This window comes from Triticum urartu, chromosome 3A (genome assembly GCF_056163025.1).
Source record: "Triticum urartu cultivar PI428250 chromosome 3A, HENAU_Tu73, whole genome shotgun sequence".
NCBI classification, from domain to species: Eukaryota; Viridiplantae; Streptophyta; class Magnoliopsida; order Poales; family Poaceae; genus Triticum; species Triticum urartu.
The window spans coordinates 27,247,468-27,391,646 of NC_141875.1; the positions used below are offsets into that span (position 1 = coordinate 27,247,468).

A 144,179-nucleotide genomic window follows, 5' to 3' on the forward strand; every position below is an offset into this window, starting at 1 on the left:
GTCTTCTGACCAAGGCACCATCTTAAACCATATTGTGGCTTTCTTCTCCTCTCTCCTCTCTGCCAAACCTGACCAGGGGTTCAGGTTGTCTTCTAACTTTTGGGACCAGGGGGTCATGGTCTCCCCGGAAGAAAATACTGCCCTGATGATTCCTTACTCTGAAGAGGAGATCTTCTCTGCGATTAATAAAGCGAACCCTAACTCTGCCTCGGGCCCGGACGGCTTTTCCATCCCTTTCTTTAAAAAGTTCCGGCCTCTTCTTAAAGAGTTTATTTGTGAAGTCATTCAAGGCTATTGTCTGGGGACAGTAGATATATCCAGGCTCAACTATGCGGTGATTTCCCTTATCCCTAAAATTAAGGGTGCCGAACTTATTTCTCAGTTTAGACCTATTTCTCTTATTAATAACTTCGCCAAATTCCCTGCCAAGTGTCTGGCCACTCGCCTCACCCCGGTGGCTCATCAGACCCTTTTCCCTACTCAGTCGGCCTTTGTCAAGGGTCGCTTCATCCTGGATGGGGTCCTCTGCCTTCATGAAATTATCCATGATATCCATAAATCAGGTAGCAAGGCTGTCATTCTTAAATTGGATTTTGAAAAGGCCTACGATTCGATGAGTTGGGGCTTCCTTAAACAAGTCCTACTGGCTAAAGGTTTTGACAGTGGGGTGGTTCACCGTATTCTGCAGTTGGTCATGGGGGGCCATACTGCCATTAATGTCAATGGGAAAGTTAGCAATTTCTTTAAGAACTCTAGAGGTCTCCGGCAAGGCAACCCAGCCTCGCCCATCCTCTTTAACTTTGTGGCGGACGCTCTTTCTAATATTCTATCTAGAGCCGCGGAGGCCGGCCATATTTCTCCTGTTAGCTGACACCTCATCCCGGAGGGTATCACTCACCTTCAGTACGCGAACGATACTATTATTTTGGTGGAATTGAATGATCACTGCATTGCCCATCTCAAATTTCTGCTCCTCTGCTTCGAAGCTCTCTCGGGTCTTAATATCAACTTCTCCAAAAGTGAAGTTATTGTTACTGGTGTGCCGGGTACCGAGGCCTTACGGGTGGCCCGTCTCTTGAATTGTTCTCTTGGTTCGTTTCCTATTAAGTATTTGGGTTTACCTATCACCTCTGACAAACTCCTTGCTAAAGATTTTGCCCCTACGGTGGCCAAGGTTGGTAATCGTGTAATGCCCTGGAGGGGCAGGTACAACACTCAGGCGGGTAAAGTGGACTTGATCAATGCTTGCCTCTCTTCTCTCCTGATGTTCTTGATGGGCTTCTACCTTCTTTCAATGGGAACCCATGCTGGCTTTGATAAACATAGAGGTGCCTTTTATTGGAACGCGGTTGATAACAAGCGCAAATATCGCTTGGTCAAATGGGACCTTATTTGTAAGCCAAAAAGCCTTGGGGGGCTGGGCATTATCAACACTCTTGTCATGAACAAATGTCTGATCATCAAATGGTGGTGGAAGATCATGACCATACCCCAGGACAAGCCCCTCTGGTTCAACATCCTCAAAGCGAAGTATTTTCCTTCTTCTAGTCCTATGTTTGCTCGTGCCTTGGGGGCATCTCAATTCTGGAAAAACCTTGTTAAACTCAGGCCCCTTTTTTCAAGGCCTCGTCAAATTCGTTGTTCACAATGGTAGGTCCAACAGGTTCTGGCTAGATTGGTGGTGTGGTTCTTCTTCGATGGCTACTGCTTTTCCTGTTCTTTTTTCTTACTGCCCGGACCCTGAGATCTCAATCTTTGAGCTCGTGTCGAATAATTGGGACCTGCGTCTGCGTCGCTCGCTCTCTCCCGTAGAGTTGGAAGACTGTCAGCGTCTTGCTGCTTTCTTCCCTTCGCTCTCGGAGGAGGAAGACACGGTTGTCTGGCCCCATTCCCCTTCTCACTACTAGGAAAAGGGCTATAGATGAAATTGACACTAATGGCGCACCAGACATGTGGTGCGCCACTACTATATACGAATGGCGCACCATGTGTTGGTGCACCATTAGTGTCCAAATACTAATGGCGCACCACATCCACGGTGCGCCATTAGTAACAATATTTTTTTATTTGTTTTCAAAACTAGTAATGGCGCACCAGGGGATAGTGCGCCATTACTAGTTAACTAGTAATGGCGCACCACATCCACGGTGCGCCATTAGTAAAAAAAATTCAATTTTTTTATTTTTTTTTCAAAACTAGTAATGGCGCACCAGGGGATAGTGCGCCATTACTAGTTAAACTAGTAATGGGGCACCACATCCACGGTGCGCCACTAGTAATTTTTTTTCAATTTTTTTTTATTTTTTGAAAACTAGTACATGGTGCGCCATTACTAACTTGGCCCAAAAATTCCCTCGCATGCACCCCTCCCCGGACCACCTTTTTTAGTTTAAAAAAAAGAAAATGATGAAAATGTCAAAAAAATAAAAGAAAATAAGTTTCCCATGTGATATGTGGTCTAGTTGTAAAAAATCTCTCTGGAATTTGTAAAATCTCTCTGGAATTTGTAACATGGGCATAACTTTTGCATACGAACTCGAATTAAAAAGTTTTCTATATGAAAAATCATCTACTCGAAACTTTACATCCGAGTTTATTCACCAGCTATGTGCAAAAAATCACCACCCACATGTTCTCATTATGGAAAATTTGACACCAGCAATTGGTGGTGACTTGCCATTTGCTAACGTATGTTGCTTCTTCACCATATGATGCTCATGATGTTTGGTTTATCGAGCGATCTTTCAAATAAAATATACTGATGTTGCTAACGTATGTTGCTTCTTCACTACATGAACCCCGTTAAACATTTTCAAAATCATCAAAATCCTAACAGAAAAAAAGTTACGGGGCATTTAAGATATGGAGGCAAAAAAATTCAAAAAATTTCAAACTTACTAGTGGCGCACCGTATGCTAGGTGTGCCACTAGTAATAAAAAAAAATTAGTTTCGATTTTTTTCGAGATTTTTTTTTCAAAATATGATACGTAATATGAACGCAAGTTTGAAATAGTTTTTCAAAATTTCATCACACTCATGAACATGAACAAAGTCCTAAACATCAACAAGGTTTAATAGGATTGGTATGCTAGATATATCAATAGGTGTCTGTGAAGTGAGCTGGTGCTGGGGTTGGATAGAACTCTGAAGTTAAGCGTGCTTGGGCTAGAGTAGTGTGAGGATGGTTGACCTTTCGGGAAGTTTAACCACGGAGTGTGATTTGACTTGAGATTAAGCATATTGATCCGAGATTAAGCCATAGTGACCCGAGATTAAGAAAAAAATTGAACTTTTTTATAAAAAATTTAATTTTTTTTTTGAAAAAATTTATTACTAATGGCGCACTTCTATGTGGTGCGCCATTACTAAGTCAGATAGTAATGGCGCACCTCTAGGCATACTAATGGTGCACTACATGTGCGCATTTAGTATCTGACATACTAATGGCGCACTAGTGGTGCGCCATTAATAAAAAATACTAGTGGCGTGGTACTAGTGGCGCACCAGTAGTGCGCCATTAGTAGGCAAAACTGATGCGCCACTAGTAGGCCTTTTCCTAATAGTGTCTGCTCGGTTCTCGGTTAAATCTCTATATGGTAAGCTCATTGTTGGGTCCACCACCTCCAAATTCAAATGGATCTGGAGGGCTCGTATTCCTCCTAAGGTCAAGGTTTTCCTTTGGCAAGCCTCTCGTGGGCGTCTGCCGACGGGTGACCAAATTCGCAAGCAAAATGGACCGGAATCTGATAGGTGTGCCTTGTGTGGGATGAGAGAAGATACGACACATATTTTCTTCAATTGTGTGTTGGCTGATCTGTTCTGGTGTTCTATCAGATCCTGGATGCATGTCTCCTAGGCTCCGACTTCCTTTTCTGACTCGCGCATCCTGGTCAATTCTTTGGTTGGGGCCCAGAGGAGATTGTTTTGGGTGGGCTTCGCAGCCATGTGCTGGTCCCTTTGGACGACAAGGAATAAATTTACTATCGAGCATGTTTTCCTTGCTAAGCCTGCTGATTGCTATTTAAGACTTGTATATTCCCGCAGCAGTGGAGATTATTGACTAAGGAGGAGGACAGGGACGTCCTCGACGCCATGTTGGCCAAGATCCGGAATTCTGCTATCTCCATCTCCCCAGTTCAAGCAGGCACTTAGGCGCTAGTGGCTTGCTTTCATTATCTTTCTACCTCCGGCCTGTGAGCCGTGTACTGGCTTGGGAGCCATGTACTTAGACTATTCTCTCGTGTTGTCTGGGTTGATACTCTGCATGTTCTCGTGCTGGTCGTATGGGTCTATGTTAACTCTGCCTGATGACTTTATTTATAAAGTCGGGCTATGGCCTTTTATCTAAAAAAATATACGGAGTCCAGATTTAACAGTTGGTCTGTTTAGAAAATATTCTGAATCAGTGCAATAATGTGCCGAGCTCTGTTCCGAGCAGTAGTTGATCTACCAGCAAGCAATAAATATCTTTGCTGCTGCTCTCAAGAATTGCTTGGCTAGTGAGAAGTGAGTGAATCAGTGAAGTTAGATAAGCCACTTGCAATAGGTAAAACAGAGATGGAGACTCATATGAGATTCGACAGTGCTTTCTTTCACTTGATTATATATGAGATATGACACAAGGCGAAAGCAGCTGTAGCTAAATTACAAGCAACTACACTACACAAACAGACTGGTAAAAGTAAAACCATCTGCCAACAAAAGCTTTCCTGGAAAAATCATGGAGGCTCTTTGTCAAAATCCACAGCCTCATGTTCCTCTCACACACAGACACACTACTTCAGTTTCAGCAGATTGGAAGACGACTGGCCAAAACCCAAACAGAGAAAGAGAAGGAAAAAAAAAGAGACAGAACTACAGAACAAAACAGAGCTGCCGTACAGAGCAGAAGCAGAGGCAGTACTAGTGTTTAGGGGGAATTGATGAACTGCCATGGCCGTGCGTGCTCTAGCTAATCCTAACGACTAGCCACCTCGTACCTCGCTAGAGCAGTGGTAGTGGTTGGGTAGTGGTGGTAATCCATGGCGGCGTGCTCCCGGACCCGGTGATCAGTCGCAGCTTCGTGGGGGCGCGGTGTGTAGTCGCCGTTGCCAGCTTCGACGCCGACCTTGCTGTGCCACGCAGGATGCCTCGGCGGCGTCTCGCTGCCAGCCTGGTCTTGCAAGTAGGCGGCGTGCTCGGCTCTCGGTGCGCCTTCTTGGTAGGCCTTGTGCCCGGCCTCGTGGACGGCGACGATGGGCGGCTGTCGGTACACCGGCGCCGGCTCTGACCAGTAGCCGTGGCCATGGTTCCCTCTGCTGCGGCCGTAGTCGTCACGTCTGCGGCCGCCGAAGCACGAGCCGAACTCCAAGCACATTCTTTCTTGGTGGCGAGTGGTGACTGGCGCCGGGTGCTTCTTTGTGTGCTGGGGGACTACTGGTAATGGGAAGCAGCACTATCCTGGAAGTAGCTGCTGGGGGTATCAGTGCAGGGGTGGTGTTGATGGCCCTGAAACTGACAGTGTTGGTGTGGGGGGGCTGGGTGATATATATTCGGGGCCGAGAAGCTCAGTGCGGGTTCGGTTCACCTTGACACGTCTCCCCAACCCTAGCTGTTGCTGTTTGCGGGTTCGTCGTTTCAGCTTCGGGCCCGCGCTCTCCGGTCTTCATCCAGGGTCAACCGTGCCCGTGCGAATCGTGGAGGGAGGGCGGTGCCGCGGGACGGCAGAAAACGATCCTGCCGCTGGACGAAGGATGGACTGCATTTTTTGGGGGCCGGATAATAATTTGTCCTGTCAGCATGTTGGACTGGCCGGTCGTCGTGCCGTGTTTCAGTTTCAAGCTTTCAACACGGCGCACATGGGGCGGGCAACAACGACGTTGGACTCTTCATTCACTGGTTTTCGCTAAATCTGCCGCGCACTAGATTCTTTACCCGTTCAAAATAACAGTTTTGCATCAAAATACAATTAAATATTTTCTGTAAACTCTTGTTAGCGGCGGCAGAGCCAAGGAAAATTAAATGAGGGCTGAATGTTGTTAAGTTCTTTTTCTGAAAGCATCAAGATTTTATTTCTCAGATAATCGAAAAAGGGTTATTTACAGGGGAATAAGAAATAAAATCAGGGAACATGGAGTCCCAAACTTTAGAAGTTCTTTCGCTAAAAGATTTCTTTGCTAAATCATTAGCAACTTCATTTGCTTCGCGGAGTCAGTGGGTGTAGGAGACCTTCGCAAAATCCATTGCTGACTCCTTACATTTGAGCACAGTTGCCACATCTAAGCCCACATAAAGTTCTAGCTTGTTGCACCGCCTCTGCTGCAAAACTGCAATCTGTTTCGATATCAACTTTATTGCACCAGATTCTTCCTGCTAGGTGTAACCCATTCCTTATCGCTGTGATATCTGCCGAATCAACTCATCTAGTTTGTGAGAGAAACCAAGTTGATGCAGCTACGAAATTTCCTCTTCCATCACGGCAATGACACCTGTCGCACCCGATAGTGTTTCATGTTGGAAAGCTGAATCTAGGTTGATCTTGATGGCATCACGACATGACTTCTTCCACACTTGATCTTTCCTTCCTTGTCGGCTGTTTTGATGTGTAAGCTCTAATGTAGTTCGTCGCAAGGACTTTAATTGAGACTGCAGATCTGTCCAGGTTTTGGATAGTTTCTCCTTCCACATATTGACGGCATTACCACCGAATATACAATGATGCTACCGTCACTAGCTCAGTTGTTTGCAAAACCTCATGGACTGAACAATTCCTGGCCAAAGTCTCCAAGGTAACTGACCCCGAACAATCCTCTCATAGTGCCTTTTCTGTAATTTCATGTAGTCCAAGTTCACACCAGATTTCTTTAGCCCGGCGGCAAGTGAAGAGGACATGCTGGACATCCTCAACTCCAACTTTACATATTGGGCATTGTGGGCTTAGAGGTATGTGCCTATCCGCTAAGATTTCCAAGGAAGGGAGTGATCCATTCAGAGCTTTCCATGCAAAGTGCTTGATTTTACCAGGGATTTAGAGGTTCCACACTTCCTTCCAAATGTTATTAGTTAGCATATTTCCCTGACCATCAGCTCGAACTAGTCGCTGGCCATACTGGTGGTCAAACTCTCGATGGTAAGTAGACCGAATTGAGAATGTCCCATGTCTAGTATAATTCCATGCCACCAAGTCCTCTACCATCTGGACGTTAAGAGGGATTTGCAAGATCCTGTAAACATACACTGGCGAGAAAACGTCTCTGATCAAACTTTCATCCTAGTGGCCCGTATGCGGATTAATGAGTTCCTCCATATATGTAAGCATAGTTGCACCTCTAGGGGTAATGATCTTACACGGATCTTGCCATATGTTTATTTGTGCTCCTAATCCCACGCGCCATACACTGCCCCTTTGAAAGGTTTGGATGCCAAAAACAATACTCTGCCACGGGTATGACGATCCCTTTTTCGGACCAGCCTTTAGAATGCTGCCATCTGGATAATACTTTGCACTCAACACACGTGTAGATAAAGAGTCCGGGTCCTGGAGTAGTCGCCAACACTGCTTTGCTAACATAGCAAGGTTGAAACTGTGAAGGTCTCTAAACCCCAATCCCTCTTTCTTCTTCGGTATGCATATCCCCCACCACACAAAGCAGTGCATCTTCTTCTTATCTTTATGATCACCCCACCAAAAACCTAATATTTCATCTGCAATTGCTTTACATATTCCTTTGGGCAGCTTGAAAACTGACATAGAGTAGGAAGGAATAGCATGTGCCACAACAACTGTTTTTAAGCTTTGTTGGGAGGGGTAGTCCATTGGCAATTAATCACTACAAGAAGGGTTAGGCATGATTTGTTGCATCATTGGTGTTGTTGGGTTTCCCTAATTTTTCTACTTCATCTGTTTTAAAATATAAGGTGTATTGGGTTTTTTAGAAGTCAATCCTCTTTAAGCTTGGCTAAATTTTTAGAGAAACATTTTCAGTATACATAATATCAAATCAGAATCATTAGATTCATCATGAAATGAATTTATATATTTTATTTATTGAGTATTGTGGATGTCGATGTTTTTGGTTATCGATTGATTTTTAAAATCGTTGACTTCTTCAAAATTGTGAACCAAATCCAAAATTGAATACCTCAATCGTTAGGGGAGCTCCTAATTAGGGACTACAGTGGATTTGAAGAATTGAGCGACAGAAATCCATGAGAAAAAATAGTGTTGACCAGATCAAAATCTGGTGACCCAATTCCAAATTGGAGTCCTCAATTGGCTTAAACCAATGAGGCTGTTGGGGGAGAGGGGGGAGGGAGGTCCCCGGTCCTTATTAGTGTTGTCATCATATCAGAAGGCAACCTAAAAAATGCCTTAATATCTGGTCTCTGCACTCGAAGACATGCCAAACCCAAACACGTGATTGTGAAGCTTCTGGACAATTGGTTAGAGTGGATAAATCGAGCATCTTTTCTAGCCCAAGCACTAAAGTGAGTATGAAAGCTAAAGTCCGCTCTTCCCTGAATATTACGACCGAGGCTCTAAATGATAAGTACTTGGGCCTCCCTGCTACTCTCGGCCTAGATAAGAGTGACAATTTTCAGTACTTGGTAGATCACCTGATTCGAAGGCTACCGGGGTGGAAAGAAAAATGTTTGTCAGCTTGAGGGAAGGAGGTGCTTCTAAAGGCTGGTGCTTCTGACAGTGTGCGGGAATAACATCTTTTCTCCAGTGAATGACCTCATTGATCCTTTCATCGGTGACTGGGATGAGGAGTTGGTTAGACGAACTTTTTGGCATGTAGATGTTCACAGAATACTGGCTATCCCTCTCGCTCTACATGAGATGGAAGATCTGTAGCTTGGAACCCGGCGAAGCATGGAACTTTTTCAGTGCGCTCTGCATATCAGGTGGAATGGGAGTTCCGGTATGGGCAAAAAGATTAGCCGACCAGTTCGTCATCCAACCAACTGGATGTATGGGATTCAGCTTGAAACCTCAAATGCCTAGCCAAGATAAATATCTTTATATGGCGAGTGTAGCATAGTGCCATACCATGTATTGCAATTCTAGCAGCGAAGCATATTAAGGTGAAATCCCACCGCCCAACTTGTAACTAAGGCACGAATAATACCATACATCTGTTGTTCCAGTGCAAAAAGGTTGAGGAAGTTTGGAAAATGATGGTGGTATATGATGTGATCGAGTGGGCGTGCAAAGTGAATCGGTCTGGAGAGGTAATCCTCGAACAACTTCTGTGTCTCCAGGACTCGGATGTTCATGTCTTGGGTTTGCCAAATCTGCGAGAAACTATATCAACCACTGCCTAGTACTTATGGTTTGAACGGAGACAACTCACTCATGGTGGGCAAACACAAACAGCAGCCCAAACTCTTATCGCATCGAAAAGCCTTACAGCGAACTATGTTATCGCATGTAGTCTGAGGGCGAAACAATCAACGCCATGGATGAAACCACGCCCAGGATATATGAAACAGAACATGGACGCTGGATTTGATCAAGAAAACTTAAGTGGGTCGCTCGGTGCAAGTATCTGTGATCACACTGGAAAATTTATTGCCGCTGCAAATGAAAGATTGAGTTCTTGTTATGATGCTTTCACAACTAAAGCAATAGCAGTTAGATTTAGACTGAATTTGGCAAGTATGGTGGGTTGCAGCAAGATTGAAGTGGCCTTAGATAATGACGGGATTGTCAATGATCTTAGTAAAGGTGGCTCGAATTCAGTAGCAAGTGCCATTATCAATGATTGTTTCTTGATGAAGTTAGATTTTAACCATGTCTTGTTTGAGCATTGTAATAGAGATTGTAATCAGGCTGGTCATGAATTATCTAAGTTAGCTAAGTACTCTACTCCTAGTGTCTAGATGAATTCGCCACCAGATGAGCTAATCTTTTTCCTTGTAAGTGATAACATTGTTTTAATGGAATGAAGAAATAGCTGAGTGATAACCCACAAGTATAGGGGATCAATTGTAGCCTCTTTCGATAAGTAAGAGTGTCGAACCCAACGAGGAGCTAAAGGTAGAACAAATATTCCCTCAAGTTCTATCGATCACCGATACAACTCTACGCACGCTTGACGTTCGTTTTACCTAAAACAAGTATGAAACTAGAAATACTTTGTAGGTGTTGTTGGATGGGTTTGCAAGAATATAAAGAGCACGTAAATAAAAACTAGGGGCTATTTAGATAAAGACACAATAAAGTTAGTATAGCAAGTGTGGAAAAGTGGTGGTAGGAGTTGTGAAATTGTCCCTAAGCAATTGACTAATTTACTGACCGATAGCAAGTTTTATGTGGGAGAGGCCACTGCTAGCATGTCATCCCTGACTTGGAATTCTTTGCACTTATGATTGGAACTATTAGCAAGCATCCGCAACTACTAACGTTCATTAAGGTAAAACCCAACCATAGCATTAAGATATATTGGTCACCCTTCAATCCCGTATGCATCAATTTCTATGCTAGGTTGAAGCTTCTGTCACTCTTGCCCTCCAAAACATAGTTCTATCAACATACAACTAACCCTATGGTGTGATCCACGCGCGCACTCATATGATGGGCACCAAAGGACAACAAGATAACCACAAGCAAATTAAACCAATCATAGCAATTCACCAATTACCGATAGGACAACAAAAATCCACTCAGACATCATAGGATGGCAACACATCATTGGATAATAATATGAAGCATAAAGCACCATGTTCAAGTAGAGGGTACAGCGGGTTGCGGGAGAGTGGACCGCTGTAGATAGAGGGGGGAAGGTGATGGAGATGTTGGTGGAGATGGCGTAGGTGTTGGTGAAGATCGCGGTTATGATGATGGCCCCGGCGGCGTTTCGGCACCACCGGAAGAGGGGGGGAGAGGGCCGCCCTTCTTCTTTCTTGACCTCCTCCCTAGATGGGAGAAGGGTTTCCCCTCTGGTCCTTGGTCTCCTTGGCATGGGAGGGGCGAGAGCCCCTCCGAGATTGGATTTGTCTCTCTGTCTCTCTCTGTTTCTGCATTCTGGGATTATGCCCTTTCACCGTTTCATATATATCCGGAGATCCGTAACTCCGATTGGATTGAAACCTTCGCCCAGATTTTTCTCCGAAAATTAGCTTTCTTGCGGCCAAGGAAGAGCAGCAACCTCCTTACGGGGGATCCACGAGGGTCAGGGGTGCGCCCAGGGGGGCAGGCGTGCCCCCTACCTCGTGGCCCCCTCGAGCACCTTCTCGCGTTGATTCTTCTTCCCATATTTCACAAATATTCCAAAATTATTCTCCATCTGTTTTTATCCCGTTTGGACTCCGTTTGATATGGATTTCCCGCGAAACAAAAAAACATGCAACAAACATGAACTGGTACTGGGCACTGAATCAATATGTTAGTCTCAAAAATAGTATAAAAAGTTGCCAAAAGTATATGAAAGTTGTAGAATATTGGCATGGAACAATCAAAAATTATAGATACGACGGAGACGTATCAGCATCCCCAAGCTTAATTCTTGCTCGTCATCGAGTAGGTAAATGATAAGAAGATAATTTTTGATGTGGAATGCTACCTAGCATAATCTTGATCATGTAATCTAATCATGGCATGAATATTAAGACACGAGTGATTCATAGAAATAGTCTATCATTTGACATCAAGACAATAATACTTCAAGCATACTAATAAAGCAATCATGTCTTTTCAAAATAACATGGCCAAAGAAAGTTATCCCTACAAAATTATCTGGTCTGGCTATGCTCCATCTTCACCACACAAAATATCCAAATCATGCACAACCCCGATGACAAGCCAAGCAATTGTTTCATACTTTTGACGTTCTCAAACCTTTTCAACTTTCACGCAATACATGAGCGTGAGCCATAGACATAGCACTATGGGTGGAATAGAATATGATGATGGAGGTTCTCTGGAGAAGAAAAAAAGGATAAAGTCTCACACAGCTAATCAACGGGCTATGGAGATGCCCATCAATTGATGTCAATGTGAGCAGTAGGGATTACCATCACTGGTAGAAAAAGGGCCTATAGTCCCAGTTCGTAAGGGCCTTTAGTCCCGGTTCAGGAACCGGGACTAAAGTGTCGGTACTAATACCTCCACCCTTTAGTCCCGGTTCAATCCAGAACCGGGACTAAAGGCCCTCCACGTGGGCAGTGCGCAGAGCCCAGTCAGGAGACCCTTTGGTCCCGGTTGGTGCCACCAACCGGGACCAAAGGGTCTCCTGACTGGGCTCTGCGCACTGCCCACGTGGAGACCCTTTGGTCCCGGTTGGTGGCACCAACCGGGACCAATAGGCATCCACGCGTCAGCACTTCTGTGGCTGGGGTTTTTGTTTTTTTTTGAAGGGGGGGGGGGGGTTGGGGGTTTTAGGGGGTTAATTTAGGTGTTTCATATATTGTGTTAGCTAGTTATAATTAATAGAGAGAAGTGTCCTCTTTTATGTCTGTGCTTGGTCGACGCTACGTACTATACATACGTATATAGAGAGGACTAGACACGCTAGCTAGCTAGTAAGCAAACGAAGGAAACAGAAGATCGTCATGAACATATATGCATATATACAGAGAGAAGTGATACCGACCACCTCTCCTTCTCCGAGAGATTGGTCGAACAACAAGTTCTCGTATATCTATCTGACACTACCGGCTACATATATACAGTAATTATCTCTTACAAATATAATCATACGGACTCAGGGTTAACATAGAATTCTCCGTCTTCAGGGATCACGTGGTCAAGAAAGAATGCCGTCAATTCCTCTTGAATTCCTCGCATGCGAGCTGGTGCTAGGAGTTCATCCCGCTTCCGAAACATCTAATTTAAAGAAGGGGGTCAATACATATATATATGAATGAATGAAACTCAACACAAATGATGGTAATAAAATAAAATTGTGAATGTTGTTATTTACGTACTGCATATTGTTGTCAGTGTAGCACCGCTCACAGGTCGTGTGGCGGATGGACTCACAAACATAGTAACCACAGAAATCATTCCCTTGTTCCTGCCACAACCACTTTACAAGAAATAGAGGTTAATCAAACTGATAAGCAAGAATGCCAAATGGTATTGATGAAACTAGCGCTTGAATGACTAGTAGATGCGCTTAAAATGCTACTATAGCTAGTACTTACTTTCGGGTGTCTAAATTGCAGCTCCTTCGGCAGTCCCGGAGCTTTTCTGGTGAATTTTCTCCAAACCCTGCCGGACAAAGAAAACAATTACTTGATATATCAGGAAATGAACAAAGTTGCTGATATGGTGGATAATGATCGATTTAATTTACTTCTCGAGTATTTGAGTCATGTCTGCATAGTCCTTGGGATCTTTTCGTCTTGAGTCTAAGACGGTTACTAGTCCCTGCTCAAGCTTAATATGTAGGAGAATATAGTGGAAACTGCACACGCATGCATAACTCATCAATTACATTACTATAACCTTGACTAATATATAAGGGAAACCGAATACGCACAAGACAGTAACACTCACTTGAAGTTGTAAGGAAAGAGTATTATATCTTTGTTTTGATTTATTATCAACGATTCTAGCATGCTGGCCTCGGTTTCTGCGGCATGAAATTTAACCTGAGTTGCATCTATGAGATTTGTGTTAATGAACCCAATATCACCGACTTGTCTTTTCTTCAATTCGATGATCTTCAATCTGCATAATATAGTGAGGATGATTATAAATACATGCAATGAAAGAGCTAAGCTATATAGAGAAACTTAATGACATAAGTAGTACTACTTACAGACAATAGCAGGTGACAGTTGCTTTATCGAGGGCCAATTGATTGAAGAACTGATAGAACTCCTCAAATGGAACAGGCAACAGATCAATTCCAACGAGGTCATGCTCCGGTTTAACTCTCGCATACAAAGTACTCCTCCCCCCAGAGTCTCTGCAGATTTTCAAGTACCAATCATGCAATCTTCGCATCATCGTTGATAGAGATCTTTCATCTTTGACGAGAGGCTTCCCGTACTCGTATCTTTGTATCTGCACGTCCATGGGGTCATAATGTACTTCGTCGGGCAGGTAATCTGCAGGATTGCTATAACCGGGCACCATCCTCGGATCATTATCGACGTTGTGGCTAGGCACCTTGAGCGGGGGGCACGATTGCTTCGCTTGTTCGCCGAGCTGGGCAATTTGTTTCCCAGCTCGTCGTTGTTTCAGCCTTTGATCACTGACAGTACTTCCCGACCGCTCCGCTTCGGCAAATTCCTTTCCAATAATGCGGTCATAGTTTCCTTTCGGCGAATCAGACTTCGGTGGTTTTGTCAGGGCAGCCAGAGTGCGCTTCACTTTCACCCGATCTACCTTCTCCTCCGGAGGTGGATGTTTCTTTGCTTTCACCCCTTCAAAGAATTTCTTCACTTCTTCTCGCGCGATCTCGGCGTTCTCCTCCTGGGTCCTCTCGTATGGTAACTTCTCTGGAGTCTTCAGAGAAGGACCGAATCTGTATGTCCTCCCGCCTCTGGTTGTACTGCTAGACGCCGACCGAGCAGACGTAGCGGTTGTCTTCTTTACTTGCTTAAGCGGCGGAGGAGAAGGACTACGACGCGCCGGAGCAGCTGGAGAGGCGGCAGGTCTCTTCCGCCCTTGCTGACGAGGCGGAGAAGGAGGAGGCGGGCTGCTCGGGCGCGTCGGCGCAGGCGGAGAAGGAGGCGGAGTGCCGCCGCGCGCCGGAGAAGGAGCCGACCGAGGGCCCTGATCGTCACTCGCCGGAGGAGGAGGAGGCGGAGTGCCCTGACTCGCCGGAGGAGGAGGAGGAGGCGGTGGCGTCCAGTTCGGAAGGTTGATGAGGTCCTTGCGCCATAGGCATGGAGTCTTCAGAGCAGACCCCAGCCGAGTCTCCCCTTCACCGGTAGGGTGGTCAAGCTGGAGGTCCTCAAATCCCTCCGTTATCTCATCCACCATCACCCTAGCATATCCTTCTGGAATCGGCCGGCAGTGAAAAGTTGCGCCAGGTTCAGTAGGATAAACAGAGCCAACAGCCGCCTTGACCTTCAAATTCATCCATTGCGTCATAAGGTGGCAATTTTGAGACTCCGTGATAGCATCCACGGGATAGCTGGCAGGAGCCGTCAAGGCATGCTCTAGCTGAAGCAGCTCGGTGGAAGCCACGCTGCTTCTGCGCTGAGATGGCGGGGTAGCTTCGGGGGAGGCTTCGGCAGTACGTTTGCTGCGATTTGCTTCTCGTTCCTCTATCGCGTCCACCCTTGCTTGCAGCGCCTGCATTTGGGTCTGCTGCACTTTTTTCCTCCTCTCATGGGATTTGTAACCACCTGCGTCCGGAAACCCAACCTTCCACGGAACGGAGCCTGGCGTGCCTCGTGTCCGTCCAGGGTGGTCAGGATTCCCGAGGGCCATTGTGAGCTCGTCGTTCTCTCTGTCTGGAAAGAACATCCCTTCCCGCGCTGCTTCGATATACTGCTTAAGCTTACTGACTGGTATGTCCATTTGATCGTTCGTCCAAATGCACTTCCCTATTTCAGGGTCCAGGGTTCCGCCAGCCCCGAAGAACCAAGTCCGGCAACGGTCTGGCCAGTTATTTTTCTCTGGTTCGATCCCTTTATGAACCAGATCATTCTCACTCTTGGACCACTTAGGCCGGGCTATGAGGTAGCCACCTGACCCCGTGCGATGGTGAAGCTTCTTCTTCGCAGCATTTTGCTTGTTTGTCGCCGACATCTTCTTACTCTTTTCTGATGTCTTGTGGGCCACAAATGCGGGCCAGTGATCTCTGATCTTCTCATATCTGCCCTTGAATTCTGGTGTCTCATTTTTTTCGACAAACTTATTCATCTCTTTCTTCCACCTCCTGAATAGTTCTGCCATCCTCTTCAGAGCAAAAGACTTGATTAATTTCTCTTTAACTGGGTTCTCTGGATTATCCTCAGGCGGTAGGGTGAAATTTGACTTCAGCTCAGTCCAAAGATCATTTTTCTGCATATCATTGACATAAGACACCTCAGGGTCTTCTGTAGCTGGCTTAAACCATTGCTGGATGCTTATCGGGATCTTGTCCCTAACCAGAACCCCGCACTGAGCAACAAATGCGCTCTTTGTCCGGAGGGGTTCAATAGGTTGGCCGTCGGGCGCGATTGCTATGATCTCAAACTTTTCATCCGAGCTCAACTTCATTTTCGGGCCTCGTCTCTTTACCGAAGTTGTGCTCGATTGGGAGGGCTAGAAAAAAGAACAAAGACTTAATTAATATGTGTACATACCAAAACAATGAATGCATCAATCAGCTAGTCAGCATAGGCTTAACTAATATATATACCTGGCCGGACTCGGTTCGGTCACCGGAGCCATCATCACGGTCTCCTTCTTGCACCGGCATTGGGTCACCGGAGCCGTCCTCATGTTCTTCTTCTTGCACCGGCATTAGGTCACCGTAGCCAGCTTGTTCACCCTCTCCTTCCAGACCATCGGTTTCGTTGAGAAACAACGAGATGGCATCACTTCCTTCTGCGATTATGTCCCTCAACAACGCTTCTTTTGTTGCTTCGTCTAGGGTGGTGTCCATAGTTTCTACAAATATTTACAACATGGCAATTATTATTCAAACATGACAGATGGATATATTAGTGCCAAACGTAGAACTAGCTACCTAATCATAGTAAGCTATCGGGAGGGGGTATATATCGACAACGACGACACTACATCTATGTCCCTCGACGACCCTCGTTCCCGATAAAAAAAAGAGGAAGAAGAAGAAATATAAGAGGAGAAGAAAGAATAGAGGAGAAGATCTCCTCTATTCTTTCTTCTCCTCTTTTTTTCTTCTTCCTCTTCTTTTTTTATCCTCTTCTTCCTCTCATGTTCGATAGGATCGCCGAGGGGTCGGGAGGTTGCCTAGTGTCTCAGGATTCAACAAAACCATGTCTTCATCATTAGGCGAAAGTAACATGTGCATGATGGTATGAAGCTCTTCAATGTTGTTCTGGAACGGACTCCCAGATAGGATAATCCGCCTTTTGGTACAAAGTTCAGCAAGAGCCTTCCGAATATCGCTATTTGGAAGGCCTTTGCTGAATTGGTACCAAAAGGCGGATTATTCTATCCGGGACTCCATTCCAAAACAACTTTGCAGAACATCGTACCAACATGCCCTGGTTACTTCCGGCTAATGATGAAGGCATGGATTTCTTCAATACTTTGACACTAGGAAACCTCTCTCTACTTCCGGCTAATAAGAATAAGAAGAAGAAGAAGAAGAATAAGAAGAAGAAAAGAAGAAAAAAAAAGAGGAGAAGAAGAAAGGAATAGTGGAGAAAAGAGAAAATAGAATATATTCTATTTTCTCTTCTTCTCCACTATTCCTTTCTTCTTCTCCTCTTCTTTTTGTTCTTTTTTCTTCTTCTTATTTATTTCTCCTCTTCTTTTCGGTAGAGGAAACCCTAAATAGCTAGCAAGTATCGTGGGTGTGAGATACATGTGGCCTTCGGTGTCGGACACTACATCCACGTCCCACAAGTGACGTGGGCGTCGAAGCCCGCGCGACTTGTGGGATGTGGGTGTAGTGTCCGACACGGACGGTACATGTATCTCACACCGACGATACTTTCTATTTAGGGTTTCTCCTCTACCGCTCCTCGACCTCTCGACAACCCTCGTTCCCGATAAAATAAAGAGGAAGAAGAAGAAGAAGAAAAAAGAAGAAAAGAAAGAATAGAGGAGAAGACTTCCTCTTCTTCCTCTCCTCTTCTTCTCCCTCTTCTTCCCCTTCTTCCTCGCCTCTCTCATGAATGTCCGACGTTCTCGACCCCCCCCATGTGTCGAAGAAAAAAAAGAAGAAAAAAAAGAAGAAAAAGAAGAGGATAATATTCATCATTTTACTTTTCCTTATTTCTCTACTTATTTTCCTTTTCCTTATTTTACTTTTTCCTCTCCACTAACATCATCATATATATGAAAAAATGCATATATGAAAAAAAACATCATCATATATATCATCTATCATCTATGAACAAAAATATTCCTAGATACATAAAAAATTTCTACAAATGAAAATAACCTAAAAAAAATCATATGATCATCTATGAACAAAAAAAACATCATTTGATCATCTATCATCTATGAACAAAAAAAATCATCATTTGATCATCTATCATCTATGAACAAAAATATTCATCATTTGATCATCTATCATCTATAAACAAAAATATTCCTAGATACATAAAAAAATTCTACAAATGAAAATAACCTAAAAAAAATCATATGATCATCAATGAACAAAAAAATCATCATTTGATCTTCTGTCATGCATCTATGAACAAAAAAATCATCATTTGATCTCTATCATCTATATATGAACAAAAATTTGCAAAGGGGATGGCGCCGGCGGCCGGACCAAGCTAAGGAGAGGTCGGCGGCGAGGATGGCGTCGGGGCAGGGGCGCCGGCGATGGCGAGGGCGGGCCGGGGCGGCGCGCGGGCGACGGTGACGGGGGCGGGCCGGGGCGGCCGCGTCAGGGCAGGGGCGGGCCGTGGCAGGGGCCCGGGCGACGGCGAGGGCGCGGGCGACGGCGAGGGCGCGGGCGACGACGGGCACGGGCGAAGCGACGGCGACGGCGGGGCAGCCTGACGGCGTCGTCGGGGCGAGCTCAGGCAGCCTGGCGGCGTCGTCGGGGCGGGGAACTGGCGATGAAATCTGAAAAAACGCTAAGTCTCTGCTTATATAGAAAAGGCTTTGGTCCCGGTTCGTGGCACAAACCGGGACCATTGCCCCCCTTTAGTCCCGGTTGGTTCCACCAACCGGGACCAAAGGCCAATTTTCGGCAGCCCAAAGGGCGGGAAGCGGCGGCCTTTTGGTCCCGGTTGGTGGCACCAACCGGGACTAAAGGGGGGCAATGGTCACGGTTGGTGCCACGAACCGGGACCAATGCTCCCTTTAGTCCCGGTTGTTGCCGCCAACCGGGACCAATGCTCTTGTGCTGCCCGCGCCCATAAGTTTAGTCCCACATTGCTAGTTGACAGCGCACGGCACTGGTTTATAAGCTCTGCTGCCTCCTCCCTCTCGAACTCCTCTGAATAGCAGGCCTATGGGCCTAATTTGACACTGCTTTGCCTGTGGGCCTATTGGGCCTTCTGCGGGCCTGAATCCTGGCCCATGTAGGGTTTCTAGTCGTATTCAGGCCGTGGAGGCCCAGTAGGTGGCATTTTTTTTGGTTTTTTCTTTTTTATTTCTATATTTTTTTGGTTTTTATTTTTTTATTTCTACTTAAAACTAAATACTTACAGTTTTTTAGTGATTTCTTTTTGCTTTTAGGTCACAAAAATTATAAATTTTCTGTTAGTGCCATTAGTTTTAAATTTTAAATAGTTTAAATTTGAATTTTTAAAAATTTGTGTGAATCACTAGTTTATGAATAACTTTACTATAAAATTAGAATTTTTTTTCTATTTATTTTTTATTTCTACTTAAAACTAAATACTTACAGTTTTTTAGTGATTTTTTTCTTCTTTGCTATTTATTTTTATGAATCACTAGTTTGTGAATCACTAGTTTATTTCTATTTAAAATTAGAATAACTTTACTAATGATTTTAGGTCACACAAATTATATTCTTTTTGCTATTGAAGAATATTATAGTTTTATTTTAGTTGATCATAACATAATATTTTAATTGATTGTTTTTATTTTCATAAAAGTTTTGTAGTTCATTCTGTTTGCTATTAATTCATTCTTTGAGCTAAATGACTCTGAAATTGGAAAGAATTTCAAAATGAACTCTGAAAAAGTTGAAAGTTGGCATGGTATCATCATTTCACCCACATAGCATGTTCCAAAAAGTAGAGAGGGTTACGACAAAAACTTGATGCACTTCGTGTACAAAATGGACAATCACTTTCGAAGTATCAAAGTTTCGAACCATAAGACATGAAAGCATTTCAAATGAACTCTGAAAAAGTTGAAAGTTGGGATGGTATCATAATTTCACCCACATAGCATTTGCTTATTGCGGGAGAAAGTCTTCACTTTTTCTTCGCTTGTGTCATTTGCTTATTGCGCCGTAACCATGGATAATCTTCATTGTTTATCAGGATGCTTGGGTCAGCCTTGACATTGAAGGGAGGAATTTCATGAAACTTTTCATAATCTTCAGACATGTCTGTCTTGCCGTCCACTCCCAGGATGTCCCTTTTTCCTGAAAGAACTATGTGGCGCTTTGGCTCATCGTATGATGTATTCGCTTCCTTATCTTTTCTTTTTCTCGGTTTGGTAGACATGTCCTTCACATAGATAACCTGTGCCACATCATTGGCTAGGACGAACGGTTCGTCAGTGTACCCAAGATTTTTCAGATCCACTGTTGTCATTCCGTACTATGGGTCTACCTGTACCCCGCCGCCTAACAGATTGACCCATTTGCACTTAAACAAAGGGACCTTAAAATCAGGTCCGTAGTCAAGTTCCCATATGTCCACTATGTAACCATAATATGTGTCCTTTCCGCTCTCGGTTGCTGCATCAAAGCGGACACCACTGTTTTGGTTGGTGCTCTTTTGATATTGGGCGATTGTGTAAAATGTATTCCCATTTATCTCGTATCCTTTGTAAGTCAATACAGTCAAAGATGGTCCCCTGGACAACAAGTACAACTCATCACAAACAGTGTTGTCACCTCTGAGACGTGTTTCCAACCAACTGCTGAAAGTCCTGATGTGTTCACATGTAATCCAGTCGTCGCACTGCTCCGGGTGTTTGGAGCGCAGACTGTTCTTGTGTTCATCGACATACGGGGTCACCAAGGTAGTGTTCTGTAGAACTGTGTAGTGTGCTTGAGACCAAGAATATCCGTCCCTGCATATTATTGAGTCTCTTCCCAGAGTGCCTTTTCCAGTCAGTCTCCCCTCATACCGCGATTTAGGGAGACCTATCTTGTTAAGGCCAGGAATGAAGTCAACACAAAACCCGATAACATCCTCTGTTTGATGGCCCATGGAGATGCTTCCTTCTGGCCTAGCGCGGTTACGGACATATTTCTTTAGGACTCCCATGAACCTCTCAAAAGGGAACATATTGTGTAGAAATACGGGCCCCAGGATGACAATCTCGTCGACTAGATGAACTAGGACGTGCGTCATGATATTGAAGAAGGATGGTGGGAACACCAGCTCGAAACTGACAAGACATTGCGCCACATCACTCCTTAGCCTTGGTACGATTTCTGGATCGATCACCTTCTGAGAGATTCCATTGAGGAATGCACATAGCTTCACAATGGCTAATCGAACGTTTTCCGGTAGAAGCCCCCTCAATGCAATCGGAAGCAGTTGTGTCATAATCACGTGGCAGTCATGAGACTTTAGGTTCTGAAACTTTTTCTCTGGCATATTTATTATTCCCTTTATATTCGACGAGAAGCCAGTCGTGACCTTCATACTGAGCAGGAATTCAAAGAAGATTTCTTTCTCTTCTTTCGTAAGAGCGTAGCTGGCAGGACCTTTATACTGCTTCGGAGGCATGCCGTCTTTTTCGTGCAAACGTTGCAGGTCCTCTCGTGCCTCGGGTGTATCTTTTGTCTTCCCATACACGCCCAAGAAGCCTAGCAGGTTCACGCAAAGGTTCTTCGTCACGTGCATCATGTCGATTGAGGAGCGGACCTCTAGGTCTTTCCAGTAGGGTAGGTCCCAAAATATAGATTTCTTCTTCCACATGGGTGCGTGTCCCTCAGCGTCATTCGGAACAGCTAGTCCACCGGGACCCTTTCCAAAGATTACGTAGTGTAAATCATTGACCATAGCAAGCACGTGAACACCGGTGCGCATGGCGGGCTTCTTCCGGTGATCTGCCTCGCCTTTGAAATGCTTGCCTTTCTTTCGACATTGATGGTTGGTCGGAAGAAATCGACGATGGCCCAGGTACACATTCTTCCTGCATTTGTCCAGGTATATACTTTTAGTGTCATCTAAACAGTGCGTGCATGCGTGGTATCCTTTGTTTGTCTGTCCTGAAAGGTTACTGAGAGCGGGCCAATCGTTGATGGTCACGAACAGCAACGCCTTAAGGTTAAATTCCTCCTGTCTGTGCTCATCCCACGTACGTACACCGTTTCCATTCCACAGCTGTAAAAGTTCTTCAACTAATGGCCTTAGGTACACATCAATTTCGTTGCCGGGTTGCTTAGGGCCTTGGATGAGAACTGGCATCATAATGAATTTCCGCTTCATGCACATCCAAGGAGGAAGGTTATACATACATAGAGTCACGGGCCAGGTGCTGTGATTGCTGCTCTGCTCCCCGAAAGGATTAATGCCATCCGCGCTTAAAGCAAACCATACATTCCTTGGGTCCTTTGCAAACTCATCCCAGTACTTTCTCTCGATTTTTCTCCACTGCGACCCGTCAGCGGGTGCTCTCAACTTCCCATCTTTCTTTCGGTTCTCACTGTGCCGTCGCATCAACTTGGCATGCTCTTCGTTTCTGAACAGACGTTTCAACCGTGGTATTATAGGAGCATACCACATCACCTTCGCAGTAACCCTCTTCCTGAGGGGCTCGCCGTCAACATCACCAGGGTCATCTCGTCTGATCTTATACCTCAACGCACCGCATACCGGGCATGCGTTCAGATCCTTGTATGCACCGCGGTAGAGGATGCAGTCATTAGGGCATGCATGTATCTTCTCCACCTCCAATCCTAGAGGGCATACGACCTTCTTTGCTGCGTATGTACTATCGGGCAATTCGTTATCGTTTGGAAGCTTCTTCTTCAATATTTTCAGTAGCTTCTCAAATCCTTTGTCAGCCACAGCATTCTCTGCCTTCCACTGCAGCAATTCCAGTACGGTACCGAGCTTTGTGTTGCCATCTTCGCAATTGGGGTATAACCCTTTTTTGTGATCCTCTAACATGCGATCGAACTACAGCTTCTCCTTTTGACTAATGCATTGCGTCCTTGCATCGACAATGACCCAGCGGAGATCATCATCATCGGGCACATCGTCTGGTTCCTCTTGATCTTCAGCAGCTTCACCCGTGGCAGCATCATTAGGCACATCGTCTGGTTCCTCTTGATCTTCACCAGCTCCCCCCGTTGCAGCATCACCGTATTCAGGGGGCACATAGTTGTCATCGTACTCTTCTTCTTCGCCGTCTTCCATCATAACCCCTATTTCTCCGTGCCTCGTCCAAACATTATAGTGTGGCATGAAACCCTTGTAAAGCAGGTGGGAGTGAAGGATTTTCCGGTTAGAGTAAGACCTCGTATTCCCACATTCAGTGCATGGACAACACATAAAACCATTCTGCTTGTTTGCCTCAGCCGCATCGAAAAACTCATGCACGCCCTTAATGTACTCGCGGGTGTGTCTGTCACCGTACATCCATTGCCGGTTCATCTGCATGCATTATATATAATTAAGTGTCCAAATTAATAGAAGTTCATCATCACATTAAAACCAAAGTGCATACATAGTTCTCATCTAACAACATATAGCTCTCCAGAGCATCTAATTAATTAAACCATACATTGAAACTATGTAAAACATTTCAATGCGAAAACAAATGCGATCATAATCGCAACCAAGGTAACAATTGATCCAACGGCATAATGATACCAAGCCTCGGTATGAATGGCATATTTTCTAATCTTTCTAATCTTCAAGCGCATTGCATCCATCTTGATCTTGTGATCATCGACGACATCCGCAACATGCAACTCCAATATCATCTTCTCCTCCTCAATTTTTTTTATTTTTTCCTTCAACAAATTGTTTTCTTCTTCAACTAAATTTAACCTCTCGACAATAGGGTCGGTTGGCATTTCCGATTCACATACATCCTAGATAAATAAAATCTATGTCACGTTGGTCGACATAATTTTCATAAACAATAAATGAACCAATAGTTATGAAGATAATATACATACCAAATCCGAATCATAGACAGGACGAGGGCCGACGGGGGCGGATACCAAAACCATCGCACTATATAAGATGCAATAATAAATGTAAGAAAATGATACAAGTATCTATCTAAACAGACAAGTAAGAATATTTTTCCTTTCAGAAAGAAGATAAGAACAAGAGGCTCACCACGGTGGTGTCGGTGATGAGATCAGCGCGGGTGATCGACGGTGGTGAAGACGGGGACGGGGCGTGACGGACCGCTAAATCTAGACAAATCTCGAGGAAAATGGAGCTTGGAGGTCGAGCTTCGAGAGGAGAAAGTTTAAGTAGTGTGGCTCGGGCATTCCATTGAACACCTCATGTGCATAGGAGGTGAGCTAGAGCACCACAAACCCCTCCCCTCGCCGGCCAGAGAAAAAGAGAGCACTGAGTGCTCTGCTCGCGGGCAAGGGTATATATAGGCACCTCATTGGTCTCGGTTTGTGGCAAGAACCGGGACTAAAGGGGAGCCTTTGGTCCCGGTTCAGGCCACCAACCGGGACCAATGGTGGTGGGCCAGGAGCGAGGCCCATTGGTCCCGGTTCGTCCGACCAACCTGGACCAAAAGGTCCAGACGAACCGGGACCAATGGCCCACGTGGTACGGCCGGCCCCCTGGGCTCACGAACCGGGACCAATGCCCACATTAGTCCCGGTTCTACACTGAACCGGGACTAATGGGCTGAGCCGGCCTGGACCATAGCCCTGTTTTCTACTAGTGCATGCAATGGATGCACTAAGAGCTATAAGTGTATGAAAGCTCAAACTGGAAACTAATTGGGTGTGCATCCAACTTGCTTACTCATGAAGACCTCGGGCATTTGAGGAAGCTCATCATCGGAATATATAAGCCAAGTTCTATAGTGAAAATTCCCACTAGTATATGAAAGTGATAACTCAAGAGACTCTCTATATGAAGAACATGGTGCTACTCTGAAGCACAAGTGTGGTAAAAGGATAGTAACATTGCCCCTTCTCTCTTTTTTCTCATTTTTTGTTTTTTCTTTCTTTCTTTTTTGTTTTGGTGGGCTTCTTTGGCCTCTTTTTTTATTTGGGCTTCTTTTGCCTCTTTTATTTTGATAACCTCACATGGTACAATGTTCTAATAATGATGATCATCACACTTTTATTTACTTACAACTCAATATTACAACTCGATACTAGAACAAATATATGGCTCTATATGAATGCCTCCGGCGGTGTACCGGGATGTGCAATGATCTAGCGTAGCAATGACATCAAAAAACAAACAAGCCATGAAAACATCATGCGAGTTGTCTTACGATCATGCAAAGCAATATGACGGTAAATGCTCAAGTCATGTATATGACGGAAGTTGCATGGCAATATGACGGAAGTTGATTCTTCTTCCCATATTTCACGTGGCCCCCTCGGACCTTTTCATGTTGATTCTTCTTCCCATATTTCACAAATATTCCAAAATTATTCTCCGTCCGTTTTTATCCCATTTGGACTCCGTTTGATATGGATTTTCTGCGAAACAAAAAAACATGCAACAAACAGGAACTGACACTGGGCACTGGATCAATATGTTAGTCCCAAAAATAGTATAAAAAGTTGCCAAAAGTATAAGAAAGTTGTAGAATATTGGCATGGAACAATAAAAAATTCTAGATACGACGGAGACATATCACTGAGTTATAAAAAACCCAAAGTGTGAAGTTGAAACACATAAATAATTTGAAAAAAGTACACAAACATGAAAACACTTAAAGCGACATCCAGTGATGGCGTACTCCACCTCATGTGACTTCAAATTGAATGCCATCACCGGCGTGGCATGCCGAGCTCATGGTGACTGTGTGGGAGTAGTGTAATGTGGAGCCAGTCGCGCCATAAGACTCCATACTGCACATACATGCCTTATCTTCCCCACAAAACATAGGAGGAAGAAATGACTACATTGTAAGGGCATCAATCCAAAGCACGGCCACCACATACTCTAGGCCACACAAGCTAATATGACCTAAACAAATCTTTATAATTTATAAAGTAACCTTCATCATGCTATTTCTTATAGTTTTATCCATTGTTTTATATTTTATTGGACCAACTTATTAATAAAGCGTTAGAGATGTAGTTGCATGTCTAATCACTACTAGGGAAAATCTTATACACAGAACCTTATATTAGCAGTAGCACTGGAGAAAATGAAGCGCTATTGCTACCTAGTAGTAGCGCGTGGCAGGAAAATGCACTACTGCTATTCTCATAGCAGTAGCGTGTGTTAGCAAAATTCGCTACTGCTAAGTTTGAACTGGGCGCACACGGCGAGCCCCACTTAGCAGTAGTGCAGATCGATATCCAGCGCTACCGCTAGCTCCATAGTAGTAGCGCTTATCCCCAACCCATGCAACTACTAACCCTAGATTATCGTCTTCCCCGCGCGGCCGACCCTCTCACTCTCCCTCTCATCCGCTCTTCTCACTCTCCCTCTCCACTCTCTCGACGCCGCATTGCCGCCGCCGTCTTCCTCCTCGGTATGCCCCCTCCTTCCTCCTCCTTCCACCTCCCTCCTCTCTCCTTCTCCGGCCGCGCCCTCCTCCTCCTCTGGCCACGCCATCTTCACTCCTTCCTCCGCCTCCGGTCGCCCTCCTTGCTTCTCCCACTGCCCTCCTCCTCTCTCCTCCCTCTTCCCTCTTCCCACTGCCCCTCACTCCTCCCTCCTCCTCCTGCTCACTCCTCCCTCCTCCCACCTCTCTCTGTATAGAAATTTTGAGTAAAAATATTAGGTATACAAATTTTTAGTAATAAAATTAGTTAGAATTTGATTGTGGAATAGGTAGGTAGTATTTTACTAATTTTGTTCATATATATGAACCCTGGGTCTTCATATATATGAGCCCATTTCATCATTAGAGCACTAAACTAGTTATATGTAATTAACCTAGGTGTTCATATATATGGGTGGATGATTTTTTTGTAATGCTTTGATAGATAGATGGATAGAGAGATGGATTAAACTAGTTTTTTTAGTAATGCTTTGGATAGATAGATGGATGGATGGATAGTTGTTAGGGTTAGAAGTAGGTTTTACAATTTTTTTGTAAATGTAGGTCTTTTGAATCAGCAAAATAATGTTTAGTTCATATCTTATAGGGTTTCACTAAGTACTAAAATGAGGATAATAATGTTTTTGTTTTAATGAATGGCCTACCAATTGTGGCCAGATGATATACTAATTTGTTTTAATAGTTCATAAAAGAGAAGCTATACTAAGTTTTTACTTGCTCAATCTTTTTACAGAATCATCGTTAGCTGAAAAGAGAAGACATGGGGTGTCCACCACAGAAAGGTAGCAAGTAACCAAGTTTGGTGGGCCTGTTACATGATATTTATTTTCTGCACGAGGACATGTTAATGTTGCTCATGCTTTATCCATCATGGCTGAGCATTTGGGGGGATAGGGTGGTGGGCTGCGATCACGACACCTTGTATCGAGAGGTGTCGCTTTGCGGTCGCATCGATTAGCAATTCTAGAGGTAGGCATAGATGTCACATGATTTACCGTTTGGGTTTGGCAATCTGGCAGATAGAGCTGGTGCGCCAGTTACCTTGCAGACAACAAGACTGGCTGTGGGTGATACTTCCTTCATTTGCATCGAAGCTCACGGACTGTCAGAACACGACTGATAACCCACAAGTATAGGGGATCTATCATAGACCTTTCGATAAGTAAGAGTGTCGAACCCAACGAGGAGCAGAAGGAAATGATAAGCAGTTTTCAGCAAGGTATTCTCTGCAAGCACTGAAATAATAGGTAATAGATAGTTTTGTGATAGGATAATTTGTAATGAGCAGCAAGTAACAAAAGTAAATAAAGTGCAGCAAGGTGGCCCAATCCTTTTTTTAGCAAAGGACAAGCCTAGAAAAACTCTTATATGATGTAAAGCGCTCCCGAGGACACATGGGAATATCGTCAAGCTAGTTTTCATCACGTTCATATGATTCGCGTTCGGTACTTTGATAATTTGGTATGTGGGTGGACCGGTGCTTGGGTACTGTCCTTACTTGGACAAGCATCCCACTTATGATTAACCTCTATTGCAAGCATCCGCAACTACAACAAAAGTATTAAGGTAAACCTAACCATAGCATGAAACATATGGATCCAAATCAGCCCCTTACGAAGCAACGCATAAACTAGGGTTTAAGCTTTTGTCACTTTAGCAACCCATCATCTACTTATTACTTTCCAATGCCTTCCCCTAGGCCCAAATAATGGTGAAGTGTCATGTAGTCGACGTTCACATAACACCACTAGTGGAGAGACAACATACATCTCATCAAAATATCTAACGAATACCAAATTCACATGACTACTAATAGCAAGACTTCTCCCATGTCCTCAGGAACAAACGTAACTACTCACAAAGCATATTCATGTTCATAATCAGAGGGGTATTTATATGCATATAGTGAAGGAAATATGCCCTAGAGGCAATAATAATGTTATTATTTTATTTCCTTATATCATGATAAATGTTTATTACTCATGCTAGAATTGTATTATCCGAAAACATAATACTTGTGTGAATACATAGACAAAACTAAACGTCACTAGTATGCCTCTACTTGACTAGATCGTTAATCAAAGATGGTTATGTTTCCTAACCATAGACATGTGTTGTCATTTGATTAACAGGATCACATTATTAGGAGAATGATGTGATTGACATGACCATTCCATTAGCTTAGCACCCGATCGTTTAATATGTTGCTATTGCTTTCTTCATGACTTATACATGTTCCTATGACTATGAGATTATGCAACTCCCGTTTGCCGGAGGAACACTTTGTGTGCTACCAAATGTCACAACGTAACTGGGTGATTATAAAGGAGCTCTGCAGGTGTCTCCAAAGGTACATGTTGGGTTGGCGTATTTCGAGATTAGGATTTGCCACTCCGATTGTCAGAGAGGTATCTCTGGGCCCTCTCGGTAATGCACATCACATAAGCCTTGCAAGCATTGCAACTAATGAGTTAGTTGTGAGATGATGTATTATGAAACGAGTAAAGAGACTTGCCGTTAATGAGATTGAACTAGGTATTGAGATACCGACGATCGAATCTCGGGCAAGTAACATACCGATGACAAAGGGAACAACGTATGTTGTTATGCGGTCTGACCGATAAAGATCTTCGTAGAATATGTGGGAGCCAATATGAGCATCCAGGTTCCGCTATTGGTTATTGACCGGAGACGTGTCTCGGTCATGTCTACATTGTTCTCGAACCCGTAGGGTCCGCACGCTTGAGGTTTCGATGAAAGTTATATTATGAGTTTATGAGTTTTGATGTACCGAAGTTAGTTCGGAGTCCCGGATGTGATCACGGACATGACGAGGAGTCTCGAAATGGTTGAGACATAAAGATTGATATATTGGAAGCCTATGTTTGGACATCGGAAGTGTTCCGGGTGAAATCAGCATTTTACCGGAGTACCGGGAGGTTACCGGAACCCCCCTGTAACCTAATGGGCCTTAATGGGCCTAGTGGAGAAAGAGGAGAGGAGGCCTAGGGGCTGCCGTGCGCCCCTCCCCCCCAAGTTTGAATTGGACAAGGAGGGGGGGGGGCAGTGCCCCCCCTTTCCTTTCTTCCCTCTCCTCCTTCCCCCCAAGTCCTAATCCAACTAGGGATAGGGAGGGGAGTCCTACTCCCGGTAGGAGTAGGACTCCTCCTGCGCGCCTCCTCCTAGGGCCGGCCGCACCCCCCTTGGCTCCTTTATATACGGGGGCAGGGGGCACCCCTAGACACACAAGTTGATCTCTAAGATCGTTCTCTTAGCCGTGTGCGGTGCCCCCTTCCACCATAGTCCTCGATAATATTGTAGTGGTGCTTAGGCGAAGCCCCGCGACAGTTGAACATCAAGATCGTCACCACACCGTCGTGCTGACGGAAGTCTTCCCCGACACTTTGCTGGATCGGAGTCCGGGGATCGTCATCGAGCTGAACGTGTGCTAAAACTCGGAGGTGCCGTAGTTTCGGTGCTTGATCGGTGGGGCCGTGAAGACATACGACTACATCAACTGCGTTGTCATAATGCTTCCGCTGTCGGTCTACGAGGGTACATAGATCACACTCTCACCTCTTGTTGCTATGCATCACCATGATCTTGCGTGTGTGTAGGAATTTTTTTGAAATTACTATGTTCCCCAACAGTGGCATCCGAGCCTAGGTTTTATGCGTTGATGTTATGCACGAATAGAACACAAGGCATACCCATAGGATTTTTATATGCAGTTCTATAGGCCCATAATGCATCATCAAGTTTCTTGGACCAATTTTTTCTAGATCTATTAACAGTCTTTTTCAAAATTAATTTGAGTTCTCTATTACTCAATTGTACTTGACCACTAGACTATGGGTGATAAGGAGTTGCAATTCTATGATTAACATCATACCTAGCAAGCATTTTACGGAAAGCACCATGAAACAAATGTGAGCCACCATCAGTCATTAAATATCTAGGGACTCCGAACCTTGGAAAAATAACTTCTTTAAGCATCTTAATAGAGGTGTTATGATCAGCACTACTAGTTGGAATAGCTTCTACCCACTTAGTAACGTAATCAACAACAACTAAAATATGTGTGTATCCATTGGAGGCAGGAAAAGGTCCCATATAATCAAAGCCCCATACATCAAATGGTTCAATAACAAGTGAATAATTCATAGGCATTTCTTGACGTCTACTAATATTACCAATTATTTGACATTCATCACAAGATACAACAAACTTACGGGCATCCTTGAAGAGAGTAGACCAATAAAAACCGGATTGCAATACCTTATGTGCAGTTCTATCTCCAGCGTGGTGTCCTCCATAAGGTTCGGAGTGACACTTGTGTAGGATCTATTCCTGTTCATGCTCAGGTACACAACATCTAATAACACCATCTACTCCTTCTTTATAAAGGTGTGGGTCATCCCAAAAGTAATGCCTCAAATCATAGAAGAACTTTTTCTTTTGCTGGTATGTGAAACTAGGTGGTATAAATTTAGCAACAGTGTAATTAGCATAATCAGCATACCATGGAGCAGTATGAGAAGCATTTATGACATTTAATTGTTCATCAGGAAAGCTATCATCAATAGGTAGTGGGTCATCAAGAACATTTTCTAACCTATACAAGTTGTCTCCAACGCGGTTCTCAGCTCCCTTTCTATCAATAATATGCAAATCAAATTCTTGTAGCAAGAGAACCCATCTAATAAGTCTAGGCTTAGCATCTTTCTTTTCCATAAGATATTTAATAGCAGCATGATCTGTGTGAATAGTTACTTTAGAATCAACAATATAAGGTCTGAACTTATCACAAGCAAATACAACTGCTAAGAATTGTTTTTCAATAGTGGCATAATTTCTCTGAGTATTATCTAGAGTTTTACATATTGAATAACATTTAATTTCTTATCAACTCTTTGCCCTAGAACAACACCTACAGCATAATCACTAGCATCACACATAATTTCAAAAGGTAAATTCCAATCAGGTGGCTGAACAATAGGGGCAGAGATCAATGCTTTATTAAGTATTTCAAATGCTTCTACACAATCATCATCGAAAACAAATGGTATATCTTTTTGTAATAAATTAGTCAGAGGCCGAGAAATTTTTGAGAAGTCCTTAATGAACCTCCTATAAAACCCGACATGACCAAGGAAACTTCTTATACCTTTGATGTCCTTGGGACATGGCATCTTTTCAATAGCATCAACCTTGGCTTTATCAACCTCAATACCTCTTTCAGAAACTTTATGCCCCAAGACAATACCTTCATTAACCATAAAGTGGCACTTTTCCCAATTCAAGACAAGATTAGTTTCTTCACATCTCTGCAAAACTCGGTCAAGGTTGCTTAAGCAATCGTCAAAAGAGGATCCATAGACGGAAAAATCGTCCATGAAAACCTCACAAATCTTTTCACAAAAGCCAGAGAATATAGCCATCATGCATCTTTGAAAGGTAGCAGGTGCATTACATAAACCAAAAGGCATACGTCTATAAGAAAAAGTACCAAAAGGGCAAGTAAAAGTAGTCTTTGATTGATCATTGGCTGACACAGGTATTTGAGAGAAACCAGAATAACCATCTAGAAAGCAAAAATGTGTATGTTTGGATAATCTTTCTAGCATTTGATCGATTAAAGGTAAGGGGTAATGATCCTTTTTAGTAGCTTTATTTAATTTGCGAAAATCAATTACCATCCTATAACCTATAATAATTCTTTGCGGGATCAACTCATCTTTATCATTAGGAACGACAGTAATACCTCCCTTCTTAGGGACACGATGGACAGGACTTACCCACTGACTATCAGCAACTGGATAAATTATACCTGCCTCAAGAAACTTTAGTATTTCATTTCTTACCACTTCCTTCATCTTCGGATTCAGCCGTCGTTGATGATTACGAACTGGTTTGGCATCTTCCTCCAAATTTATTTTGTGTTGACACAGAGTGGGACTAATGCCCTTAAGATCATCAGGAGTATATCCAATAGCAGCATGGTGCTTCTTCGGAGTTTTCAGTAATCTCTCTTCTTCATGCTCTGAAAGGTTAGCACTAATAATAACAGGATATATCCTTTTCTCATCAAGATACGCATATTTAAGAGTATCAGGTGACGGTTTGAGCTCAAACAAGGGATCACCCTTGGGTGGAGGAGGATCCCCTAGGATTTCAACAGGTAAATTGGGTTTCAGGATGGGTTCCTGTTTAAAGAATACTTCATCTATTTCCCTTCTTTCATTCATAAACATATCATTTTCATGGTCTAGCAAATATTGTTCTAAAGGATCACTAGGAGGTACGGCAATAGAAGCAATACCAATAATTTCATCTTTACTAGGAAATTCCTCTTCACGGTGTTGTCTACGAAATTTAGAGAAATTAAATTCATGAGACATATCACCTAAACCAATAGTAACAACACCCTTTTTGCAATCTATCTTAGCATTAACAGTGTTCAAGAAGGGTCTACCAAATATAATAGGACAAAAGCTATCTTGTGGGTAACCAAGAACAAGAAAATCAGTAGGATATTTAGTTTTCCCACACAAGACTTCAACATCTCTAACAATTCCAATTGGTGAAATAGTATCTCTATTGGAAAGTTTAATTGTGACTTCAATATCTTCTATCTCAGCAGGTGCAATATCATGCATAATTTCTTTGTATAAGTCATGAGGTATAGCACTAGCACTCGCACCCATATCACATAAGCCATGATAACAATGATCTCCTATTTTAACAGAAATAATAGGCATGCCTACCAAAGATCTAGGTTTATGTTTAGCACAAGGTTTAGCAATTCTAGCAGTTTCATCACGGAAATGAATAACATGCCCATCAATATTATTAGACAAGAGATCTTTAACAATAGCAATATTAGGTTCAACTTTAATTTGCTCAGGAGGTGTATAAGTTCTAATATTACTTTTACGAACCACAGTTGAAGCTTTAGCATGATCTTTTATCCTAACAGGAAAAGGTGGTTTCTCAACATAAGCAGTAGGAACAATGGGATCATTACAAGTGATAGTCTTTTCTTCAACTTTAATAGGTGCAACTACTTTTACTTCTATGGGGGATGATATTTAAACCACTTCTCCCTAGGGAGATCAACATGAGTAGCAAAAGATTCACAGAAAGAAGCTACTATCTCAGAGTCAAGTCCATATTTAGTGCTAAATTTACGGAAAACATCGGTATCCATAAAAGATCTAACACAATCATACTTAGGTGTCATACCTGACTCCTTACCCTCGTCGAGGTCCCAATCTTCAGAGTTGCGTTTAATTCTTTCCAATAAATCCCATTTGAATTCAATAGTCTTCGTCATAAAAGAGCCAGCAGAAGAAGTATCGAGCATGGTGCGATTGTTATCAGAAAGCCGAGCATATAAATTTTGAATAATCATTTTCTTGAGAGCTCATGATTGGGGCATGAATATAACATTGATTTAAGCCTCCCCCAAGCTTGAGCGATGCTTTCTCCTTCGCGAGGCCAAAAATTATATATATAATTGCGATCATGATGAACAAGATGCATAGGATAAAACTTCTGATGAAATTTCAGTTTCAATCGTTTGTAGTTCTATGAGCCCATATCATCACATAGCCTATACCATGTCAATGCATCTTCCTTCAAAGATAAAGGGAAGACCTTCTTCTTAATAACATCTCCGGGTACACCTGCAAGCTTAAATAATCCACAAACTTCATCCACATATATTAAGTTCTCATCTGGATGCGTTGTTCCGTCTCCTGCAAAAGGATTAGCTAGCAGTTTTTCTATCATACCCGAAGGAATTTCAAAGCAGACATTTTCATTTTCAGTAGGTTCAGTAGGTTGAGGAGCAACTGTTTGCTCTACTGGTTGGGGTGAAGATAGTCCGAACAAGCCCCTCAGAGGATTACTTTCCATAGTAACAAGTGACATTAAATTTCAGCACACTATATAAATTTTTCCTTACCAAATTCCACCTACCAAAGGCGCTTCACTCCCCGGCAACGGCGCCAGAAAAGAGTCTTGATTATCCACAAGTATAGAGGATCTATCGTAGTCCTTTCGATAAGTAAGAGTGTCGATCCAACAAGGAGCAGAAGGAAATGATAAGCAGTTTTCGGCAAGGTATTCTCTGCAAGCACTGAAATAATAGGTAACAGATAGTTTTGTGATAGGATAATTTGTAACGAGCAGCAAGTAACAAAAGTAAATAAAGTGCAGCAAGGTGGCCCAATCCTTTTTGTAGCAAAGGACAAGCCTGGACAAACTCTTATATGATGTAAAGCGCTCCCGGGGACAGATGGGAATATCGTCAAGCTAGTTTTCATCACGTTCATATGATTCGCGTTCGGTACTTTGATAATTTGGTACGTGGGTGGACCGGTGCTTGGGTACTGTCCTTACTTGGACAAGCATCCCACTTATGATTAACCTCTATTGCAAGCATCCGCAACTACAACAAAAGTATTAAGGTAAACCTAACCATAGCATGAAACATATGGATCCAAATCAGCCCCTTACGAAGCAACGCATAAACTAGGGTTTAAGCTTTTATCACTCTAGCAACCCATCATCTACTTATTACCACTATAGGAATCAGCTACTTTGCCGTCTGCCAAGGCAGACGGCAAAGGCATGGAAGGCGGCCGGCAAAGAAAGGATCGGCAAAGACCTTCTTTGCCGTCTGCTTCCTGACACGGATGGCAAAGGAGCCTTTGCCATCAGCGGCGGACGACAAAGAAAGCAGATGGCAATAGACTCGTTGTTTGTCCGTTAGGTGGCTAACGGCAGTCTTTGACATCCGTGGCTGATGGCAAAGAGCATCAGGCCTTTGCCGTCTGCCACTGTAGGCAAATTGACCAAATGGTCAGCTGCCAGAAAACACAGGTGGTTTCCACGTGGCTTCTTTGCCGTCCGCGACGGACGGCAAAGAGCCCGTTGCCGTCGGTGGCAGATGGCAAAGAGCCTGCATTGCCTCTTTTTTCTGTTTTTCCTTATACTCAACCATTTTCACAACAAATAGATGATACATATATATTTTTCACATGGCAAGTTCACAGCAAACATATGAGATATCCAACACATATAATTTCATCATAAATGTATAGTTCCATCAACCATACATAGCAAGTTCCACATACATCCATCCAACCATACATATTACAATAGTGTCATCAAAGCATAGATGCATAGTTCATCGATACAAAAGAAACATAGTTCATCCAAACAAGCACTCCATGTATGCAAGCTTCCGTGAAGCGAATGAATTCTGCAAAATGGGAAATAAGAAAGTTAGAAGAAGAAGATTAGAAGAAGAAGAATAAAATGAAGAAGAAGAAGAATATATGACATTTATGAGCTAATTTTGGTGAAATTGATTGTTTGTGAGCTAACATAGGTGAAATGGATCATTTATGAGCTAACCTAGGTGAAATGGTTCGCTTATGAGCTAACTTAGGTAAAATGCATCATTTTAGAGCTAACCTAGGTAAGATGGATCATTTTGGAGCTAACCTAGGTAAGATGGGTCATTTTAGAGCTAACATGGGTAAAATGGATCATTTATGAGCTAAGTAAGGTAAAATGGGTCATTTTAGAGCTAACTTAGGTAAAATGGATCATTTTAGAACTAACATAGGTAAAATGGATCGTTTATGAGCTAACTAAGGTAAAATGGATCATTTTAGAACTAACTTAGGTAAAATGGATCGTTTATGAGCTAACTAAGCTAATTATGCCATTTTTGACATAAGTAAGCTAAGTACATGTCATTATTGAGCAAATCTAGTTAACTAAGCATATTAGAGCTAACTTTGGTCATTTTGGAGGAAACAAAGCTAAGTATAGATCATTTTAGAGCTAACTTAGGTAAAATGGATGGTTTTGGAGGTCAGTAAGCTTATTAAGTCATTTTGGAGGAAATAAAGCTAACACTACTAGGGAAAAGCCTAGCAGCAGCGCGGGTTTTCGGCCTTCTAGTAGCGCGGGGGCTGGCGCTACTAATAAGGCGCTACAGCTAACGTATAGCAGTAGCGCTGGTCCACCCGCGCTACTGCTACACAAGTGTTGCAGCAGCGCTCTTAAAGGAACCTCGCTGCTGCTAATAGCTATAGCGCGCTTCCCCTGTGCGTGCTACTGCTACAACTGTGCTGCTGCTAACTTTTCTCCACTCGCTACTGCTAATTTTAGTAGTTTTTGTTTTTTTTTTGGCATATTTTTTTGTATTTGAACAAGCTTTATAGAAGAATCATTAGCACATACAAATGTCATCATGATACACATACAAATGCCTGTGAGACCACAAATGTAATCATAGCATATACATACAAATAGTCTCGTCATAATCATCATCCAACACAAAGTGGTATCTTGTCATCATCTTGAAAATAGCGATACATGCAAGTCTCGAATACTTGCAACTACAACGTCATCCATCTAAACAAAGGTATACGCGAGAAGAGCTATCACTATGAGTGAGAGCGAAACTATGCAGTACATGAGATGGCGGTTACGAGTCCTCTCTCGCGCTAGCGTGAACCTCAAGTAACTAGCTTCTCCTTCTTGTCTGCTTTTGAAGCCTTTATGGCTGGCGTCCGAGAACCCATTCACTTGCGCCTGACACTCATGCCACTCGTTGTACACCCCCGGAACCTTCCCTTTGTACACGACATAGCAGTTCCATCTCGCCATCAAGAAACTAGATACCTGTTAGAGATGCATGTTCATGAAGAGGATGTACAATCATATATATGCAACAAAATATACTAGAGAACACCGAAAAAGAAAGGGTTAGCAACTAGATGCAACATACAGTACACAAATTAATTAACTAGAGGTACGCAGGTCATCGTACACAAAGTAACAAAGTAGCGTTACGCAAGTTCGGCAGGGATCATGGACATCACAAAGTTGCATCTCTATAAATAGTATACAAGTTCAACCGACACATATCATCATCATCGGCATCATAAATCACTAGAAGTTCCATCCTTCGATATCATCGAGGATGGACCCTAGCTTCTTGAACGGCGTGAGGTCTAGACGTTGCATGCCTATGCGAGTTCAGACGTCAGCTCGCGATATAGGGCCGTGGTGGAACATCCCCTTCTCATCGACGACTTCTTTCATGATGATCGTCGCAATGTCGCTTTGGATGCGAAAGAAGTCATCTCTAAGTTTATAATCCGCTTCTCCATGAGATTCTAGCCACTTGTGGATATGATCATCATTTCTGCTTCTCATGCGAAGCTTTTGGTGATCCGTGTTGAACTGAATCATGAGATGGAGGATGTACAATCCATCCTTCTTGCTTGGTTTTGGGACTTGGATGCAGGAGAAGTTAGTTTTATGCGCGAAACCCATCTTCTTGTTCCTTTGTTTCCTGATCTGCATGTGGCCACCTCTAAAGCTGAAGCCTTGGAGAGCATCATCTAGAATATTCATTATGTGGGTGTAGTCTTTTTTCTCGTAGTCTCTGGAAGGGACAAAATACACGGCGTGGGAGACTTGCGGATAAAGAATGATAAGGACGGAGCGCCCATTGCTGCGGGTAAAAGACACCTCAAATTATTCCCCATAGAGAGAGAAGGAATGATTGAAATGTATGAAAGGGTTGTTCGAAACTGACTTACTTTGGATGATAAGGCACGAGGACAATTTCCCGGTCCTTATTCTGTACCATGAAGTTTTGGAGGTAGTCCCTAGCAGTTTCACGCTCAAAGTCGCCGAGACTCAAGAAAGACTCGTGCATGTAGTACAGATCCGCCACACAGATTTGCGAGACTTCTTCACTGTTCATGACAGAGCTCATATGTAGCGCAAAAAGGCGGACTATTGTAAAATCGAGCCGCCTTGTCAGAAACATCTCAAAGATATGGTCAAACCGCAGGAAGAACACCTCCGCGGGATGTGTCTCGACATAGCACTTCCCCTCAGGCACACGAGCCGCGTATGTCGGATATCCTGGATCCTTTGAGGCTAGTAGGCTTTTCTCAGTCGACAGCACATGGTCGTGCAGTCTCCTGAGATCCCCTGATAGTGCCTCCAGCGGTTTCAGCGGTAGCATCGACTCGCCCGTGAGATGAACATGGCCGCACCTTTCAAGGGTACATGCTCTTCAGAATGCATCGTTTGGCTGCTATGTGCTCTGGCTTGTTTGGAGGCAGCTATCTTCCCTGATCTCTTTCTCTCCTTTTTCTTGGGCACACCTTCTAGACCCTTCCTTAACCCCTGCCCCAGTGTTCCCAGCTAAGTACTGTACACCCCTCGCACTGGGATAGTTGAGCCTGTGTTGAGGCGGCATCTTCAGGCGTGTCTTGTGAGGATTTCATGAAGAGAGACTTTTTGCAATCCCTGCTACGACCTTCGTGCCTGGGCATATCATCCATATCCTCATTAGCAAGCTGATAGCCCGATTCGTCATATGGTTGACTCATCAATTCTATGTCACAGTCATACGCGTTTGTATTGAGGAAATCCATAGGGTCGACCTCCATCTCATCATCCATTCTCTGTTCTACAGGACAAATTACATCAGCTAGCACTATTGCACCCCCTTCATCATGTCGTCCGCCGCTCTCACCCGACACTACAGGAGCTGGTAATTGCGTAGGCGGGGTGGTGGTCTCTGCACATGCTTGTTGATGTGTGGTTATTGGTGTGCTCTCGGACGGCTCCAGATGAATAAGATTCTTCGGCCATAGCACCACCCAACCCTTGCAGCTTCATATCCGCGGCGGGGTCTCGTCGTCCGCTCCCACATGTTGTACTGGAGGAGGCAAATCCTCGTGCCCCGATTTCACACTGGACAAGCTAACCCTGAAGTGCCCAGCAGGGATCGACTGGTTGTGGAACGTGGGTTGCAAGGGGTCCATTATCATCCCCTTTCCCACGTCCACCTTCTGGCCTTTGATCAAGTAGAGTATGGTGCATGGGGTTTCTTTCGCCTGCAAACACATATGTCTGTGGCGTAAAACATCCGAAAGGCAACAAAAATGGAATATTATATATATATATATATATATGTTGGTGCGACATGTAATTACCGTGACGGCGTCGAGCTCAACCAAAGACGAAGGCCCACCAAGCGCGCCAGAGACTGAGGATGGGCTGCTATGAGCGGGAGCGGCTGTGAGAGGAGGCCCAGTTGCGTGAGCAAGTGATGGTGCGATGGTGTTGTTGTTCATGGAGTTGCTCCCGACGAAACTGGGCAACGGGAAATCATGTACCGTCTTGTCTGGATTTTCCTTCGTCCAGTTGATGATAACTGGAACCAAGTTAGTAGCAAAATCATTTCTGCAGGCAGTTACAGCTGCATTGACTGCCTGCTGTAGCAACTCATATTTGTCCTCGGCTGCTTTTTTCGCGTCCTCAGCTGCTTTTTTCTCGACCGCAAGCTTCACCTTCGCGTCGATGTCCGCCTGACTAAACTTCTTTTTCTGCTTCTTGGCCTCCGGGCCCTCGTTGTAAAACACCTTCCTCGTGGCGCCATCTCCAGCGCCGTGCACAGGACCATATTGCGGCCGTTGGCCCAAAGGGAGTCCCTTAAGTTCGTTCAAGGCCCGGTTGAGAGGGGTGTCCCACTTGGGCCTCATCGGAGAAGTAGGGTTTTCGGTTGCAAGCTGGTGTTGCTTCTCCAGTAGTCTAATCAATTTCCTCGTGATCTTGTCCGTGTAAAAAACCTTTTTCTCCTTGTCCCATTTGTAGCGGGCCCTGATGAAGTCATGCTCCAAGGGGTTGGTGAACTTCGCAAAAGGGTCTGGGAGACCCGTGGCTTCATGTTTCGTGTCCTCCTTATCCCATATGGGCCTTTTACCGAGGTAGCCACGGCTTTCGAGGCGATGCGTCCCCTTGTTCCTTTGCTGAAGGCTCTTGAATTTCACAGCCTTAGCCTTGGAGTCCTCGGTAGCGCAAGTGTCCTTGAACTTTTCGAACTCCTCTTCTGTAAGTGTCGGATTTTCCTCCAGAATCTTGGACAGGGGTTCCTCGGCCTCAATAGCTCGTTTCACCCTCGATTTCCAGGAGGCCAAATCATTGCTGAACATGCCCATGGCGTGATTGTTAATCTTTTTCATCTTCGGATCATCCCACGGTTGTTCTATGTTATCATCCCGATCGGGGAACTTGAATCTCTTGTGCAACTTCGTTAGGAGCAACTGCGTCAAATGTTCTTTACTCCTTAAGTCATCGTCATTGATGCTCGCGCATTCCCGTAGGATGCATCCTACTTGGTTCCCATAGCACTTGCGAGGTTCTTCCGGCTCTAACGGCTCAAACTTGCCAGGTGCCATCTTTGTGATCACAGGTCGTCCAATCCCTAGTTTGTTAGGTTTTCGTATCCTCTGCTTCTTATGCCTCTTTTTGGTACCGGCATCGGCGCCGGTATCTTCCCCGGCGGTACCTTCCCCATCGGTCTCGGCGCCTCCATCGGTGCCGGCGCCGTCGGTGTTGGTGTCGGCATCAGTACCATCATCGAGGCGGACCTGCAAACCTTGCTTAGCAGTCAAAAAGTCGAGGTAGTCTTGTTCACCCTCATAATCCATCTCGTCTGTATCTTGGTCAGAAGGCCTAGTTTCTTCGTTGTTCGACATGTTTCCTATGATTAAGTGTCCTCATTTATTTCTAAAAGTATGAATAAATGAGAAATGAGATAAAAAAGAAATCTATGTGCCAGCACTCGATATGCCAACTATGTAGCACAAATCATGCCTTTATTCACGGGAAATTTCGGCATGACCTTTGCTAAAAAATGGACATATCGAGCGCCTGAAATTCACCGGAACGGAAATGAATCAACATTCCGGCGTAACATAGGCAACTCGGATCATTTACCAAAACATGACATGTCCAAAACATGACATATCCACATATCACATGTCCAGTTCAAATTTTCATATAAATTCAGAAAATTTTGAAACCTATCTAAATTCATAACTAAATAGATAACCTAATTAACATAACTAAAACCTAAGTAAATTAACCCTAGCTAGCAGAGAGATAGAGGCGGGTGGTTTACAGAGGGTGCAGGGCGAGGAGGCAGGCCCGATGACGGCCGAGGTTGGGAGGGGAGGAAGCAGAGGAGGGAGGCGAGAGCCGACGGGTCGGGGGCGAGCGCCGGCGCCGGGGGCGAGCGCGCCTGGTTCGGGGGCGGCGGGGTCGGGGGCGAGCGCGCCGGGGTCAGGCGCGCCGGGGTCGGGGTGGCAGGGTCGGGGGCGAGCGCGTCGAGGTCGGGGGCAGGCGCGGCGGTGCGACGGGGCCGGGGAAGAGAGAGTGGGGATTTAGGGGAAAAGAGGCGGGATGAAGCAGGGAGAGGGAGAATTTTGGGTTAAGTGGACGTAGCAGTAGCGCGTTTTCACGAAACGCGCTACTACTATTACGAGCAGCTATAGCGATTTTCTGCAGAAACCGCTACTGCTACCTTGACTAGCTATAGCTCTTTTTCACTAAAGCGCTACTGCTATAACCAGTTTCCCTTTTTTCTTTTCCTCAGCATAATAGGAACATATATATTACATCATTGGACCCTTGCATAATAATGGCTAAGTGTGTATACAAAATAGGAACATATATATATATTACATCATTGGACCCATGCATAATAATGGCTAATTAAGTGTGTATACAAAATAGGAACATATATATATATATATATATATATATATATATATATATATTACATCATTTGAACGATTCCTCAGCGCTGACGTTTTCGTTTTTGAGTCAGCTTCTTTCCCTTCTTGTTCGTCGAACAATAATTGAGCCCCTCATTGTGACTTTGCCTTTTCCATGGAGTACAATTTTTCTTTGGTAATGTAGTATTGATTCTTCTTTTGACGTACACTTCATCATCATCGTCATCTTCCCTCATTGGGTTGCCGTACTGATCATAGTCTTCCTCGTTGGCGACTCCATCCATTCCAATGATGTTTCTTTTGCCTTTCCTCACGACAACACGACTGGGATTGCATGGGTCGGTTATGAAGAAGCATTGTGTCACGTGCTTAGCTTGTACCCATGGCTCGTTTTTTGCGATAGCGTTCACGGTAGCACTCTTGGCATCGGGTATAGTCATGGTAGTGAAAATCCGGCTTTCTCTTTCGACATTCTTAGCCCATCTGACACGGAACATCGTCGTGTTGTGCAGTCCAGAGTAGTCAAGCTCCCAGATCTCCTCGACCCTTCCATAAAATCGTTCAGTTGTGCCGTTGTCGCTGCCGGTCATGCATTCCATCGTCACCCCTGAGTTCTGATAATCATCACTGTCCATATCTTTGGCCTCCGTGTAGAACGTGTATCCGTTGATATCATATGCCTGATAGGTTATGAGGTTGGGCGAGGGGCCATGTGCTAAGGCGTATATGAGCAATCCGTCCTTAGAGCCCTCCTCCAGGGGATTAGCAATAATATGCTCTTTGAACTAACACAGGAAAGTGGAGTTGTGCTCTCTAGTAACTTCGGCGTCCGTCCTGCGTACCCCCGGTCACGATACTTCTTTGCGATAATTTCTTTGTGCAGTGCCACGAAAGGATCTACCTCGTCTAGGTGTTGTAGCACTACCAAGTTTGCTCTGTCAAAGTCGCTGCGTCGATCTGAGTATGCCACGTGCAGTTCCCTGCGACCGTTGCAGTGACCTTCCCCTTCGAGCCTCCCATCGTGCTTGTTAACGGGAAAACCAACACTAACACCAGGCGGCTGGTCTGCGCCATATAGAAAATTCTCACAGAAAGAGATGCACTCTGGTGTCAAATAGCCCTGGACGATGCTTCCATCCGGACGAGACATGTTACGAACGAATCCTTTTATGATCCCATTCATCCTCTCAAACGGCATCATGTTGTGCAGGAATGACGGCCCCAGGTCTATTATGTCATCCACAATATGGACACATAGATGCACCATCACGTCAAAGAACGCGGGCGGGAAGTACATCTCAAGCTCATTCAGTATCACAACGATCTCTTCCTGTAGCCTTTGGAGCTGCTTCACACTAATCGACTTTCGAGAGATGACGTCGAAAAAGTTGCAGAGACCAATAAGCGTGTCACGGACGTGCTTGTCCATTATCCCTCTAAGGGCAACAGGTAATATCTGCGTCATCATCACATGGCAGTCATGAGACTTCATCCCGCTGAACCTTTTCTTGTCCGTGTCTAGATATCTACTTATCTTGCCACAGTAACGGGAACTAACTTTGACTCCAGTAAGGCACTTAAAGAATTGATTGATCTCAGCCTGACTTAAGGTGAAGCAAGAAGGGGGGCAATAATCCTCATTCTTTATTTTCTTGCCCTTCTTCTCCCGTGCCTCTGTCTCCGTCTCTCTCTCGTCTGACATTTTACGTGGCGGCATGTGTAGATCTTCCCTGATTTCCAAATCTTGCAAGTCTTTTCTTGCCTTCGGCCCATCCTTGGTCTTATCCGGCATGTTCATCAGTGTTGCGAGCAAGCTCTCAAGGACATTCTTACAGATATGCATTTGATCAAGGCAATGAGGTGTATCGAGTTTGTGCCAGTACTCCAAGTCCCAGAACACAGACCTCGTCTTCCATACCTTCAGCAGCGGCTCCAGCGCCTTTCTCATCGTCTTTCCCGGCGCGGGGCACTCCTTCTAGTTTTTCAACAACTCATCGATTTCGGCACCGCTCCGCTTACGTGGAGGTCCTCGATGCTCAGCGTGACCATTGAATAGATCTCCACGGTTTCTCCACGGGTCGTCCTGTTCGAGCCATCTTCGATGCCCCATGTACATGATTTTCCCATACCCGCCATCTTTCCTTGACGTTAGCTGCTGAGACGTCGTATCATCCATGCACCGCGTGCATCCGCAATATCCATGGCACACCTGGCCTGCCACATATCCGTAACCAAGATAGTCGTGCACTGTCGTGATCAGCGCGTCTCTCATGTTGAAATACTCGCCTTTGCTGGCATCCCATGTCTTGGCCGGTGTTTTCCATAACGTGTCTAACTCCTTATGAAGTAGCCCCAGATACAAATTAATATTATTTCCTGGTTGTTTCGGCCCTTGAATAAGCATGCTCATGTGAATGTACTTCGATTTCATGCACAACCAGGGGGGAGGTTGTACATCCATACAAACACGGGCCATGTGCTATGGTTGGTGCTCTGGTTGCCAAACGGATTCATGCCATCGGTTCCTTGCATCACATTCAAAATACCGGTAGAAGCTGTTCAACGCTCTCCACTGGGATCCATCCTTGACGTGTCTCAGCTTCGGATCATCTCCATCGTCGGGCTTCTTCCTCTCCACGTGCCAGCGCATTAGCTTTGCTTCCTTGGGATCTACAAAATACCTCTAGAGACGGGGAGTGATCGGTAAGTACCATACCACTTTCTGGGGACATTTCTTCCCGGCCTTCTTGTATCGAGAAGCATTGCACACCGGATAACTTGTTTTTTCCGCGTGCTCCTTCCGATAAATTATGCAATCGTTGATGCATGCATGGTATCTAACGTGTGGCAGATCAAGAGGGCACATGATCTTCTTGCCCTCATCAACACTACTAGGACATAGATTACCCTCGGGAAGAACATCCTTTATGTACTTGAGATGCTCATCGAGGCTAGTGTCGGTCCATTTGTTTTTAGCCCTCGTCTTCAGCACTTGGAGCGTGAAACTCAAGCGGGTCACCTCAGGATTGCAACCGTCATACAATGGAGTGTTCGAGTCTACCACCAGTTGCTCCAGCTTAGCCTCCTCTCTAGAAGCAGCTCTCTCAGTACTCGTCTCCTTGCGAAGCAATGCTTGAACATGAGGGTCCCGCATGATTGAACTTAGTACCGACGAACTCTGCTGCGTGGAGTCCATGTCGTTCTCTCCGCCGCCATGTCCGGCCCCTTCTCCGCCGCCATGTCCGGCCTCTTCCCCGCCGCCATTATCGATCATCTCTTTGTCTTCCCCCGTGTCATCATTGCCTGCCCCGTCGGCATCCTCAACATCGTCATCCCCATCTCCAGTTATCCACCGAGTATAGCCATCCATGAAACCAATCATGAGCAGGTGCGCTTTGACACGACCATCGACATGGGGGTCAAGCCAAACTATTCCTTTGCATTTTCGACACGGACATAAAACCTCTGTCAGGTTATTTTCCTTCATGTCCTGCACCGCCGACCGCAACCACCTGTCCACCATCGTTCCACTGACCATCGTGAACTCTACACGGTAATAATAAACAAATTGATTATAAAAATGCGTGCATTCATCAAAGTCATACAAAAATTCGGCATGACCTTCCTTAAAAGTAGGACATATATAGATCTAGAGTTTGCCCGGAATTCACAGAAACGGAAATAAATCGACATTTCGGCAAAACATAGGCAACTCAAATGCACAATTTGGCGTCAACTCATGCCACACACACAATTTCCATAAAAATATCACACACACATGCATAAACATATTTCCATTTTGCAAAAGCATGAAATATTAATCACACCTCTATCTCGAGATCGAGCACACGGTGGAGATGATAATGTAGGGAGGTCAAAAGTGCACAAAGCTCTTCTTGACAAAGAAAGATCTACTTAGGGGGCAAATAGGTCACTTAACTAAATGCTACATCTACCTAGCTAGCTAATTTGGGAGGAGACAACTTCAACTAGTGGAGGGGGGAGGAAAAAGAGAAAGGAGATGAATTAATGGAGGTGGTGTAGTTATAGCTAGGAGTAATGAAGAGAGAGAAAGGTAGGTAGAAGAGGGAGAGTAATGGGGGGAGAAGTATTGAGGAAGAAGAACAGTGAGAGAGGGAGGATGTGGGAGGTAGGGGAAAGGGAGGAGAGGATATGGGGAGGGGGAGGTGGAAAAGGTGGTGGGTGCTACGTCTTAGCAGTAGCGCGGGAGAGAAAACGCGCTGCTGCTAAGAGCGTAGCAACAATGCACTTTCCTGTCACGCGCTACTGCTAAACGGGCCAACCCTGTGCACAATTTCAAAATTAGCAGCAGCAAGGTGACAAAAAAGCACGCTGCTACTATGGCATTAGCAGCAGCGGGCTCCCTGGCGCTGCGCTACTGGTAAACTTATGTCGTTGTGTACTGTCGGTGGATTTTTGTAGCAGCGCGTTTTAAGCGTCACGCGCTACTGCTAAGTTTTCACCAGTAGCGAGCTTTCCGTGGCCGCGCTGCTACTACTTAGCAGCAGCGCCTATTTTTATGACGCGCTGCTGCTAAGATTCTGTGTATAAGGTTTTCAGCGTACATCTATAGCTCATTCACAGGCTTTCAAGAATATTTCCACTGCGACTCACAGTGAGGAGGGTACTGGAACAACATAGATCAATGACTTACGGATAATAAACACATACCGAGCTCTTACCTAACGAATGACCTACACACATCCAAAAAGGCGTCGTAGATGATTCATAAGAAAAGAATAATCAACTAATAAAGAAAAGGGTAAATAAGTCACACAAAGTAAAAAAATGAATGCTTTTGAAAAACAGGGTATATTAGATACAGCTATGATGATATAAATGGCAGAGTAAAAAACAAATGCCATAGTAAAAATCTGAATATACACTTGTGACCAGCATTTTGCGAGAATAGCTGCACAAAAATAAGAAGTAGGTCAAGTAGGGAAAGGCTACATGAAATAAAACAATTATAAGACAGCAAACACAATATAAACTGAATTGCTATATATAATAACATGATAACTTGTTGCACATCTAGAAAATATAAAAAATGAGAAATATAATTGGGTTAGTACATTTTGAGATATATCTTTGCCTACCCAGTTGCTTTGTGTGACGGTGATAGCAAGATCCTACAATCAGAAATTAAGAAATATACATGGGTTTGTGCTGAAAATTAGGATTTCTTATTAGTCGACACGAAGATGAGGGTCAAACAAAAAGTACAAAAAATATATAATAGGCCTATCCGATTATGGATCAATGCTAAATTTATGTAGTTGTAGGAGGAACCTGCTGTTATGAGTTATGACAAAATAGAAGTCCATCCTTCAACTACCACATCGATAATTAGAAGCCTCTTTGACACATTTCACACAGTTGTTTCAGTTGGGTGCTTCCAACCATTGGTCATACACCTGCAGGATAAGCATAAATAACAGTAGAAGATTGAAATAATAAATAATTGCTGAGAAATCAAAACAGAAAAACCTAAAGAAATGTAAAGCGAACTGGCATCCATGCGTTTCAAGGAAAAGATTTGCCTCAATTGGTTAGACCATACTATACTAACCTATGAAGACACAACCATATTTGCACGGAATTAAGCGTCTTAATACAGAATGTGGTTAAGAAACAAACCAATTTCCTGTGATTGTGGGAATTCCCTTTCCTGCTATTTCTGCAATTTTCCTTTGACACATGCATGAGACTTTGTGTTGGTTCTCTCGAGAAGCAATCTGTAATTATAAAGAAGATTAGCTCCTGTGTTTACGTCAGTAGTATTAAGCACAAGTAGATATGTCATTCAGGCCCAACCTCATCCTAAAAAAGATAAAAATAATAAGCATAGATGGTAGAAAGACAAAAAAACACTCTAATAGATGGAATAATATTTTGACATTATAATAGGGATATACATAAAATGAAAAATCAAGGAAAAACCTGAGGATGGGATCCACGGAGGAGATAAAAGCCATGAACTCCGATTCATAGGTGTGGTGATCAATCTTGTGATTAGCGGCGCGCAGGCCGACGATGATGTCTTGGCCATGCCGAAGGAGTCCTTACCCGACAGGCAAGGAAAGGAAAGGAGGTGGAGGAGTTGGGATCAGAAGTCGAGGGAGTGGCTTCGTGCTCTCCTATAAATGGACCGTGGAGAGTACACTAGAAGAACGCTGCACCGCAGGCAATAAATGGCGGCTCTTCATCTGCGTTGGTGGCTGCCATTTCTTTCATGGCGAATGGCGGCGGCGAGCGGTAGAGAGAGCGGCGACGATAGGACTTGCAGCTGAGAAGATGAAGCCTGAACCTGAACGACCTAATGTAATTACATGGGCTAACACCACAGCCGACCGAGCCAACTACAGATCATGTGCCAACTATTGGGCCAGGCAGCCCAAGTGAAAACAATGGCCAGGTTGCAGCGTGATGGGACAGGTTGCCGAGATGCAGCGTGTGCGTACGTATGCCCTTTTTTAGTCAATCCTACCGGTGAGTGTAAAATCCGTGAGGTATGCTGCATAAAACGTGTGGGTGCAGTGGTCGTAGGGGGAACGTCATCGCAAACATGTGGGCGCAGTGCACGAAGATGGTTTGCCAGATGACCTTACACCAATGTGGCCGTAGGGGGAATCAGAACAATTGGTTGCTCTTTTCCAAACTGAAGGCTGACATGCATGTTGCTGATGTGCACATTGTGCATGTTGAAAAAATTGATTGTAGTGGGGATCAACTTCATAAAAATGTAAGATTATGTGAGGGCTACTATGTGACATGCAGATTCATGGACAGAGAGATATTCCAATCCACTCCACTACACTTTCTCTATGCCTCCCCAATCCTCTCTGACAGCACACCCTCCTCGCATCACTCGCCGCCATCCCATGTGCCTCAGCGGGTGAGGTAGTGAGGCACGCTGCACTGGTGCTCGATGCACAGGACTCACAGGGGAGACCTCGTGCTCTCAAGGAAGAGGGGGGGGGGGGGGGGGTGGTGTCCTGGGTTCGACATCGATCCATGCCAACAAACAACACCGCACTTTGATGCTATCCCATGGCACGAGACCAGGGGGTGCTCATCTCGCATGGAAATCATCGGTTTTTCATTAGATGGGATCCTACAGTTTGATCAACAAAAAATAGTGTAGTCAGATTACCCCTGATTTCATCAACGAAAGCAAACATGCTAAAGCAACAGTCTCTTATAAGTTTCTGACAACATGTATATAGATATATTTTAAGGTAGCTCCTCTAACCATGACAACATACTTCCTCTTTCCCCTCAAGTCAGACCTCTCCTGGTGGGTGCCTTGACAAAATGATAAGGAGTACAATATGTTCACTCAATGCTAACCACTCAATTCCCGATGGCTCATATTCTCAAGCAATCGCCCTTTGTTCATGAAATGATTATGCAACGATTGGGTATGGGAGGGGAAGCTGTTGAGACTCCATACGTTTTCTCCTACTCTTGAAGCCTAGAGAGAACACACTCCATCGGTGGTCGCATTTATATGGATGATTTAGCCACGCATGATGAGTTATCCTGCCTTTCTTTCCCAAAGTTAACCCGTTGATCAACCTCAACTCAACACATATAGATGATTAGTGTTTCTCCTTTCATACTGCAATAATTGATGTACAATGTTTGTCAACTATCATTTTCCCATATCATCCATGTAACACAGGTACAACTACTGCCAGGTCATCAAAATAGCACTAGCGAGACTGCAAGAGCATTACCATGTATCTTGATATGCAGATCACCCTACATGCCTAATATTCTAGGCACATGCAAATTGCTTCAATACACCCTCGAACCATATTTAAATGGGAGGAGCCCCATTTCTTTCCCACTTCATTGTCCACTTGTCACACCAATGCAAGTAGTGCAGAACCACTGTCTCGTACACGTATGCATTTGAAATATGGATTGGTTGTAGTCTTTCTGATTGACAAAATAGAAATAATAATTAAGTTGTTGAAAAATACATACTAGGATGGCATTTGTGTCCTGCCTCTCTAGCTACATTTAGGAGTAGGAGGCATCAGCAAGCGAAGGAGGTCCAAGTGATAATATGCCACACCTGCAATGCATGTGACCCGTGCAGTCAGGAACTAGGATGCGTAGGGATAAGGAAATAGCTTCTGTTTCTTTTGTTTATCTCTACAATACCTAAAGAAGAGTTCCAAGTCTTCTTGAATGGGCAGTTCATGTGATACAACAGACATTATTCCTATAATGCTCTTGTTCGCCTCCCTCTGTTATTATCCCCTCAATCAAAGAGTAGGCGAGAATACAATGTATCACCGGTGCTAAGCAAGCGACAGACCTCATGCCACTGTTAAACACATATTCATGTCACGTTGGAGCCCAGACTTGGCGCACAAGGAGACATCCAGGAGATAGACTAGGTTGTTAGACAAGTAGTTCAATATCTTGTAAACCTCTTATCTCTTTATCTCTTCCTCCCCAAGTTGAAATCTTCTCCAACAAACTTGTATGCGCTATTTGCCAGGGAGGTGCGCCCCTGCAGCCTATAACATGCAACGCGCCCCCTCACATCGACGGTAAGATGCTTTCGCCTATTCGCACATGGTAATCAGAGCCTCCTCTTCCAAAACCCTAGCTGCCATCTAGTGCCAAGCCATGTCTTCCTCTAGCGCCGCTCAATCCAATCTCAGCGGCCAAGTCACGGAGAAGCTCTCCCGGACGAACTACGTCCTGTGGTGAACGCAAGTTACGCCGCAGCTGAGGGGAGCCGGGCTCTTCGGCTATGTCGATGGAACCATGCCGGAACCCGTCTGCCTCCTCGTCACCAAGGACAAGAAAGGCAAGGAGACGACTGAGCTCAATCCTCTCCATCCCATTTGGGTGAAGGAGGATCAACAAGTGCTCGGCTACCTCCTCAACAACCTCTCCAAAGAAGTGTTGATCACGGTGACCGCGATCACCACCGCGCACGCTCTCTGGGCGGCGCTCGCAGGCATGTTTTCCTCTCAATCTCCGAGTCGTGTTAACAACATTCGCACTGCTTTGATCAATGCACAGAAGGGCAACCAATCTGTTGCCGCGTACTATGCCTCTATGCGCGGTCTGGCCGATGAACTCGCCGCGGCCGGCAAGCCAATCCAGGATGATGAACTGATCTCCTACCTGCTGCACGGGCTGGACATGGACTACCAGCCCCTTGTCTCTGCCCTTGATGCCCGCGTCACGCCAGTCTCTCTCGATGAGTTGTACGCCATGCTGAGCAACTTTGATTAGCATGTCGGGCAGTTCCATAGCACCGGCGGCGGCTTCAAGTCTTCGGCAAACGCGGCCACCCGCGGGCGCGGCGGGTACTCATCCCGTCACCGTGGTCCTCCTCGACACAAGGGCAAGCAAGGTGGTGGCGGCTCCAGCAACTCCGGCTCCCGCAGCGGGCGCCCTAACTTCAACAACAGCAAGGGTCGCCGTGGCGGGGGCGGCAGCGGCAGTGGCGGCTCGGGACGGTCACGACCCGATGCTGTACGCTGTCAAATCTGCGGCAAGCCTGGCCACTCGGCCAGGGATTGCTGGTATCGCTTTGACGAAGATGAAGCTTCCTCGGATGAAGAAGACAAGGTTGCTGCCGCTGCCGACGGGTCCTATGGTGTGGATACCAACAGGTATCTCGACAGCGGTGACACAAACCATCTCACGGGCGAGCTCGAGAAGGTGACCCTCCATGAGAAATACCATGGGAAGGACCAGATCCACACGGCAAGTGGTGCAGGTATGAGGATAAGTCATATAGGTCATTCTATTATACGTACCCCTTCCCGCAAAATTCACCTTAGAAAAATTCTGCATGTTCCTAGTGCCAACAAAAATCTTCTCTCCGTTCATCGTATCACTATTGATAATCATGTGTTCATTGAATTCCATCCTTTCTTCTTTTTGATCAAGGATCAGGCCAGAAGGAAGGTACTCTACCGCGGTAGATGTGTTCGAGGGCTTAATGGAGGTGGTGTAGTTATAGCTAGGAGTAATGAAGAGAGAGAAAGGTAGGTAGAAGAGGGAGAGTAGTGGGGGAGAAGTATTGAGAAAGAAAAAGAGTGAGAGAGGGAGGATGTGGGAGGTAGGGGAAAGGGAGGAGAGGAGATGGGGAGGGGAAGGTGGAAAAGGTGGTGGGTGCTGCGTCTTAGCAGTAGCGCGGGAGAGAAAGCGCGCTGCTGCTAAGAGCGTAGCAACAGCGCGCTTTCCTGTCACACGCTACTGCTAAACGGGCCAACCCTGTGCACAATTTCAAAATTAGTAGCAGCGAGGTGACAAAAAAGCGCGCTGCTACTATGGCATTAGCAGCAGCGCGCTCCCTGGCGCCGCGCTACTGGTAAACTTATGTCGTTGTGTACTGTCGGTGGATTTTTGTAGCAGCGCGGTTTAAGCGTCACGCGCTACTGCTAAGTTTGCACCAGTAGCGAGCTTTCCGTAGCCGCGCTGCTCCTACTTAGCAGCAGCGCCTGTTTTTATGCCGCGCTGCTGCTAAGATTCTGTGTATAAGGTTTTCCCTAGTAGTGTAAGTCTAGGTCTTTATGCATTTGTTAAGCAAAACACTAGAGAAACTTACCGTGATCATGGAGGTGTGGGAGCGGGCTGGCTCGTGTCGATACCTGGAGAAGGATCGTGCGATGCTTTTCTGGAGTTATGCTGCACCAAAGATCATTTCCAATGTCTCGTTAGCATGATGACACTCAAATGTTCAGACTAGCAAGTAGTCTACATTCACATTAAACTCACCGTCGTCCCAGGAGCAATCACTGACATCGGCGGAGCGGTCTGACCGGACTTCTCGCACACAGACTGCACATTTGGTTTTGACAACTCAGTCATACTAGTTAGTAATGAGACAAACACTACATGAATGTTTTGACTAATCAGCAGAAGAAACTGTTGGGGAATGTAGTAATTTCAGAAATTATCCTACGCACATGCAAGATCATGGTGATGCATAGCAACGAGAGGGGAGAGTGTTGTCTACGTACCCTCGTAGACCGAAAGCGGAAGCGTTAGCACAACGCGGTTGATGTACTCGTACGGCTTCACGATCCGACCGATCAAGTACCGAACGTACGACACCTCCGAGTTCAGCACATGTTCAGCCCGATGACGTCCCTCGAACTCCGATCCAGCCCAGTGTTGAGGGAGAGTTTCGTCAGCACGACGGTATGGTGACGATGTTGATGTTCTACCGACGCAGGGCTTCGTCTAAGCACCGCTACAGTATTATCGAGGTGGACTATGGTGGAGGGGGGCACCGCACACGGCTAAAAGATCAACTTGATCAATTGTTGTGTCTATGGGGTGCCCCAACCCCCGTATATAAAGGAGCAAGGGGGTGCGGCCGGCCAGCGAGAGGGCACGCCAGGAGGAGTCCTACTCGCACCGGGAGTAGGACTCCCCCCTTTCCTAGTTGGAATACGATTCGGGAGAAGGAAAAGAGAGAGGGGAAGAAGGAAAGAGGGGGCCGCCCCCCTTGCCCTAAACCAATTCGGTTTGGGCCTTGGGGGGGGCGCCCCACACTCCCCTTGCTTCCCTCTATTTCGACTAAGGCCCATGTAGGCCCATTAAGCCCCCGGGGGGTTCCGGTAACCTTCCGGTACTCCGGTAAAATCCCGATTTCACCCGGAACACTTCCGACATCCAAACATAGGCTTCCAATATATCAATCTTCATGTCTTCACCATTTCGAGACTCCTCGTCATGTCCTTGATCACATCCGGGACTCCGAACAACCTTCGGTACATCAAACCATATAAACTCATAATATAACTGTCATCGTAACGTTAAGCGTGCGGACCCTACGGGTTCGAGAACTATGTAGACATGACCGAGACACGTCTCCGGTCAATAACCAATAGCGGAACCTGGATGTTCATATTGGCTCCCACATATTCTACGAAGATCTTTATCGGTCAAACCGCACAACAACATACGTTGTTCCCTTTGTCATCGGTATGTTACTTGCCCGAGATTCGATCGTTGGTATCTCAATACCTAGTTCAATCTCGTTACCGGCAAGTCTCTTTAGTCGTTCCGTAATACATCATCCTGCAACTAACTCATTAGTTGCAATGCTTGCAAGGCTTAAGCGATGTGCATTACCGAGAGGGCCCAGAGATACCTTTCGGACAATCGGAGTGACAAATCCTAATCTTGAAATACGCCAACCCAACAAGTACCTTTGGAGACACCTGTAGAGCACCTTTATAATCACCCAGTTACGTTGTGATGTTTGGTAGCACACAAAGTGTTCCTCCGGTAAAAGGGAGTTGCATAATCTCATAGTCATAGGAACATGTATAAGTCATGAAGAAGGCAATAGCAGAATACTAATCGATCGTGTGCTAAGCTAACGGAATGGGTCATGTCAATCACATCATTCTCCTAATGATGTGACCCTATTAATTAAATGAAAACTCATGTCTATTGTTAGGAAACATAACCATCTTTGATCAATGAGCTAGTCAAGTAGAGGCATACTAGTGACAATCTGTTTGTCTATGTATTCACACATGTATTATGTTTCCGGTTAATACAATTCTAGCATGAATAATAAACATTTATCATGATATAAGGAAATAAATAATAACTATATTATTGCCTCTAGGGCATATTTCCTTCAGGAACTTACCACAAGGAGCTCGTACATTGGCCTTGCCTGCATGTCATTCCGTGCCCTCTCCTCCTCCAACATCTTTGTCGTCCTCTCCTCCAACTCCCGCTGCCTCTCCACCGCCTCCGACAGAAGTTTCTCCCTTCTATCTCTCTCACTCTGTATAGCAGCCTGCAACACCACTCCTCGTTAGAATTTGTAATCATTGATGGAAGCGCACATAATGTAATGTAGAAAGATAGCTGAGTACGTATAACTAACCTTGAAGGCGAGTTGGACAGGCCGTTCACGAGGCCTTATCTCAGGAGCGGATCTCGACTCGCGCGCCTTGATCTCCGGGAGAGTGCTAGGACAACGGATAAGTCCATCTCCAATGGCTATCGAGCCATGGAACCTCCCGCCACCAGCTATCATCACCAGCTCTGGATCAATGGGACCCTGGCTCGGGTTAAAGTCCTCCCCTTTCCTCGCCTTCCCTTCATCTCTATATTTCACGAGCTTGTCATGGGAGGAGATGTTGGTGAAGTTGTTTGCATCATCGAGGTCAGACGGAGAGAATGCCTTGACTTTCTTGTAAGAGGCAGTATGGGCCATGGCATAGAGGTCGTACACCTCTGGCACCTTATCCGCCTTATTGTAGCGTGCCTGAAAGAGAGAAGCAACATAAATTAGTAATTAAAGGGCTCAAGCTAGCATGATGAATGAATTGCATGAATCATGAAGCAAACCACATACCCAGTTCCACCCGGACTGATATAAGTTGGAGCTGCCTTGATGGTGTGGCACACCTTCCATTTGGGCACGTTTGTCCTTGGACGCGTTGTGGACGGCTAGCCATTCTTTTGAGCACCACTCATTGACCAACACCTCCCAACAATCCATCCGATCCGCACACCATCTCGGAGGCGCCTAAGTTAGCAAATAGAAACTTGAGCGCTACGGCTATGAATTAATAAATGAAGGAAGTAAGTACAAGGCCTTAAGAATTACCTTCATGTATTGCTCCTTACTCAGGAACTTCTCGCGGCATGCCGACTTGGGCTTCTTGATACCACGCAAGGCGTAGTAGTCTCGAACAGCCTGCACCCGAGCCTCGTGCCGTAAGTTCTGTAGTACGCGCTTGCAGACATTCTCAATAACAGTTGCCGCCTCCTCCTCCTATCCCTCCTCACACCTGTAGAATGTCTGCAATCAAATGAGACAATATTGATTAGTACAATTAATAACTAGCTAGTTGAAGATTTTTAATTGTGTAAAGGAGAAATTACCCAGAACTTTCTGATCACCACGTCTGCCCTTGTGTTGCACAAGACACCGTCGATAATCTCACCCGGCGGGGCCGAGGCAGCCAAATTGTGCTCCCAGCTCAATCCAAGCTCTGGAAGCCAACCCTCACCAGGCAACGTGACAAACCCCGGGAAGTTATGCCGGCAAAGCACTCCAAGGACGGAGTTGGGCCGATGGACCTTCGCATGGTGGTCCCAACCCCTGTAGGATGACAAGGCCAACACATTAGATATTTGAAGAAACGTGAATGCAGAAGGTACAAAAATATTAAATGCACTTACCTCTCCCCATCAGGGAAAATCAACCACCTCTGCTCGTGGGTCGCCGACACGGACGGGAGCCGTGTACAACCACACTGGTAGACGGTGCCCCCCTCCTCCTCAATATCAGTCAGCTCCCCGCCATCATCAACATGGCCACTCGGCCCATCAGGATGATCCGGCCAGGTACCCCATCCAGACGTGTGCTTGTCCGGGGTCTCATGGGCCCAACTATCGTGGGCCGAAGGCTCATGGACCCAAGGCTTGTGGACCGGAGTCCGTGTAGCCTCCTCCTCGGACGAGTCCACCCTAGCAGTCACGTGCTCGGGTGAAACAGCTGGGGGTGGCGGCGAGGAAGGAACCCTAGCAGTCATCCTACCTCCTCTCCCGCGACCATGTGCTCCAGCTCCTCTCTTCTTCCCTCCCTTTCCTCGTCCCCTGCTGGGCACCGCGGTTGACGAAGAAGGGCCTGGCGGTGTCGCCATACTGTCCAGCAACGCTCGTCGGATTTGTGCGGGTGGAATGGAAGACCTCCCACCACGCGCCGACGAAGAGGGGGCCTCGGAGCACTCCGGACCAACGCCCACCATCTTTCAACACCTGCCATGACAAAGAGTAAACGAAATTAATACAACATAAAAAATACCGACACGAATAATAATATATGATGTTTTTATAACAAAATCAAAAAATATATATGGTGTCTGGGTGGCGTGTCGGGGTCGGGGTGCTGTTTCGGGGTCTGGATATCGGGGGTCGGGGTGTCGGGGGTCGGGGTGTCGGTGTGTCGGGGTCGGGGTTTGGTGTCAGGGTGTCGGGGGTCGGGGGTCGGGGTCGCGGTGTCAGGGGGTCGGGTCGGGGTGTCGGCGGTCGGGGTGCTGTGTCAGGTTCGGAGTGCTGTTTCGGGGTCTGGGTGTCGGGGGTCTGGGTGTCGGGGTCGGGGACGGGTGTGGGTCGCGGTCGGGGCACGTGACAGCCTTTTCTTCTTCTCTTCTCCTCCTCCTCCTCCTCCTCTCCTCCTCCTCCTCCTCCTCCTCTTCCTTCCTCCTCCTCCTCCTCCTCCTCCTCCTCCTCCTCCTCCTCCTCTTCTTCTTCTTCTTCTTCTTCTTCTTCTTCTTCTTCTTCTTCTTCTTCTTCTTCTTCTTCTTCTTCTTCTTCTTTCTTCTTCTTCTTTTCTTTCTTCTTCTTGTTCTTTCTTCTTCTTCTTCTTTTCTTTTCTTTCTTCTTGTTCTTTCTTCTTGTTCTTTCTTCTTCTTCTTCTTCTTCTTCTTGTTCTTCTTCTCCTTCTTCTTCTTCTTCTTCTTCTTCTTCTTCTTCTTGTTCTTCTTCTCCTTCTTCTTCTTCTTCTTCTTCTTCTTCTTCTTCTTTTCTTTCTTCTTCTCCCTCCTCCTCTTCCTCCCTCATCCCCTCTTCTTAAAACTAAAACTAATCTAAAATAAACTAAACTAAAAATAAAAACTAAAACTAAACTCAAACTAAAACTAAAGTAAAACTTTAACTAAACTAGGGTTTAGGGTTTCCTCTTCCTCTTCTTTTCTTTCTTCTTCTCCCTCCTCCTCTTGCTCCCTTCTCCCCTCTTCTTCTTCTTCTTCTTCTTCCTCTTCTTCTTCCCCTTCTACATATTCTAGCACTTAAACTAAACTGAATCTAACACTAAATCGAACACTAAAACTAAACTGAATCTAACACTAAATCTAACAGCAAAAAAAGAAAAAACAGAAGAAAAAATAACTCACCGGATCGAGCGGCGGCGACGGGGGCGACGGTGGCGCCGGGGCGGTGAGCGGCGGCTCCGAGCCTGCAGGGAGGCGGGGGCGATGGGGCCGCGGTGGCGCCGGGGATGACGGTGGCGCCAGGTGGTGGGAGGGTGGTGGGGGCGCCGGGGTAGTGGGGGCAGTGGGGCGGTGGGGCGGCGACGTGGTGGGGTAGCGGGGTGGTGGGGCAACGAGGCGGCGGGGTGGTGGGGCGACGAGGCGTCGGCGCGTGAGGGGCGGCAGGGTGGTGGGTCGTCGGGGCAAGCGGCGACGGGTGGCGGGGGAGGCGGCGGGTAGTGGGGGCGGGGGCGGTGGCGGGCGTCGGGGAGGAGAGAGGGAGAGAAACAGAGAGAAGGGGCGGGGTGGGGCTCGGCCGTTAGTTAGGAAGAATCTTTGCCGTCCGCCCACCCTTTGTCGTCCGCTTTGTTTCCTTTTTGCCGTCCGCTTTATTTCCTCTTTGCCGTCTGCTAGCGAGGTAGGGGGCGCGCCCAGGGGGGTAGGGCGCGCCCCCACCCTCGTGGGCAGGGTGTGGGCCCCTTGGTGAACTTCTTGCGCTCAGTATTTATTATATATTCTGAAAATTACTTCCGTGAAGTTTCAGGGCTTTTGGAGCTATGCAGAATAGGTCTCTAATATTTGCTCTTTTTCCAGCCCAGAATCCCAGTTGCCGGCATTCTCCCTCTTTATGTAAATCTTGTAAAATAAGAGAGAATAGGTATAAGTATTGTGACATAATGTGTAATAACAGTCCATAATGCAATAAATATTGATATAAAAGCATGATGCAAAATGGACGTATCAGCGACTAATTCAAGACATATAGAACTTGATTCTTACGTTTGTCGTCTACAAGGCCATGCATTCGCAAACATTCCTGCTAAGCAATCAGAATGGCTGCAAGAAAATCCCCTCAAAATGCAAACAATGCATCGGTCATGATTCAAAACCCAGTTTGGACGTCAGACAATCTTATGGTTAGGGAGCCAAATGGATGAAGGTTGAGACTTCGATTTGACCGTCACTTCTCCGCCTTAGTGTTTTGTAACATTCTCATAAGCATTTTGATAAAATGAATGAGCTTGTCTTCCTCTCTCCTTGTTACAATAGTAGTGTACATCGATGAAGGATACCACCCACCAATTAACCCATGCATGTGGCATTTGACCTCTATTTATTATGCAAATGTCTTTCTACTCCCAACAATGATACCACATCAGCTACCATCAGGTCATGGAAACAATAAAGGCGGGCATATGGATCTACAGTATGTGATAGCTGGCAATTTGGACCATGTGCGAACTACCATCTCGATTTTCATTAAAAGGCCCTATGTTCACACTCCTCCCCCTCTCAATTCTTCACATACCATATATATAACCTTGCGAACACAATGCCAATAGTCATAGTCTAGTGTGTATAATGAGAGTTCCAAATTAATTTCTATCACTTCAAATCTTCTCAATTCATCAACAAAAATTAGTTGTCTAATAGCTCCAAATGTCAAGATGGAATTCCTTCTTGAGCTCTCACGGATAGGAGTTGGAGGCATCAGAAAGTTAGTGAGGACATGTGCATACGATGACGCACGGGACACACACAAACACACGTCTAGCCCCCCCAGTTCATGTTGTTTAGGTCCCGATCGATTAGGTATGTCCACCAACTAACACACATCTTGTATGAGCCTGACCTATGCTCCGCTCATCACTTTAAGATTTTGCACCCAGTGATGGTGGCATTATCTAGTGCATCAAGATTGTGCTCCCCATAGTTAACTGTGTGAATAGAGATATCAGAGGCCGGTACAATGCGGGGTGATTTGCTCCAAGCGCAATGCCTCGTAGTAGAAACTTCCACGACATCATCGATTCATTCTTGAGTCTGACAAGTGGGTGTGGACAACCTTGGGATGTTTTGTGCGTCCCATTGGAGGTGTGTCCTAGGCCTATTTACTTTGTCGATAACTGGACGACGTGAGCATTGCCAATATGCTCCATCCCTCCATGTTCACAATCCTCTTTTTGGCAAAAATTCCCCAAGCATGTCTATTTTAGACTATTATATTTTTACCTCAAAACATGTTTTCACCCCGCTTTATAGATAAAACAAACACCATGTCTGTACAACAAGTTCAAAATGATAGAATACGTAGAAATTGATGTTGTCTCTCCGCATTTGAAGATGTAAAAAAACAAAATAGATTGGGTTCAAAACATACATCGCTACTAAAAAAATACAAAAACATGGAAACACTTGCATGGTGTAGCGATGCCACTAATGTGACTTCACTGTGAAACCCGTCAACCAACATGGAGAGCCGATCTCATGGTGGACATGTGGTGCGGAGCCATGCGACTATGCACCACATGTTTGTGCATTATCATTCACGCAAAAGACATAAAGGATTGAAAGGCTACACCGTAAATTCATCAACCCAAAATATGCCACCACTACCTCCTCCAAGGCACGATTTATGTTCTAAACATATCCATAATTTATGAATTTATTGTGATATTTTCAATAGCTATGATGCATTGTTTTGTATTTTATTGGACCAATGTATTAATAAATGTCAGAAAGGCCAGTTGCATGTATTATATTTACACTACTCTTTATTATTGTGTACAGTTATCATAATATCATTTAATTTTTGCCAAAGATTACCTTTCCTGGGTTTAAATATTGGAGTTTTCTTAATGCTAGGGTGGATGGGATCTAGTGTTTGGACATCTCTTTATTTATTTATTTTTGATTGAGGGGAGGACATCACTTTATGTGATGGGGACGAACCGGTGGGTTAGAGTATTTGGGTACGATATTGTGCCTTTGCTGTCACGGAAGAGTTGTTTCCAAAACATCTATCCACGATGTCTAACTATATTAGTACATAAACATAAAAAAAGGCGAAAAAAACTACACATGTGAAAAAGCACCACGAATGAATGTAAGAAAACGCCCATTGAAAACCTTCCTTTGTGGCTATTCGTGTCACTACCATTTTACTCAACCATCAATGGTGCACCAACAACAATAGGCAATTATGCAGCAGTTGACCTTCACAGATTATGTGTTCTTAGACACCATGATGGACATGTTTTGGCCTTCCAACTCGCTGACAATATGACATTTTCACATGAAAATTTGAGAAATTCGAGGCACAAAACAAAAATTGAAAAATTTGAGGCACAAAAAATCTGGACCTACCTTTTCATGCAAAACATCCGATCCTACTTTTTCCCGCAAATTGGGGGGGGGGGGGGGGGGGGGCTTTGTGGGAGTCTGGACCACCGCCAAGTAGGACTCCGACACCTCTGGCCCACTCAAACACACCTCCCGGTACCATTTTCTTCCACTTCTCCCCTGCCCCCTTGCCATGCATCCGCGCCCTCCTCCTTCGATGCCGCCATTGTACCTCTCGGACCGCCACCCAGGCATTGTCGGACATCCGCAGCCACCACCCACGTGCCCGCTCACTTGGTACTACGGCGCTGTCCACCCAAGATCCATATGCAGCCAAGTATCGTCTGCCCCCTGTCAACGACGTTCATGGCGGACACCACACTCGCCACGTGTTCGATCAAATGTCAATGAGCTTATTTTCGAACTTCATGTTATTTGTTTTAGAGTAAGAAGGATGGCGGGGCACTCGAGCATGGAGGATGAGTTGTTGTGCGATGGGTGGTCTGTCGTATCTGCGGACTTCGTAGGCAGGAGTAGAAGGGGGCTCTTGGTTCGTTTCATGCACGAAAGAACCTTGTACCTGACAACATGCACATCATCCATGGATACAATGTGAAGTCGTTAGCGTATTGATGGTACATCATCTAGAACTCCGTCATGAAGTTTCGTATCTCAGTCGATCGTTTGGAGGAAATGTGGCCATTGCGTGCATAAACTATTATAAGCTTTGCTTCTTCTTGCTCTACATGTTCTGTAGTCTATAGAAATTGTCGTGATGTACCACAAGGCAAAGGGCGGACCATTCACACACATACATTGTTGTATGAAGTTCAAGCGTAAGTATGCGTGAGACAACATGATGCATCCATGAAAATCTTGTTGAACATCTGGTTAATCTCGTTGAATTTGAACTATTTTTTACTAGACTTATTTTCATGCTAGGTATGGATGATTTGTGTTGTTTCATATCCGATCTATGATGAATTCCGTCGCATTTGGTAAAATTTGTCTGGTTAGTTGAAATGCGGTTTGAAATATATGCATATAACTTTGGATGGCTGGGTCCTGCATCTTTGTCTGCGGACTGATCCTTCCTGGTTTGCGGACGAATGCGGTGTCCGGTTGTGTTCAGTTTGTGTGTCAGCATTGGAGATGTCCTTAGACACGATGATGGACAAGTTTTGGCCTTCAACTCGCTGGCAATCCGATTTTTTTGAAACAGGGCAAAATATTTGCCACTTTTATTGATTAAGAAGAAGAGAGTTACCTGGTTATAACGGAAACCCGGGCGAAAACCATTACAACATGCCCCCAATAGGGCACTATCAACACACGCCGACCCCAGGGCCGCGCACCAGTCGAGCCGTCGGCTTCATCACCCAAGCAACCCGTAGCCGACACCCTACAACCAAAACCGAAGCCGCAGCTCAGGCATCCACACCGACCCCGAGGCCGCACACCAGACGAGCCGCCTGCTCTGCTGCCCGAGCAACCGGAGCCGACACCCTACAACCATCTCCAGAGCCGCCGCGCCGATGTATAGACAGAAACCACACACGCTGACCCCGAGGCCACGCACCAGGCGAGCCGTCAGCTTCGTCACCCGAGCAACCGGAGCTGACACCCAACAACCGTATCTGGAGCCGCCACTCCGACATCCACACCGACCCCGAGGCCGCGCACCAGGCTGGCCAACGACACAGCCACCCACATGACCAATGCCAGCACCCCTCCATGACGACGAGATCCAGAGCCGCCAGTCTGAATTTTTCACATGAAAACATTTGATATTCCAGTTATCGGAACAATCAGTCAATCCACAGGACTTAGTCTTGACTCAGTGACATGAGAAAGTGAGATCAAGAACATCATTGCCCACACTTCGTTCATTTGAACATGCTTTCCAGGGAAGACCATGGGACGTCTTACTATTCTTTTTTACTCAACACTGTAACTAATTCAGATAACTCATCTCATTTTTTTGAACTTCTGTTATTTTAAACTCTCCGGTGGAGACATGATGTCATCACCGTCCAGAAAAAACAACCAATATGACGTCAGAAACATATGTGTCACTTGTCAAGAAATATATAAAATAAAGCACATAGTTATAAAGATTCGTATTTGAAACTCTATACTCCCCCGAATCCATATTAATTGTCATTATTATTAATAAGGGAGAGCAAACCCATGCCAGCTCCCTCTCTCTTGCGGCGCGCCGCCCCGGAGCCCGCAGCCACCTCCGTCGCAGCCTTGCTCGCCGTCAGCCCCTCTCCTCCATCCTCGTCCTCGCCGCGGTTTCCCCCAGGCTTCCCCTTGCCTCGGTTCTCGCAGGCCGCGCTGGCGGCATCCCTTTTCCCGCAGCTGGCTAGGACTGCTCCAGATCCGCCCGCCTCAGATCCTCCGACCTTGGCCAGTGCCCGGCTGCTCAAATCCGGCGTGGCTTCCGCTGATATGTTCGTTCCTACCCGTATGGTAAACATTGTTGTTAATGCCGTCGTGTTGGATGCCACTCCTCCTCCCCCTATTCATGGCGCCCATCGGCCATGTCTTAAATCGGCGTCAGCTTCCTTCAAGTCGTGTGTTGCTCGAGAAGCTCCCTCGAGCCCCGAGCCCTCCGCTATGATTTCAAGTCGTGGCTTTACCGCTACGTCGACCTGCGAAGAGGAATGGCATTCGGTGTGGCATGCGTACTGGTGGAGAGAGTTCCGCCGCAGTAAAAGGCATTCAAGACAGCGGCGACCTGCATCCTCTTATTCCCCTCCGGGGCAGCAAGGCTTCGTTAAGCTCAGAGACAGAGCCTGCCACCGATGCTTGTTCAAAGGGAACTGCAAGGCTGAGTGCAGGAACCCATTCACTTGCCTCCAGTGCTGGCAAATCGGCCATCGGCGCGTGACTGCACCAACCCCCGGTGTCGTCTGCTTCCCCTCCAACACCCCTTGCTGCCTCTGGCTGCTGGTCGCCCTCATCTGCATCTACACCAACCCCTGTAGCTAGGTGCCTTCCAACAGCGGCCGGCTCCATGCCTCGCCATCCTCTTCGGTCGGGGACCCGTCGCTGCTGCCGGAGGAAGGCAGCGTCATCGTCGTCACCACCCCGGAGATAGAGGCCAACGCGACTAGCCTGGCTGGTCTAGGCGCGCTGATCTGGCTTGGTGGGAACCGGCCAGATGTGAATGCTGCTGATATCCGTGAAGCTATCTGTCAGGACCCCGATTCCAAGTCACATCGATCTAGCCAGTAACACCTCATATCACTTTGTGGCCTCACGCACGGTATTCCCATGGGTGTCGCCTTACCATGGCCCGGGACCGTTTGCGCCTTTTGGCTCACGGATATGATAGTGTCACTAGCATCCATATGATAGAAAACCTGGGCCGACATGGCTAGTCGTGAACCCAAAGCGGCACTAACCTATGGGGATAGGCATACATGAATCACATCGAGCATGTCGGTCAGCAGCGTGTGAATCCGGGCTGTAGCACTGGGCTAACAGGACTCCAGGACCTGGGCTGTAGCAGGCTAGGCAGGACTCCGGATGTCACCGCGTGACATTTCCCCGAAGGGACAGACACAGGAACGAAGTGAAACACATGCCGGCCAGTCAAGTGTCCTGAGCAGTAGTGCTGGGCTAGCAGGACTCCGGTGAACCGGGCTGTAGCGGGCTACTATGGCTCATGGAAGCACTAGACTACATTTCCCCATAAGAGAGGCTGCCAAGGATAAACAACTAGATTGTCGGATCCCACACATACCAAGCATTTCAATCATACACACAATATGCTCGATATGTGTAAATACAACATGGCATCACAACATAACTCTACAACTCAAGTAATTATTCCTTAGGCTCCGAGGAGTGAGATATTAGAAACATGGGTCTCATGACCCAACAATCACAGCATACAAATCAAGCACATGCGGAAGCTTAGCATGTCTGAGTACAGACATCTACAAATGGAAAAAGGCTAAGAAGCCTGACTATCTACCAGATCCTGCCGAGGGCACAAGATCGTAGCTGAGGTATCAAGCTAACGTCGAAGTCCACGCGGAACTACTAGCGAGACTGAAGTCTCTCTCTGCAAAACATAAATTAAGCAAACGTGAGTACAAAGGTACTCAGCAAGACTTACATCAGAACTAGCTACATATGCATCGGTATCAACAAGGGGGGGGGGGGGTGGAGGTTGACTGCAGCAAGCCAGCTTTGACTCAGTGGCTAACCTGAACTACGACTGCAAGCAACTCTTTTGAGGTGGCGCACACGAGTCCACATATTCACCATTCAATACACCACTATGGATCCGCTTCCGTCTCCCTACGAGAAGGCCATCCATAGCACTCACACTTATCTTGCGAGTTTTAGAGTATCCACTTCCACTTGTCTATGAACTGTTATAGGCAACCCAGAAGTCCATTACCGCGGACACGGCTATTCGAATAGATGATGTTAACCCTGCAGGGGTGTACTTCTTCACACACGCTCTCACCACTTACCGCCGTTTACACGACATGTACTCGGCAACCTTCAAGCGGAAGCCCAACGAGGGTGTCGGCACGGCCTACCTAAACACTCAAGTCTCTAGTCCAGGTTTATCGCCTATCCAGGTTCCATCCGCAGGGAGTCCAGCCGAGGTTTCCACATACGGCCCCGAACGATGTGAATAGGGTTCCCGAGACATCAAACGGGCGCCCGGTACACCGTGCCACGGTGTATCTACCGCATCATAGCCCACCCCTAGGGTCAGCTCTACGCACGGCCGCCAACACATATCCTATAAACACCAGAAACTAGTTGCAACTCCTGGACAGAGGACAAGGGTGATCAAGAAGCCGAGAGGGTCCATTGGTTTCGGGCCCAATGCGTGGTAGTAACTGTTTCATGGATCACAAACACAGAACTCAGATCCTAAGGACGGCTTCAATGAGACAACCCACCATGGACTCCTACATGGCCTCTCACCGCTACCTTTACCAAATCGTGTTCACACACTTAGCTCTCAATAGTAGGACATGTTTACACACCTCCGATTCATCTCTGAGGAATCAGACCTGACTCAACTCTAAGGAGTAGCAGGCATAACGAACAAGCATGAATGAGTAGGCACATCAGGGCTCAAACAACTCCTACTCATGCTAGTGGGTTTCATCTATTTACCGTGGCAATGACAGGTCATGCAGAGGATAAGGGTTCAACTACCTCAGCAAGTAACAGTTGAATCGTTGTTGTCCTAATGCAGTAAAAGAGAGCAGGAGCGAGAGAGTGGGATTGTATTGGAATGAACAAGGGGGTTTTGCTTGGCTGGCACTTCTGAAGATAACATTGAGTCTTCATCAGTGTCAACGATCACAGCATCGGAGCAGCGTCTACCGAGAGGGGACATTTACCGGCAAACAAGGAAGAACACAATCAATGCGATGCAACAATATGATGCACGATCATGACATGGCAATATGTTGTTGACTGAGCTAATGCAACTAGCAACACAATTAAATGAAGTTGGTTTGAATACAAGATTCAAATTCAAACTCCATATATGATTAGTTAAATGCCATTTATTTGTTTTGTCCAAAACAGAGGACAAACATTGTTCAAACATGCATGAAAATGCCATAAACAGATTCCTTGAATTTTTCTGATAATTTTTCATATATAAATTATTTCATTTGGAGTTACGGTTGAATTTCTATGATTTTTGGATGTTTTGGACATTTTCTCATTTAAATAAATCATTTATAATTTATTTAAAATCCAGAAAGCATTACTGCGTCAGCCTGACGTCAAAATGATGTCATCAAGTCAACAGCGTCAGCCCAGGTCAAACCTGACGCTGGGACCCACTGGTCAGTGACTAGGCTAATTAACAGAGACTGTTAATGCTAATTTAATCCTAACTAAAGTGTCAGTGGGGCATGGGCCCACATGTCAGTAGCTAAGCTAAATTAGCTAGGATTAGTTAATCCTAATCTAGGTTAGTTAGCAGGGTGGCCCCACCTATCATTGAGCCAGGGAAGGTCAAACCCCTTGGTCAACTGGGCTAACGCGCCGGCGTTTAGCCGCCGGTGGCAGCAGACGCGGCGGAGGGCGCGAGATTGCTCCTCTGGCGCCCAAATGAGCAGCGGAGGCACGCGCTGGGATCTGGGGCTCGCCCGCATCCAGGGCGGCATGCGGCAGCAGCGGGGATGGCCGGAGCTCGCCGGAAACGAGCTCGGGGCGGCGTCGGCATTCAGGTATTTGTGGCTACGGGGCTGCAGTGCGCGAGCTAGCGAGCTGAGGCGCTAGCGGGGACCTACGCGATGCGGTGAGTGGGTTGGACGCGTCGGGTGGACCATTTGGTCGCCGGAGTCGCGTCGGCGGCGAGCGCAGGCGGCAGCGGGTTCGGGCGTAGGCGGTCCGGTGGCTACGGAGGCCTACGGGGAAGAAGAGAGGGATGGGCAGGGTCGGAGGCTCACGGCGAGTCGGACGAGGGGGTCAGCGAGCTCGGAGACGGTCCGGAGCAGTCGGGGCGGCAAGGAGGATGTCCGGCGACCAGCGAGGAAGAAGATGATGTTGGCGCTATCACAGGGCTTCCGGCGCCTTCCGCCTTGGTGAGGAGGAAGAGGGGAACGAGGCGGGGCTTCTTGGCGCGTCGACGAGGCGTGGGGTGGCCGGTGGCTGTGGTAGAGCACGGCGGCGCCCTCTGGTGCGCTCGGGAAGAGAGGGAGAGGGAACCAGAGGAGGGGAGGAGCTACGGGTGTGAGAGAAAGAGGTCGGCGGGGCGTGGCGACGCATGGAGGCATCCAGGGCGAAACGACAAGCAGGAGGTGGCCGTCGGTGGCCGTGCGCGTTCTGGCGCACCGCGGGCACACGCCCATCCTCCTGGCAAAGGAGGAAGACGATAGGGGAGGGGGGCCAGGTGGGCTGGGCCGGCCACTTGGGCCGCCAGGTAAGTTCCAGGTGAGCCTCTGTTCTCTGTTTTCTATTTTCTTTCTGCAATTTGTTTTGGTTTTAGTTTTAACACCAAACCATTTTATAAACTCCTGAAAATAATTATGTGGCTAGAACTAAAATATACAAAACCACATAAAATGTTCCAGAATTATTGGACATATATTAATTATATATAGAATATATATCCAATGCAAATAGTTGTTGAATTAATTCAAAGGCCCAAAATAAATATTTTGAGACTCCAAAAATATTGGTTTGAGTTTTACCTCTTGCCAATATTTTTGTAGCTTGACAGGAACATTTTCTTGGGTTTATTTGAAACAATTTTTTTAATGTTGATCATTTTTGTAAAAGACTTCTGAGGCTTCCCACTTCCCCAATTCAACTTTCATAAATATATACATGATGCATGAATGCTTGTGCAACTAGTTACAACCAATTCTAGGGTTGTGACAACTCACCCCCACTAAACAAGAATCTCGTCCCGAGATTCAAGACGTGAGGTAAGAAGACAGAGGGAATATCAATAAAGAATCTTGATGAACCAATTGCCCTTCTCGAAGATGTTGATTCATTGCATCATATCGATCTTGACATCCTCGCTTTTGAGATCTTCATCCACGCGATGACGACGGAAAGAAACTCAACTAGGATTGATCTTCTCGAAGGTCGAGCTAAACAATATCAACTCGCGGAATGAGATGTTGAAACATCTCGAGTTGAGACACAAAACACATCGAGAGGGATGGAAGAACAACGACAGGGTTTGATTTTGTGGGCAAAAATTCCACGCCTAAATAGATGGTGAGGGGGGTTTCAAAGTAGCGAGAAGTTATGTTGCCCATAATACCATAACGAGGCACCTTAGTGAAGGTGAATCGTAGAGCTATTCCCTTAAGTGTCAAAAAGAATTACTTTTGACCCATAGATCATTGAAACTCTTTATACCAGCCTAAGGCAATCACAATCGATCTTTTGAAGGAGTTCGAAATAATGACATACTCAGATTGGAATGGATGATGTGGACTACCTTGTTGAAGACAACACAATGGATGATTTTTGCTTATCACCGGAAATGGATGGGACCCATGACAGGACCACTTTGAGGATGATCCTGGACAAAATTTGCTGAGAAGGGCAGTCCATGGGAGATTGACAGAAGGCAGTGCAAGCTGGGAACAAAATGCAAATGTCAGGAATGTTCCAACCATCATATCTGCCTAAGATTCAGATCTGGTTAGAAACATGATACTTCAGACTCACATATCTGAAAAGAAGAGTTTCAACACAAGTCGATGAGATGGCAATGCGAGATTCTCGAGGAATGAACTAAGATAGCAAGCTCCAAAACATGAGCTGGTTCTGCTACAAACCTGTGAACACGCTATCCAAGACGAGCATGACCACGTAGTAGTCTTATAGTAAAACGCTATCGAGTTCAGGTGGGGAACCATCATCAAGGATTTCGAAGTCTTTACGCAAGTCCATGGATTAGATCCCAAGCATAGACTCCTTTTCCTTGAACAAGTCAATCAGTGGCTTGGTGTGCTAGGAACACATATGGAGTGGAGGTAATCAATCTACCAAACCATAGAATACTTCGCACGTAGGCATGACTGATTTGAGATGATTCCAAGGGAAAACAAAACAATCTTTCTCAAACTCACGGCGGCAACTTGCACCAAGTGCACATGAATTCGAGGAAGTCACTTCTTCCATCCAACATATGCTTCATGAACGGGACACGAAGGCATTGCTTACAAGTTTTCAACACTAGGTTGATGTTCAACATGAATCATGGGGGAGACAAAATGTTGCTAATGGGCTCAACAACAATTCATCGGAATTTCCATATCACTGGACTTCCACCATCATGTGAACATGGTGATAGTGTTGGTCAGACCAAAGGATGTAATGGTGTATGCTCGAGGAATCAGCCACAAGCAAGACAACATTACGAACATCGTTGGTTCTAATTTGACTTGACGATAGCCCATACTCAAGTCAAAGTTTTGACAAGGCAATAGATCCAACAACTGATCACGAGGACCAATCGATGGAGATATCATCTTTCTTCAACACACACACACACACAAAAAGATATCCCTTAACATGAACTAAGTCAGACAAGCTTTTATCTTCGAACTCTCCAAGTTGTTGTTTAGCTTAACCAACCAGCTCAGGGATATCCAACACGAATTCTTGGAGAAGGGGTGGTTTACAAGAAAACCAACTTGATCACGAACTCAACATAGCGGTCAGGTGACAACCAGGTAATACTTCCGAGAAGATCTTCGGAAAATCACGAACCACCGATATGTTACTAAGCTCGAGAACAATCTTGCTTTTCAGGGCAAGACGATATGATCAAATAAGCAAGGAATTCAATCCTAACTCCAAGATCAAATAGTGCACCACGGATAAGGACAAGGTAGCACGATCAATCCTAGAATAGTGATTTGATAACCAACACACTAAGAATGATAATAATGTCCATAACTACCAAGCAACACAGTTGCTAGGAGTATTGATTTCACACATCATGGTTCACTTGTCGGCATTCCAGTTACAATAACATGGGAACCGAGGAATGAACAATGATGGCAAGAAGTATCACTGCGTCAAGAATTCATTTGAGGGTGTGTGCAATTCTCACAATACTCTTATTATGGAAGAGGGTGATACTCCGTGGTAGAACAGAACAAAAGTTGGATTTTCATTTTGATCTGCGGGATACAACTACTTTGACCCAATCCTAGATGTGGACGAGGTACTGGAGTTTGTTTCTCCTAGTCATTCTGAAATAGAATGGCTTAACGGACCACAAGAATAATAGGCATCGATAACATGAATGCACAGCTATTCTTGACTATCAACTGATAGAAGATGGTCGGAATACAACTGAAGAGGAACAACTCGAGGAACATATAATTTTCTGAGTTGTGGATGCATAGATTAGTATGTTGAGCAAAGCTCAACATTTCTTCCGGACAACCCATGCAGATAGGTAGGACTGGCAGATTCACAATGTAGAATGGAGAACTCATTAAGAGCACTCTAGTTGTGATCTTTTGATACAACAAACTTCTGCCATAAGTGGTTCATAGTATTTGGAAGAAGGAAATACCACGGACCTCGAGGACTATCGCAAAGGTTACTAATATCCTAAAGGAACTAGCAACACTATCAACATGAGGTAAGTAGGGTGAATCTCGGGTTCAAGAACCCATGAATAGAATACCTACAACTACATGGCATCACGGGATGCTTTTGAGAATAATGGCCAGAATCACACACTGGGGATACAAAACATGGCTAGATCACTAGGTGACTCCCTAAAACACCTAGGGTCATAGTAATAGCTCCAACATATATGTCGAGGCAATAGAGTACCTCAACTCACAGATTAGTGTGGTTGAACTGGCCCAAAGGAACATCGGGAACGGAAAGAAGCGATTTGCAAATGCATCAGACTATTTAGAAACCTGGGATGACTTGGACAGCATAACGGCTGTAAATGCTCAAAAAGATTTGAGACATCCTCCAAAATAGTGGCGTAACCACTTAACATCATCATATCAAGGGTCTGATTTGACTGACAACATACCAAAAGTAGTAGAAACTGAACTGAAACTCGAATCCAACAATCCTATAAGTCTACGGATTAGTAACACATCATCCTGATAGATAGATGAGAAGGCCTAGTTCTTAATCCCCGTAGAAGAGAAGAGGTTGACTCAGATCAGAAGGCCATGACGTAAAGGAGTAAAAGAGCCGTACGTTCTCTTCCACAATCAATTTCCTTACATAACTAAAGCATTTCTAGACTCGACTTCGACCAGTTTGGCTTGGTAATCCTACAGGCAGTCAGGCTCTGATACCAAAGCTGTCAGGACCCCGATTCCAAGTCACATCGATCTAGCCGGTAACACCTCATATCACTTTGCGGCCTCACGCACGGTATTTCCACGGGTGTCGCCTTACCATGGCCCGGGACCATTTGCGCCTTTTGGCTCACGTATATGATAGTGTCGCTAGCATCCATATGACAGTGAATCCGGGCCGACATGGCTAGTCATGAACCCAAAGCGGCACTAACCTATGCGGACAGGCATACATGAATCACATCGAGCATGTCGGTTAGCAGCGTGTGAATCTGGGCTGTAGCACTGGGCTAACAGGACTCCGGGAATCCGGGCTGTAGCAAGCTAGGCAGGACTCCAGATGTCACCGCGTGACATTTCCCCGAAGGGACAGACACAGGAACGAAGTGAAACACATGCCGGCCAGTCAAGTATCCTGAGCAGTAGTGCTGGGCTAGCAGGACTCCGGTGAACCGGGCTGTAGCGGACTACTATGGCTCATGGAAGCACTAGACTACATTTCCCTATAAGAGAGGCTGCCAAGGATAAACAACTAGATTGTCGGATCCCACACATACCAAGCATTTCAATCATACACACAATATGCTCGATATGTGTAAATACAACATGGCATCACAACATAACTCTACAACTCAAGTAATATTCCTTAGGCTCCGATGAGTGAGATATTAGAAACATGGGTCTCATGACCCAACAATCACAGCATACAAATCAAGCACATGCGGAAGCTTAACATGTCTGAGTACATACATCTACAAATGGAAAAAGGCTAAGAAGCCTGACTATCTACCAGATCCTGCCGAGGGCACAAGATCGTAGCTGAGGTATCAAGCTAACGTCGAAGTCCACGCGGAACTACTAGCGAGACTGAAGTCTCTCTCTGCAAAACATAAATTAAGCAAACGTGAGTGCAAAGGTACTCAGCAAGACTTACATCAGAACTAGCTACATATGCATCGGTATCAACAAGGGGGGGGGGTGGAGTTTGACTGCAGCAAGCCAGCTTTGACTCAGTGGCTAACCTGAACTACGACTGCAAGCAACTCTTTTGAGGTGGCGCACACGAGTCCACATATTCACCATTCAATACACCACTATGGATCCGCTCCCGTCTCCCTACGAGAAGGCCATCCATAGCACTCACACTTATGTTGCGAGTTTTAGAGTATCCACTTCCACTTGTCTATGAACTGTTATAGGCAACCCAGAAGTCCATTACCGCGGACACGGCTATTCGAATAGATGATGTTAACCATGCAGGGGTGTACTTCTTCACACACGCTCTCACCACTTACCGCCCTTTACACGACATGTACTCGGCAACCTTCAAGCGGAAGCCCAATGAGGGTGTCGGCCACGGCCTACCTAAACACTCAAGTCTCCAGTCCAGGTTTATCGCCTATCCAGGTTCCATCCGCAGGGAGTCCGGGCGAGGTTTCCACATACAGCCCCGAACGATGTGAACAAGGTTCCCGAGACACCAAACGGGCGCCCGGTACACCGTGCCATGGTGTATCTACCGCATCATAGCCCACCCCTAGGGTCAGCGCTACGCACGGCCGCCAACACATATCCTATAAACACCAGAAACTAGTTGCAACTCCTGGACAGAGGACAAGGGTGATCAAGAAGCCGAGAGGGTCCATTGGTTTCGGGCCCAATGCGTGGTAGTAACTGTTTCATGGATCACAAACACAGAACTCAGATCCTAAGGACGACTTCAATGAGACAACCCACCATGTACTCCTACATGGCCTCTCACCGCTACCTTTACCAAATCGTGTTCATACACTTAGCTCTCAACAGTAGGACATGTTTACACACCTCCGATTCATCTCCGAGGAATCAGACCTGACTCAACTCTAAGCAGTAGTAGGCATGACAAACAAGCATGAATGAGTAGGCACATCAGGGCTCAAACAACTCCTACTCATGCTAGTGGGTTTCATCTATTTACTGTGGCAATGACAGGTCATGCAGAGGATAAGGGTTCAACTACCGCAGCAAGTAACAGTTGAATCGTTGTTGTCCTAATGCAGTAAAAGAGAGCAGGAGCGGGAGAGTGGGATTGTATTGGAATGAACAAGGGGGTTTTGCTTGCCTGGCACTTCTGAAGATAACATTGAGTCTTCATCAGTGTCAACGATCACAGCGTCGGAGCAGCGTCTACCGAGAGGGGACATTTACCGGCAAACAAGGAAGAACACAATCAATGCGATGCAACAATATGATGCACGATCATGACATGGCAATATGTTGTTGACTGAGCTAATGCAACTAGCAACACAATTAAATGAAGTTGGTTTGAATACAAGATTCAAATTCAAACTCCATATATGATTAGTTAAATGCCATTTATTTGTTTTGTCCAAAACAGAGGACAAACATTGTTCAAACATTCATGAAAATGCCATAAACAGATTCCTTGAATTTTTCTGATAATTTTTCATATATAAATTATTTCATTTGGAGTTACGGTTGAATTTCTATGATTTTTTGGAAGTTTTGGACATTTTCTCATTTAAATAAATCAGTCATAATTTATTTAAAATCCAGAAAGCATTACTGTGTCAGCCTGACATCATAATGATGTCATCAAGTCAACAGCGTCAGCCCAGGTCAAACCTGACGCTGGGACCCACTGGTCAGTGACTAGGCTAATTAACAGAGACTGTTAGTGCTAATTTAATCCTAACTACAGTGTCAGTGGGGCATGGGCCCACATGTCAGTAGCTAAGCTAAATTAGCTAGGATTACTTAATCCTAATCTAGGTTAGTTAGCAGGGCGGACCCACCTGTCATTGAGCCAGGGGAGGTCAAACCCCTTGGTCAACTGGGCTAACGCGTCGGCGTTTAGCCGCCGGCGGCAGCAGACGCGGCGGAGGGCGCGGGATTGCTCCTCCGGTGCCCAAACTTGCAGCGGAGAGCACGCGTGGGGAGCTGGGGCTCGCCCGCATCCAGGGCGGCATGCGGCAGCAGCGGGGACGGCCGGAGCTCGCCGGAAACGAGCTCTGGGCGGCGCCGGCGTTCAGGTGTTTGTGGCTATGGGGCTGCAGTGCGCGAGCTAGCGAGCTGAGGCGCTAGCGGGGACCTACGCGATGCGGTGAGTGGGTTGGACGCGTCGGGCGGACCATTTGGTCGCCGGAGTCGCGGCGGCGGGTTCGGGTGTAGGCGGTCCGGTGGCTACGGAGGCCTACGGGGAAGAAGAGAGGGATGGGCAGGGTCGGAGGCTCACGGCGAGTCGGACGAGGGGGTCAGCGAGCTCGGAGACGGTCCGGAGCAGTCGGGGCGGCAAGGAGGATCTCCGGCGACCGGCGAGGAAGAAGACGATGTTGGCGGCATCACAGGGCTTCCAGCGCCTTTCGCCTTGGTGAGGAGGAAGAGGGGAACGAGGCGGGGCTTCTTGGCGCGTCGGCGAGGCGTGGGGTGGCCGGTGGCCGTGGTAGAGCACGGCGGCGCCCTTTGGTGCGCTCGGGAAGAGAGGGAGAGGGAGCCAGAGGAGGGGAGGAGCTGCGGGCATGAGAGAAGAGGTCGGGGGGTGCGTGGCGACGCATGGAGGCGTCCAAGGCGAAACGACAAGCAGGAGGTGGCCGTCGGTGGCCGTGCACGTGCTGGCGCACCGCGGGCACACGCCCATCCTCCTGGCAAAGGAGGAAGACGACAGGGGAGGGGGGCCAGGTGGGCTGGGCCGGCCACCTGGGCTGCCAGGTAAGTTCGAGGTGAGCCTCTGTTCTCTGTTTTCTATTTTCTTTCTGCAATTTGTTTTGGTTTTAGTTTTAACACCAAACCATTTTATAAAATCCTGAAAATAATTATGTGGCTAGAACTAAAATATACAAAACCACATAAAATGTTTCAGAATTATTGGACATATATTAATTATATAAAGAATATATATCCAATGCAAATAGTTGTTGAATTAATTCAAAGGCCCAAAATAAATATTTCTGAGACTCCAAAGATATTGGTTTGAGTTCTACCTCTTGCCAATATTTTTATAGCTTGACAGGAACATTTTCTTGGGTTTATTTGAAATAATTTTTTTAATGTTGATCATTTTTGTAAAAGACTTCTGAGGCTTCCCACTTTGCCCAATTCAATTTTCATAAATATATACATGATGCATGAATGCTTGTGCAACTAGTTACAACCAATTCTAGGGTTGTGACACTATCCAAGTTCAGTTCGGCATCGACCACGTCAAGGTGGTCCCCCATTATCCAGAAGATTTCTTCGCCCTGTTCGACTACCAACACCAGCGTGATAGAGTCACGGCATCCCCTGGGCGCTTCAGGCACGCCGGCCTCGACATCCATGCTGCAAACTGGAGGTTCGACGCACACGGTGATGTGGTCCACAGCAACTACCACGTCCACCTCTGCATCGAGAACATCCCGCTGAATGCGTGGTGTGACTACGTGGCGGCCCAGGTGCTCGGGCCCAACACCTTCGTTCACTACTTTGACATTGCGACGCTGCGCCAGGAAGATGCCTCCTGCCTCAAGCTTTGGGCGTGGTCGGAGAACCCTTCCGCCATTCGGAAGGTGCAGCAGGTCACCTTTGCCCCTCGCGTGGCCACGAGCGTTGGTGGAGCGCCATCGTCGGCTATTGGGCATGGTGGCATCAAGAAGCGGGTGCTAATCCACCTCACCCATCTTGAAGACTACACTCCTGATGCCTCCGGCCAAGTCCCTCGTCGGCCACGGTCGGATCCCTTCGACTGGCGGAAGGGAGTGGTCGATGGCGAGGACCGCGTCCGCGATCAGCGGGAACCTGCGCCATGCCGCGGCGACGAGGAAGACAGGAGCAGGCGTCGTGGGGACGATGATGAAGATAGGGAAAAAGAAGACCGCCGCGGTCGCCAAGACGACAGGCAGGGATCCTCCGAGCGCATCTTCCGAAGCTGCTCGTGTGCTCCTACGCGTCACCCTGATGAGGGCTCCCGCTGTGGCGACAGGGGGGGCCGTGACAATCGCCGAGATGATCGTAGAGATGGGCGCCGTAGGGGGCTGCTGAGGGGGCCTGTGGATGGACGCAAGCTCGACCTGGTTCGTGTCCAGCGATTGCCCTCTGGAGTGGTGATCCCGGCCTCGGGTCTCCACACGCGCCATCGTCCACATGATCACTCCCCAAGGATGGCAGTTTCCATTGTCACGGAGGACTCACGTGGCCGCTCTCCGCCGCCTTCTCCGCGCACTACCTCTTGGGATGTCCTGGTCATCACTCTAGCTTCTCCTGCTCTGGACTGGCTGCCCAGGGTGACCTGCTTGGGCGCCAAGATTCATCCCTCTCTCAACTTGGAGCCACTCGTGCAGGCCGCAGCTGATGCTGAAGCTAATGTCTCCACACCTGTTGCTACTGATGCTGAAGCTCATGTCCCCACACCCGTTACTGTTGCTGAAGCTCATGTCTCCACACCCCCTAACGGATTGCCTCTAGATGTCAGGGCTGATGAGCTTGGGGTGGACTCAGAGGTCTCCACTCCCACAACTGCTAGCCAACATGTGGTCCCCTGTCAACACCTGGTGCGGCTCAGTTGGAACTGCATGATGAAGAAAAAGGCAGGGCCACCCCTATTTTCATCCCCCGAATGCCGACCCTGCTTGCAACTCCTCCTCCTCGCTCAACACCTCCCAGACCGCCGAAGGCAAGACGCAAGACGCTCGCGGGGGTCACCAGCTTCCAGCTCCATCGACGCAGCCCACACCTGTAGGCCAAGAAGAGGAACATGCCCATTGCCAAGTTGGCTGAACAACTCCTATGTCAACGCTTAGGGATAATCCCTGATGGTACCAAGTCACCGAAGAAACTATTGCCAAGTTCACTGCAATGTTCCAGGGGCGCCTTCTAGACAATACAGTTGCTGCGCTCTGGGCTCTTTTCAAGCTTGATTGTGATCTGGCCACGGCTGTTGAAGATGCTCTGGTGCAGCATGGAGGAGATGGAGGCCCAGGGTTGGAGGATTTTGTTGCGGCTGATGCGGCCCATGGCGATGCCTGATCGTTCTGGTCATTTGCTTGGATGTTATCTAGTTTCCAATGCTACTTAAGTCACTCCATGTGTTCTGTACGCCTGTTTGCTGTTGCGATTGTGCATAGCTGATGGTGGTCCTGGCGAGACCAAGGGTGTCCTGTAGATGTCATGTTAACTCTGATGTAAACCAAGTGCAACCATGTTAGACCAGAAGCTATCTATTTTATGCTGGAATGTACGCGGGCTGAACTACCCAGATCGTTGAGCTACCATTCATGAAACCATCACGGCTTCCTCCTATCAACTGATGTGCATTCAGGAAACAAAACTCCAGTCCGTCGACCCCTTCATAGCTGCTTATCTTGGTGCACAGCGCCTAAATTTTTTTGCTCAGAGACCTGTGGATGGCATGAACGGATGGATTTTAGTGCTCTGGGATGACAATGCAGTCTCCATTTCTAATGCTCAAATTGGTGATTACTTCCTCTCTGCTACTGTTGACATCAAGAATTCCGGTGATGATAAATCTTTCAAGTTGACCACGGTGTATGGTCCAACAAGAGGTATTCATAAAGATGCCTTTTTCCTGTAGCTCGCCTCTCAGAAACCGCCGCCCGGCATCAAATGGCTTGTAAATGGTGATTTTACCCAAATCCACCACGCCAGAGATAAGAACCGAGTCAATGTCGATCGTAGCCAACTTGTGCGCTTTCGCAATGCTTTGAACACCTGTGAGCTTAAGGATATCCATATGCAAAATAGGAAGTTCACCTGGAGCAATGAACAACACAATCTGACAATGTGCAAGCTTGAAAGTTTCTTCTGCAATGAAGATTGGGACTTGGCATTTGGCACACACATTCTACATGCCCTCTCCTCTTCACTCTCAGACCACTGTCATCTCTTGCTGGCTAATGATGCTGGACCCAAAAAATGCAAATCCTTCCGCTTTGAAAATTACTGGATTAGGATGCCGGGATTCCAAAAAGTTGTTAGTGATGCTTGGACGGAGAATTCACCCCACGTTGAGCCATTCCAGAGGCTATTCCATAAGCTAAAAAGAGCAAGCCAAAGACTTCGCACTTGGAGCAAGACCCAGTTTGCAAATTCCAAGGTGCAACTTCACATGGCACTTGATGTCATTCTCCACCTTGACATGGCTCAAGAGTAGAGAGAGCTAAGCCCGGAGGATAAGGACTTCCGTAAAAGGCTGGAAAGGAAGATCATTGGGTTGGCGGTGCTTGAAAAGACTAGAAAGCATCATAACTCAAGAATTACAAATCTCAATGAAGGAGATGCCAACACCCGCTATTTCCACCTCCACGTCAATCATCGTAGGCGAAAGAACTTCATCCACCGCCTCAAGCACAATCATGGATGGGTCACAGCGCACGATGATAAAGAAAATATTGTCCATAATCACTTCAAGAATATCGCCAAAAAAGGCCCCTCATGTTCGATTGATATCAACTGGGCAATCCTCCCTACACCCACATGTGACTTACATGAATTGGATGAACCCTTTACCGAGGAGGAGGCGAAGATGGCGGTTTACGCGATGCCGGGTGATAAGGCGCCGGGGCCGTACGGATTCATGAGAGATTTTTTCAAGGCATGTTGGAACACGGTCAAAGCAGATATCATGAATGCCATCAACCACTTTTCAGATTTGCACTCAATGCACTTTCATTGGTTGAACACCGCTGATGTCGCCCTAATCCCGAAGAAAGATGGCGGCAAGGACATCTCCGACTTTCGCCCCATCAGTCTAATCGCAAAGATGATGTCCAACCGGCTTGCTCCCCACATGAATGATCTTGTTTCGCAAGCCCATAGTGCATTCATCAAAAAGAGATGTAAACATGAAAATTTCACATATGTGCGCAACCTTGCAAGACACTTTCACCGCAACAATACTCCGACACTTCTCTTCAAACTCGACATCAACAAAGCTTTTGACTCGGTGTGATGGGATTTCCTTCTGGACCTTCTAAATCATCTTGGATTCCCACCTCGGTTTCGTGGCTGGGTTTCAACCCTCCTGTCCACGTCTTCCTCCCATGTCCTACTTAATGGTGTGCCTGGCAACCCCTTCAAGCTTGGTCGTGGCCTCCAGCAGGGAGACCCTCTCTCCCCACTTCTCTTCGTGCTGGCCATAGACCCGCTTCATCACATACTCGAGAAGGCCACCATGCATGGACACCTCCACCCTATTGGGTGTCAGACTTTGGCCATCCGGGCCTCCTTGTACGCGGATGACGCTGCTGTTTTTTTGGCACCAATCAAAACAGACATCAAATTTTTCTCTGACACTATCACGCTTTGGGGAGATCTCTGGGTTGATCACGAACTGCAGCAAAATCTTGGTGGCCCCTATACAGTGTAATAACTTGGACCAGATGGACATCCTTCACTCCTTCCCGGCACAGCGTTCCACCTTCCTGATGTGGTACCTCGGATTACCTTTGTAGGTAAAGCGTCTCAAGAGAATTCACTTCCAACCCCTTGAGAACAAAATTGCGGCTCAACTAACACCATGGACGGGGAAGCACGTTGCTTCGCCGGGCAGGACGGTCCTAGTCAAGTCGGTCATTAAAGCAATAGGCATTTACTACATGACGGCTCTAAACCTTCCGGTTGAAATTATAGAGAAGATTGATGCACTCCGACGGGCTTTTCTTTGGGCTGGATGTGACAAGGTCACGGATGGCAAATGTAAGATAAACTGGGAGCAGGTGTGTAGGCCCAAGCTGCTTGGTGGGCTAGCTGTTCTAAATCTTGCAAAATTTGCTTCTACGCTGCGGCTACGATAGTTGTGGTTCGAATGGATAGACCCGGCCAAGCCTTGGGTAGGCTTGGGAACCCCATGTGACACGAACGAACGAAACATATTTGCTGCGGCAACCAAGGTAGGGGTGGGTAATGGACTCCGGGCATCCTTCTGGGAGTCGGCTTGGCTTGATGGCTTGAGGCCGAACGACGTGGCCCCCAAAATTTACGACATTGCCAAAAGGAAGAAGTGCTCCGTCCAAAAGGCTTTGCGGAATAGTTTATGGATCTCACAGCTCGACATTTCTTCGGGTATCTCACCTGTGCACATATCCCAGTTTGCTGGCCTATGGGAAAGGCTTTCCCACATTCATCTCAACCCTGATGTGGAGGATTTTATCTCATGGAAGTTTTCTAAAGATGGTCAATACTCTGCGGACACGGACATGAATCAAATTGTTTGGAAGAATTGGGCACCCCCCAAATGCAAATTCTTCGCTTGGTTGGTAATCAACAACATGATTTGGACGGCTGATAGACTAAAACGTCGTGGATGGCCCAACTGCCACTTATGCCCTCTTTGCAAACAAGTGCAGGAATCAGCAGCCCATCTACTTTTCCAATGCAGGTACACCGTCAGGGTCTGGGGCATGCTCAAGAGTTGGCTTGGGCTACATAATGCCCACCCAACGGAGTGGGTGGCAATGGAGTCAGTTGAGGTTTGGTGGAGGCATAATGCTACACACATGACCCAATCACGTCGTCCACTTATCTCTTTGATGTTGTTGGTCTCTTGGGAAATTTGGAAGGAACGAAACACCCGGGTTTTTCGTACCACCGCGGTTCCGGTGGGAGTGTTGGTCGCCAAGATAAAGGAGGAATGTTCACTTTGGAGCCTAGTTTCAAAAATAATAATATTAATTGTCGCTGATTGAGATAATTCGGTTTTCTTTTTAGCATAAACAACCAGTATGGCGAACCTTGCTATGGATAAATTCAGTATACCGATTCAAGACCTGATAATATGCTGAGCAAGTATGACGGCTCAGGCTTAGTACAAATTGTGGTGGGCTATTACAAGCAGTAGATGAGGTGCCAAAAAAGAAAAAAGAAGATGTTCTCTGCCCTTGCAAAACATTGCGGTTTCAATGTTTTGGAATGGCTGTGAGATGAGAAGACACACACATGCATGCACATAGCAAGAGCAGAAATGGGGACTCATCATATGAGATTTCATAATGCTTTCTTTCACTTGATTATATGATACAAGAAGAAAGCAGCCACAGCTAAACTAGAAGCAACTAAAACACTGAAACAGACTAGTAAAAGCTTGCTGGAGCTGGAACTTGTGCCGCACATCCATTGAAAAATACGTGGAGGCTCTGATCAAAATCCACAGCCACCTATTCCAGGCGCCTTTCAGTTTCAGCAGATGAGAATACTAATCAAAATCCAAACAGAAAGGGAAAACAGAGGAGCAAACAGAGCTACCGGGCAGAAGCAGTGGCAGTGTTCAGAGAGAGGAGGAAGGTTTTGATCAACTGCCGAGAGTAGTAGCAATGGTAGTGAACAGCCGCATAGCTAATCTGACTAGCTAGCTAGTACCTTCCGAGAGTAGTAGCAGTAAAGGTGGTAATCCATGGCGGCGTTGTTCATATGATGAGCAGAAGCTTCTTGGAGGCGCGCCGTGTTGGCGTCGTCGCCGACCTTATTTTGCCACGCTGGAGGCTTTGGCGTAGCGATGTTGGTCTCGTGTTGCCCGTAGGCAGCGTACCCGCCGCGGCAGTCGTGGTAGGCCTTGTGGCCGGCCTCGTCGACTGCGGCGGGCGGCTGGTGGTGGTAGGCCGCCTGCGGCGCTAGTTTGTGGTCAGCGGCATGGCCGTTGTAGGCGCTCCCGTGGTTCCGTCCACGGTCGCGGCCACGACGGGCGCCGCCGTGCTCCACCTTGCCGTTGGGCCGCTCGCCGCCGTAGTCGTCCGTCCTGCCGCCGAAACACGAGGCGAACTCCAAGCACATTCTGTGGTGACTCAGCTGGCGACTAGACTATCTGAACACCAATCACGAGGCTTGACTAGTGTTGTTGTTGATGCTCCGAAATGACAGTGTGGTGGGTTTACATACTGTCTCGTGTGGTGGTGGTGGCCAGAGACGAGCTCGTGCTGGACGCAACGTTAAAAGCGAGTAATCCGGTTCACACTTTACACGTCTCACCCGCCCAGTTGTTCGTCCCCGTCTACATCAAGCCGATGAGTTTGAGCTTCCGCACAGTGGTGGTGGTATTGGTGTGTCGAGGTCGTGCTCCCCCAAATCAAGTCAACCGGTCTGATTGGGGTTGGCCATGCGTGGCAGGGTGGCAAGGCTGACTGTTGGCGATACTCCCTCCATGTTCATCGATCCTGGAATACGATTTCTTCAAGGCAGATAGAACTTGGTTCTATAATTGGTCGTCTGTCAAGTCTTGTCATGGCAAACAACCGGGGTAAGGAACCAGACTCATGACCCAAAACACAATTTGGGTTCTCAACCGCTCAACCCGGTGTCACGTTGTTCTTGGTCTAGATCCATGACATTGGACGATGGCGGAATCTTTGCGTCATCTTCCCTTAGAGGATCATTTTTAAGCGGGGCATCGGCAACAGATACTTGTGGAAGGTGGCTGTTGTGGTGTCGGGATTTCTGTGGCAATGATGGCATGGTGATGGCAGTGGTTGACTCTTTGGCGTGTCCGCCGGATTGATTCGGGTTGTTTCTTGAAGAGAAGTAGGACCTGAGATGAAGGCCAAGAGGCAGCAACGAATTTTTCTCACGGTACCCCGTCAATGGACGCTGAAGGAAAAGGGCCCTGATAAGTGCCATACGTGTGGCATGAACACATGGCAACTCCGAAAGTTTTTAATGGCAAGTTTACTGATGCGAGAATGACAAATTTAGTTGTCAAGCATGACAACTTTCTTTTCAGATGAAAAGTTTCAGTTTATTTTTTTGGTTTAATTTTTCTTTTCGGATGAAAACTTTAGTTGTAAAAAGCGTCAGGGCCAGAGTGCTTCGTGTTATACGTGTGGCACTTACCAGTTGGGAAGGAAAAAATGCAGGAATTTGAAAGGGGCCAAGAGATGACAAAGTAGGCAAGAGATGCTATGTGCTCTTACCCATGTGACACTTTCTTCATACTTACATGGTCTGCGAGAGATCGATTGCGATGAGTCATGTTGGGTGGTGCGGCGGCAGGTAGCATCCCCCGGACTGTTTGAGTTTGGGGCAATAATGCTTGTCGGTCGGTTGTTGTGCCTTCTTGTGGTCAGCTATTGTGTCGCAGACAGCAAAAGATTGACGGTTGCCGATGCTCCATCCGCCCACTGACTTGTCGGAACACAGTTTTCAAGACAAGAAAAATTCAGTCAGGGCATTTGTTGATCTACCAAATACACGCCAGGCAGACAGACTAACAAGGTTTACCGTGAAGATAGATATTCTTTGCTGGAATTTTTCATGGCAAGCCAAGCACAGTCCAGATCCTAAAGATGCTACAGATCCTAAACGTAATGATTTACAGTGTGGCATGTCGATCTGCTGTGTGTTCATTGCTCTAGGGAATATTTTGATTCTCACAACAATCAATCAGTTCGGTGGACTGGGTCATGAGTCATGAGATCTGTGTCTACACTTGCTTCATTAGTTTGAAAATGCTGACCACTGACCTGGGCTGGCACTAGATTCTGAGCCTAAGACATGGTCACTGCTTAATTCAGATCATTCCTCCAAATTTTGTCCCTGTTAAGTTTCATCATTTTAACCTCCAAGGAGAAAAATGATGTCATCAAACTCCAAGAAAATTAACAAATATGACATCAGAAACATATGAGCCACTTGCAAGGAAATAGAAAAGTAAGCGCATCATTTGGCACGTGGGATTATTTAATTGCAATACTCGGTATATGTAGAGAAAAAAATGGATAATCACCTGTCATTTGCTGCTTCATTCCATATGCTATTGTCTTTATTCTCCTATACAGTCCTGGTGGAATCTACTGCTCTACCTCCTCTTCTAATTGGATATGGCGAAATGATTGTTCATCCACAAACAATATGCTTAAACAAGAAGAAACCAAAGGGAGGGTACATTCTTGGTAGAAAAGTGGAAGCCAGAATTGGTTTGGGGACAAATTACTGGGTGCCACCAAGGATGGGCATGGATGAGCACCCAGAAGTTAATTAGATCTCAGTTTGTGGAGGTGATTGTCCACCGAAAGTCCTAATTATTGGAGATTGATGCCAGCCGTTATGTAGTATCAAGTGGTTAATTTCTAGTTTGTTCTCGGCCAAGATCTTGATCGGTAATCCTATGTAAATAAGAGCATCTGTTTTGGAGATCATACCATTGCATTTCCCATGATGGAGATTTCTTTTGCATATTCCATGCAGCACAAATTGAATCGAATTTCGGGTAGGGATTGCCTGTGCGATACTACAAAAAGCTGGAGTAATATTCTGCAAAAGAGAAGTTGTCCCTTATTTTAAATAGTGTAGTGCTTTCCGAGCTCTTCTTAAGTTAATTTATTACACAAACTTTTGCAGTTATTCTCAAAAAGTATTTTAAGCCCCATAATAAAGCACACTTTGTTGATATGTACTATCAAAGGTTGTGACCACTAATAAAACTATGGAGCCACTACTTGGATACGGATGATCACTGTTTTTATAGAGGATATACTATAGTTGTGATAGTTTGTAATGAAAAGTTATGTCATAGACCCGTACATCTCCAAGCTCACATGCCAAAGCAAAATAACTTTACAAGAAGCACCTATCTAATTAAACGCTTGTGTACATGCTCTAAGAACGATTGTTATTCGCACAAGTGTTGACAGGATATATATTGTTCGGTTGCTGAATAAAGCATGATCATCAATCTTAACAATCTCCAAGTTCCTTTTTGTTTTTCTCGTGCAAGATCTCGATCATAAATCCTGTGAAAACAAGATCATTTCCTTGTGAGATCTAGCAATTGAATTTCTTATGATGGAGATTTCTCTTGTATATACTACACAGGAGAATACGGATCAAATTCTGGCTAGTGATTGCCTGGGTGGCCGGGCCAGGAAAGTTGTAAAATCCTGAAAAAGAGAAGTTGTTTCTTCAAAATGGCTAGTGCTATTTTAGCTGTTTCTGAATTAATTATACTTGAGGAGTAAATGTATAATGCTTTAATCTTTGACGCACATTAAAAAAGGATACATATGAAATCACAAGGAATTACAGCCGCCACCTCTTCCTCCTCCTAAAAAAGCAGCTAGGGTTTCTGCCTCTCACCAGCTCCGACACAGGTCCACCTCGTCTCCGGTGGCCCTAGGGCCATGGAGGCGCTTCGTTTTTAGTCGTTTCTTTCAATTTTGTTAGGTTTTGTGTTCTGCTCAGGAAGACGAAACGGCGGCGGCTTTCTGAAAATGGAATAAAGGTCTCCCCGCCTAGCCCCGTTCCAGTGGTGCGTCTAGCGTCGTTGGTGGGTGTGTGGAGGTGTGTTTCCGGCGGATCTATGTTTGGTGGATTTGCTCGGATCTCGTTGGTGTTCGTCTACGTTCATGTGTCTTCGGATTGGATCCTTCCGATCTATGTTATTCTTCATCTGCATCGATTGCTGTTCTGGTGCGCTGGTCCTATGGGGCCTTAGCACGACTACTTCCCGACTGTCTACTACAACAAGTTGTGCCCGACTCTGACGATGGAGGGGCGATGACGGCGGCGTGCCTTCGGCTCACTTCAGTGCTTGTAGTCGTCGGTAGGTGGTCTACGGATCTGGATATAATTTTTATTATTTTTGGTGTTCGTTGTACTGCCATAATTGAAGATGAATAGATCGGAAGATTTCCTGCAAAAAAAATGTATAATGCTTTACACCATGAGGGCAACTGCGGCCTGCTATTCCAAGCTGGAAAGAAAAGATCCACACGGATCAAAGATCTTAGTTGTTGAGCTAGAGATAAAAGCACTAGAGCACTGAAATATCTACTTTACACCAGGAGGGCTACTGAAACCTGCTCTGTGATTCTGTGTTATGTTAATCTTGCTGAAAAACATTCCTTGGAGTTGTTAAATACGCTTCAGTTGCACGCACATTGGAAAAGCTACACGCTTTGGTCTTCAACAAAGCGGTCTTCGCTTTTTAGGCAGAATTGCACTGAGCATCCCAATGTGTGTGTTTAGCTAGCAGCCACATAATGCCATTTCAGGAAGCATGATTAAAACTTTAACAGCAGTAAAAACAACTACACTGTGGACGATTATTCGCCTTTCACTTTGTCCAGAAATCAGTAAGGTCAGTTTTTCACCGTCTGTATAACTTTCAATATGCTCAGGTACTCTTCAGTAGTGGCTAACCACGGGACAAGAGGCTGAAGGAATAAGTTGGAAGAAAGTTGATTAACTTTAGGAGTGTTTTACTGGACCAGCACAGATATATGCATATTTTTTTAAATGCTATCGCAAATATGATTCATGGACAGATCTTCACTTCTCTTTTTTGAAACCGAAATCGCGGCTGTAAACATGATAGAGTTGCGTAAAGCAAACTGAAAAAGAAAGAGAGGTAGTGTCCTTTTTGTTTCAATAACATATTTTTTGTTTTTGTTTGAAAACTTCCAAGATAGAGTTAGTTATTAATTATCTCAAAAATAGAGTGAGTCGCAACCTACATCTGTCACTTTATTCTTTAATTTGCTGGGGAAAACTGCTTTAACCTCGTCTTGCTGTTCAAATTCCAATGCATACACATATGGGCCACGTTCTCGCGTATTCCGTGACATAAGAAGTTTGTCTACTGATTATATCACATCAGTGACGAAATCTACTGGGTGAACCGTCCTTTTCTTTGGGGAAACTGCCGCTAAATACTTCCTCCGTCTCAAAATCTAAAGTTAATACAAAATTGAGTCACTTATTTTGGGACGGAAGGAGTAATACGTAAGATTGCGCTGAGCTCTCTAACGAGCAATAGATGATGTGCCAACATGCAAAAAAACATCTTTGCTGCTGCTCAGTGATTCACAATGCTTGTGAGGATAGTCCATTTCAAAAAAAAAAATGCTTGTGAGGATAGTGGAAGGAGAAAACACATCCACGAGCAAGGCGAAAACAGAGACGGCAATGCTTTCTTTCACTTGATTATACGATACAAGGCGAAAGCAACCACACCTGAATTACAAGCAACTACACAAACATAGTGGTAAGGGTAAAATCATCTGCTAACAAAAGCTTCCTGGAGCTGGACCTTCTCCCTGCCGCAAATCCATGGGCAAAAGCGCATGGAGTCTCTGTGTCAAAACCCACAGCCTCTGTTTCTCAAAGAAAAAAAAATCCACAGCCTCGTGTTCCTCTCCGGTCACCAGGTGCCTTGCTGTTTCAGCAGATTGGATTGGAAGACGACTGACCAAAACCCAAGCAGAGAACGAGAAGGAGAAGACCCAGCTACAGAACAAAACAGAGGCAGTGGCAGTAGTACTGTTTAGGGGGAGGGAGGGATTGATGAACTGCCATGGCCGTCCTATACCTAATCCTAGCGACTAGCCGCCTCGTACCATGCGAGAGCGGTGGTGGTGGTTGGGTACTGGTGGAAATCCATGGCGGCGTCCTCCCTAGGATCAGCAGCTGCTTCGTGGACGCGCGGCGTATATGAGCCATAGCCGGCGTTGTGGCCGACCTTGCGGTGCCACGCGGGAAGCTTCTGCGGCGTCTCGTTGCCAGCCTTGTCTTGCCAGTAGGCGTACCTGCCGTGGCTGCCGGCGTCGTCATGCTGGGCTTTCGGTGCGCCGTCGTGGTAGGCCTTGTGCCCGCCCGCGTGGACGGCAACGATGGGCGGCTGCCGGTACTCCGGCGCTGGCTCCAACCAGTAGCCGTGACCGTCGCTCCCTCTGCTGCGGCCGTAGTCGTCCCGTCTGCGGCCACCGAAGCACGAACCGAACTCCAAGCACATTCTAGAGGTGGCGAATGGGACTGGTTTTAGTTTTCTTCGTGTGCGTGCTACGCCTGGGGGCTACTGGCAGTGGGAAGCAGAACTATCCTCGAAGTAGCTGAGGTATCAATGGTGGTGTTGATGGCCTTGAAACTGAGTGTGCGGTGGGTGTCTGGGTGATATATATCCGGGGCCGAGAAGAGCTCGTGCGAAGGCAAGCGAGGCGGAAGCTCCGTAGGAAAAGCTGGGATAGACCAGACTCATCCGGCGCGTCTCACGTTGACACGTCCCCGCACCCTCGGATGTCGTTGTTTAGGTCCCAATCGATCTGGTCCGTCCAACACCATCTGAAGCGTGGCCCGCATCTCGGCTTGTTAGAGTATCTTCGTCCGGACCCACAAACCGTCCCAGTTGTCCGGATGGCTCGGACGATGTCCGGATAAAAAAGTCTTCAATACCCGACCAAACCCACTTTACAAGAGCATCTACATACAACCATGATAGGTAAATATAAACGCGTCTACGAACATGGACACTAACCGGACACATATCTTATTTTTTTCCCCACAATTGCGTCCCTCATATTCGAAACATCAAAGTCATGATATCATGCAACGCTACGTAAATTAAATTGGATAATAGCTCTTCGTCGGACAAAATGATCATAGTTCATCCACGCACAATGCAAATGCATACTATAAAGTTCTTAAAACGTAAACAAAACCTAGATAAAACGGGGCGGGCCGGTGGAATTCGCCATTTCCTCTTCAGCCCCTTGCGGTCACCGGTGGCATTGTGCCCTTCCTCCATGTATGTGTCAGCATGCGACGGTGCGTCGTCGTCGTCAGAGCTGGAGCTGGAGCTGCTCGTGACGTCGAAGTCGTTGGAGCACGTTTGGCCCGCCAGCCTTTGGAGAAGGCAGTCCTGCTCTTTGGCACGGCGGGACGCCTTCACCTCCTTGTTTGCCTCGCGCTTCGACAGTTTGATGGCGAGCCGAAGCGCCTTGACATTTTTGCGGCGGAGGCAGCGCATATCCGTCTCCGTCATTGTGAGAGACCGGCGAAGCACCTGCATGTGCCCGGTTGGTCAGGTTCTTTTGACCGATCAGCCCGTCCGGGCGTATGAGGACGGTTTGGGGTGAGGGGCTGTAAATGCTAGCTCTGACTGATTTGAGGTGTTCGGACACATCCCAACATGAAATTGATCTGATCCAGTCAATTCTGACCACACGAAATAAAAACAAAAGTGATCCTGACAGGCTGACACTATAATCCAATATATATCAGAGCTTGGAGGGTCTCTTAGATGCCCTTGCCCAGTTTCATAGGAGAGGTGCCGTGTGTTTCTGGCTCATGTTCACCAGGGCCGTCAACCCTGCGGATCGTGAAACCGGATTGGATTACCGGAGGCTGGTACCTTGGCCGGGGCTGGCAGCGCGCGACGAGTCGTGGCAGACGGTTCCGCGGGGCGGCAGAGAATCGATCCCAGCTGTATCCATGGCTGCACTATTTTTTATATATATGCTTCAAAAGGTAACGGTTTCCCTGTAAATAAATATTTTTTTGATTATGTAAGCTTTTAATAATGTTATTATGGTCGCATCGAAATGATACATCCATAAAAATGTTTAATGTCTCGTCTTCTGCATTCGAAGACGTACACAACCTAAACACGTGAAGTCGAAAACAAGGCTTACACCACCTCATGCGACTTCACTTTGAACGCCATCACGGGCGTGCCGAGCCAATCTCATGATGGCTCCATGGCGATGGTGCAGTGTGGTGTTCGGTCGTGCCCTAAGATTCGGCACAACACATATGTGCGTTATCTTCCCCGTAGAAACATAGGAGGAATAAAAGACCACGCTATAACACTAGTAGAAAATAGGGCTTTGGTCCAGGCCGGGTCAGCTTATTAGTCCCGATTCAGTCCAGAACCGGAACCAATGTGGGCATTGGTCCCGGTTCGTGAGCCCAGGGGGCCGGCCCACGTGGGCCATTGGTCCCGGTTCATCTGGACCTTTTGGTCTCGGTTGGTGGGATGAACCGGGACCAATGGGCCTCGCTCCTGGCCCACCACCATTGGTCCTGGTTGGTGGCTTGAACCGGGACCAAAGACTCCCCTTTAGTCCCGGCTCATGTCACCAACCGGGACCAATGAGGTGCCTATATATACCTCTCGCTCGCGAGCAGAGCATCCCAGTGCTCTGTTTTTCTCTGGCCGAGGGGGAAAGGGTTTGGTGGTGCTCTAGCTCACCTCCTATGCACACAAGGTGTTCGATGGAATGCCCGAGTCACACTATTTAAGCTTTCTCCTCTCCAAGCTCGACCTCCAAACTCCATTTTCCATAATATTTGTCTAGGTTTAGCGGTCCGTCACGTCCCGTCCCCGTCTTCACCGCCGTCGATCACCCGCGCCGAGCTCATCGCCGGCACCACCGTGGTGAGCCTCTTGTTTTATCTTCTTTCTGAAAGAAAAAATATTCTTACTTTTATGTTTACATAGATACTTGTATTATTTTCTTACTTTTATTATTGCATCTTATATAGTGCGATGGTTTTGGTATCCGCCCCCGTCGGCCCTCGTCCTGTCTATGATTCGGATGTGGTATATATATTATTTTTATAACTATTGGTTCATTTATTGTTTATGAAAATTATGCCGACCAACGTGACATAGATTTTATTTATGTAGGATGTATGTGAATCGGAAATGCCAACCGACCCTATTGTCGAGAGGTTAAATTTAGTTGAAGAAGAAAACAATTTGTTGAAGGAAAAAATAAAAAAAAAATTGAGGAGGAGAAGATGATATTGGAGTTGCATGTTGCGGATGTCGTCGATGATCACAAGATCAAGATGGATGCAATGCGCTTGAAGATTAGAAAGATTAGAAAATATGCCATTCATACCGAGGCTTGGTATCATTATGCCGTTGGATCAATTTTTACCTTGGTTGCGATTATGATCGCATTTGTTTTCGCATTGAAATGTTTTACATAGTTTCAATGTACGGTTTAATTAATTAGATGCTCTGGAGAGCTATATGTTGTTAGATGAGAACTATGTATACACTTTGGTTTTAATGTGATGATGAACTTCTATTAATTTGGACACTTAATTATATATAATGCACGCAGATGAACTAGCAATGGATGTACGGTGACAGACACACCCGCGAGTATATTAAGGGCGTGCATGAGTTTTTCGATGCGGCTGAGGCAAACAAGCAGAATGGTTTTATGTGTTGTCCATGCACTGAATGTGGGAATACGAGGTCTTACTCTAACCGGAAAATCCTTCACTCCCACCTGCTTTACAAGGGTTTCATGCCACACTATAATGTTTGGACGAGGCACGGAGAAATAGGGGTTATGATGGAAGATGGCGAAGAAAAAGAGTACGATGACAACTATGTGCCCCCTGAATACGGTGATGCTGCAACGGCGGGAGCTGGTGAAGATCAAGAGGAACCAGACGATGTGCCCAATGATGCTGCAACGGGTGAAGCTGCTGAAAATCAAGAGGAACCAAACGATGTGCTCGATGATGATGATCTCCGCCAGGTCATTGTCGATGCAAGGACGCAATGCGAAAGTCAAAAGTTGAAGCTGAAGTTCGATCGCATGTTAGAGGATCACAAAAAAGGGTTATACCCCAACTGCGAAGATGGCAACACAAAGCTCGGTACCGCACTGGAATTTCTGCAGTGTAAGGCAGAGAATGCTGTGGCTGACAAAGGATTTGAGAAGCTACTGAAAATATTGAAGAAGAAGCTTCCAAAGGATAACGAATTGCCCGACAGTACATACGCAACAAAGAAGGTCGTATGCCCTCTAGGATTGGAGGTGGAGAAGATACATGCATGCCCTAATGACTGCATCCTCTACCGCGGTGCATACAAGGATCTGAACGCATGCCTGGTATGCGGTGCATTGCGGTATAAGATCAGACGAGATGACCCTGGTGATGTTGACGGTGAGCCCCCCAGGAAGAGGGTTCCTGCGAAGGTGATGTGGTATGCTCCTATAATACCATGGTTGAAACGTCTGTTCAGAAACGAAGAGCATGCCATATTGATGCGATGGCACAGTGAGAACTGAAAGAAAGATGGGAAGTTGAGAGCACCCGCTGACGGGTCGCAGTGGAGAAAAATCGAGAAAAAGTACTGGGATGAGTTTGCAAAGGACCCAAGGAATGTATGGTTTGCTTTAAGCGCGGATGGCATTAATCCTTTCGGGGAGCAGAGCAGCAATCACAGCACCTGGCCCGTGACTCTATGTATGTATAACCTTCCTCCTTGGATGTGCATGAAGCGGAAGTTCATTATGATGTCAGTTCTCATCCAAGGCCCTAAGCAACCCGGCAACGAAATTGATGTGTACCTAAGGCCATTAGTTGAAGAACTTTTACAGCTCTGGAATGAAAACGGTGTACGTACGTGGGATGAGCACAGACAGGAGGAATTTAACCTTAAGGCATTGCTGTTCGTGACCATCAACGATTGGCCCGCTCTCAGTAACCTTTCAGGACAGACAAACAAAGGATACCACGCATGCACGCACTGTTTAGATGACACTGAAAGTATATACCTGGACAAATGCAGGAAGAATGTGTACCTGGGCCATCGTCAATTTCTTCCGACCAACCATCAATGTCGAAAGAAAGGAAAGCATTTCAAAGGCGAGGCAGATCACCGAAGAAGCCCGCCATGCGCACCGGTGATCACGTGCTTGCTATGGTCAATGATTTACACTACGTAATCTTTGGAAAGGGTCCCGGTGGACTAGCTGTTCCAAATGATGCTGAGGGACACGCACCCATGTGGAAGAAGAAATCTATATTTTGGGACCTACCCTACTGGAAAGACCTAGAGGTCCGCTCCTCAATCGACGTGATGCACGTGACGAAGAACCTTTGCGTGAACCTGCTAGGCTTCTTGGGCGTGTATGGGAAGACAAAAGATACACCTGAGGCACGGGAGGACCTGCAACGTTTGCACGAAAAAGATGGCATGCCTCCGAAGCAGTATAAAGGTCCTGCCAGCTACGCTCTTACGAAAGAAGAGAAAGAAATCTTCTTTGAATGCCTGCTCAGTATGAAGGTCACGACTGGCTTCTCGTCGAATATAAAGGGAATAATAAATATGCCAGAGAAAAAGTTTCAGAACCTAAAGTCTCATGACTGCCACGTGATTATGACGCAACTGCTTCCAGTTGCATTGAGGGGGCTTCTACCGGAAAATGTCCGATTAGCCATTGTGAAGCTATGTGCATTCCTCAATGCAATCTCTCAGAAGGTGATCGATCCATAAATCGTACCAGGGCTAAGGAGTGATGTGGCGCAATGTCTTGTCAGTTTCGAGCTGGTGTTCCCACCATCCTTCTTCAATATCATGACGCACGTCCTAGTTCATCTAGTCGACGAGATTGTCATCCTGGGGCCCGTATTTCTACACAATATGTTCCCCTTTGAGAGGTTCATGGGAGTCCTAAAGAAATATGTCCGTAACCGCACTAGGCCAGAAGGAAGCATCTCCATGGGCCATCAAACAAAGGATGTTATCGGGTTTTGTGTTGACTTCATTCCTGGCCTTAAGAAGATAGGTCTCCCTAAATCGCGGTATGAGGGGAGACTGACTGGAAAAGGCACTCTTGGAAGAGACTCAATAATATGCAGGGACGGATATTCTTGGTCTCAAGCACACTACACAGTTCTACAGAACTCTACCTTGGTGACCCCGTATGTCGATGAACACAAGAACAGTCTGCGCTCCAAACACTCGGAGCAGTGCGACGACTGGATTACATGTGAACACATCAGGACTTTCAGCAGTTGGTTGGAAACACGTCTCAAAGGTGACAACACTATTTGTGATGAGTTGTACTTGTTGTCCAGGGGACCATCTTTGACTGTATTGACTTACAAAGGATACGAGATAAATGGGAATACATTTTACACGATCGCCCAAGATCAAAAGAGCACCAACCAAAACAGCGGTGTCCGCTTTGATGCAGCAACCGAGAGCGGAAAGGACACATATTATGGTTACATAGTGGACATATGGGAACTTGACTACGGACCTGATTTTAAGATCCCTTTGTTTAAGTGCAAATGGGTCAATCTGTTAGGCGGCGGGGTACAGCTAGACCCACAGTACGAAATGACAACAGTGGATCTGAAAAATCTTGGGTATACTGACGAACCGTTCGTCCTAGCCAATGATGTGGCACAGGTTATCTATGTGAAGGACATGTCTACCAAACCGAGAAAAAGAAAAGATAAGGAAGCGAATACATCATATGATGAGCCAAAGCGCCACATAGTTCTTTCAGGAAAAAGGTACATCCTGGGAGTGGACGGCAAGATAGACATGTCTGAAGATTATGAAAAGTTTCATGAAATTCCTCCCTTCAATGTCAAGGCTGACCCAAGAATCCTGATAAAAAATGAAGATTATCCATGGTTACGGCGCAATAAGCAAATGACACAAGCGAAGAAAAAGTGAAGACTTTCTCCCGCAACTATTATGATGATACCATGCCAACTTTGTAACACACGAACATGCTACCATTGTCCGTTTTGTACATGCACATGCTATGTGGGTGAAATTATGATACCATCCCAACTTTCAACTTTTTCAGAGTTCATTTGAAATGCTTTCATGTCTTATGGTTCAAGGTTTTATGTGTTGAGGCAAATGGATCAATATGTCAGGAGGTGGGGTACAGGTAGACCCACAGTATGGTATGACAACAGTGGATCTAAACAATCTTGGGTACACAGACGAACCATTCGTCCTAGCCAATGATGTGGCGCAGTTATTGTCCGAAACTTTGATACTTCGAAAGTGATTGTCCATTTTGTACACGAAGTGCATCAAGTTTTCTCTATAAGCGCATCTATTCTCATTTTTTAGTAACTTAATCACAAACTGTGATTCAAACAATTTTCAAAGAATTCAAATTTTAACTATTCAAATTTGAAAACTAATGGCACTAATAGAAAGTTTATAATTTTTCTAAAACTAATGGCACTAACAGAAAGTTTATAATTTTGCTAACCTAAAAGCAAACAGAATTAAAAATTAAAGCAAAAAACAAAAGAAAATAAATAATGCAAAAAACAAATCAAAAAAACAGGAAAAAAAACTATTTTTATAGTAAAGTTAATCACAAAATAAAATAAATAAAGCAACAAAGAAAACAAAAAAACTAAAAAAAGTGTTTTCAAATTTGAAAAGTAATGGCACTAACAGAAAGTTTATAATTTTTCTAAAACTAATGGCACTAACAGAAAGTTTATAATTTTGCTAACCTAAAAGCAAACAGAATTAAAAATTAAAGCAAAAAACAAAAGAAAATAAATAATGCAAAAAACAAATCAAAAAAACAGGAAAAAACTATTTTTATAGTAAAGTTAATCACAAAATAAAATAAATAAAGCAACAAAGAAAACAAAAAAATTAATAAAGTGTTTTCAAATTTGAAAACTAATGGCATTAACAAAAAGTTTATAATTTTTCTAAAACTAAAAGCATAAAGAATTAAAAAATAAAGCAAAAAACAAAAGAAAATAAATAAAGCAACAAAAAAACAAAAAAATGCCACCTACTGGGCCACCACGGCCTGAATACGACTAGAAACCCTACCATGGGCCAGGATTCAGGCCCGCAGCAGGCCCAGTAGGCCCACATGCATTGCAGTGACAGATTAGGCCCGAAAGCCTGCAGTTGAGAGGAGCTCGGGAGGGTGGGCGCAGCAGCACTTATAAACCACTCCCGAGCCCTCTCAACTAGCGAGGTGAGACTAAACTTTTGGGCGCGGGGTAGCACAAGGCCATTCGTTCCGGTTGGTGGCACCAACCGGGACTAAAGGGGGCATTGGTCATGGTTCGTGGAACCAACCGTGGCCAATGCCCCCCTTTAGTCCCGGTTGGTGTCACCAACCGGGACCATAGGCCTCTGCTTCCTGCCCTTTCGGCTGCTGAAAAGAGACCTATGGTCCCGGTTGGTGGCACGAACCGGGACCATAGGTGTGCATTGGTACCGGTTCGTGCCACGAACCGGGACCATTGCTCTGGGTATATAAGGTAGCACTTGTGAAAATTTTGCCAACCGCTCCCATTCCCCCCCGATGCCGCCAAGCAGTTCTTCGTCGTCGTCGCCGCCCCGAGCCCGTCGTCGCCCGCTCCCCGTCGCCCCGCGCCGCCGCAGGCCTTCTCCCCATCGCTGCATGCGCCGTCGCCGGCCTCCTCCTCGTCGCTGCGTGCGCCATCTCCGGCCCCCTCCCCGTCTCCCCGCGCCGCGTCGCCGGCCTCCCCCGCACCGTCGCCGGCCTCCTCCCCGTCCCCGGCCTCCTCCCCGTCGCGCCCCCAATGAGCTCCCCGCCCCTTCCCATCGATCCCTATCGCTTTGACCATCGCCGCCGCCGCTGCTGCTCTCTGTGTGTGATAAATTTTTTCATATGTGTATGTATATGCTCATATGTATTTGGATTTGGCTATGTATGTATGTATATGCTCATATGTATGTATGTATATGCTCTCTGTATATGGATTTGGCTATGTATATGCTCATATGTATGTATGTTCATATAGCATTTTTTCTATATATGAATTATTTTTTTGTTCATGGATATATGCTAAAGAAAACGAGGGGGGTGATAGATGATGATGAGGGGTCGAGAGGGGGATGAGAGGTCGAGAGGGGTCGAGGGGAGAAAAAAAATGTTATCAGGGACGAGGGTCGTCGAGGGGTCGAGAGAGGGACGAGGGGTCGAGAGGGGTACGAACCGGGACCAATACTCTGTGTATATAAGCATGACTTAGAAAGAAGAAGAGGAGAGGAAGAAGAGGAGAAATAAATAAGAAGAAGAAAAAAGAAGAAAAAGAAGAGGAGAAGAAGAAAGGAATAGTGGAGAAGAAGAGAAAATAGAATATATTCTATTTTTTCTTCTTCTCCACTATTCCTTTCTTCTTCTCCTCTTTTTTTTCTTCTTTTTTTCTTCGATCTTCTCCTCTAGCTATTCCTATCTTCTTCTCCTCTTTTTTCTTCTTCTTCTTCTTCTTCTTCTTCTTCTTCTTCTTCTTCTTCTTCTTCTTCTTCTTCTTCTTCTTCTTCTTCTTAATTTTTATCGGGAACGAGGGTGTCGAGGATCGCCGAGGGGTCGAGGGTCGGGAACTAGGGTAGAGGGTCGAGGGTCGTTAAGGGGTCAAGGGTCGAGGGTTTCAGGGTCGAGGGTTCGAGGGTTCTATAGGGTCGAGGGATTGAGGGTCGAGGGTTCCAGGGTCGTCTAGGGGTCGAGGGTTCCAGGGTCGTCGAGGGTTCGAGGGGTCGAGAGAGGTTTCCTAGTGTCAAAGTATTGAAGAAATCCATGGCTTCATCATTAGCCGGAAGTAACCAGGGCATGTCGAAGTCCTCCAAAGTTATTTTGGAATGGTGTCCCGGATAGGATAATTTGCCTTTTTGTATGAATTTCAGCAAAGGCCTTCCAAATAACGATATTTGGAAGGTTATTGCTGAACTTTGTACCAAAAAGCGAATTATCCTATCTAGGACTCCGTTCCAAAATAACTTTGGAGAGCTTCGTACCATCATGCACCTGTTACTTTCGCCTAATGATGAAGACATGGTTTTGTTGAATCCTTTGACACTAGGCAACCTCCCGACCCCTCGGCGATCCTCTCAAACATGAGAGGAAGAAGAGGATCGCCGAGGGGCCGAGGGTTCCAGGGTCGTCGAGGGTTCGAGGGGTCGAGGATCGCCGAGGGGTCGAGAGAGAGATTTCCTAGTGTCAAAGTATTGAAGAAATCCATGGCTTCATCATTAGCCAGAAGTAACCAGGGCATGACGAAGTCCTCCAAAGTTATTTTGGAATGGTGTCCCGGATAGGATAATTTGCCTTTTCGTATGAATTTCAGCAAAGGCCTTCCAAATAACGATATTTGGAAGGTTATTGCTGAACTTTGTACCAGAAAGCGAATTATCCTATCTAGGACTCCGTTCCAAAATAACTTTGGAGAGCTTCGTACCATCATGCACCTGTTACTTTCTCCTAATGATGAAGACATGGTTTTGTTGAATCCTTTGACACTAGGCAACCTCCCGACCCCTCAGCGATCCTCTCGAACATGAGAGGAAGAAGAGGATCGCCGAGGGGTCGAGGGTTCCAGGGTCGTCGAGGGTTCGAGGGGTCGAGGATCGCCGAGGGGTCGAGAGAGAGATTTCCTAGTGTCAAAGTATTGAAGAAATCCATGGCTTTATCGGGAACGAGGGTCGTCGAGGGACATAGATGTAGTGTCGTCGTTGTCGATATATATCCCCTCCCGATAGCTTCAACACGTGGGGGGGGGGGTCGATATTACTCCCTCCTTGAAGCGTTCTCGAGGCCACCCCAAACCCTTGAAGCATTGTCGAGGCCACCCCAAACCCTAGAGAAGCAGCGTCGAGGCCACTAATTAATATATATGATTCCTTACTATGATTAGGTAGCTAGTTCTACGTTTGCCACTAATATATCCATCTGTCATGTTTGAATAATAATTGCCATGTTGTAAATATTTGTAGAAACTATGGACACCGCCCGAGACGAAGCAAAAGAAGCGTTGTTGAGGGACATAATCGCAGAAGGAAGTGATGTCGTCTCGTTGTTTCTCAACGACACAGATGGTCTGGAAGGAGAGGGTGAAGAAGCTGGCTACGGTGACCTAATGCCGGTTCAAGAAGAAGAACATGAGGACGGCTCCGGTGACCCAATGCCGGTGCAAGAAGGAGACCGTGATGACGGCTCCGGTGACCGAACCGAGTCCGGCCAGGTATATATATTAGTTAAGCCTGTGCTGACTAGCTGATTGATGCATTCATTGTCTTGGTATGTACACATATTAATTAAGTCTTTGTTCTTTTTTCTAGCCCTCCGGATCGAGCACAACTTCGGTAAAGAGACGAGGCCCGAAGAAAAAGTTGAGCTCGGATGAAAAGTTTGAGATCATAGAAATCGCGCCCGACGGCCAACCGATTGAACCCATCCGAACGAAGAACACATTTGTTGCTCAGTGCGGGGTTCTGGTTAGGGACAAGATCCCGATAAGCATCCAGCAATGGTTTAAGCCGGCTACAGAAGACCCTGAGGTGTCTTATGTCAATGATATGCAAAAAAATGATCTTTGGACTGAGCTGAAGTCAAATTTCACCCTACCGCCAGAGGATAATCCAGAGAACCCAGTTAAAGAGCAATTAATCAAGTCTTTTGCTCTTAAGAGGATGGCAGAACTATTCAGGAGGTGGAAGAAAGAGCTGAATAAGTTTGTCGTAAATAATGAGACACCAGAATTCAAGGGCAGATATGAGAAGATCAGAGATCACTGGCCCGCATTTGTGGCCCACAAGACATCAGAAAAGAGTAAGAAGATGTCGGCGAAAAACAAGAAAAATGCTGCGAAGAAGAAGCTTCACCATCGCACGGGGTCAGGTGGCTACCTCATAGTCCGGCCTAAGTGGGCCAAGACTGAGAATGATCTGGTTGATAAAGGGATCGAACCAGAGATAATTAACTGGCCAGACCGTTGCCGGACTTGGTTCTTCGGGGCTGGCGGAACCTTGGACCCTGTAACAGGGAAGTGCATTTGGACGAATGATAAAATGGACATACCAGTCAGGAAGCTTAAGCGGTATATCGAAGCAGCGTAGCAAGGGACGTTCTTTCCAGACAGACAGAACGACGAGCTCACAATGGCCCTCGAGAATCCTGAGCACCCTGGACGGACACGAGGCACGCCAGGCTCCATTCCGTGGAAGGTTGGGTTTCCGAACACAGGCGGTTACAAATCCCATGAGAGGAGGAAAAAAGTGCAGCAGACCCAAATGCAGGCGCTGCAAGCAAGGGTAGACGCGATAGAGGAACGAGAAGCAAATCACAGCAAACGTACTGCCGAAGCTTCCCCCGAAGCTACCCCGCCATCTCAGCGCAGAAGCAGCGTGGCTTCCACCGAGCTGCTTCAGCCGGAGCATGCCTTGACGGCTCCTGCCAGCTATCCCGTGGATGCTATCACGGAGTCTCAAAATTGCCACCTTATGACGCAATGGATGAATTTGAAGGTCAAGGCGGATGTTGGCTCTGTTTATCCTACTGAACTCGGCGCAACTTTTCACTGCCGGCCGATTCCAGAAGGATATGCTAGGGTGATGGTGGATGAAATAACGGAGGGATTTGAGGACCTCCAGCTTGACCACCCTACCGGTGAAGGGGAGACTCGGCTGGGGTCTGCTCTGAAGACTCCATGCCTATGGCGGAAGGAGCTCATCAACCTTCCGAACTGGATGCCTCCGCCTCCTCCTCCTCCTCCGGCGAGTCAGGGCACTCCGCCTCCTCCACCGCCTCCTCCTCCGGCGAGTGACGATCAGGGCCCTCGGCCGGCTCCTTCTCCGGCGCGTGGCGGCAGTCCGCCTGCGCCGGCGCGCCCGAGCAGCCAGCCTCCTCCTTCTCCGCCTCGTCAGCAAGGGCGGAAGAGACCCGCCGCCGCTCCGGCAGCTGCTCCGGCGCGTCGTAGTCCTTCTCCTCCACCTCGTAAGCAAGTAAAGAAGATAACCGCTCCGTCTGCTCGGCCGGCGTCTAGCAGTACAACCAGAGGCGGGAGGACATACAGATTCGGTCCTTCTCTGCAGAGTCCACAAAAGTTATCATATGAGAGGACCCCGGAGGAGAACGCAAAGATCGCGCGAACCGAAGTGGATGACTGGTTTCAAGGGTTGAAAGCAAAGAGACATCCACCTCCGGAGGAGAAGGTAGATCCGGTGAAAGTGAAGCGCACTCTGGCTGCCCTGGCAAAACCACCAAGTCTCCACCGAAAGGCAACTATGAGCGCATTATTGCAAAGACATGGGCCGAAGCGGAGCGGTCGGGAAGTACAGTCAGTGATCAAAGGCTGAATGAACGACGAGTAGCTGGGAAACAAATTGCCCAGCTCGGCGAACAAGCGAAGCAATCGTGCCCCCCGCTCAAGGTGCCTAGCGACATCGTCGATCTGAGGATGGTGCCCGGTTATGGCAATGTTGACGATTACCTGCCCGACGATGTACATTATGATCCCATGGAGGTGCAGATACACAGATACGAGTACGGGAAGCCTGTCGTCAAAGATGAAAAATCTTTAACAACGATGATACGAAGATTACATGATTGGTACTTGAAAATCTGCAGAGAGTCTGGGGGGAGGAGTACTTTGTATGCGAGAGTTAAACCGGAGCATGACCTCGTTGGAATTGAACTGTTGCCTATTCCATTTGAGGAGTTCTATCAGTTTTTCAATCAATTGGCCCTCGATAAAACAACGATCACCTGCTACTGTCTGTAAATACTACTACTTCTGTCATTAAGTCTCTCTATATAGCTCATCTCTTTCATTGCATGTATTTATAATTATCCTCACTATATTATGCAGATTGAAGATCGCTGAATTGAAGAAAAGACAAATCGGTGATATTGGGTTCGTTAACACATATCTCATAGATGCAACTGAGGTTGAACATCGTCCCGAAGATACCGAGGCCAACTTGCTATGATCATTCAAAAAAATGAAAACAAAGATATAATACTCTTTCCTTACAACTTCAATTGAGTGTTACTGTCTTGTGCATATTCGGTTTCCCTTATATATTAGTCCAGGTTATAGTAATGTAATTGATGAGTTATGCATGCGTGTGCAGTTTCCACTATATTCTCCTAGAGATTAGGCTTGAGCAGGGAGTAGTAAGCGTCTTGGACTCTAAACGAAAAGATCCCCAGGAGTATGCGGACATGACTGAAATCCTCAAGAAGTAAGTTAAATCGATCATTATCCACCATATCAGCAACTTTGTTCATTTCCTGATATCAAGTAATTGTTTTCTTTGTTTGGCAGGGTTTGGAGAAAATTCACCAGAAAAGTTCCGGGACTGCCGAAGGAGCTGGAATTTAGACACCCGAAAGTAAGTACTATAGTAGCATGTTCCGCGCATCTCCTAGTGATTCAAGCGCTAGTTTCATCAATACCATTTAGCATTCTTGCTTATCAGTTTGATTGACCTCTATTTCTTGTAAAGTGGTTATGGCAGGAACAAGGGAATGATTTCTGTGGATACTACGTCTGCGAGTCCATCCGCCACACGACCTATGAGCGGGGCGGGTACTCTGACGAACAATATGAAGTACGTAAATAACAACATTCACAATTTTATTTTATTACCATCATTTGTGTTGAGTTTCATTCATTCATATATATATGTATTGAGCCCCTTCTTCAAATTAGATGTTTCGGAAGTGGGATGAACTCCTAGCACCAGCTCGCATGCGAGCAATTCAAGAGGAATTGGCAGCATTCTTTCTTGACCACGTGATCGCTGAAGACGGAGAATACTATGTGGACCATGAGTCCGTATGATTATATTTGTAAGAGATAATTATTGTATATATGTAGCCGGTAGTGTCGGATAGATATACGAGAACTTGTTGTTCAACCAATCTCTTGGAGAAGGGGAGGTGGTCGATATCACTTCTCTCTGTATGCATATATGTTCATGACGATCTTCTGTTTCCTTTGAATGCTTACTAGCTAGCTAGCGTGTCTAGTCCTCTCTATACGTATGTATAGTACGTAGCGTCGACCAAGCACGGACATAAGAGAGGACACTTCTCTCTATTAATTATAGCTAGCTAACACAATATATGAAACACCTAAATTAACCCCCCAAAACCCCCAAACACCCCCTCTTTCAAAAAAAACAAAAACCCCAACCACAGAAATGCTGACGCGTGGATGCCTATTGGTCCCGGTTGGTGCCACCAACCGGGACCAAAGGGTCTCCTGCCTGGGCTCCGCGCACAGGCCACGTGGAGGCCCATCTGTCCCGGTTCTGGATTGAACCGGGACTAAAGGGACAGGGCATTAGTACCGACCCTTTAGAACCGGGACAAAAGGCCCTTACGAACCGGGACAACAGGCCCTTTTTCTACCAGTGTAAGGACACTGATCCAAAGCATCTTGCCACCACATCCTCTAGGCCACACATGATAATGTGTCCTAGCCGAATCTATAATTTATGAAGTAACCCTCATCATGCTATTTCTTAGTGTTTTTATTTGTTGTTTTATATTTTATTAATTAAACCAACCTATTAATAAAGCGTGAGGCATGCCAGTTGCATGTCTTATGTTTACGTTGATAACTTGTCATTTTTGGTGTAGCTTATCTCTATGTAGTTTACAAATTTGCCGGAGATTGCCTTTTCTCACTTTTAATACCTTTGTTTCATAATCATCGTACAAGAAGTATGGCTGATAATACTATTTTTTTATTTTTAATCAGGAAAGCAACACTACAAAAGTTCACAAGGAAACAACATATTGACATCATTCCCGAGGAAGGTTGAGTAAATAATATTGCCTGAATCTTGTAACAGTAGAGTAGGGTACAATAAGTGAATTGGCACCCCTAGAAGGGCCACCTACCAACTGTGGCTAGGCGATATACTAGTTTCGACAAATAGTTCATAAAACATAAGCTATACTAATTTTCAAAAGAATAATTGTTAGCCAAAAAGGAAGATAAGTGGGGTGCCAGCCATGGAAAGGCTTCAAGTAACCAATTTTTGTGAACCTGCCACATGATATATATTTTTCCTAAATGATAACTGCCACCCATCATGTGCATGGCACTCCGGTCCTGATGTTTTCCGATGGAAATTCCAATGATGCAAGGATGGTAAATTCCTGTGACACACGGCAAGTTTCTGTCAGAAATAAACCAAAGCAATAAAATTTCCATGCTTGACAACTACAGTTGCCATCCTTGCGTAACAAAACTTGCCGTCGAAAACCTTGGGAATTGCCATGTGCTCGTACTTGATGTGTGACATGCATCACGGTCCATTTTTTGCATGAGGACATGTTAATACTTCTCATGCTTTAGCCATCCGTGATGATGAAGACTTCCCTGTGCCTCCTAGTCCTATGAAAAACTAATACATTGGTATTTCACAGAGCTTCTTAAAATACTACGTTATGATTGCTCCACTAGGAAGGTCAAAAGAACCAGTTTGGATTTTGACCTTCAAGTATCATATGGGGGCTTTGGATGAGGTGGTGTGTGGAACCCTGGCGGGTGGGGGGTTTAGTTAGGGGGGGGGTAAATGGACGGGTGGATGAGGGACGAACTAGTGGGTTATATAGTGGGCAGTGTTGGGTACCATACATGACCATTCTTTGTAAATAAGTTACACATTTAAAACCTTCATTTATGGTGAGTCCTACCAATAACTATTTCGACCATCCGTAAATAATGAACCAGCAATGGCAGACAATGTTGTTGTAGTGGACGTCCACATAACTACTGAGCTTAGGGAGTAAATAGGATAAAACTACTAGTTTACAGGCTAGGGTTCCAAAAAACTATCACTTTTTAACTTTTCTCAGAAAGCTACCAGTCGCGTGGTTCGTTGTTTAAAAAAACCCAAAACGCCCGTGACTAGCGATTGAACCGTTTTTCTGACTGCCCGGATCCACATGTCAGGCCACCTGGCCACGCGCGCTCACGGCGCGGCCGTTGACGGCCGTTAGCCCGTGCGGTCCAGTCGGAACGAAAGGAGCTGGTCGGGCCGCACTCTCTCTCAGTCTCCCCCTCCTCTCCCCTCTCCCCCGCAGTGACCTAGGTTGGCGATGGCGGCGGCGCAGCCAAATGCCGTCGGCGGCGAGCTATTGAGCCAAGGCGTCACCGGCCAGGAGGGCGGTGGACATCCAGAGGTGGCCCCAGGGCGAGGCAGCTCGAGCTTCCCGGCGCAGTGGTTGCAGCAGCCATCACCGCCCGCGGCTGAGGTCGATTCGGCGTGCTCAGATCCGGCAGTCCGCGCGGCTAGGGCAGTGGCGAAGTCCATCCACGCGGATCCAGAAGGCGGCCACACTTGGGCTTCCTCCTTTGGTGGAGTGAGGTCAGAAATTTCTGGCACTTCATACCTTTAGTTCAAATTACAAATTTCTGGGTCCTTTAGTTCAATTTAGAACTAGGGTTAGCAATTGTTTGTTCTTGGCATGGTACATTATTTTATTGGTTAAGTCAGTTCAGAAGAAAGTGCATTTGGTTAGTTCATTTGGTCAGTGCATTCACTGTAATTAGAAGAAAGTTTAGTAATGTTCGGTACATTTGGTCATTGTTTAAAGTTTTAGTGAGTTAAAAATTAATTGTTTGTCAGTTTAATCCTACAGCTTAGATGATGAGATTTGGGACATGAGGCTACATTTTCAAGGAACAGATAACATGGAGAGAAAGTATTCAGTTTCTTCAGACATTAGTTATCTGACCATATTAGCATTGGCTGAGTTGGAGGGTTATGGAATGGATGCTTGTCTGACTTATGTAAAGGAAGAGGGAAAGGGCTTGGAGGGGGTGGAGGTCCTGGATAGTGAGGAGGCATTAGAGGACATGCTTGACTGGTTTGTTGATAAGAAGATCTTGAACATCACTGTCAGAAAGCCTACTGATCCAAGCCCAGCAGATGTTAACATGGATCACATCATGCTTGAGGAGCAGATCCCCATTGATCATGTTGGTGAACCTGTTGTTTATAGTGTTTCCCAACAAGGGGTCCTGCATCCACTCCCTAATGCAACTTTGGCAGCAGCAATTCCTGAGGAGCCCTATCTTAACACACAACAGAGTTGTAATTTCAACAAGGGGAAAAATGTTGTGGAAGAAGAAGAAGATGTAGAAGTAGAACATGATGAAGATGAAGATGAGATGGATAAATCCTCTTCAGATTTTGAGTTTTTTAGGGGTGATTACAAAGGGCAGAATATATCATACAAGGCTTGGTGTAGGGGTGAAGATGAGGCAGGCACAGGGACAAGCCATAAGACTAGGGGAGAGGAAGAACCTGCAGATCACTATTGTGGAGCAAACTTAGAACCTTCTGAGTTTTGGGAGGAAGACCAAATCCTTTCTGAACATGAAGAACCCTCAGTTGTACCAGAGAAAGGAGCAAAGAAGCTTAATCCTGTCAGAAATCCAGGCCCAACTAGCAAGTCACACAGTGAGCCTGAACACATCAAGTTTGAAGATTGGGTGCCTGAACCTGATGAATACTGCTTTCCAGGTGATTTTGGTCTTAGTGATGAAGAAGAAGTTCCAAGGTTGCCTTCTGGTAGGAAGAGAAGGTTGAAGAAGAGGAAGGAGAGGAGGTGGTATGATCCATCAGTCCCTGATGCACATGAGCAGTTTGCATTGCATTTGTGCTTCCTAAATATTGTGGAGTTTAGAGAAGCACTAAGAAATTTCCATGTCAGGACACTTAGGAATTTTGAGTATCACAGAAATGAACCAACTAGGGTTATTGCTTGGTGCTCTGATAGAAAGCAAGGTTGTCAGTTTTATATAGTGGCCTCTAGAATAGCAAATGAGTCTACTTTCAGCATCAAGAAGATGAATTTGGATCACACTTGTGGAGCAAGTGGAGAGAGCACCAAAGTTACAGTAAACTTGGTTGCCATGGTTTGTGAGGATACCATTAGATCAAACCCTAGAGCTGGTGTTGAGACAATTATGTCATACACAAAGAAAACATTTGGTGTTCATGTGCCTAAAAGCTTGGCATATAGGGCAAGGAGGCAAGTAGTTGAAGTTGTGCAAGGAGATCACAGACTCCAATATCACAGACTAAGGGACTATCTACAGTGTGTGTTAGATACTAATCCAGGCAGTAGATGCATAGTGACAACCAAAGAGGACCTAGAAAATCCAGCTCCTACCCCTAGGTTCCACTACATGTTCTACTGCCTTTTTGCATGCAAAGAGGGCTTTCTCAATGGATGCAGGCCATTTATAGGTACCTGATCCTTACACATATATCTAAGATGGTTGCATTCATGTTATTTACAACTAATGTGATCATATTTTCAGGTTTAGATGGTTGCTTCATCAAGCTCAGCAATGGACAGCAAATATTGGCAGCTACTGGCAGGGATGGGAACAACAACATCTTCCCCATTGCATTTGGTGTTGTTGACAAGGAAGACACAGACAGCTGGACATGGTTTCTCACACAGCTGAGAACTGTTATTGGAAGTGGGAACAAGTTTGGCAAGTACACAATTATGTCTGATAGGCAAAAGGTATGTTGAATGCAATCAATGATGTATTCCCTAACTATCATACTTATCCATCATTCTAAGCCATCATTAATTCATAATTAACAGGGATTGTTGAATGCAATCAATGATGTATTCCCTGACTCCCCACAGAGGTTCTGTCTTAGACATATATATGCCAACTTTCAATCTGCTGGTTTTAGAGGGGAGGAACTCAAGAAACACTTAGATCAGGCTGCCTATTCCTTCACTAAGAGTGGTCATGAAAAGGGGATGGAAAATTTGAAGAAAGAAAGTTTTGAAGCTTGGCAGTGGTTGTCACAGATACCAGACCATACATGGGCAAGATATAAAATGGATACTGTTTGCAAAACTGACCTAGTTGTTAACAACCTCAGTGAAGTCTTCAACAGAATGATATTGGATGTTAGGAACAAGCCAATCAGGACTATGTTGGAGGGCATAAGAACAAAGTTGATGATCAAGTTTCAGAAAACCAGAGAGAAAATAGAGTCATGTAGATGGGAGATTACACCAACCTACTCAGAAATTTTAGAAGAAGGCAAGAAGTGGGCTAAGTATTGTGATGCATACATGGCAGGTGACTAGTAGCTCTGAGAACACATATTGTGTTAACTTGAACAACCATACATGTGACTGTAGGAGGTGGGACATGACTGCTGTGCCTTGCAGTCATTCCATTGCTGCAATGCAGAAAGTGAAGCTACATCCTGAAGACTTTGTCAATGACTTCTTCAAAAAGCCCATGTACTGTGAAACATACAAGCATATAATTTTCCCAGTTCCAGGACCTGACCAGTGGCCTCATACACCTGGACATGACATATCTCCACTAGTGTTGAAAGAAAAGAAGGGCAAAAAGCAAACTGCCAGGAGAAAAGGTGTATTTGAGGTGCTAGCAAAAAAGGATACCTCAAGAATTGGTATTGTCACATGTAGCAACTGCAAGAAGCAAGGGCATAGGTTCAGCAACTGTGGTGACCCTTTGAAGCCTAAGTTTCAGATGAGGATGAACAAGCACCAGGTCATTTGAGGCCATGTCTCATTTCATTGTCTCTTTTCATTGTTCATTTTCTTACAATGTTTCTTAATTGTGTAGGAAAATAGAGCAAATTACTCTCAAGCTGGTTCTTCTATGGCTACAAATGCTCAGAGGCCTCCAAGAGTACCTGCTGCTACTACACCTGAAGCAAGACCAGCTACAGCAAGAGCTACACCTTCTGCACCTTCACCAGCTCCAGTTGCTAATTCTAGGCCTAGGGCAAGAAAAAGCGCTGCTTCAACTATTCCAGCAGCTACAGCACAAGCACAACCAGCTAAGAGGACCAGGACTAACACTTCTTCTCCTGCTAAGAACACCAGATCATCTACATCTTCTCCAGCAAAGAACACCAGATCTTCAAGTGCCCAGAGAAGAACTTTCATTGCACCAAGGCAATCAAATTCAACTGTTGTCCAGGAGGGGTCAAAGAGGATCAGGAAGCCAAGTGGGAGACTGAAAGACTATTTTTATGCAAGTGGTAACTAGCTCTTGGATTTGGGTAACTTGAGTTCATTTGGCATGGTTCATTTGGCATGGTTCTGTTTGTTGAACTACCATGGTTTGTAACTTGAGCTCTTGGATGGATTTGGGTCTACTATGGTCTGTAATAACTACTATGGTCTGTAACTTTATTTTGTTTCAGAGATATTCAGTCAGTTGAACTACCCTGGTTTGTAATAACTACTATGCAGTCTGTTCATTCAGACAAAGATTCCTTTGTTGAATCAGTCAGTACATTTCTGTGAGTGTATCTTCTGTCAGTGAATTCAGTCAGTACATTTCATTGAGAGTAGCATAAATTCATTGAGAGTAGCATAAATACATAGATAGATTGGTCAGAGTAGCATCAAACACCACTTATTACATAGAATAGATCTTACATAGTACACCAACATAGAAAGATAGATAGATAGGTATATAGATGGATGAGATGAGATTGACATATCAGTCATATCGCTCGAAGAAACGGACCCACTTGGCCCTAGTTGCTGGATGAGGAGCCATGACTGCCCTCATCCTTGCTCACCTAATGATCTCCATGAATGACCTTCCCCTGCCACCAGTGAAAACCAGCTCTAGTTCTTCGTCATTGCACTTCTCCAGTACCTTGTCGGAGAGTCGGCGGTTGAACTCCCCTTGCCTGCGCCTCCTCCTCCTCTGTGCCGCCTCTAGTGCCCTCTGCCTGTGCCTCCTCCTCCTCTGTGCTGCTGCTGCTGTCCTAACATCCACAGCCTCCCCCTCCTCCTCTGTGACATCTCCCATGTCAGGATCCATCTGTAGGGTTTCTTTTGGGTGGCGGCTGGTGGAGTGACTGCGAAAGGGTGGGGGTGGGGAGGGGTTTATATTGACAGATGGATGGGGTTGGGTTTAGTAGGCCTAGGGTTGCATTTGGTCAGAGAATAGTGGGCCACTAAGCCCAATTACCCACAGAAATAATATATGTAGGCTAACAAATAACATCTAAAAGATAGAAGATCAAGTTGAACACTTAATAGAATACAAGATCCATTTCCACAACTTAGTAGCATAAGAGATCCATTTTCCACTACATAATAGCATAGGAGATCCATTACAGCACTTAATAGCATAGGTGGTCCATTACAACTTAACAACATAGTAAATAAGGTTCTTACACTAGGTTAAACTTCACATTCCCCCAAAATGTACACCCATAATCACTTGCAGTCATGCCAGGCCACATCCTTATATAAAGGCCTTTGAATGTACTTACTTCACCAACATATCAAAGCCACTTCAAGACTCAAGGATGGCCTTGATTTGCTCTAACTTCTCCTTGCTGCCATACCCTTCTTTCAGCAGCTCAGCAACAATAAGCTCAAGCTTTGCCTTCTCCTTCTTAAGAACATCTCTATCAACTTGAACATCCTTCATAGCCTTCCTGGTGTTCTTGATGATATCAGCTTGGCTCTGCAAAATGCACCTCTGCTCTTTTACAAGTTTGAGCTTTTCCATCTGCACCTCCAACATAGCTTTCTCCTCTAGCTCCTTCTTCTTCTTCTCAAGTTCTTCCTCCTCCACTTGTTTCTGGTGCACCTTCTTGTCCACCCTACCATCCTGGCAATCAAACATCTTGGATACATCATCAACAAACTTGGTGTACTCAATGCAAAGCTTGTCATTTTCAGTCCTAAGCTTGGCCAACTCCCTTTCATGTTCACTCTTAAGCCTGGCGAACTCCTTCTCAAACTTCTCCTTGTCCTGTACCCTTCCAAAGTTCTGCTCTTGGAACATCTCCCATAGCTTGCACAAACATCTCTGAAGAACAGTTGGCCAAGGCCCATCAACCCACTCTACAACACCACAATTCACACCATTTTCCTGCATTTATAAATGTGATAAGTTATTACAAATGGACTAGGAGCTTATTTCAGTTCCATGATTAACTTGTATATACTTGATAATTTCTAACAATGAATAACATAAATGAGATATGATAAGTTATTATAATGCCATGATTAAGTTTCGAAAGTAACAAAAATACATAGCAGAAAAATGTTTATTGGCATCATATCAAACAAAGTGCTGCATCATATCAATCATCAGTGACCATACATAGCAGAAAAGTTTATTGCCATCTAACCTGGACTGGGCAGCCATAGAAACGCCTTCCTGTTAAAGGCCCTTCAAAAGCAAGACGCTTAATAGGCCTCATTTGATGCGGAATGCACTTGGGATGAGCAAGCTCATGTTGGCCACAGAAAAGGAGCTCCACAGTGGTGTCTGGTTCCTCCTGCAACCAAAATAACCAGCAAACACTAGTTTCAATCTGCACTCAACACTAGAATATACTTGCACGCTTCATTAAACATGAACACTAAAAAAATCCCCAACTCAGCATGAACCCTAACACTGTACTGAGATGAACCCTAGCTTACATCAATCCTACAATCAAACCCCAGCCTCACTATTGAACAAGAATCCTACAACACCAACACTACACTTAGCAAGATCCATGGCGGTAGCCTAGGCCTACTAGCACCTAACCCTAACCCTAGGTGGCAAAGAACTTACCATAAGTCCCATGTCCATGCCGACGACCTCGCAGTCCTCCTCCGAGCTAGTTTCCTCGTCGTTCCAGGAAGGCATGGTGGCAAGGAGGTCAACGGCGAGCCACCTCAAAGACGGCGAGCGGCGGCGAGCTCGTACTGGAGCAGGGGAGTGAGAGCAGGGGAGTGAGCGAGCAGGGAGAGAGTGAGTAAGCAGGAGCGCCCGACCGACCGAGGGGGTTTATTTACCCCCGTTCCGACCGGGCCGCACGGGCTAACGGCCGTCAACGGCCGCGCCGTGAGCGCGCGTGGCCAGGTGGCCCGGCATGTGGGTCCGGGCAGTCAGAAAAACGGTTGAATCGCTAGTCACGGGCGTTTTGGGTTTTTTGAAACAGCGAACCGCGCGACTGGTAACTTTCTGAGAAAAATTTAAAAGTGGTAATTTTTGAAACCCTAGCCTGTAAACTAGTAGTTTTATGCTATTTACCCGAGCTTAGGGCATGTTTTGTTCATAGGCAGACTTTTCTTACTAAGTTGCAGCATGCCACCAAAAATGTGATGAACAAACTGGTCGTGACAAGGACGTATTTGCTTCGTAGCCAAATATCTGCTAAACTTTGCCACATGTATGGCAGCTGGTCACGATAAACCGCTTCCGAGCCCAGACTCATCTACAGCCGTGCTAAAAAAAATTCAAAATAAATACTAGATGGGGCTCATTTGAGATCTCACAATGCTTTCTTTCACTTGATTGTATGATACAAACAGAGGTAAAAACTTTCTGGAGCCGCTCATCCCTCGACAAATACGTGGAGTCTCTCACATACTACTCCAGGTGCCTTTTCAGTTTCAGCAGCTAAGAAGACTGATCAAAATCTAAAGAGAAAGCAAAAACAGAGGAAGAAAACAGAGCTGCCCGGGAGAAGCAGAGGCAGTGTTCAGGGATTGATGAACTGCCACGCTAGCTAATCCGACTACCTAGTACCTGCCGAGAGCGGTAGTGGTGGTGGTTGGGTAGTGGTGGTAATCCATGGCAGCAGTTCTTGCTTCTTGGAGGCGCCCCGTGTGGCCATCGTCGCCGACCTTGTTGTGCCAGGCCACGCGGGATCGCCGGGAAGCTTTGACGTCCCGACGTCGGCCTTGTGCTGCGTGTAGGCGGCGTAACCAGCACCGTCATGATAGGCCTTGTGCCCGGCTTCGTCGACTGCGGTGGGCGGCCTGTTGTGGTAGGCTGCCTTCTGATCGGCGCCGGCGTAGTAATCGTTCCTGCTGTTGTTCCCTCTGCGGCCTCGGCGATGACCGCCGGCCTGGTTGCGGTTGGACAGCTCGCCGCCGTAGTCGTCCCTCCTGCCGCCGCCGAAGCAGGAGCCGAACTCGAAGCACATTCTTTTTGTTGGATTGGCACTGCACTGAAGAGGAGGCTTAGCTAGCTGGCCTGGATCACTGGACTTGTGGGTGGTGGTGGAATGGATGCTCCGGAATGACAGCGTGGTACGGGTATATATATACCAGACTAGCGAGCTCGTGTCGCACGACTGCAGATTCGACTCCGGTTCACACAGGATATATCATCTCCCAGGCCCAGTTGCTGCTGCTTAGGTCCAGATGGATGACGTTCGTCCAACTGCTGCTGAAGCGAACCCGCGTCGCCGATCGATCAGTTTCAGCTTAGGGACGGTGGTGGTCGGGGTCGTGCTCCCCCAGCCCAAGTCATCGGGGAATAAGAGGGAGGAGATAGCCGAGCTGAGCGCTTGGGGAGCAGATAGGGTGGAGTGGTGGTCTGCGAGAGCGACGCGTCCTGGCGGGCGGTGCCGCGCCGCGGACAGCATCGGACGATTCCCGGAGGCGGGCGAAGATGCCACGGGCGGTACTGTTTGGGTTTGGCAATCCACGGCTACAGGGTGGCTCGTCTTGTTGGGGTTCTGTCCTCGGCCTGCTGCCTTTGTGGACGGCAAGACGGACTGTTGCCGATGCTCCCCTCCCTCCAGGCCTCCAAGGTTCGTTGATCTGTTCCTAACTCGCTGTTACAACACGATCTTTTTTTTTATGCGAGGCGAAAGACTTATCATTTTTCATTGATTAAGAAGAAAGTGAGAATCGTCCGGTTCATTGACAGAAAACTCGGCCAAAACCAATACAACACAACCCTCATGACATGGGTATCACCGACCAACCTTGCCACCTACACGAAACACATAGCTGTAAAGAAGAAAGACATCCGCCGAGGAGTCACAAGCGTCATCGTCATCATCAGTTGCCCCTGAAAGGGCGACGGCGACTTCACGATAAATCTTCATCATCAAAGCCAACCCGCAAACAGCTGCATAGAAGCCAAGACGGCACATGCCAACAAAAGGCCACACCGCTAGCAACCGGCAGCTCCGGCTCTTTTTTAACATGTGGTGGAATTTGGTGCTAGCGTTGGTCGTGTGCCAAGTCTTGTCATCCCAAACAACCTATGTAAGCATCTGGAACAGAGTGGGGGGGGGGGGGGGGTAAAAGCTCTCTGGAAGGGATTTTTGTGTCAGCCGCGGGTATCGAAGTTCGATGTGGCGGAAGTTCGAACTCCCCCAAACATCCCCTTCGTTTGGTGCCGGTTTGTGAAATTTCGGACATCCAGACCGATTAGGACAATTTTGTTGACTGTCGTTGGATAAAAAAAGAAGCCCAGACAGTCCAATACGGACATTTGCGGGGGATTTGGTGATGTGTGTTAAAGGTGCCAAATATACTCCAATAATCCACTTTCCGGCGCCTACTTTTCCCGCCGTAGCGCAATGTCGCCCCGCTAACCACAACACCGGAGGGAGTGGTCGACGGGGTCGCGGAGGCGGCCAGCTGTCCCATTCTTGTTTGACAACTTACACAACCTTTTGCATACGAAACTCATTTGAAGAACAAATGTAAACTAATTCATTGGACTTTGCAAACCATAAAAATTTCTTCAAATATAGTTTTTGGATCTGCTAGAGATGCTCCAAAAGGTGAGAAAGAAGGGAGAAGACACTATCTGGGCATCTTCTTAAGGTACTTCCGGTCGTGCCACAGCAGGTAGCATCAAGGTGAACTTACAAGTGATTTTAAGCCGGTCTGTACTGGTTTGGGGCAATGATGCTTGGCCGGTCGGGTTATGCTTCTTGTTGTGGTCAGCTATTGCATCGTGGTCAGCTATTGCATCGCGGACGGCGGGATACTGACAATTGCCGGTGCTCACTCTGTGTTTAAGTGATGTCATCAGCCTCCAAGGAAAACAACAAATATGACGTCGGAAACATCCGACTCACTTGCCAGGAAATAGAAAAAACAAACATCAAATGGATAATTACCTGTCCATTGCTGCTGCATTCTGTATGCCACTGCCTTTCTTCTCCTACTCGCATGGTGGAATCTGCTGCCCTCTCTCCTGTTCTCACTAGATATGGCCAAGTGATTGATCAGCCACTGAACCATACGCACTAGTAGAAAACAGGGCTTTGGTTCGGGTAGATCAAGCCCATTAGACTGAACTGGGACCCATGTGGGCATTCGTCCCGGTTCTTTAGCCCAGAGGGCCGGCCGGGGCCTCGTGGACATTGGTCCCAATTCGTATGGATCCATTTGTCCTAGTTCTAGGCACGAACCGGGACCAATGGGCCCCGCTCCTCGCCCACAAACATTGGTCCCGGTTCTTGGCTCGAACCGCGACAGAAGGCTGGGCTTTAGTCCCGGTCCAGCAATGAACCGGGACAAATGAGTTGCCTATATATACCCCGTCGCCGCAGCAGAGCACTCCACAATACTCTGTTTTTTCTGACCGGCGAGGAGAGGGCATTTGGGTGGTCTAGCTCAGCTCCTATGCACATGAGGTGTTCCATAAAATGCCCGAGCCACGCTACTTAAGCTTTCTCCTCTCGAAGCTCGACCTCCAAGCTCCATTTCCCCCGAGAATTGCATAGGTTTAGCGGTCCATCACGTCCCGTCCCTGTCTTCACCGCCGTCGATCGCCCGCGCCGATCTCGTCACCGGCACTACCGCGGTGAGCCTCTTGTTCTTATCTTCTTTCTGGAAGAAAATAATTCTTACTTTAGATAGATACTTGTCTAATTTTCTAACTTTTATTATTGCCTGCTATTATATAGTGCGATGGTTTTGGTATCCACCCCCGTCGGCCCTCGTCCTGTCTATGATTTAGATGTGGTATATATTATATTTTTATAACTATTTGCTTCATTTATTGTTTTTGACAATTATGCTGACCAATGTGACATAGATTTTATTTATGTAGGAGGTAGTTGAACCGAAAATTCCAACCGACCCTATTGTAGAGAGGTTAAATTTAGTTGAAGAAGAAAACAATTACTTGAAGGAAAAAATAAAAAAAACTGAGGATGAGAAGATGATATTGGAGTTGCATGTTGCGGATGTCGTCGATGATCCCAAGATCAAGATGGATGCAATGCGGTTGAAGATTAGAAAATTAGAAAATATGCCATTCATACCGAGGCTTGGTATCATTATGCCGTTGGATCAAATTTTACCTTGGTTGTGATTATGATCACATTTGTTGTTGCATTGAAAGGTTTTACATAGTTTCAATGCATGGTTTAACTAGATGCTCTAGAGAGCTATATGTTGTTCAATGAGAACTATGTATGTACTTTGTTTTTTATGTGATGATGAATTTCTATTAATTCTGTTACTTATCTATTCATGAGAGCTATATCTACTAAATTGATGATGTGGCTTTGAATGGTGCATTTTGAACACAGAAAAACTATGAAGTTCAAACAAGTTAAAAAAATGAAATCCCTTTGTAACAGGTGAGTTTCCGTATGAAACCCTCATACTTCGAAAGAGATTGTCCGTTTTGTACACGAAGTGCATCCAGTTTTTGCCGAAACCCTCTCTACTTTCTTGCACATGCTATGTGGGTGAAATGATGATACCATGCCAACTTTCAACCTTTTCAGAGTTCATTTGAAATGCTTTTCAATTTCAGGGTCTTATAGCTCAAAATAATCAGTAAATGCATGAAAAATAACAAATGAAGTCAGAAATGGTTTGAATTGATGATGTGGCTTTGAATGGTGCATTTTGAACACAGAAAAAAGTCTGGAGTTCAAATAAGTTCAAAAAATGAAATCCCTTTGTAACAGACGAGTTTCCGTATGAAACCCTCATACTTCGAAAGAGATTGTCCATTTTGTACACGAAGTGCATCCAATTTTTGCCGTAACCCTCTCTACTTTCTTGCACATGCTATGTGGGTGAAATGATGATACCATGCCAAGTTTCAACCTTTTCAGAGTTAATTTGAAATGCTTTTTAATTTCAGGGTCTTATAGCTCAAAATAATCAGTAAATGCATGAAAAATAACAAATGAAGTCAGAAAGTGTTGAAAATTGATGATGTGGCTTTGAATGGTGCATTTTGAACACAGAAAAACTCTGGAGTTCAGATAAGTTCAAAAAAATGACATCCCTTTGTAATAGACGAGTTTCCGTATGAAACACTGATACTTCGAAAGAGATTGTCCGTTTTGTACCCGAAGTGTATCCAGTTTTTGCCGTAATCCTCTCTACATTCCTAGACATGCTATGTGGATGAAATAATGATACCATGCAAAAAGAAAATTAACTAAAAAACTTTTATAAAACTCTAATAGCAAAATGACTGAACTAAAAAGCTTTTATAAACCTCTAGTATTTTATAAACTAAAATTATATAAAATTCATGCCACTGAAATTATCAAAGTATTTTCTGTTCAAAACATGAAAAGCAGAAAAAACAAAATAAACTTTAATAAATAAGTAGAAACAAAATTAAATAAATTAAAATTTAATAAAATAAATAAGTAGAAACGAAATAAAATAAAATAAACTTGAATAAAATAAATAAGTAGAAAAAAATAAAACAAATTAAAATTTAATTCAATAAATAAGTAGAAATAAAATAAAATAAAACAAAATAAACTTTTTATAAAATAAAGAAGTAGAAATAAAATAAAGTTTATAAAAGTAAAATAAATAAACTTTAATAAAATAAATAAAAATAGCAACAGTTAGTTTTTTGTTGTAAGTAGAAACAAAATAAAATAAATAAAGAAAAAAAAATAAAAAAGTGCCAACTACTGGGCCACCACGGCCTGAATACGACTAGAAACCATTCCTTGGGCCAGGATTCAGGCCCACAGAAGGCCTAGTAGGCCCATCAGGCATAGCAATGACAATTAGGCCTGTAAGCCTGCAATCGAGAGGAGCTCGAGAGGGGTGTGGAAGTGGGGCTTATAAACCACTACGCGCCCCTCTCAACTAGCGAGGTGGGACTAAAGTTTTGGCCACGAGGAGCACGAGGCCTTTGGTGCCGGTTGGTGGCACCAACCGGTACCAAAGGGGTGCATTCGTACCGGTTGGTGGCGAAACCAAAGGGGTGCATTCGTACCGGTTGGTGGCACCAACCGATACGAATGCACCCCTTTGGTACCGGTTGGTGCCACCAACTGGAACCAAAGGCCGCCGCTTCCCTCCCTTTGGGCTGCTGAAAACTGACCTTTGGTCACGGTTGGTGGCACCAATCGGGACTAAAGGGTGCATTGGTCCCAGTTCGTGCTATGAACCGGAACCAATACTCTAGGTATATAAGCAGGACTTGTGAAAATTTTCACTTCTCATCCCGTAGTTCCGCCCCGGCGATGCCAACGACATCGACGACGCCAGGCTGCCATGCGCCCCCGTCCGCTGTCTCCATCGTCGCCGTCGCCCTTGCCCCGGCATCGCCGCACCCTGCCCCGACCTCGACGTGCCCTGCCCCGACCTCGCCGTCGCCGAGCCCTGCCCCGACCTCGCCGCGCGCTGCCCAGCCCGACCTCGCCGTCGCGCACGCCGAGCGCCCTGCCCCGACCTCGTCGCCGCTCGCCTGCATTGTGAGCGCCTCACCGCACCGTTCCACCTCCTCTCCCCCTTCTCCCCCGCGCCCCAACGCCGCCGCGAGCCCGCACGCCCCAACGCCGCCGCCCGCCCCGACGCCGACGACGAAGCAGGCCCCCTGTGATCATATATATTTATTTTTTTGTTCATATTGTAGTAGTAGTAGTAGTAGAAGATGATGATGATGATGTATGTATGTTCATATGCAAAAGTTAGTATTTTTTCTGTTCATAGATTTTTTTGGGTGATATTATTGTAGAATATGCAAATGTTTGTATGTTCATATGCAAATAATATGTCATTTTTATAAAAAAATTATTATTTTTTTCTGTTGTAATTTTATTAATAGAATTTTTATTTTGTTCATAGAATTTTTATTGTTTTTTCTGTTGTAATTTTGTTCATAAAGTTTTAGGATGAAAAAAAGAAGAAGAAGAAATAAAAAGGGAGGAGGAGAAGTTTCCTTTAGTTTTAGGATTATTTTAGTTTATATTTAGTTTAGGAAGAAGGAAAAGAAAAAGGAGAAGAAGAGGAGAAATAAATAAGAAGAGAAAAAAGGAAAAAAAGAGGAGAAGAAGAAAGGAATAGAGGAGAAGAAGAAAAGATAGATTCTTTTCTTCTTCTCCTCTTTTTCTTCTTCTTTTTTTTCTTCTTCTTCCTTTTCTTATTTTTTATCGGGTATGCTGTTATCGATATACCCCCTCCTCGATAACTTCGACATGAGGGGGGAGTGGGGGAGGGGTCGCCGAGGGTTCAAGGGGCGAGGGTCGGGAACTAGCTAGGGTAGAGGGTCGAGGGTCACAGAGGGGTCCAAGGTCACCGAGGGTTCGAGGGTCGAGGGGTTGTCGTATGTCGTCGTTGTCGATATACCCCTCTCGACCATGATAACTTATACCACGGGAGCACCCCCCGGCCCTCTCGCTTGACCAAAACTCTCGAGGACACCCAAACCCTAGAAAAAATGATGTCAGTCTCCTACCTCTCCCACCGCGCCCCTACCCGACAAACTCTCTCGAGGCCACCCAAATTTACCAAGTTAAAAGGGCGTTATCGTCGAGGCCACCCCATACCCTTGAAGTGTTGTCGAGGCCACCCCAAACCCTTGAAGCGTTGCCGAGGCCACCCCAAACCCTAGAGAAGCAGCGTCGAGGCCACTAATATGATTCCTTATTGTGATTAGCTAGCTAGTTCTACGTTTGCCACTAATATATCTATATGTCATGTTTGAATAATAATTGCCATGTTGTAAATATTTGCAGAAACTATGGAGCACCCCCAAGACGAAGCAACAGAAGCGGTGTTGGGGGACATAATCGCACAAGGAAGTGATGTCGTCATGTCGTTTCTCAACGAAACCGATGGTCTGGAAGGACAGGGTGAAGAAGCAGGCTATGATTATGATGGCTCCGGTGACACAATGCCGGTGCAAGAAGGAGACCATGATGACGGCTCCATTTCCCAATGCCGGTGCAAGAAGGAGACCGTGATGACGGCTCCGGTGACCGAACCAAGTCCGGCCAGGTATATATATTAGTTAAGCCTGTGCTGACTAGCTAATTGATGCATTCATTGTTTTGGTATATGTACACATATTAATTAACTCTCGTTTTCTTCTTTTTTTAGCCCTCTGGATCGAGCACAACTTCGGAAAAGAGACGAGGCCCGAAGAAAAAGTTGTGCTCGGATGAAAGGTTTGAGATCACAGCAATCACGTGCGATGGCATGCCGATTGAACCCATCCAGACAAAGGAAGCATTTGCTGCTCAGTTAGGGACAAGATCCCGATCAGTATCCACCAATGGTTAAAGCCTAAGAATGAAGACCCTGAGGTGTTTATGTCTCCGATATGCAGAAAGATGATCTTTGGACCGCGCTGAAGGCAAATTTCACCCTACCGGCAGAGGAGGATCCGGAGAAGCCAGTTAAAGAGCAATTGATCAAGTCTCATGCTCTTAAGAGGATGGCAGAACTATTCAGGAGGTGGAAGAATGAGCTGAAAACATCGTTTGTCGACGAAGACAAGACACCAGAATTCACCGGCCGGTATGAGAAGAGCAGAGATCACTGGCCCGCATTTGTGGCCCACAAGACATTGGACAAGAGTAAGAAGATGTCAGTGACAAACAAGAAAAATGTTGCGAAGAAGAAGCATCACCATCGCATGGGGTCAGGTGGCTACCTCAAAGGCCGGCCGTTGTGGGCCAAGGCTGAGAATGACCTGATTGATAAAGGAGTCGAACCAGAGACGAGGAACTGGCTAGACCGTTGCCGGACTTGGTTCTTCGGCGTTGGCGGATCCTTGGACCCTGTATCAGGGAAGTGTGTTTGGACGGACGAGCAACTAAGAATACCCATCACGAGGCTTCAGGAGTATATTGAGGCAGCACAGCAAGGGACGTTCGTTCCAGACAGAAAGAACGACGAGCTCACAATGGCCCTCGGGAATCCTGAGCACCCTAGACGGACACGAGGCACGCCAGGCTCCATTCCGTGGAGGGCTGGGTTTCTGGACGCAGGCGGTTACAAATGCCAGGAGAGGAGGAAGAAAGTGGAGCAGATCCAAATTCAGGCGCTGCACTTAAGGCTACAAGCGATATAGCAACGAAAAGCAGATCGCAACAAGTGACCCGTCGAAACTTCCCCGGAAGCTACCCCACCATCTCGGCAGAGAAGTAGCGTGGCTTCCACCGAGCTGCAGCAGCTGGAGCCTGTCTTCACGGCTCCTGCTAGCTACCGCGTGGACTTAATCACAGAGTCTCAAAATTGCCACCTTATGACGCAATGGAAGAATTTGAAAGTCAAGGCGGCTGTTGGCTCTGTTGCACCTCCTGAACCTAGCGCAACTTTTCACTGCCGGCTGATTCCAAAAGGATATGCTAGGGTGATGGAGGATGAAATAACGGACGGATTTGAGGACCTCCAGCTTGACCACCCTACCGGTAAAGGGGAGACTCGGCTGGGTTCTTCTCTGAAGACTCCATGCCTATGGCGGAAGGAGCTCATCAACCTTCTGAACTGGACGCCTCCGCCTCCTCCTCCTCCTCTTCCGGCAAGTCAGGGCACTCTGCCTCCTCCTCCGGCGAGTGACCAGGGCACTCAGGCTCCTTCTCCGGCGCGTGGCGGCACTCTGCCTCCTCCGCCTGCGCCGACGCGCCCGAGCAGCTAGCCTCCTTCTCCGCCTCGCCAGCAACGGTGGATGAGACCTGCCCCCGCTACGGCTGCTCTAGCACATCGTAGTCCTTCTCCTCCGCCTCGTAAGCAAGCACGAAAGAAGACAGCCACAGCCGCTCCGTCTGCTCCGGCATCTAGCAGTACAACCAGAGGCGGGAGGCAATACAGATTCGGTCCACCTCTCAAGCCTCTATAGAAGTTACCATATGAGAGGACGGTGGAAGAAAACACGAAGATCATGGAAAAAGAAGTGAAGGACTTCTTTGAAGGGGTGAAAGCAAAGAGACATCTACCTCCGGAGGAGAAGGTAGATCCGGTAAAAGCAAAGCGCACTATCGATACCCTGAGGAAACCACCAAAGTCTCCGCTGAAAAACAACTATGAGCGCATTACTTCAAAGGTATATATCGAAGCGGAGCGGTCTGGAAGTACTATCAGTGATCGAAGGTTAGCAGAACGACGAGTTGGGAAAAAAATTGCCCAGCTAGGCGAACAAGCGGAGCAATCGTACCCCCCTCTCAAGGTGTCTAGCGATATCGTCACTAATGATCCGAGAATGGTGCCCGGTTATAGAAATCTTGGAGATACATTATGATTTCTTGGAGGTGGAAGAACACAAATACCATTACGGGAAGCCTCTTGTCAAAGATGAAAAATCTCTAACAACGATGATGCGAAGATTCCATGATTGGTACATGAAAACCTGCAGAGAGTCTAGGGAGATGAATACTTTGTATCTGTGAGTTAGAGAGGAGCACGACCTCGTTGGAATTGATTTGTTGACTGTTCCATTTGAGGAGTTCTTTCAGTTTTTCAATCAAAAGGCCCGCGATAAATTAACGGTCACTTGCTACTGTCTGTAAGTACTACTTCTGTCATTAAGTCTCTATATATAGCTCAGCTCTTTCATTGCATATATTTATAATTATCCTCACTATATTATGCAGATTGAAGATCGTCGAGTGCAAAAAATAGAAACGTATGATATTGGGTTCATTAACACAAATCTCATAGATGAATTTCAGGTTAAAAAGAGCGCCAAAGATGCCAAGGCCAAGTTGGTCAAATCATTGATAATAAATCAAAACAAAGGTGAAATACTATTTCCTTACAACTTCAAGTGTGTGTTATTGTCTTGTGCATTTTCGGTTTCCCTTATTACTTGAGCGAGGTTATAGTAATGTAACTGATGAGTTATGCATGCGTGCGCAATTTTCACTATATTCTCCTGGAGATTAAGCTTGAGCAGGGATTAGTAACCGTCTTAGACTCGAGACGAAAAGATCCCGAGACCTATGCGGACATGACTAAAATTCTCAACAAGTTCAATCGATCATTATCGCACCATATCGGCAACCTTTTGTTCATTTCCTGATATCTCAAGTAATAATTATTTTCTTTGTCTTGCAGGGTTTGGAAAAAGTTCACCGAAGAAGCTCCGGGACTGCTGAAGGAGCTGCGATATACATACCTGAAAGTAAGTACTACTAGCTAGCTAGTTCCACGCATCTTCCGTTGATTCTAGCTACTTTCATCAATGCCATTTATAATGCTTCATTATCAGTTTGATTGACCTCTATTTCTTGTAAAGTGCTTGTGGCAGGAACAAGGGAGTGATTACTTTGGATACTACGTGGGCGAGTTCATCTACAACGTGACTTGCAATGATAAGCGGGGCTACTCTAAAAGACAATTTGATGTGCGTAAGCAATAATTTTCACAATTTCATTTTATTACACCATCATTTCTGTTGAGTTTCATTCATATATATGTATTAACCCCCTTCTTCAAATTAGACGTGGGAGATGCGGAATGAACTCCTACCAGAAGATCGCATGAAAGCAATTCAAGAGGAATTGGCGGGATTCTTTCTTGACCACGTCATCAATAAAGCCGGAGAATACCATGTAGAACTTGATTTTAGATGCTAGGGGATTGTAAGAGATCTTACATATTGTATATGTATGTAGCTACTAGCGTCAGATAGATAATAAGAAAACTTGTTGTTCGACCAATGTCTCAGAGAAGGACAGGTCTATCACTTCTATCGGTATGCATGACAAACTTCTGTACTTAATGGTTTCCTTCATTTTCCACTAGCTAGCGTGTTGAGGGCCTCTCTATATGTATAGTACGTAGCGTCGACCAAGCACGGAGATAAGAGATGACACTTCTCTCTATTAATTAATTAGCTACCTAACACAATATATGAAACACCTTAATTAACCATACAAAACCCCCAAATCCCCCCCTTTCAGAAAAAAAACAAAAACCCTAGCCCTTGAAAAGCTGACGCGTGGATGCCTTTTGGTCCCGGTTGGTGCCACCAACCGGGACCAAAGGCCCCCCTTCCTGGGCTCGCAACACCGACCACGTGGAGGCCCATCGGTCCCGGTTCGTGTAAGAACCGGGACTGAAGGCCTTGGGCTTTAGTAACGACACTTTAGTCCCGGTTCAAGAACCGGGACAAATGGGCCTTACAAACCGGGACAATAGGCCCTTTTTCTACTATTGTATGCTTAAACAAGAAGAACCCAAAAGGGAGGGTACATTCTTGGTAGAAAGCAGGAACCAGAATTGTATTGGGGACAAATTGATGGGTGACACAAAGGATGGGCATGGATATGCACCGAAAAGTTAACTAGAACTCAATCTGTGAAGGGGATTGTCCACCAAAAGTCCTAATTGCTGGAGATTGATGCCAGTTGTTATGGATTAGGTACTATCAAGTGGTTAATTTCCGTTTTCTCACGCAAGATCTTGATCGGTAATCATATGTAAATATGACCATTTCCCTGGAGATCGAACATTTGGGTTTTTCATGATGGAGATTTCTATGTATATTCCGTGCAAGAGGAATTAGATCAAACTTCGCATAGTGATTGCCCGTGGAAAATTAGAATTAAACTGTCATGTTGCAAAAGAGTATGTGTTCCTTCTTCTAAATAGTGTCGTGCTTTTCGATTTGTCTTCAGTTATTTAATTACACATACTTCTCCAGTTATTCTCAAAGAGTATTTTTAAGCCCCAACATAAAGCATAAAGTACACACACTCTGTTGAAACGTATATCACCTAATTAAAGGACATACTGAAAATTCTCAATGTATTACAATGATTTGTATCAAAAAAGCTTGTGAGAACCGCTTGTTGGATCACTATTAATTTGTACCTAATATTAAAGGATGATGTGTTTCTTCGATTTTTTTGGTCCGCCGACCTACCCTAAGCTACCCACAAAGTTGAAATAAATTACCCACAATGCCACCCGTAAGTGAAGGAAAACTATTAATGGATAGTGTGTTTCTCTGTCTTTTGGTCCGTCCACCTACCCTAGGCTGCCCATAAAGTTGAACTAAATTATCTATGATGCCATCCGTTAGTGAAACAAAACTCTTCGTTAATTGTTTCTCTGGATTTTTTCACCAATCATTGAAATTGCTCCTAAAGTTGAAGTAAATTAACCATCATGCCACCCGTAAGTGAAAAACACTTCTTTAGTTGTTCCTCTGATTTTTCGCTTGTCATTGAGACTGCCCCTAAAGTTGAAGTAAATTACCCACCCCACCACCTGTAAGTGGTAAAAAAATTGTCGTTAATTGTTTCTCTCAATTTTTCATCAGCCATCAAAACTGCCTCTAAAGTTGAAATAAATTACCCACCTCGCCACCCATAAAAGTGAAAAAAGAGCGCTTCTCCGAATTATTCATACATCATAGGGCCCTCCAGTTTTCATCCATCGTGAGACTGATCTTTTCTTATCCCTCTCATACACGCATTAAGGATGTACAAAAAAAAATGCATGCAACCAGGATCAAGTCCAACATCGATCAATTGTGTGCAGGTTAGAATGCATGTGTCTTACGTCCACATGCGCCCCAGTTGGTGCACAAATATTAATACGTGTAAATACGTGTAGTGTGAATATTTGGACCTTGACTTGAAGACCACGATTTTATTATCTCGTTGCAACACACAGACCTTTTTGCTAGTACAATTAAAGTGCACATGTTTTTCTATAAAGGAGAATTGTTGGTTGGATTCCTATGATCACTGTTGTGTTGGGGTATGTATGTTTCATTATATCTATGATCATTTCTACAAGCACATATGACCAAATGAAAATGACTTTTATGTGGGAACTCATCTAATTAAACACTCGTGTACATGCTATAAAAATGATTGTTATTGCCTTATTGGCACAAGAGCTCATAGTATAAACTTTTTATGTCTTTGCAAGAAGCTCTATCACTCCCTCCGACCCATATTACTTGTCGCTCAAATGGATGTATATAGCACTGAATGATTTTTTAAACCCGGAGTTCCTTTTTGGTTTGTTGGTGCATGATAACCTCGATAAAAAATCCTATGGAAGTAGGATCTCAATCAGAGTTTGTTTGTTTTTGGTTTCTCAGTCTTGAAGCTCCAGGGCTCTTCTCTTTTGTACATGTTCTAAGCGAGTGCGTGCGTTTATGTTGTACTCAATGTTGATAAAAGAAGAAAAGTGAAACTAAGAACACACTCTCCATGTTATTTCTGTTGGCTTTCATCTTTGGACACTGCTGAAATGTCATAGTGTAACCACTTGGGAAGACCAAGTGTTTATGACTGTTTCTATACTATGGACTTGCATTCTCACGGTGACAATCAACACTGTCACATGTTACAAGTTCTTTCATTTCCTTCTTCTTGTAATAGAAAACATGTCAATAGTATATGTCTAGCTTTGCAATTTATATTATAAATTAGCATTCAAGTCATGTTTAGTTTAGCTTATTAGATCAATAAGAATACATGGCTACATAGAATGAGAGAATAATAACAATGTTGTTTGTGCTAGTCTGATATATTGATCTACTAAATACTTGTGAGAAACATACAAAAACTTCTCTTGTAGCTTGTTTGCTTTTGTTGATGAAATGAGCGGTAGTTTGACCAGACTATATTTTCAATAGAAATTGTCTACTCCAACCACGATTTTCTCCCTCTATTAGCTAGAGGGGTAAACCCCATGAAATCATCAGATATCATGTCATCCATGCACGAACCAATCTAATGATCCAATCACTCCCAAATCAAATCATAGATATGGCCTTTGTCCTTTTGTAGTACTACAATTATAATGTAGTCATTTATCATTTTCCCCATAGTTATACATGGGTCCAACAACTGATATGTGATAAAAATAACAAGCACATCATAGTAAGCAAATTGATAGACACTCACCATGATATGTAGCCAATGGGATAGGCATTTCCGGATGAGTGACATGAAAATTATTCAAGCGTGAAGATATCTTTTACCGCCTCTCTCTAATATTTCCCTTTGTCCCTCCACTTCTCTAGTCTCTACTCTCATATCAGACTCACTGGCTCACAAAATACATCCCAAATGACAGACCTCATACACCAATATGTGTTTTAAATCTAGATCGGTTATAATATTTTTGATTGATTAACCACAAGTATAGTAGTTAGGAGCTTGAAACATTGATGCATTCTCTTTCATGATTCTACACTTAAGAGTTGCAGGCATCAGGAACTAGACATTGAAAACTTATATACTTGGTGCTAGTAAGTTTGCTAAACCTAAGCAAGACATAGTTATGATTAGTCCTGCTTGAGAGAAATGTTCACTTTTCCTTTGTGAATGCTACACTACCTAAGGGCATCTTGTTTCAACATGCAATGAAGAGTGCTAGTAGTGCTTATAGCTCCCCTGATGTGGGATGTAACTAGCTCGTAAGGTTGCGAGAGCCAAGAGATCGACTCCAGCGTGTCGTACTGACAAAACCACTCTTGTTAGTCATGGCGGAGCCAGGAAAATCGAATGTGAATGGCAACGTGTTGTTAAGCCTTGTTGGTGTGGGCCGGTCCACAAGAATACACCATTTAATTAGCACCAACTATTCACTATTCACATGTATATTAGGCTTAAAATCTCAGAGCCACGGCGAAGTCTTAGAAAAAAGTGGAGCGGTAGATGGATCAGAAACATAAAACTACAGATCGCAATTGCACTCGAAGATATATCTTGTCTGGATACAACAATGGAACAGAGAGCACTCGCGTCTGCTGAAAGAGAGCTACGCAAACTATTAAAGTGCAAAATCCTAGGTCTATGCTCACTAGAGAGAACCATTGCAATATAAAGAACACAGATTTTATTCCCGAGAGACGGGGACGCGAATACAAGGCTGTTTCATCAAGCTGCTTGCCAACGTCAAAGAAGAAATATGATATCCATGTTGTCAAATGGACAGGAAATAGCAACGGGGCACGAAGATTGCGAACATGGTTGACACATACTACGACCAGCTACTGGGATCAGCACCACCACGGCAACAATCCATCAACCTACATGAGCTCCAGCTGCCAGGCGTGAACATGCAATACTTAGATGATGAGCTCATAGAGGAGGAAATTTGCAAGGTGGTCAAATCCATGCCCATGGACAAGGCACCAGGGCCCGATGGATTTACCGGACGCTTCTTCGTCATGTGTTGGGGCATCATTAAGGCGACATCATGACGGCGATGGAGTGCTTCCACCGTGGATATATGCGTGGATTGCCTGCATCAACAAAGCCATTGTAACTCTCCTACCAAAGAAAGATGGGGCAGTGGACGTGAAAGACTTCAGACTTGTGAGTCTGGTACATGGCGCGATCAAAATCTTCGACAAAGCGCTCTCAAACAGACCAGCGGTGGAGCTCCCGAACATTGTGGGCATTCACCAAAGCGCATTCGTCAAAGGCCAACCCATTCATGATAATTTCATGCTAGCTAGTGCAACGCATGGCATGGTGGCTACATGCCCTTAGGGAACCGGGGGTTATGCTAAAGCTTGACATATCGAAGGCGTTTGATTCAGTCCAATGGTCGGTCATGGTGGAGGTATTAACACAGATGGGGTTCAGCGCACAGTGGACCGACTGGACTTGTGGACTTGTCGCTACCAGACAAAGGAAGCATTTGCTGCTCAGTTAGGGACAAGATCCCGATCAGTATCCACCAATGGTTAAAGCCTAATAATGAAGACCCTGAGGTGTCTTATGTCTCCGATATGCAGAAAGATGATCTTTGGACCGCGCTGAAGGCAAATTTCACCCTACCGGCAGAGGAGGATCCGGAGAAGCCAGTTAAAGAGCGATTGATCAAGTCTCATGCTCTTAAGAGGATGGAAGAACTATTCAGGAGGTTGAAGAATGAGCTGAAAACATCGTTTGTCGACGAAGACAAGACACTAGAATTCACCGGCCGGTATGAGAAGAGCAGAGATCACTGGCCCGCATTTGTGGCCCACAAGACATTGGACAAGAGTAAGAAGATGTCAGTGACAAACAAGAAAAATGTTGCGAAGAAGAAGCATCACCAACGCACGGGGTCAGGTGGCTACCTCAAAGGCCGGCCGTTGTGGGCCAAGGCTGAGAATGACCTGATTGATAAAGGAGTCGAACCAGAGATGAGGAACTGGCTAGACCATTGCCAGACTTGGTTCTTCGGGGTTGGCAGATCCTTGGACCCTGTATCAGGGAAGTGCGTTTGGACGGACGAGCAACTAAGAATACCCATCACGAGGCTTCATGAGTATATCGAGGCAGCACAGCAAGGGACGTTCGTTCCAGACAGAAAGAATGACGAGCTCACAATGGCCCTCGGGAATCCTGAGCACCCTGGACGGACATGAGGCACGCCAGGCTCCATTCCGTGGAGGGCTAGGTTTCTGGACACAGGCGGTTACAAATGCAAGGAGAGGAGGAAGAAAGTGGAGCAGATCCAAATTCAGGCGCTGCACTTAAGGGTAGAAGCGATATAGCAACGAGAAGCAGATCGCAACAAATGACCCGTCGAAACTTCCCCCGAAGCTACCCCGCCATCTCGGCGGAGAAGCAGCGTGGCTTCCACCGAGCAGCAGCAGCTGGAGCCTGTCTTCACGGCTCCTGCTAGCTACCGCGTGGACTTAATCACGGACTCTCAAAATTTCCACCATATGACGCAATGGAAGAATTTGAAAGTCAAGGCGGCTGTTGGCTCTGTTGCACCTCCTGAACCTGGCGCAACTTTTCACTGTCGGCCGATTCCAAAAGGATATGCTAGGGTGATGGAGGATGAAATAACGGACGGATTTGAGGACCTCCAGCTTAACCATCCTACCGGTAAAGGGGAGACTCGGCTGGGTTCTTCTCTGAAGACTCCATGCCTATGGCGGAAGGAGCTCATCAACCTTCTGAACTGGACGCATCCGCCTCCTCCTCCTCCTCCGGCGAGTCAGGGCACTCTGCCTCCTCCTTCGGCGAGTGACCAGGGCACTCAGGCTCCTTCTCCGGCGCGTGGCGGCACTCCGCCTCCTTCTCCGCCTGCGCCGACGCGCCTGAGCAGCCAGCCTCCTTCTCCGCCTCACCAGCAAGGGTGGAAGAGACCTGCCCCCGCTACGGCTGCTCTGGCGCATCGTAGTCCTCCTCCGCCTCGTAAGCAAGCACGAAAGAAGACAGCCACAGCCGCTCCGTCTGCTCCGGCATCTAGCAGTACAACCAGAGGCGGGAGGCAATACAGATTCGGTCCACCTCTCAAGCCTCTATAGAAGTTACCATACGAGAGGACGGTGGAAGAAAACATGAAGATCGTGGAAAAAGAAGTGAAGGACTTCTTTGAAGGGGTGAAAGCAAAGAGACATCTACCTCCGGAGGAGAAGGTAGATCCGGTAAAAGCAAAGCGCACTATCGATACCATGAGGAAACCACCAAAGTCTCCGCTGAAAAACAACTATGAGCGCATTACTTCAAAGGTATATATCAAAGCGGAGCGGTCTGGAAGTACTATCAGTGATCGAAGGTTAGCAGAACGACGATTTGGGAAAAAATTGCCCAGCTCGGCGAACAAGCGGAGCCATCGTACCCCCCGCTCAAGGTGTCTAGCGATATCGTCGCTGATGATCCGAGAATGGTGCCCGGTTATAGAAATCTTGGAGATACATTATGATTTCTTGGAGGTGGAAGAACACAAATACCATTACGGGAAGCCTCTTGTCAAAGATGAAAAATCTCTAACAACGATGATGCGAAGATTCCATGATTGGTACATGAAAACCTGCAGAGAGTCTAGGGAGACGAATACTTTGTATCCGAGAGTTAGAGAGGAGCACGACCTCGTTGGAATTGATTTGTTGACTGTTCCATTTGAGGAGTTCTTCCAGTTTTTCAATCAAAAGGCCCTCGATAAATTAACGGTCACTTGCTACTGTCTGTAAGTACTACTTCTGTCATTAAGTCTCTATATATAGCTCAGCTCTTTCATTGCATATATTTATAATTATCCTCACTATATTATGCAGATTGAAGATTGTCGAGTGCAAAAAATAGAAATGTATGATATTGGGTTCATTAACACAAATCTCATAGATGAATTTCAGGTTAAAAAGAGCGCCAAAGATGCCAAGGCCAAGTTGGTCAAATCATTGATAATAAATCAAAACAAAGGTAAAATACTATTTCCTTACAACTTCAAGTGTGTGTTACTGTCTTGTGCATTTTTGGTTTCCCTTATTACTTGAGTGAGGTTATAGTAATGTAACTGATGAGTTATGCATGCATGCGTAGTTTTCACTATATTCTCCTGGAGATTAAGCTTGAGCAGGGATTAGTAACCGTCTTAGACTCGAGACGAAAAGATCCCGAGACCTATGCGGACATGACTAAAATTCTCAACTAGTTCAATCGATCATTATCGCACCATATCGGCAACCTTTTGTTCATTTCCTGATATCTCAAGTAATAATTATTTTCTTTGTCTTGCAGGGTTTGGAAAAAGTTCACCGAAGAAGCTCCGGGACTGCCGAAGGAGCTGCGATATACATACTTGAAAGTAAGTACTACTAGCTAGCTAGTTCCGCGCATCTCCCGTTGATTCTAGCTACTTTCATCAATGCCATTTATAATGCTTCATTATCAGTTTGATTGACCTCTATTTCTTGTAAAGTGCTTGTGGCAGGAACAAGGGAGTGATTACTTTGGATACTACGTGTGCGAGTTCATCTACAACGCGACTTGCAATGATAAGCGGGGCTACTCTAAAAGACAATTTGATGTGCGTAAGCAATAATTTTCACAATTTCATTTTATTACACCATCATTTCTGTTGAGTTTCATTCATATATATGTATTAACCCCCTTCTTCAAATTAGACGTGGGAGATGCGGAATGAACTCCTACCAGAAGATCGCATGAAAGCAATTCAAGAGGAATTGGCGGGATTCTTTCTTGACCACGTCATCAATAAAGCCGGAGAATACCATGTAGAACTTGATTTTAGATGCTAGGGGATTGTTAGAGATCTTACATATTGTATATGTATGTAGCTACTAGCGTCAGATAGATAATACGAAAACTTGTTGTTCGACCAATCTCTCAGAGAAGGACAGGTCTATCACTTCTATCGGTATGCATGACAAACTTCTGTACTTAATGGTTTCCTTCATTTTCCACTAGCTAGCGTGTTGAGGGCCTCTCTATATGTATAGTACGTAGCGTCGACCAAGCACGGAGATAAGAGATGACACTTCTCTCTATTAATTAATTAGCTACCTAACACAATATATGAAACACCTTAATTAACCATACAAAACCCCCAAATCCCCCCCTTTCAGAAAAAAACAAAAACCCTAGCCCTTGAAAAGCTGACGCGTGGATGCCTTTTGGTCCCGGTTGGTGCCACCAACCGGGACCAAAGGCCCCCCTTCCTGGGCTCGCAACACCGACCACGTGGAGGCCCATCGGTCCCGGTTCGTGTAAGAACTGGGACTAAAGGCCTTGGGCTTTAGTAACGACACTTTAGTCCCGGTTCAAGAACCGGGACAAATGGGCCTTACGAACCGGGACAATAGGCCCTTTTTCTACTATTGTATGCTTAAACAAGAAGAACCCAAAAGGGAGGGTACATTCTTGGTAGAAAGCAGGAACCAGAATTGTATTGGGGACAAATTGATGGGTGACACAAAGGATGGGCATGGATATGCACCGAAAAGTTAACTAGAACTCAATCTGTGAAGGGGATTGTCCACCAAAAGTCCTAATTGCTGGAGATTGATGCCAGTTGTTATGGATTAGGTACTATCAAGTGGTTAATTTCCGTTTTCTCACGCAAGATCTTGATCGGTAATCATATGTAAATATGACCATTTCCCTGGAGATCGAACATTTGGGTTTTTCATGATGGAGATTTCTATGTATATTCCGTGCAAGAGGAATTAGATCAAACTTCGCATAGTGATTGCCCGTGGAAAATTAGAATTAAACTGTCATGTTGCAAAAGAGTATGTGTTCCTTCTTTTAAATAGTGTCGTGCTTTTCGATTTGTCTTCAGTTATTTAATTACACATACTTCTCCAGTTATTCTCAAAGAGTATTTTTAAGCCCCAACATAAAGCATAAAGTACACACACTCTGTTGAAACGTATATCACCTAATTAAAGGACATACTGAAAATTCTCAATGTATTACAATGATTTGTATCAAAAAAGCTTGTGAGAACTGCTTGTTGGATCACTATTAATTTGTACCTAATATTAAAGGATGATGTGTTTCTTCGATTTTTTTGGTCCGCCGACCTACCCTAAGCTACCCACAAAGTTGAAATAAATTACCCACAATGCCACCCGTAAGTGAAGGAAAACTATTAATGGATAGTGTGTTTCTCTGTCTTTTGGTCCGTCCACCTACCCTAGGCTGCCCATAAAGTTGAACTAAATTATCTATGATGCCATCCGTTAGTGAAACAAAACTCTTCGTTAATTGTTTCTCTGGATTTTTTCACCAATCATTGAAATTGCTCCTAAAGTTGAAGTAAATTAACCATCATGCCACCCGTAAGTGAAAAACACTTCTTTAGTTGTTCCTCTGATTTTTCGCTTGTCATTGAGACTGCCCCAAAAGTTGAAGTAAATTACCCACCCCACCACCTGTAAGTGGTAAAAAATTGTCGTTAATTGTTTCTCTCAATTTTTCATCTGCCATCAAAACTGCCTCTAAAGTTGAAATAAATTACCCACCTCGCCACCCATAAAAGTGAAAAAAGAGCGCTTCTCCGAATTATTCATACATCATAGGGCCCTCCAGTTTTCATCCATCGTGAGACTGATCTTTTCTTATCCCTCTCATACACGCATTAAGGATGTACAAAAAAAATGCATGCAACCAGGATCAAGTCCAACATCGATCAATTGTGTGAAGGTTAGAATGCATGTGTCTTACGTCCACATGCGCCCCAGTTGGTGCACAAATATTAATACGTGTAAATACGTGTAGTGTGAATATTTGGACCTTGACTTGAAGACCACGATTTTATTATCTCGTTGCAACGCACAGACCTTTTTGCTAGTACAATTAAAGTGCACATGTTTTTCTATAAAGGAGAATTGTTGGTTGGATTCCTATGATCACTGTTGTGATGGGGTATGTATGTTTCATTATATCTATAATCATTTCTGCAAGCACATATGACCAAATGAAAATGACTTTTATGTGGGAACTCATCTAAGTAAACACTCGTGTACATGCTATAAAAATGATTGTTATTGCCTTATTGGCACAAGAGCCCATAGTATAAACTTTTTATGTCTTTGCAAGAAGCTCTATCACTCCCTCCGACCCATATTACTTGTCGCTCAAATGGATGTATATAGCACTGAATGATTTTTTAAACCCGGAGTTCCTTTTTGGTTTGTTGGTGCATGATAACCTCAATAAAAAATCCTATGGAAGTAGGATCTCAATCAGAGTTTGTTTGTTTTTGGTTTCTCAGTCTTAAAGCTCCAGGGCTCTTCTCTTTAGTACATGTTCTAAGCGAGTGCGTGCGTTTATGTTGTACTTAATGTTGATAAAAGAAGAAAAGTGAAACTAAGAACACACTCTCCATGTTATTTCTGTTGGCTTTCATCTTTGGACACTGCTGAAATGTCATAGTGTAACCACTTGGGAAGACCAAGTGTTTATGACTGTTTCTGTACTATGGACTTGCATTCTCACGGTGACAATCAACACTGTCACATGTTACAAGTTCTTTCATTTCCTTCTTCTTGTAATAGAAAACATGTCAATAGTATATGTCTAGCTTTGCAATTTATATTATAAGTTAGCATTCAAGTAATGTTTAGTTTAGCTTATTAGATCAATACGAATACATGGCTACATAGAATGAGAGAATAATAACAATGTTGTTTGTGCTAGTCTGATATATTGATCTACTACATACTTGTGAGAAACTTACAAAAACTTCTCTTGTAGCTTGTTTGCTTTTGTTGATGAAATGAGCGGTAGTTTGACCAGACTATATTTTCAATAGAAATTGTCTACTCCAACCACGATTTTCTCCCTCTATTAGCTAGAGGGGTAAACCCCATGAAATCATCAGATATCATGTCATCCATGCACGAACCAATCTAATGAGCCAATCACTCCCAAATCAAATCATAGATATGACCTTTGTCCTTTTGTAGTACTACAATTATAATGTAGTCATTTATCATTTTCCCCATAGTTATACATGGGTCCAACAACTGATATGTGATAAAAATAACAAGCACATCATAGTAAGCAAATTGATAGACACTCACCATGATATGTAGCCAATGGGATAGGCATTTTCGGATGAGTGACATGAAAATTATTCAAGCGTGAAGATATCTTCTACCGCCTCTCTCTAATATTTCCCTTTGTCCCTCCACTTCTCTAGTCTCTACTCTCATATCAGACTCACTGGCTCACAAAATACATCCCAAATGACAGACCTCATACACCAATATGTGTTTTAAATCTAGATCGGTTATAATATTTTTGATTGATTAACCACAAGTATAGTAGTTAGGAGCTTGAAACATTGATGCATTCTCTTTCATGATTCTACACTTAAGAGTTGCAGGCATCAGGAACTAGACAGTGAAAACTCATAGACTTGGTGCTAGTATGTTTGCTAAACCAAACGAGACATAGTTATGATTAGTCCTGCTTGAGAGAAATGTTCACTTTTCCTTTGTGAATGCTACACTACCTAAGGGCATCTTGTTTCAACATGCAATGAAGAGTGCTAGTAGTGCTTAGAGCTCCCCTGATGTGGGATGTAACTAGCTCGTAAGGTTGCGAGAGCCAAGAGATCGACTCCAGCGTGTCGTACTGACAAAATCGCTCTTGTTAGTCATGGTGGAGCCAGGAAAATCGAATGTGAATGGCAACGTGTTGTTAAGCCTTGTTGGTGTGGGCCGGTCCACAAGAATACACCATTTAATTAGCACCAACTATTCACTATTCACATGTATATTAGGCTTAAAAGCTCAGAGCCACGGCGAAGTCTTAGAAAAAAGTGGAGCGGTAGATGGATCAGAAACATAAAACTGCAGATCGCAATTGCACTGGAAGATATATCTCGTCTGGATACAACAATGGAACAGAGAGCACTCGCGTCCGCTGAAAGAGAGCTACGCAAACTATTAAAGTGCAAACTCCTAGGTCTATGCTCACTAGAGAGAACCATTGCAATATAAAGATCACAGATTTTATTCCCGAGAGATGGGGACGCGAATACAAGGCTGTTTCATCAAGCTGCTTGCCAACGTCAAAGAAGAAATATGATATCCACGTTGTCAAATGGACAGGAAATAGCAACGGGGCACGAAGAGATTGCGAACATGGTTGACACATACTACGACCAGCTACTGGGATCAGCACCACCACGGCAACAATCCATCAACCTACATGAGCTCCAGCTGCCAGGCGTGAACATGCAATACTTAGATGATGAGCTCATAGAGGAGGAAATTTGCAAGGTGGTCAAATCCATGCCCATGGACAAGACACCAGGGCCCGATGGATTTACCGGACGCTTCTTCGTGATGTGTTGGGGCGTCATCAAGGCGACATCATGGCGGCGTTGGAGTGCTTCCACCGTGGATATATGCGTGGATTGCCTGCCATCAACAAAGCCATTGTAACTCTCCTACCAAAGAAAGATGGGGCAGTGGACGTGAAAGACTTCAGACTTGTGAGTCTGGTACATGGCGCGATCAAAATCTTCGACAAGGCGCTCTCAAACAGACCGGCGGCGGAGCTCCCGAACATTGTGGGCATTCACCAAAGCGCATTCGTCAAAGGCCGACCCATTCATGATAATTTCATGCTAGCTAGTGCAACGCATGGCATGGCGGCTACACGCCCTTAGGGAACCGGGGTTATGCTAAAGCTTGACATATCGAAGGCGTTTGATTCAGTCGAATGGTCGGTCATGGTGGAGGTATTAACACAGATGGGGTTCAGCGCACAGTGGACCGACTGGACTTGTGGACTTGTCGCTACCTCGTCAACGCGGATCATGGTCAATGGGACGCCGGGCAGACCCATCCTAATTCAACAAGGCCTACAACAAGGGGGTCCCCTATCGCCGGTGCTCTTCCTACTCATAATGGAGCCCTTACAGTCATGAAAGACATTATGTCACCACTCGCCCCTGCTGGATACTCGCAACAAATTTCCATGATTGCGGATGATGTTATGGTGTTCCACAAGCCAAGTGCACATGACCTTCTAGCTTGTGTGGCGATTCTACATCTCTTTGGAGAGGCCTCAGGCCTGCATGTCAACCTTGAGAAGTGCACAACCTTACCAATCCGGTGCACCGCCAACCAAATGGTACAAGTGTCACAGAGCTTAAGATGCCCGACAGGAACATTCCCATGCAGATATCTTGGACTTCCACTGACAATTAGGAAGAAAACAGCTGTGCAGCTCTCGGGAGTTGTGGACCAACTGGCGACGCGCCTACCATGATGGAAGGGAGCTAACATGCCCAAGAGTGGTAGGATAACCCAGGTGAAATATGTTCTTTGTGCAATACCCATTCACGCAGTGATGGCTCTAGACATACCCAACAAGACGACCATGGCCATGACCAAGATTTGCAGAGGGTTTCTTTGGCGCTAAAGCACAGGCCAGCAGGGGAAAATGTCTAGTGGCCTGGGACGAAGTGTGCACGCCAAGATGGGCAGGCGGACTAGGTATTCCCAACCTACACTGGCTCCACATTGCAATGCAGGCATGGTGGCCATTGTTAAAACACACAGACCCGGCGAGGCCATGGAGCGAGTTTGATATCCAAGTACCCAAGGAGTGGACACAACTATTCAGAGCAACCACATGTCATACAATTGGGAACGGAAAGAACACTTTCTTCTAGGAAGACAGATGGATAGGTGGATTTAGAGTGGAGGATCTAGCACTAAACATTTATAACAAGGTTCGGCATGCGGCACGGGCCACAAGGATGGTGGATTAGGGTCCGTTGTGCGGGGCATGGGGCCCTTCACCCCTCTTCTTTTTTAATATAAAGTACGCGTACTCGTGCGTATTCGAGAAAAAAAAGTATATTAGGCTTAAATCAATGATGTTAGGGGAGGGGCAAGGCCCCTGTTAGCTCATCTGTCTCAGCCACTAGTTGTTAGTTTTGTGGTCTTATAAGAAAGACATAACCTTAAAAATATTTAATGACAAGTCTGCACATTCAAAGATGTATAGAATCCAAACACGTAAAGTTGAAAACATACATTATTGAGAAAAAGGAACACAAACTTGGAACCACTTAAAGCGCCACCGGCCAACTGCATGCGGTGCGACACCGTGTGGAGGCTTACACCATCTTATGTGACTTCATTGTGAATACCATCGTGGGTGTGGTGAGCCGATCTTTATGGTGGTTGTGTGGAGATCTGCCATCTGGAGCCAGGCGTGCTCTATGACTCCGCACAACATGTACGTGCATTATTTCACTGCATAAACATAGGAGGAATAAAAGAATACAATATAAGGACATCAATCCAAGGCACAATAATAGTGGAAAAAGTGTTAACCACAACTTTCGTTGGTGGCGCGCCAGTTTCAACCAGCGCCAGCACTATTTTTTTCATGTAGTGGTCGCATTGGCATGTTTGCTACCACATTATTAGGGACATAGTCATGGCGTTGGAAAACAGGTGAGCGTCACAAGTATATGTGATCAATAATTTGTAAAAGGCGTAATATAGTGCTGGTGTGGTATAACATGGAACACCAACACTATTATATTTAGTTGTGGCATGTCATTGGTTTCCACGCCAGCATTGTTATTTTGTCAATGTGAACATTCTTACATTATCATTTTATAGTGTATTGTAGTTTGAGACTTGAAATATGTAGTTTGAGACTTCAAATATGTAGTTTGACACTTCAAAAAAATCCCTTTTAAATTTTTTAGGTGGTGATCATTTTTATAGTATATTGTAGTTTATTTTATTAAATTTATAAATGGAAATACTGACATTTTTCAAAAATGTAGTTTGACTCTTCAAAGAAAAATCCTTTTTAAATTTTTAGGTGGTGATCATCTTTATAGTGTAGTTTATTTTATTAAATTTGTATTATTTTAAATGGAAATACTGACATTTTTAAAATATGTAGTTTGAGATTTCAATTTGACTTTTTTCCTTTTTAATTTGAGACTTGAAATATGTAGTTTTGAGCCTTCAAATATATAGTTTGACACTTCAAAAAAAATCCTTTTAAATTTTTTAGGTGGTGATCATCTTTATAGTGTATTGTAGTCTATTTTATTAAACTTATATTATTTTAAATGGAAATACTAACTTTTTTAAAATATGTAGTTTGAAATTTCAAATTGACTTTTTTCATTCTTAATTTGAGAGTGAAATATGTAGTTTTGAGCCTTCAAATATGTAGTTTGACACTTCTAATTTTTTTCCTTTTGTTTTTTAGGTTGTGAGCATTTTTATATTTTTTTTCTTTATTTTTTAAAATTTATATTATTTTAAATAGAAATATTGATGATTTTAAATTTATATTATTTTAAATTTTGTATTGGGACAAGCCTAAATATTACTAGGAGGCCATGGGGGCTCAAGACCAAGGGGGCAACACCCCCCTCGCCCCACTCCTCCTTTCTCTGCCTTGCTCTGTTCTCGTTCCCCTTTCTCTCCCTCTCACGCTGCTCATCGTCGCCGCTATGATTCCAGCCGGTCCCGATGGTTAAGTAATCTCCCTCTCTCGCCGCTCGTTGCCCTCCAATTTGATTGGAGTACATTTAATTTTGAGCTAGGGTTTTGTCGACGGCGGCGCTGGAAACGACGGACTGCTAGGGATCATCGCCTCCATCTTCATCCCCTCCACCTTCATCCCATCCAGTTTTTTTATTTGCATCGCTAGGGTTCATCGCTAGGAAGTGGCGGAGCTTGAAAGAAAAAGTCGGGCGGGTCAAACTATAGTTGTCTAGAATTTCACCCTTTATGTGAATTAACAAGTTATTAGCAAGATTCTCATCTTCCACCTTATTGCGCAATTTTGTCTTAATTGTTGTTGTAATCTATAAATATATATTGGGTAATACATTTTCACCATCTCACATAAATCGCTAGTTTTGAATCTTCTGAATTTGTTTCATTTGAAGTTAAAAGTGACCAATAACATGTGAGAATGCTTCAATAGCCACAAAAAGTAGTTGAATTTGGACAGAATACACCATGCATCTTACTCTTTCCTTTCTCTGTTTATGTATATGTTGGTTTTCTTATGAATCATCGTAAGCATATGATCTACCTATCATCAATTACTCCTTTTAATATGCATGCTTAATTGTAAAATTCTACTTGATAGATTAAAAAAATTAGGTAGTGGCAATTGCTATTGTAGGTCACCAATTTTTTTATTAGCACTAAGGCCCACATGCTATCTAGTTTGCAAGGCCATTGTGATGCTATCTATATTTTTGTATAACCTATACTTGTTATTATTTTGAAGTTACAGCCATGAGTAGATGGAACAACCACTACGAGTCATCGTGGAGCTTCATGGCCTATGAAGAAGTTGACAAAGGCAAAGCGAGCACCCTCAAAGTCCATTATGGAAAGGAGGGAGAGAGAGCAACAAGAACAAGTTGTGTGAGATGAAGATCATTCTTCATAGTGACATGTAATGCGTGCATATATATGTAAGTAGTTTGAAAAGTGTGTTGAAGTTTAATTGATCACTTGTGCTTGTAGCTAGCTAGCGGATCACTTTTGCTTGTAGGTAGCTAGCTAGCGGATCACTTTTGCTTGTAGGTAGCTAGCTAGTTAATCTGTACTGTTTGTTGATTTGAAGTTACCACTAGAAGTTTAAATGGCTGCACATATATTAATAGCTGGGTATATATTTTTATTACCAAAAAATACAAATTGCTGGCATTGGTGCACAATAAACGCCATAGCCAACACAATATATTGCTGGCGTTAGCCACGTGGCACGCTATCAGTACTCAAAATACTATTGGTGTATCTGGCAACGCCACCACTAAATGTTTTCACTGGCAGCATATAGGTGGCGTTGGGCATATACGCCAGTAAGATTGTTTTTGGCATGCCATAGCTACGCTTTTTTTCACTAGTGGCATTTCACCACCACATACTCTAGGCCACAGATGCAAATATGACCTAAGAGAAGCTACAATTTATGAGGCAATTTCCGTGTTCGAGAATGGCGTTTTGGCACATGGGAGCACACACTCCTGGTTTTTAAAATCTGTTTTAAACATATTTTGAATCTCATAAAATTTCAAAGAAAATTTGGTGCGTACATCTCGATATTGTACATGCTCACAAAGTCGATTCGCAATAAACAACAACTTATGTGTCGCGTGTGAAAAAAAACAAAATCCGGTTTTAAAAAATGCTTTTCACAAGACATCCTTTTTGTCTTTTTTACACAAGCCACGAAAAATTGGTTTTCTCGAAAACGTGACGTGCACATATATAATGTTGAGATGTATGCGTCAAATTTTTATTTGAATTTTTTTCACATTTTGAAATATATTTTTTAGCATGTAGGAGTGCGTGCTCCCGGGAGCACCAACGGATTTCCGTGTTCATCGTGCTATTTCTTATATATTTTACCGATTGTGCAATAGTTTTTGGACCAACCTATTAATAAAGCATCAAAAACACCTGTTGCATGTCTTATAATTATGCCGGTAAATCATAATTTTTTGGTATAGAATATCTCTATGTAATTTACAGATTTGATAACTATCGTGTTTTCTCACTTTGAATACCCATGTTTTTTGTGATCATAGTATGATAAGTATGGTTGATAATACTATTTGTCTTATTTTAAATCAGTAAAGCAATGATACAAAAATTCACAAGGAAACAACATATTAACGTCATTACAAAAGGTGGAAATAATAAAATAATAGTGCCTAAATTTTTGTACCAGTCTAATATAGAGTAAAATATAGAGTACAACAAGTTAGCAATTATCGTTCCAACATATGAAATGGATGATTTCTTTTCTTGGAATCTCACCAAAAGTGGTACGTTTTCTGTTCCTTCGGTGTATCATGCAAAGTGGGATTATCAATTTGGACATAAGTTGCCAAGTGCTAGTGGGATGGGTGCTTCGGTTTCTAATTGCACATGAGACACTACTTGGAATCTATGATGTCCATCAAAGGTGAAAATCTTCATATGGAGAGCCCTTCTTGGCGTATTCCTTGTCGAGCGATCCCAGTGGACATACATTTGAAAGTGGCGGCTCAATGTGCACTCTGCAAGGCTGATGTTAACACTATAAGACACCTTCTATTTGATTACTCTATGGCCATGGAACTATGAACCTTATTAGGACTTGATGATGTTATTGGGAGACCTTGTCTTGTGGATCGAGCTGGGGAAGCTATAGGAATACCTGCTAAGCATCCCAGATGATGCAGTCTTGGTAATAGGCCATTCAAGTTCCAAAGGAATTGTAGCAACAACAACTTGGTACTTATGGTGGGAATGCATGAAATTTTATCATGGTGAACAATGCATTAAAAATCTCAAGTGTGCTTAGCTATGAAAGCTCTTGTTGCAATTTTGTTTCTAGCCTGCTCCCCAGAGACTATGGTTAGAACAAGGGCCTTAATGAAATCACAAAAAGATTATGTGGAGTTTAATGTGGATGCCCCTTTTGATGCAGACTTGTTATAATTAAAGGGCAATCTGTTCAATATTGAGGGATTCAAATGGAAAATTTATCGCAACAGCCAATGAGAAAATTGAGTTTTTTATGATGCTTTCACAACAGAGGACTTATCACTCAGGTTTGCATTGGCATGAAATTAGGACACACGTTTGGTAGTAAAACTGAGATCAACTCAGATAATTTGGATGTGGTTTCAACGATATACAAGAGAGGCACTCATCATCAGCAACTAAGGCCTTAACACCCAAGTTTTGCATGAACTTGGCACACACGTGTAGTAGTAATAAGATTGAGATCAACTCGGATAATATGGATGTGGTTTCAACGATACAAGAGGGGCACTCATAATTAGCAACTACAGCTGTTTTTTATGATTGTTTTTCCATGTCCCTAGAGTTTACCCATGTCATATATGAACACTGTCTTAGGAAATGTTATACTATAGCACATGAGTTAGCTACTTTGGATATGTTATTTCCTCCTAATACCTGGCTACATTCGGCCCAACGTCTGTAATTCCTATGTTTGTAAACTATGAAACCATTCTCTACAAGAGCTCTCTTTATTTATGCTCCATGGTTTTTCAGAGGAATATTTGGGTTATGTGTACCTAGTCATGACTCGTGGCATGAGAATGTCAGGTTGGAAAATAATAATCAGTGTTTAGACATTCTTCATTTGCATATTCTTTCCCGCGAAGACCATGACACACCTGACCATTCTTATATTTACTGAACATTGTAATTAATATAGACAATTCGTATGTTTATAACTATTTATTTGAACCTCCGGTGGAGCATGACATCATCAACCTCTAGGAAAAATAATAATTGTTGCGTCAGAAACATATGTGCCACTTGTCAGGAAATATAGAAAAGAAAGCAGATCCTCAGACAAATTCGTACTCGAGACTTTGTAGCAAATTATGTTGTTTTAATGGAAATCAGGGCGGACCTTTCTTAGAAAGAAACAACTTACCTATTAGGTGTTGATGTAAAATTTTAATAATGTTTATGTCGCATCAAAATGATAGATATGTAAAAATGTTTTAATGTCTCGTCTCTACATTCGAAGACCCACACATTGGAAACACTTAAAAGTGCCATTGCGTAACTGTGTGGCCTCTTGGCCATGCATGCTAATATGTTCTAACAGAATCTATAATTTATGAGGTACTCTTCATT

General features: G+C 45.3%; 7 protein-coding genes and 1 pseudogene across 7 annotated transcripts; 4 read left to right on the forward strand and 4 right to left on the reverse strand.

Moving 5' to 3' along the window:
- Positions 1 to 51,217: 51,217 nt before the first annotated feature.
- On the forward strand, positions 51,218 to 51,356 carry LOC125529066 (small nucleolar RNA Z247; annotated as a pseudogene).
- A 1,331-nt stretch (positions 51,357 to 52,687) lies between these two features.
- On the reverse strand, positions 52,688 to 63,692 carry LOC147978117 (uncharacterized). The gene is made up of 7 exons (XM_087514650.1): positions 63,398 to 63,692; positions 56,763 to 56,875; positions 55,464 to 55,637; positions 54,990 to 55,373; positions 54,747 to 54,899; positions 52,853 to 52,915; positions 52,688 to 52,762 (listed from the first exon to the last, which is right to left on the reverse strand). The coding sequence occupies exons 1-7, from the start codon at positions 63,690 to 63,692 to the stop codon at positions 52,688 to 52,690; spliced, it is 1,257 nt and encodes a 418-aa protein (XP_087370776.1).
- Positions 63,693 to 63,895: 203 nt separating this feature from the next.
- Positions 63,896 to 78,588, forward strand: LOC147978118 (uncharacterized). Its single transcript, XM_087514651.1, has 5 exons — positions 63,896 to 64,101; positions 64,221 to 64,409; positions 76,243 to 77,497; positions 77,862 to 77,948; positions 78,316 to 78,588. The coding sequence occupies exons 1-5, from the start codon at positions 63,896 to 63,898 to the stop codon at positions 78,586 to 78,588; spliced, it is 2,010 nt and encodes a 669-aa protein (XP_087370777.1).
- A 3,262-nt stretch (positions 78,589 to 81,850) lies between these two features.
- LOC147978119 (uncharacterized) lies at positions 81,851 to 83,660 on the reverse strand. Its single transcript, XM_087516513.1, has one exon. It carries the CDS (start codon positions 82,779 to 82,781, stop codon positions 82,356 to 82,358), a length of 426 nt encoding a protein of 141 aa, XP_087372639.1. The 5' UTR covers positions 82,782 to 83,660; the 3' UTR covers positions 81,851 to 82,355.
- Positions 83,661 to 87,881: 4,221 nt separating this feature from the next.
- On the reverse strand, positions 87,882 to 88,900 carry LOC147978120 (uncharacterized). The gene has a single exon (XM_087516514.1). The coding sequence runs from the start codon at positions 88,729 to 88,731 to the stop codon at positions 88,315 to 88,317; it is 417 nt and encodes a 138-aa protein (XP_087372640.1). The 5' UTR covers positions 88,732 to 88,900; the 3' UTR covers positions 87,882 to 88,314.
- Positions 88,901 to 105,965: 17,065 nt separating this feature from the next.
- On the forward strand, positions 105,966 to 108,556 carry LOC147978121 (uncharacterized). Its single transcript, XM_087514652.1, has 4 exons — positions 105,966 to 107,559; positions 107,634 to 107,845; positions 107,930 to 108,422; positions 108,537 to 108,556. Exons 1-4 carry the CDS (start codon positions 105,966 to 105,968, stop codon positions 108,554 to 108,556), a joined length of 2,319 nt encoding a protein of 772 aa, XP_087370778.1.
- Positions 108,557 to 108,716: 160 nt separating this feature from the next.
- LOC125547745 (uncharacterized) lies at positions 108,717 to 109,436 on the forward strand. Its single transcript, XM_048711536.2, has 2 exons — positions 108,717 to 108,866; positions 108,942 to 109,436. Exons 1-2 carry the CDS (start codon positions 108,846 to 108,848, stop codon positions 109,368 to 109,370), a joined length of 450 nt encoding a protein of 149 aa, XP_048567493.2. The 5' UTR covers positions 108,717 to 108,845; the 3' UTR covers positions 109,371 to 109,436.
- A 1,203-nt stretch (positions 109,437 to 110,639) lies between these two features.
- LOC147978122 (uncharacterized) lies at positions 110,640 to 111,992 on the reverse strand. Its single transcript, XM_087516515.1, has 3 exons — positions 111,918 to 111,992; positions 111,487 to 111,636; positions 110,640 to 111,224 (listed from the first exon to the last, which is right to left on the reverse strand). The coding sequence occupies exons 1-3, from the start codon at positions 111,990 to 111,992 to the stop codon at positions 110,640 to 110,642; spliced, it is 810 nt and encodes a 269-aa protein (XP_087372641.1).
- Between the last annotated feature and the right edge of the window lie 32,187 nt (positions 111,993 to 144,179).

What these genes read in the sequence shown, in the direction of transcription:
- LOC147978117 (XM_087514650.1), bottom strand. Translation starts at nt 63,692, where the DNA reads ATGTTTACCATACGGGTAGGAACGAACATATCAGCGGAAGCCACGCCG. An exon ending in GAGAGAGGGAGCTGGCATGG is followed by an intron (nt 56,876 to 63,397) that starts GTTTGCTCTCCC and finishes TTGTCATGGCAG; the next exon opens with GTGTTGAAAGATGGTGGGCG. An exon ending in ATCAGTCCGGGTGGAACTGG is followed by an intron (nt 55,374 to 55,463) that starts GTATGTGGTTTG and finishes TCTCTCTTTCAG; the next exon opens with GCACGCTACAATAAGGCGGA.
- LOC147978122 (XM_087516515.1), bottom strand. Translation starts at nt 111,992, where the DNA reads ATGCCTTCCTGGAACGACGAGGAAACTAGCTCGGAGGAGGACTGCGAG. An exon ending in GCATGGACATGGGACTTATG is followed by an intron (nt 111,637 to 111,917) that starts GTAAGTTCTTTG and finishes TTTTGGTTGCAG; the next exon opens with GAGGAACCAGACACCACTGT. An exon ending in TCTATGGCTGCCCAGTCCAG is followed by an intron (nt 111,225 to 111,486) that starts GTTAGATGGCAA and finishes TTATAAATGCAG; the next exon opens with GAAAATGGTGTGAATTGTGG.
- LOC125547745 (XM_048711536.2), top strand. Translation starts at nt 108,846, where the DNA reads ATGAGGATGAACAAGCACCAG. An exon ending in TGAGGATGAACAAGCACCAG is followed by an intron (nt 108,867 to 108,941) that starts GTCATTTGAGGC and finishes TTAATTGTGTAG; the next exon opens with GAAAATAGAGCAAATTACTC.
- LOC147978119 (XM_087516513.1), bottom strand. Translation starts at nt 82,781, where the DNA reads ATGTGCTTGGAGTTCGCCTCGTGTTTCGGCGGCAGGACGGACGACTAC.
- LOC147978120 (XM_087516514.1), bottom strand. Translation starts at nt 88,731, where the DNA reads ATGTGCTTGGAGTTCGGTTCGTGCTTCGGTGGCCGCAGACGGGACGAC.
- LOC147978121 (XM_087514652.1), top strand. Translation starts at nt 105,966, where the DNA reads ATGAGGCTACATTTTCAAGGAACAGATAACATGGAGAGAAAGTATTCA. An exon ending in TGGATGCAGGCCATTTATAG is followed by an intron (nt 107,560 to 107,633) that starts GTACCTGATCCT and finishes TCATATTTTCAG; the next exon opens with GTTTAGATGGTTGCTTCATC. An exon ending in TTATGTCTGATAGGCAAAAG is followed by an intron (nt 107,846 to 107,929) that starts GTATGTTGAATG and finishes CATAATTAACAG; the next exon opens with GGATTGTTGAATGCAATCAA.
- LOC147978118 (XM_087514651.1), top strand. Translation starts at nt 63,896, where the DNA reads ATGCGTACTGGTGGAGAGAGTTCCGCCGCAGTAAAAGGCATTCAAGAC. An exon ending in GGCAAATCGGCCATCGGCGC is followed by an intron (nt 64,102 to 64,220) that starts GTGACTGCACCA and finishes GCCTTCCAACAG; the next exon opens with CGGCCGGCTCCATGCCTCGC. An exon ending in CGGCTGTTGAAGATGCTCTG is followed by an intron (nt 77,949 to 78,315) that starts GTGCAGCATGGA and finishes ATGTGCATTCAG; the next exon opens with GAAACAAAACTCCAGTCCGT.